The sequence below is a fragment of the Vigna radiata genome, unplaced genomic scaffold (assembly GCF_000741045.1).
Source record: "Vigna radiata var. radiata cultivar VC1973A unplaced genomic scaffold, Vradiata_ver6 scaffold_83, whole genome shotgun sequence".
Classification (NCBI taxonomy): Eukaryota; Viridiplantae; Streptophyta; class Magnoliopsida; order Fabales; family Fabaceae; genus Vigna; species Vigna radiata.
This window is the reverse complement of record NW_014543268.1, coordinates 683,426-809,843: the sequence shown is the minus strand read 5'-3', so window position 1 is coordinate 809,843 and position 126,418 is coordinate 683,426. Positions and strand designations below refer to the sequence as shown.

At 32.1% G+C, this 126,418-nt stretch overlaps 16 protein-coding genes across 41 annotated transcripts in view; 10 read left to right on the top strand and 6 right to left on the bottom strand.

The window, feature by feature from the left end:
* The first annotated feature begins 831 nt into the window (after positions 1-831).
* On the top strand, positions 832-4,737 carry LOC106754165 (F-box/kelch-repeat protein At3g61590). Of its 4 annotated transcripts, XM_014636155.2 has the most exons (3): positions 973-1,350; positions 1,532-1,573; positions 3,281-4,737. In XM_014636155.2, exon 3 carries the CDS (start codon positions 3,300-3,302, stop codon positions 4,512-4,514), a length of 1,215 nt encoding a protein of 404 aa, XP_014491641.1. In that variant the 5' UTR covers positions 973-1,350; positions 1,532-1,573; positions 3,281-3,299; the 3' UTR covers positions 4,515-4,737. The 4 variants fall into 4 exon arrangements, 3 of the variants coding, with proteins under 3 accessions (XP_014491641.1, XP_014491639.1, XP_022633529.1); XR_002666888.1 differs by lacking the exons at positions 1,532-1,573; positions 3,281-4,737 and adding an exon at positions 2,328-3,273 and having other exon boundaries at positions 832-1,350; XM_014636153.2 differs by lacking the exon at positions 1,532-1,573 and having other exon boundaries at positions 977-1,350.
* A 5,126-nt stretch (positions 4,738-9,863) lies between these two features.
* LOC106754004 (probable tRNA N6-adenosine threonylcarbamoyltransferase) lies at positions 9,864-12,612 on the top strand. 6 transcript variants are annotated; one of them, XR_002666885.1, is made up of 6 exons: positions 9,864-9,963; positions 10,136-10,695; positions 11,105-11,260; positions 11,349-11,712; positions 12,122-12,209; positions 12,498-12,612. XR_002666885.1 is itself a non-coding variant. In XM_014635936.2 (5 exons), the coding sequence occupies exons 2-4, from the start codon at positions 10,141-10,143 to the stop codon at positions 11,694-11,696; spliced, it is 1,059 nt and encodes a 352-aa protein (XP_014491422.1). In that variant the 5' UTR covers positions 9,864-9,963; positions 10,136-10,140; the 3' UTR covers positions 11,697-11,712; positions 12,122-12,483. The 6 variants fall into 6 exon arrangements, 2 of the variants coding, with proteins under 2 accessions (XP_014491422.1, XP_014491423.1); XR_002666886.1 differs by having other exon boundaries at positions 11,349-11,781; XR_002666887.1 differs by lacking the exon at positions 12,498-12,612 and adding an exon at positions 12,278-12,483 and having other exon boundaries at positions 11,349-11,781.
* A 606-nt stretch (positions 12,613-13,218) lies between these two features.
* Positions 13,219-17,954, top strand: LOC106754059 (uncharacterized protein At5g41620). Of its 2 annotated transcripts, none has more exons than XM_014636002.2 (3): positions 13,219-14,954; positions 15,664-15,789; positions 16,238-17,954. In XM_014636002.2, exons 1-3 carry the CDS (start codon positions 14,622-14,624, stop codon positions 17,744-17,746), a joined length of 1,968 nt encoding a protein of 655 aa, XP_014491488.1. In that variant the 5' UTR covers positions 13,219-14,621; the 3' UTR covers positions 17,747-17,954. The 2 variants fall into 2 exon arrangements, with proteins under 2 accessions (XP_014491488.1, XP_014491487.1); XM_014636001.2 differs by having other exon boundaries at positions 13,219-14,999.
* A 1,957-nt stretch (positions 17,955-19,911) lies between these two features.
* Positions 19,912-20,777, bottom strand: LOC106754044 (eukaryotic translation initiation factor 1A). The gene has a single exon (XM_014635982.2). It carries the CDS (start codon positions 20,640-20,642, stop codon positions 20,205-20,207), a length of 438 nt encoding a protein of 145 aa, XP_014491468.1. The 5' UTR covers positions 20,643-20,777; the 3' UTR covers positions 19,912-20,204.
* A 2,333-nt stretch (positions 20,778-23,110) lies between these two features.
* Positions 23,111-26,556, bottom strand: LOC106754085 (BTB/POZ domain-containing protein POB1). The gene is made up of 6 exons (XM_014636034.2): positions 26,068-26,556; positions 25,372-25,494; positions 24,873-24,994; positions 24,738-24,801; positions 24,320-24,599; positions 23,111-24,198 (listed from the first exon to the last, which is right to left on the bottom strand). The coding sequence occupies exons 1-6, from the start codon at positions 26,330-26,332 to the stop codon at positions 23,388-23,390; spliced, it is 1,665 nt and encodes a 554-aa protein (XP_014491520.1). The 5' UTR covers positions 26,333-26,556; the 3' UTR covers positions 23,111-23,387.
* A 9,123-nt stretch (positions 26,557-35,679) lies between these two features.
* LOC106754112 (common plant regulatory factor 1-like) lies at positions 35,680-43,956 on the top strand. Of its 11 annotated transcripts, none has more exons than XM_022777812.1 (14): positions 35,680-35,948; positions 37,508-37,639; positions 37,720-37,782; positions 38,419-38,517; positions 38,631-38,705; positions 39,046-39,087; positions 39,177-39,337; positions 39,560-39,608; positions 39,752-39,800; positions 40,170-40,405; positions 40,543-40,620; positions 40,821-40,946; positions 41,032-41,109; positions 42,636-42,863. In XM_022777812.1, exons 2-14 carry the CDS (start codon positions 37,577-37,579, stop codon positions 42,810-42,812), a joined length of 1,296 nt encoding a protein of 431 aa, XP_022633533.1. In that variant the 5' UTR covers positions 35,680-35,948; positions 37,508-37,576; the 3' UTR covers positions 42,813-42,863. The 11 variants fall into 11 exon arrangements, with proteins under 11 accessions (XP_022633533.1, XP_022633530.1, XP_022633534.1 ...); XM_022777809.1 differs by having other exon boundaries at positions 35,682-35,948; positions 37,503-37,639; positions 42,636-42,862; XM_022777813.1 differs by having other exon boundaries at positions 35,686-35,948; positions 37,503-37,639; positions 40,173-40,405; positions 42,636-42,860.
* A 5,533-nt stretch (positions 43,957-49,489) lies between these two features.
* Positions 49,490-54,193, top strand: LOC106754113 (putative glucose-6-phosphate 1-epimerase). Of its 4 annotated transcripts, none has more exons than XM_014636073.2 (10): positions 49,490-49,595; positions 50,279-50,374; positions 50,921-51,133; positions 51,309-51,383; positions 51,849-51,905; positions 51,988-52,151; positions 52,310-52,444; positions 53,045-53,147; positions 53,369-53,468; positions 53,586-54,193. In XM_014636073.2, the coding sequence occupies exons 3-10, from the start codon at positions 51,023-51,025 to the stop codon at positions 53,792-53,794; spliced, it is 954 nt and encodes a 317-aa protein (XP_014491559.1). In that variant the 5' UTR covers positions 49,490-49,595; positions 50,279-50,374; positions 50,921-51,022; the 3' UTR covers positions 53,795-54,193. The 4 variants fall into 4 exon arrangements, with proteins under 4 accessions (XP_014491559.1, XP_014491558.1, XP_022633537.1 ...); XM_014636072.2 differs by lacking the exon at positions 49,490-49,595 and adding an exon at positions 49,634-50,164; XM_022777816.1 differs by lacking the exons at positions 49,490-49,595; positions 50,279-50,374 and adding an exon at positions 50,625-50,728.
* Positions 54,194-55,523: 1,330 nt separating this feature from the next.
* On the bottom strand, positions 55,524-61,194 carry LOC106754058 (exosome complex component RRP41 homolog). Its single transcript, XM_014636000.2, has 12 exons — positions 61,062-61,194; positions 59,877-59,942; positions 59,042-59,088; positions 58,896-58,956; positions 58,707-58,742; positions 58,536-58,603; positions 57,725-57,803; positions 57,601-57,637; positions 57,364-57,480; positions 57,154-57,239; positions 55,908-55,997; positions 55,524-55,807 (listed from the first exon to the last, which is right to left on the bottom strand). Exons 2-12 carry the CDS (start codon positions 59,928-59,930, stop codon positions 55,760-55,762), a joined length of 723 nt encoding a protein of 240 aa, XP_014491486.1. The 5' UTR covers positions 59,931-59,942; positions 61,062-61,194; the 3' UTR covers positions 55,524-55,759.
* Positions 61,195-66,060: 4,866 nt separating this feature from the next.
* Positions 66,061-68,417, top strand: LOC106754117 (NDR1/HIN1-like protein 13). Of its 2 annotated transcripts, none has more exons than XM_022777851.1 (2): positions 66,061-67,337; positions 67,977-68,169. In XM_022777851.1, the coding sequence occupies exons 1-2, from the start codon at positions 66,514-66,516 to the stop codon at positions 67,984-67,986; spliced, it is 834 nt and encodes a 277-aa protein (XP_022633572.1). In that variant the 5' UTR covers positions 66,061-66,513; the 3' UTR covers positions 67,987-68,169. The 2 variants fall into 2 exon arrangements, with proteins under 2 accessions (XP_022633572.1, XP_014491566.1); XM_014636080.2 differs by lacking the exon at positions 67,977-68,169 and adding an exon at positions 68,177-68,417 and having other exon boundaries at positions 66,068-67,337.
* A 2,560-nt stretch (positions 68,418-70,977) lies between these two features.
* Positions 70,978-74,806, top strand: LOC106754118 (ubiquitin-conjugating enzyme E2-17 kDa). Its single transcript, XM_014636082.2, has 4 exons — positions 70,978-71,187; positions 72,020-72,147; positions 73,639-73,743; positions 74,364-74,806. Exons 1-4 carry the CDS (start codon positions 71,118-71,120, stop codon positions 74,505-74,507), a joined length of 447 nt encoding a protein of 148 aa, XP_014491568.1. The 5' UTR covers positions 70,978-71,117; the 3' UTR covers positions 74,508-74,806.
* Positions 74,807-79,150: 4,344 nt separating this feature from the next.
* Positions 79,151-80,265, top strand: LOC106754030 (ethylene-responsive transcription factor CRF4). The gene has a single exon (XM_014635963.2). It carries the CDS (start codon positions 79,261-79,263, stop codon positions 80,194-80,196), a length of 936 nt encoding a protein of 311 aa, XP_014491449.1. The 5' UTR covers positions 79,151-79,260; the 3' UTR covers positions 80,197-80,265.
* Positions 80,266-86,842: 6,577 nt separating this feature from the next.
* LOC106754006 (mitochondrial carrier protein MTM1) lies at positions 86,843-90,970 on the top strand. 2 transcript variants are annotated; one of them, XM_014635940.2, is made up of 10 exons: positions 86,843-87,131; positions 87,225-87,299; positions 87,374-87,487; positions 88,478-88,537; positions 88,650-88,820; positions 88,895-88,976; positions 89,183-89,274; positions 89,368-89,517; positions 90,255-90,313; positions 90,425-90,970. In XM_014635940.2, exons 1-10 carry the CDS (start codon positions 86,982-86,984, stop codon positions 90,558-90,560), a joined length of 1,089 nt encoding a protein of 362 aa, XP_014491426.1. In that variant the 5' UTR covers positions 86,843-86,981; the 3' UTR covers positions 90,561-90,970. The 2 variants fall into 2 exon arrangements, with proteins under 2 accessions (XP_014491426.1, XP_014491425.1); XM_014635939.2 differs by having other exon boundaries at positions 88,895-88,991.
* A 4,756-nt stretch (positions 90,971-95,726) lies between these two features.
* Positions 95,727-102,191, bottom strand: LOC106754166 (tubulin gamma-1 chain). Its single transcript, XM_014636156.2, has 12 exons — positions 101,890-102,191; positions 101,081-101,281; positions 100,435-100,546; positions 99,641-100,041; positions 99,350-99,403; positions 99,170-99,274; positions 98,071-98,145; positions 97,935-97,979; positions 97,631-97,759; positions 97,396-97,500; positions 97,246-97,322; positions 95,727-95,988 (listed from the first exon to the last, which is right to left on the bottom strand). Exons 1-11 carry the CDS (start codon positions 102,016-102,018, stop codon positions 97,254-97,256), a joined length of 1,425 nt encoding a protein of 474 aa, XP_014491642.1. The 5' UTR covers positions 102,019-102,191; the 3' UTR covers positions 95,727-95,988; positions 97,246-97,253.
* Positions 102,192-104,059: 1,868 nt separating this feature from the next.
* Positions 104,060-108,905, bottom strand: LOC106754168 (CMP-sialic acid transporter 1). 2 transcript variants are annotated; one of them, XM_014636159.2, is made up of 9 exons: positions 108,753-108,905; positions 108,539-108,622; positions 108,221-108,435; positions 108,046-108,124; positions 106,941-107,110; positions 106,165-106,351; positions 105,867-105,944; positions 105,550-105,724; positions 104,060-104,880 (listed from the first exon to the last, which is right to left on the bottom strand). In XM_014636159.2, the coding sequence occupies exons 1-8, from the start codon at positions 108,801-108,803 to the stop codon at positions 105,581-105,583; spliced, it is 1,008 nt and encodes a 335-aa protein (XP_014491645.1). In that variant the 5' UTR covers positions 108,804-108,905; the 3' UTR covers positions 104,060-104,880; positions 105,550-105,580. The 2 variants fall into 2 exon arrangements, with proteins under 2 accessions (XP_014491645.1, XP_014491646.1); XM_014636160.2 differs by having other exon boundaries at positions 104,060-104,856.
* Positions 108,906-111,796: 2,891 nt separating this feature from the next.
* Positions 111,797-117,032, bottom strand: LOC106754143 (mitochondrial adenine nucleotide transporter ADNT1). The gene is made up of 8 exons (XM_014636123.2): positions 116,705-117,032; positions 115,941-115,989; positions 115,625-115,788; positions 115,384-115,421; positions 114,778-114,890; positions 114,479-114,592; positions 112,955-113,299; positions 111,797-112,241 (listed from the first exon to the last, which is right to left on the bottom strand). Exons 1-8 carry the CDS (start codon positions 116,833-116,835, stop codon positions 112,158-112,160), a joined length of 1,038 nt encoding a protein of 345 aa, XP_014491609.1. The 5' UTR covers positions 116,836-117,032; the 3' UTR covers positions 111,797-112,157.
* Positions 117,033-122,690: 5,658 nt separating this feature from the next.
* LOC106754140 (jasmonic acid-amido synthetase JAR1) overlaps positions 122,691-126,418 on the top strand; it is a 4,416-nt gene continuing 688 nt past the window's right edge. Inside the window, exons 1-5 of the mRNA XM_014636119.2 lie at positions 122,691-122,915; positions 123,863-124,162; positions 124,262-124,363; positions 124,681-125,492; positions 126,312-126,418. The exon at positions 126,312-126,418 is cut by the window's right edge and continues 688 nt beyond it. Coding sequence (XP_014491605.1) covers positions 123,870-124,162; positions 124,262-124,363; positions 124,681-125,492; positions 126,312-126,418 — 1,314 coding nt within the window. The 5' untranslated portion in view covers positions 122,691-122,915; positions 123,863-123,869. The remainder of the gene's footprint in view (positions 122,916-123,862; positions 124,163-124,261; positions 124,364-124,680; positions 125,493-126,311) is intronic.

Here is a 126,418-nt window from a genome sequence, read left to right as displayed (position 1 = left end):
GATTAATTTAGATGATTAAATTGAAAGCTTGGGTTAGAAAAATTAAATTATTAATTAAAATAACTTCGTAGAAAAATAACTAAATATATTTCCTTGGTCAACTGATTTTAGTTCCAAATATATCAACGAAACTGTTATATACGTACATATATATAGAAATTAAATCTATTTATTAGTTTTGTTTCATTAACTTTATGACTCTCGTCTTTTTATTTTTCTACATTTTAAATATATTTCCTTGGTCAACTTATTTTAGTTCCAAATATATATACAAAACTATTATATATATATATATATATATATATATATATATATATATATATATAATGTATATGTGTATGTTATTTTTATTATTGGTTGGACGAGGAATAATTGTGATTCTGAGTCCATCATGAAATATCTTTGAAAATTTTTTGATCCTGGGAAAAAAGTTCCAAACTGGAGTGAGTTTTTGCAAAGGTTCAATTACGGAAATTCAGATATTTTTAATATATTCTTACCAGAATGGATGATAAAGTTAAAAATGTAAAGAGAGAAAGAGATATTAATGTCAAAAACTAGAAACCTAAATAATAGATGGTAATATCGGAACAGTTACGCGAGTTCATCGTTACGTCTAAAATATTAACATTAAAACAAATAACACTTTAATACTAAAACTTTTGTATTACGCTAAAAATATACAATAGATTTGTAATTAAACTCACAAATTTTTCAAAATTAAGTTTAAATTGTTAATTATATTTATGTCGTATGTAAGAGTAACCCAAGCAGTACTTTATCAATTTAATTGACTAAATTTAAATAAATAATAGTAATGGGCTATTAATTACGAAACCGCTAAACTCAACCCTTCAACCATTGTGTAATGGAAGAATTAAAAGAAGAGACACGCGCCATCACGCGCCTCTCTCTCTCTCTCTCTGGCAGAAAAGAAAAGCAAGCAGCATTCATATTCCTATAGTGCATAGAGTATATAGAGAAACCTCTTGCTCACTTCATTACCTGCCTGTCGTTTTTGTCGTATCAAAAAAGAAACGAAAAAGAAGGCAAACATATAATATAAATAAATAAAACACTTGTCTTTCTCTTTCTCTTTCTCTCTCGAGTGGTGTGTTGTGTGTCTTGGGTTCAATGTGTTGGCTGTTGCTTGGCCTTGTTTATCAACTAAATCTAGAGCAACCCATTTCTCTGTTCTCCCATTTGAAGGAAAACTCACCTTCATCTCTTACTCAATCCCTTCAATTGCGCCACCATTTTTTTCTCTTTCTCACAAACCCGCTGCTGTAGTGTGCTGTGCTGTGCTGTGCCTCATTCAACCTCTCACACTGTTCGACTATTTCAAACCAGGTAATGGGTTTCGGCTACTAATTCTCAAAATGTTCTCTTTTTTGTTTTATTTAAAGAAAAATGAAAAAAAAAACTGATTTTTTTTTTTTTTTTTTTATCTTCTCTTGATGCGTCTCTGTATTTGTTGATCTGTCTGTGTTTCAATAATTTGATATCAGCTCGGGTTATCTTTTATTCTCAGTTTTGTCAGGATCGAGGAGGGTTCTCGAGTTATCTTTTATGGGTATTTTCGCCATTTGATTTCCATCCCAACCCTTGTTCTTTATTAGTTTTTCTCTTGCCAACAACCCCTTCTTAGGGCTTGATGGTTATGGAGAGTTGTTTTGTATTCAATGTTGTTTTTGTGGAGAAAAGATTTTGATTTTCGATCAACGGGCTGTCTTTGGCAGAGTTGCTGTTAAAAATGTTGGCTTTACCATCGTTTTCTCTTTCTGATAAATGCTTGTTCAGCCTCTTAGGTATTTCGATTTTGAGGATTCATTGCATTGGTTGAAATTTTGGTATTTTTCTGTTTGATAGAATTTCTCCTTTGTATCACGCATGTTGTTCATATGAGTCCATAGTAATCTCTGAGATAATCTGGGAAGCATGGGGATTTTGAGTGTGCTTACAGAGTGTAATTTATTATTTCTGGGAGCTGAACATAGTAGCAATATATGAAGTTAGGTTTTTTTGAAACTTGTTATACTTTCTTAATTTCTCCCATTTCATCCAGTATTTTGCTTTGCTTTACCCGGCTAGGTTTGCTTATGTAGATTGCAGCTAACAACTACTTTTATTCAATTTATTCACAATTTTATTTTCCAAAGATGAAATAATTTGAAGTAGTTTTCTTAGTTTGGGATTTGATATAATGATTTGCATTTAGTCATAATTTTCTGTTGTAAGTTCTTGAGTCGTAGCATGTAAAAACATACCAGATTTTTGTACTGTAGTAACTGATGTACATCTTTACCATGTGAATTTCTAAATTACAGAATAGGAGGATAGTTGATGGCCATCTGTCCCTTCAACTGCTCCTCTCCTTTGGCAGTACTTGATTTATTAAAAGGACATGAATCCTCTTGCTGCCATCATCTTCTGCCCTTCTTCTTGTGTTTCCAGGATCCTTTGATTACTTGTTCTGGGAAGGCAAAATTTTTTTGATTTTCTATTTTGCATTTGATCTTCTATACATTGTATTTTAAATCCAGATTCGTATTGTAGAATTCCACCGCGTCATGATTTTCATCCCTGTCAGCAATTCAATCTAAATGAAATTCCTTTTCAAATCTCAATTTCAATCTCAAAAGTGCTAACCCTCTCTTACTATTTCTTTTTAGTTAAATTCCTAGCAACACAGCTACACACTAACCTTTCATTCTGTTACCTTGTTCACAATTTTGAAGTGCAGAGGGTGTTGAATACGAGGATAAAAAATGGTGGATCCTCATGATTACAATGTGACATAACTTAAAAAAGACATCTAGATTCTAGAATTAGAGAATTGGTTTTGGTGATTAAGTTTATGCCATTTGATGAGTTGTTTACTTGTGTTTTGGAATTGTTAAGTTTTTTTACTATATTATGGGTTATAACTAACGAATATGATGCCTGACATTTATGTGATATGCATTATGAATTTTTGTAAAATCCTACAGGTCAATTTGGGAATTTTATCTGCCTTCTCAATTTAAATTAAATTCCTGATTTTTACTACCTTGCTTTTGTATGTTATCGTACTGTGGTATTGTTGATTGGATGATCTAAAAGGCATTGACTTTGTCCATAAGCCATAAGTGTTTCACCTTGTCCAATTTTTAAGTAGGATGCATGTTTCCAAGATCTAGTATATCCTTAGATGAAAAAATCCACGTGCTCTTTTCTATTTGATTTTAGGAAGCTTTAATAATCATCTCTTTTTCCTTTTGTGCTTTATTATACTCACTAGGTCTTTCCTCACAACTCCTATGGCGGGAGAAACATCTTGGATAAGTCACTATGATGACAGACAGAGGGAGAATGGAGTGTTTGATTCATTTTTAGAAGTTGGTGAGGAAGGTGAGAAAGATGCAAGTGCTGTTTCTTTGGATGTCATTTTGCCTGATGATTTGTTGGAACGAATCCTAGCCTATCTACCTGTTGCAAGCATTTTTAGAGCTGGTTGTGTGTCTAAGAGATGGCATGAAATTGTTAATTCAGAGAGGTTTTTATGGAACCTTTCACACGTTCTACCGCAGAAACCATGGTACTTTATGTTTACAAGCTCTGATGAACCAATTGGTTATGCTTTTGATCCCGTTTTTCGTAAATGGTATAACATTGAACTTCCATGCATTGGAACATCAAATTGGTTCATTGCTTCATCGATTGGCATGGTCTGCTTCATGGACAATGACAGCAGAAGTGAATTATGCATCTGCAACCCAATCACCAAGACCTACAAAAAGCTGGAGGAGCCTCCTGGTTTGAAATTTTCTGATTACAGTGCATTAGCAATCTCAGTGAACAGGGAATCTCACATTTATTCTGTGGCAATTGTAAAATCTAAACAAGTTCCCGAGAACTTTTTCCAGTGGGATATCTCGATTCACGTATACAATTCAGTAAACAGAACCTGGGTGACGACTGTAACTGAAGTTTTGATGGGGTGGAGAGGTGGTGATGAGAGTGTTATATGCAATGGGATGCTATACTTTCTAGTTTATTCAACTGGGGGTGGCCAACCGGAAAATCGTCATGCCCTGATTGCATATAACATGTCTAACCGTTCTTCTCAAGGTAGCTTGACAAAGAGCTTTATTCCAGTACCTTGTTCTCTAACCTGTGGCCGTCTGATGAATCTGAAGGAGAAACTTGTAATGGTGGGAGGAATTGGCAAACCCGATCGACCTGACATTATAAAAGGAATTGGTATTTGGCTTCTAAATGATAAGACGTGGGAAGAAATTGCTCGAATGCCCCACAAATTCTTCCAAGGCTTTGGAGAGTTTGATGATGTTTTTGCCAGCAGTGGTGCAGATGATCTGATATACATTCAGAGTTATGGAGCTCCGGCGCTTCTCATATTTGACACCAACCATAAACAATGGAAATGGTCTCAGAAGTGCCCTGTGACAAAACGATTCCCGCTGCAGCTTTTTACTGGCTTTTGCTTTGAGCCCAGACTTGAAATAGCTCCCTAGTTCTCCTTACTATAAGCAGCTCCTTCTGAGAATCATGTCCAAGGTTTCTGCTCATTTTCTTCCATTGTTCAAGTACAAATTTCTTTATGATTTCAGTGTTTTTCACAGTTCATACAAAATGTTCTTCTTGGTAAAACTGCTTATTCATGGATACGGGAATATTATTATTAATAGCATTTGAAAATACCACACCCATATATATTTTACCTTTTCTTATTCTCTATTGGTGCACTTGCTCTAATAACAATTGCAACCTTCTCCAATTCTTTATTGAAATGTAATGATGCATCTGCAAAATTTCAAGACATGGTATTGAATGATTTACATAAAATGACTTGAAGAAAAGGAAGAGTTGGCTGATTAATGATTTCGAATAGACATTTCTGGAAGCTGCTTTTACAGCTATCCATAACTAAGTTTTGACTTAATGGAGAGCCAATGGACATGCTAGGCTAAGATTGCATTCTATTGAGTGTGTCGTCCGTACATGAGTATTTTTATATTTTTGGGAGATTAAAAGTGGTTTATAGAGTTGTGGCGGATAAGTGAGTTCCACGAGTGTTTTGGGAAAGTTGGGTTTTCTCTGGTGAAGATGTGACAGATAAAGGCTAAATAAACGAATGAAGAAGCATACTTTTTTAGATATGACTTGCATTCATTCATTCACTAGCCAACAAGGCATGGGAAGAATATTCAAAATGCATTGCCGACGGAGCATCAAAGTAGGTTATAATAATAATGTACATGAATTCAGTGTCATGGATGCACACACTCAACGGTACATGTTAGTAGCAGCACAACAACGAATGCAAACATCATTTATTGTATTTTACTACTTTATCAAAATCATTTTCTATTGCCCACCGCATTAATAGGTTTGCATCCATTAGTCTTTTTAAGATTTTTTCTTCAACCCTTAATTTATAAATATTATATATATATATTACTTTTAGTTTTTTAATAACTCTGTACTGTGTGATTCTCTCTTATTTGCCCTTTATGTATGATCCATATTATGTATATTCTCAATTGAGAAATTGGTTTGATTGACACCACTTTGGATTCAAGTATTTTGTTGTTATGATAAATAAAGATGGTATCTCTTTAAGACACACTAGACGTTCCATGACCATAAAAAACTCGTTAAAAAAAAATCTATGATAAACAGATAGGAATAGTGAGTACGACACATACAATAAGATGACTCATCTTAGAATATATGTTTATATATATATATATATATATATATATAATGTTTGTGTTAAATTATTGCTGAATATCTTTTACTTACCAAGTTATAGTAAATAAAATATTACATTTGTTTAAGAATAAATAAAAGTAGTAATAAGAAGAAAACAAAAAGAAAGAAAGAAAGTTTATGAAAGAAGAAAAATAATTTAAAAGGTAAAAGAAGTGACAAAACAAACTATTTATCACTTATACTTATCTCTATTTGTGAGGTTTTTAAAGAGAAAATGATTATGCATGTAACTTCCATAAAGAATTAATTCTATTTTTAACTCGAAATTTTAAAGTAATAGGTTTATGGATATTTTTTATTTAATATAAAACTTAGATTCACTTCAATTTCAACAATATATCACTAAAGTTTGAATTTCTTCAATAATTTTTTCTTTAAGTGCGAGTTCCTTCACATGTCATCATCGTTCATCATAATAGGACAAATTTGTTTGATTTTTTGTTAAAATGATTTTCAATTTAGTCATCAAGACAAATCATTAACTTTACTATCATTATGAGTTATTTCGATAGGGAATCATCGAAAAAATATAACAACAATGAAACATGAATCCAATTCATGTAAGAGATTAACATTACCTTCAATCCTAAAATCTTAAAGACAATGAATTTGAGTTTTTTCTACTTAATGTTAGGCATACACTCACACCTGAATTTCAAACACTATTATATATGTATAAAGAAAATTTGGAAATGCGGATGTATATACATCACGTGCTTTTGATACCGTGTTAAAAACTAAACTTTAAGCTTAACTTAACTCCATAAAATCAGTTTGTAAGGTAAGGTTTGCATTCACTTATATACTACGAATTACCCTTACGTTCAGTCGATGTTGAACTTCCAACACACCCCATTTACGTCGAGGTATATACATATTTAGCATGAGATTTGACATTAACGATTGATCCAATAGCGAGTGAAACAATATGCCTAACAAACAACACATCTCGTTAGGATAGGCTCTAGCATCATACTATATTAAGAAGTGGACTTTAAGTCTAACTCAGTCCCACATAATCAGTTTGTAAAGTGAGGTTTGCATACACTTATATAATCTAAATTGGCCATCTATAATTGATATGAAACTTCCAACACATTTCTCTCATGTTAAGGTATATTATTTTATTTGTGGGACTAAACATTAATAGATGATCGGATAACGATCCGATAGCATACATGTGGAACAATAGACCCAACAAACATCAAATTTTGCTAGGATAGAGTTTAACGCATGTCATGCTTAGAGTATATAAGTGGGTGCAAACCTTATCTTACAAGGAGGTTTTGTGGAGTTGAGTTAGGTTTAAAGTTTACTTCTTAACGTCATTTTAAAGCCATGGGTTTGAGCTTATCCTAGTAAAGTCTGATGTTTGTTAGGTCTACTATTCCACCTACTATCAGACCATCCATTAATGTCTAGTTTTATACTCAAAAAGTATATATTTGGGTGTCTTGGAAATCCCATATTAATTAGAGAAAAAAAAATTACAGTATATAAATGGGTAATGGGTGCAAACTTCACCTCACAAGTTGATTTTGTAATGTTCAATTAGACTTAAGTCCACTTCAATTAGACTTAAACATTAATGGTTGTTGAGTATATTGTTAGCACTTGCTATCAGATTACCCGCTAATGTTTAATCTCACGCACAAGATATGTCTCGACGTGAGAAAGTGTGGTGGAAGTCTCATTGATTTATTAATAATACTTGTTTATAATATATAAGTAAGTGCAAACTTTATCTTACAAATTAATTTTTTAAAATTAAATTAGACCTAAAATCCACTTCTTAACATAAGATATTTATATATACAAAACCATAATAGAACAATTGTGAAAACATGCTAATTTTCATGCATGAAACTTCAAAAAATGAACTATAAAAGATACTAACATTTGAAGAGGAGACTAATAACATGAATCAAGGTGTTAAAAAAGATAAAGAGATATTTTATCCTTATATTAATCTTAATTCATTTTAGTTTGTCACACATTATCTTGCAAAGGATTCTATTATTTTCATATGTTATATAAATTACATAACAAATATAATTTATCTTAGAATATAAGATTTTATCGTTATTTTAATAAGTAACCCTTGACATGTTATATTAGGTGATTGGTGATAAACAAAAATTATATTATGTGATACTTAGCATAAGCATGAAAAGATAATTTTGAAAAAAATAATCAATTAAATGCACAACTAATAACTTTTTTTCAGAAAAAATAAATAAATAAACAAGCACTTATATTTATAAATTCTAAAAAAAAAGGGACAAATCAACACCTATATTTAGAAAGGCAATCAATTTTTTCTTACGAAATTATAGTTTTGAAATAAATGGTGCTATTTTATCCATAACTAATTCATATTAATGATAATCAATTATTACATGACTTAGTATTTTATAATGTTCTTCAAACATTTTGTAAAACTATTTGAAACATGTTTACAAATTATTCGAGATTGTATAAGTTTTGTCATCATTGGATGAGAATCATTTGCTAGATTAGCTCATTTAGTTTACTTTCTCACTTTTATATAAAAATCATTTATAATTTATTATACATAAATTAAATTATTTCAAATAAATATTTTTAAACGTTTGCATAAAATATATTATATTCATTTGTTGTAGAAGGTTTTTAATAGTTTTTCCTTATTAAAGTGTTTATAAAAAAATTGAAATAATTTAATTTACTAGATAGATATTATTTATATTTTTGTTCATTCAATATTTGAGTTTACACCCGGAGGCTCCGAAAATAATGTTTGAAAATCTTAAATACATCCTGTCTTTTATAAATTGCAACCCTTTCGTAAAATTCATAAAGTCTGTAGACACGAAAATCACACACACGCACATACAAAATCTTAATTAAAATATAATTAGTACATATTCAAGTGTAGATTAAGTTTTAAGTCAAAATTCAAATAAAACATAAAAATAATTGCAAGTAAAAAATATTAAATATTAATTTCGTAGTAAAATACAAAACACAATCAAATTTTCCCAGTAATTATATTTATCTTATTTTTGGTATAGTTGGTTTTTCAAGTTATACGCTATGTGGTTTAACCTAAATCCAAAATTACTATTTACACTCCCTTTTCGCTATGAATCCTTTTTCTTTCTAATGACATGATTATTATTAGTTTTTTCTTTTTCAAACACTATATATCCTTTTCACTCACATTCATGCTACACGTCCCTTTCTATTTTCACTTTCCTAGCTTGCCATCATGCTTCTTAAGAATCAATTAAAATAATTTTGTTCTCCTCAATTAACTAAAACAAGTTTCACTCTAGGAAGTGGAAGTTACTGTAATTTAATAAACATGTCATTTTAAATAAAAAATATATTTAACAAAAAAAGTGAAAAAAAAATAATGATTTCTGTACTGGCCCTGTTTAACCCAATAAAAGGGCGATTTCTTTATACACCACATTGTTTTCTTCCTCCAACCCCAAAACTTTCAAAATAACTAAATTAACCTTTGACTTTCACTAGGGTAAAAACCCTATTTTTACCTTTCTCTCTCTTTAGAGCTGGACCCCCTTTTTCCTCTCATTTTGTCTAATTTCAAAATCTGAAAACAAGAATTTCTATACTTATTAAGGATGATGATATTTTGACAACTTTTTTTAACAATTTTCTTACAACATAACATGTGTCATTATTTTATTAGTCTGTTTGAATTTATGTTTAAAAAAATATTTAAAATGGACCAATCATAGACTGTCATTTATACATTGTCAAAAAATTGTCAAAAAAGAGTTGTTAAAGAGACTTTTTCCATTTATTAATTGGACTTAATAGGATGAAACTGATCGCATAATCCAGTCCTAGATTTATACATCCTATATCACACCTATAATAATAATTTTTTTATTTAATATGTATTTTGTAGGGATAAAATAGGAACTATAACAAAAGTTGGGGGTGTAGGAAGAAAATAATGGGATGCAGGAAGAAACACCTCAGTGCAATTGTACATTAAAAAAATGGGACAAAGAGGCAACCAATTTGTCGGGCCTAATGAAGCCCATGTAGAATCTAATTAGCTCCAAGGAGAAAAAAAAAAAAACACGTACAAGGAAACGCAAACAAAAGCATAAACCCTCTCATCTCAATTCCGAAGTTTAAGGAGCAGTTATCCTAAACTGCCGACTGCTTCAGGTAATGCGTTTCTTCCCCTACAATCTCATTCTCATCTTTTTTCTACACTTTACAATAAAAAAATCTTAAATTTCCTCTCTTGTTTTCATTTGGAAGCTGTAGTCTAACCTAGTCACAATCAATTGCTAGTAATTGATTTTTTTTTTTTGCATTTTTAATTTTCATCTCATAGTGAAGATGAAGAGAATGATAGCTTTGGGGTTTGAGGGTTCAGCAAATAAGATTGGTGTTGGTGTGGTGACCTTAGATGGTACTATTCTGTCAAACCCACGCCACACGTACATCACTCCTCCTGGTCAAGGCTTTCTCCCCAGAGAGACAGCACAACACCATCTCCAGCATGTTCTTCCCCTTGTCAAATCCGCTCTGGAAACTGCAAAGGTCACTCCTCAGGACATCGACTGTCTCTGCTACACCAAGGGTCCTGGCATGGGAGCTCCTCTGCAAGTCTCTGCTATTGTTGTTCGTGTGCTCTCCCAGCTTTGGAAGAAGCCAATTGTTGGTGTTAATCACTGTGTGGCACACATTGAGATGGGAAGGATTGTAACCGGTGCTGATGACCCTGTTGTCTTGTATGTCAGTGGTGGCAACACTCAAGTCATTGCTTACAGTGAGGGGCGTTATAGAATCTTTGGAGAGACCATTGATATTGCTGTGGGAAATTGCTTGGATCGCTTCGCACGGGTCTTGACTCTTTCCAATGATCCAAGTCCCGGATATAACATTGAGCAGGTTCTACTTTACTAAATCCTTGTTTGAAAAAACTTATCCCTAGATGCTTAAAGGGAAGAAGATGAATGTGAATGCTTTTATGGGGAAAAAAGATGAGAATGAATTGAGTTTTTCTTACAATTTAAAGTCAATTTATTCTGCTAGATCTTTTTGCGAAAGTTAAATGAGAGAATTTTTAAGATTATATAAGTTAATTTTACCTTATTATGTCATCATAATTTATTATATTTTTTTTATTAAGTACACGTGGAGAAATTTATCCAATCTAGGTTGAATGTGTTTATAATTAGTTTGAATATGTGAAAGGATATGATACGGACTATTTTTGTTATTTTTTTTATTGGAATTGTCTTACCTTCACTTTGGGAATGTATCACTAGTTGGCTTACGTAGTTTTGTTACCCTTTAGCTTGCGAAAAAAGGAGAAAAGTTTATAGACCTGCCTTATGCTGTCAAAGGGATGGATGTATCTTTTAGTGGAATCTTGAGCTATATTGAAGCAACTGCTGTTGAAAAGCTAAAGAATAATGAGTGCACGCCTGCAGATTTGTGCTACTCTTTGCAGGTGCGTTTAATTTGTGTGCCGACCCCTTTCTGTTATATAAATTAATGAATGATGAATCTGTAAGTTGATGTGTTATAGTATGTTGCAGGAGACACTGTTTGCTATGCTTGTGGAGATCACTGAGCGAGCTATGGCTCATTGTGACACAAAAGATGTTCTTATAGTTGGTGGTGTGGGTTGCAATGAGCGGTTGCAAGAGATGATGAGAATCATGTGCTCTGAACGTGGTGGAAGATTGTTTGCTACTGATGATCGGTATTGCGTTGACAATGGAGCAATGATAGCTTATACTGGTCTCCTTGAATTTGCTCATGGTGCATCAACTTCACTAGAGGATTCAACATTCACCCAGCGGTTTCGGACAGATGAAGTGAAAGCAACATGGAGAGAAGCAAATTTGGAAAAATTGAATGGGCTTGCAGAGAAGAACATTTGATTTCTCAATCTTTGAGGTGCAATCATTCTTGTACTCTTGTGCTCTTAATCAGACCTTTAGCGTTGAATATTTACCATGTATTTGAGTGAGTATTTCAGTTTTTGTAAAATTGATTGTAATTTTGCAACTGACTTTGCTAGATTATGTTGTAAAATTGAGTATAAACTTTTGTATTCAACAGAAAAGTTAGCTAAAATTGTTTCAATACAGAATCAATTAATTATCGTCGAGACTAAATATGTAAACTTTTCAAAGTTTTTTTAGAGTAAAATTGTGATACTATTTTTCCTTTTCAAAGTATTTTTTTAATAGAATACCTATTTTGTTACTATTTCTTTTCTACTAAATCTGTCAAAAGATAGCAATATAATTGAATATTGCGTGTTTCATTGTTTGAGGAATTTCTTTTTCTTCTGATCCCACAGGTCTGTTTCTGAGTGCTCATTGGTAACTTAGTACAAAAAGAACATGAGACTGCTTGGTATTCACAAATTAACGTCCTTCAAGCTCAAGGTTATAAGTTATTCGCACAGTAAATTTATGTAACGTCAACTTGTTTGATATTTTGTTGTATTATTCAGTGGTGATGCAACAGTGGCATCCACACTAGGATGTACCAGGGTCTAGCAATGACACTGGCTTTTGTTCCAAAGTCAGTGTAAAGCTTTTACCGTGTGTCCTTGTTCAAGTGACTTAACAGTAGCTCTTTTCTCACAGACTTTGTCTAAAACTTGTCCGTGTAATATGTCTATTTTTCATTAAGGTAGCCAATCTTCAGTCTTTTTCATGTATTGCCTGCAGGTCAAGATTGTCTCTACATACTTTATTGGTGACAGGCATTTTAAAATTGTGAAACACGACCTGATTCTCGGTACCATTTTCAGCATGTCATATAATGAGATTGATCTTTGGAAAACTTCTTGTATTACCTCGAGTTACCTTGGCATGATCGATGCAAAAAGTAGGACGAATTTTCCACAATTTTTTTATTGTAAGCCCCGTCTTTGAGAATTCTAAAGTCTCGTTATTAAGAAAGTACTGGTCCGAAGTAATATTATTTACAAAGTAGCATTTGAAGAGGATATTTGGCCCATTCAAACTTAAAGGCTTGGCTGATCTGAATAATTGTAACTTTCCTGTTGATTTACATAAAGTAATGATTTTGTGATTTAAAGTAGGAATAATAATACTATCTCAAAGTAGATTTTTTTATCTATGAAATTCATTAACTGTCGAAGGATTTGGAAAACAAGCACAACCCCACATAATCTAAAGGTGTTCTAAGTCGCCTGTTATTTGATTCCCAAGCATAAAAGAGCATATATCCTGCAGTAATGCAAATTAAGCTGCGGAACTTAGCCCTGATAAGCAAGGAGCATAGCCATCCTTCCAGTTGTATGCAGAGTCAAATTTCAGTACACAAAGAGAAACAAATTCATCTCGTAAGATTAAGTTAAGCTTAAAATCTAATCTTTATTATCATCGACATATATCTTGTCTTAGAAAAAATACACAGGAGTGATATATCACCTGTTTGCAGTACAATAAACCAATAGGTGAACATATATTTGTCAGTTTTATTGAATGAAAGAGCAAAAAAGCAAAGTAAAAGTCTTGCCCCAAGGGCAATGGCACAGTTGTGCATGGGTAAAAATTGTAATGAAACCTGTCATAACGCCCTTTAATGATGCATGGTTAACCTCTAATATTGAAGTATGGGAAAGGAAGTCTTAGTTCCATTTTCCCAAAAAGTATTCAACTGTGTTGAACTTGCTTTTTTGCTTTTAAATGAAGTTCTGATATGGAATAGGTACAAATAACTGAAAAATAATAGTGCGGGAATAAACTCCAAGACATGGCGTGAGATGGGATGAAAGATGGACCACAAGCTTACTTGATGTTCATAATGGACAATAAGTCCCACACTCATATCTGTGGACCCTTTGTTTTTACTGTTGATGGAGCCCAAAATCGATGGATTGATTAGGACAACATGCGTTCTAAGATTCATCGTCACTGCACACTGCAATTTGCGACATCCCATAAACCGCATGCTTAAAGGCTTTAGTACATTTCATCACATATTTAGTCATAATTACATGCATTATATATATATACTCTTCAACAGATTCACGGCCCTTATGGTCTTACAGACAGTACATTTTTGTAGGCTTAGCTTAGGTTAGCTTGTCATGAAAGAAAGCAAAATCACAATTTCAAAATTTCACCTTTCTTTTCTGGTCTAACTTTTTTCAAGCTCTTAAATTTAGGCTTTTTGCCCTTTTTTATTTTCTTTCCGCCCTTTGCTGGTCTCATGGCTTGTTTTGTTTGTCTTTCAAAAGCTATTATGATGATGATGATGATGATGCCCTAACACTTTCATAAGGAGGCTGTGATTCTTTTATACATGCCATAACAACGTTTTAGAGAAAAATAAGGTTGACGTAATTTGACATGGCATTTCACGATAAATAAAAAATGTTAGACAATAGCATAACTTGACAAATTATAAGTCCGATACATGATCTTTTTAATCTAGATTTAAGTGATAAAGATTAAGGAATTTCGATGGAGACTGAAATGTGAATAAAAGGGAAGAAAAAAAAGTGACAATAATTTATGGAGGAGACAAGACAGAAGGACGACAAAATTAAGGTGTTGGGATAAGGGCCCAATGAAAGTGGACCCATGTCTGAATCATGTGTTGACGTGGATGAATGTCTGGGAGAGAAGAGAAAACAGACTTGGTAACTTACACTCAGAGTTTACTTCTTGTTGGAGTTTGCTTGGTGATTTTGAGGGTGACACTGCACTGTCATGTTTCAAAGAAAACACTTCAGTCTCACTGTTAAAAAGGAATAATAATAAAGTTTACAATTTGAATTGGAGAGTTGCGAATTGAGGGAAGAAGGAAGGAATAGAAAGATGGAAAGAAGAGAAAAAGGTGAGAAAAGGGAAGTGTTAATGGCGGAAAAGTTGAAAGGTGGGGTTTTTGTGGGGAAAAGAGGAGGGCCTTCAACTCCCCCACCCACATGGAGACTTGAGTTTCCCTCTCAGCAGAATGACAATAATGGTAACAACAGAAGCAAAAACAAAAACCAGGTTGAAGAGTTCCTCAACTTTCCCACTCCAACAACACTCTCTGCCAGAAAACTCTGCGCCAAGCTCTGGCAAATTCAGCCCCACAAACAGGCCCCACTTCCCAAAATGAACAGGCCTCCATTCATCCGCCCTCACCGTAGGGACACACTTCTCAAGGTTCAAAATCTTAAGCCTTTGTCCCAGCCTCCTCATACTCACCAGGTGAGTTGAGGTCTAATTATCACACTATTTCTTGCATCTCCTTGTACTTTCCTTGTTTCTGCACCATTGAGCTGTAATGGCTTTTTCTTACTTCAAACAAGTTTTCAGTTTTGTTTTTCATATATGATTTGCTTCTATACTACTGTCTCTGCTTTTCTTCTTCTGTTGTTATTGAGTTTTCTCTCATCACCTCTTGCTGTCTCTGTTTTTAGTTCCAGAAATGTTCTAATGGGCGGGTAGACTGTCCCATCTGTCATGTTACCTTTAAATCTTTACAAAATATTCCTTTGGTAAACTTCTACCTATTTTTATGTTTCACCTAAAATGGGGAAACTTTTAGCTTTGGCTTTAAAAGTTAGTGACTTGCCTTTGTTTATTATATATGTCTTAGTCTTTTTGTTGGATAGAAAAATTTTTGTTTAGACTTTTTCTTCATTCCCCAATATGTGATTTTCCAATTTATTGGTTTGTTCTATCGGCTTCATTTTAGTTTCTGTTGAAATACTTCTGTTCCAATCCATTTTTCTTCATGTGAACTGCTCATACCAATTTTGCTGAAACATTTTGAACACTATTGTTCAATGGAGAAGTAATCGTGTTGTCTAGACCTTTCATGGATTTTATATGTTCAGATTGCTGACTTTTGCTTTGTTCCTTATTGCAGCCAGCATCCGCTACGCGCTTGACAGAACATGTTGGAACATCACTTGTTCAGCACCATAGATCAGCTAAAAGAAATGGTCGCACTAAACAGCCTGTATCTCCTCCTTGTCACTGTAGCTCAATGCAAGTAAGTGTGTGCGTATATTCCATTCAAATAGTAAGCAGTTCTATTAGTTTTAAGACATTGATTAGCAGCACTATGTAAATATGAATGTTGAACGATGATGCGATGTTAATAGTTTTGCCTTTTAACAATTACCATTGTTGTTGGCTTTGTTCTTATAACCATCAAATGCACCAGAAGGAAACACGTTCTTCTTGCAGTTAAAGAACCTCTATAATAAGATATTGAGGCGAATTTTGCAAGATTGTAATGTTTTTCTGTGACATTTTTAATGAATATCTTAAAAACGCTAGACAGATAATATGTTATTTATTTATTTCAATGATCCTTCTATGTCATTTTTAATGCATATCTTGAAAAACTTTCTGTTGACTAGATCATTTTAAAAAAGTTGCCTATTTTTTCTTTGGATCTTGTATAATAAGATGAATATGCAATTTGGTAAAAACAGGTTGCACCATATAATAACCCTATGAGATCCGTAGACTTCAGGAGTTGGATTAAAGAGTCAAGTGGCAACCCCAAAACATCCAGAGAGTTACTCAAGGTACTCAACCATATATGGTGTCTTGAAGAACAGCATGCATCAAACCTATCAGTAGTGAAGGCCCTGAAGATGGAACTAGATCTTTCTCGGGCACAGGTTAAAGAGTTACAACAAGAAAAACAATTGAATAAGCATGAAATGGAGAACTTAATAAAGCAAAGAACTGAGGAGAAGATTGTTAACAAGAGCAAAGAGCATGATAAAATTAAAGCTGCAATTCAATCTGTGATGAAAGAGATAGAAGATGAAAGGAGGTTAAGAAAGCATTCAGAAAGCTTGCATCGGAGGTTGGCTAGGGAGCTTTCAGAAGTGAGGTCTTCATTCAGTGGTTCTATGAGAGATCTTGAAAAGGAGAGAAAAACACGGATCCTTTTAGAGAATTTGTGTGATGATTTTGCCAAAGGAATAAGAGATTATGAATATGAGGTACGTTCTCTTGTGCATGATAATTCTGAGCAGGGTCAAGCTCAGGTTAAAGGGGGTAGCCTTGATAGGCTAATACTGCACCTGTCAGATGCTTGGCTTGATGAGCGAAAGCAAATGAAGTTAGTTCAAGCTGGCCGTGATCTCCCAGAGATAGATTCATCAATCGTTGACAAGTTAGGTGTTGATATTGAAACATTTCTGCATGCAAAAAGGTCTGTTAATTTGAGAAGATACAGTAACTCCTCCACAAAGGAGGCAAAGGAAATTTACCCTTGCCTGCATTCAAGGGCACCTCGTAATGTAACTGAGGAAGACTCCGTTGGTACCTACATTTTAGAGCAGAAAAAGACTACAGACAAAGGACTCGACAAACATGGCTCCAAAATGAACAACAACAATACTGCAGAGGTTGATAGAGAAAAGAAAGGAAGGCATAATTCTATGAGGAAACATGTTGAGTCCAAGGAAATCATTGAAGACTGTCGTGAGTTGCAAGCAGGTATGATGAAGAACCTGTCATGTGATGAAAATGAGAGTTGGTTTGTTGAGAGGAAATCAAGTGAAATTGGAGGGGACAGCACAGCTCTATTTAATACCCCTGGGACATCTACTGTTTGTGAGGCAACACAAGGTCCACCGGAAAGTAATGCATTATTGTGGACAAAGAGAATGAATTCAAGTCATGCAGTTAGAAACAGTTCCTTGTCTTCTGAAGGCAATGATAAGGTTTATCCAGAGAGTATTTTCAGGGAAGATATACTTCTCCGCACCGCAGTTACTGGTAACGGTAGTCCTGTAAAACAGTGGAAGTCTACATTGGTCGTCCCAGATTTTGACAAGTCTGAGTCTTGTTCCAAATTGCATATAAAAGACAATGACACGTTGATGGAAAAACTGCTTGAAGCAAGGATGGAGAAGCAGAAATCCCGCTCTAGAGCAAGCATTAGCAAAAGCTCATTTCCTTCTGTCAGACAAGTTTGTAATTAGAAACATAGGAGTGTGAGTAGTTGCCACGGTATCGCACTCTGATGAGGCACACTGCCTATCACTATATGTCCGCAATTAACCTATTTTTGAAAAGCTATCGAATCTTAGGAATTTTATATAGTTAAATGGATGAAGATCATTGTTGAGTCCATTACCATCTTTTCATCGGTGCTAGTTACCGTAGTTGACCTTTATTAGATTCCTCTCAGTTCCACGTTTCGTAGATTTACATCTAGTTACATGTTATTCCACGTTTCTTAGATCATACGCGCGTCCATAATGAAGCAAAAGCTGTAGCTTATGCCTGCGTCTTTTGACAAAACTAACATGATTTTTACGGGGTATTAACGTGTCCAGACATACGATTTGTTCCTATTCAAATCTTAAAGCTATAATAATATATTGACACTTTAGTTAAAGAACATTAAAGTTTGATTTATTTATCAAACGACTCTCTATAAAATACAGTTGGTTCGTACCAGGAGGTTGTCCCAATGTATCAGAAAGACAGAATGCTGCCTGCATTCATTTTGACATTACTTTTTTTTTTATCTCTTTCAAAAAAAAAGCAATTACTATCTTTACTGCCAATTTTTAGTTGTGTATGGCTACATGTACCATTTCAATCCCTTATTATTGAAAACATTTTCCTCACTTATTTGAAGACATAAGAATTCCAATGTCAGGACATTTTAGCACAGACAAACATAAACCAATAACACAATCTAGAATAAAAAATAACACAATTGAATTCAATAGGAATAGACATTAACTCCATCGAGTTAAGAACGTATAACAAAATTTTGTGCGTGTATGTGTACACCCGCAATTTGAAAGTTAAAATCCATTTTTGCTGTTAATTGTTGTAATACTAATAAAGTGCTCAAATTAACGTGAAATGTATAATTTCGGAGGAAAGAATAATTTAAAGTAATTACTCATGTCTTTGGCAGCGTGTTGCTGAAACTTGTTATCTGTCGAAAACTAATTAATGTGAAATAAATCAGAATAATGGTTAGGCACAAGATAAACAATATGTATAATAAAATAAATGGAAAAACAATGTAGTCCGTGATGAAAAACGGAATGTCCGTCTCTTCGCTTTTTGAACCACCCACTTGTGAAAACCCATCACAAGTTCACAACTTTAGAAAAATAATGTCAGAAATTATTTATTTTGATAAGAAAATGTTTTCTTTTAGCTTTACGATGAAGCTTCAAAAAGTAAATGATCAACCTATTACACGAATCTTGACACAAAAGTATAGTTAAACATATATTTTTGTGTACTGCACAGACCTATGATGGGGAAGAAAATAAGACAAGGGAGTAAACACAAACGCAGTTAGAGGAAGCACTGTCCGAAGGATAGTTTTGACATGTTCAGGGCATCACAGAGCCAAGATACATGCCATGTCCCCTCATTCCCATTCTTAAACTATCAAATCGTGAAAACTACACAACTTTTCCTCTTCTCCCTCAGCTAGAGCCCCTCTAAATGAAGAATTTTTTCTAATTCTCACATAAGAATGTATTTACCTGACCTATAAAACGAAAATATAAGCATATGGCATTAAACCCACATAATGACAGGAAGGTGAAGCCAAAAGATAGAAAATCTAACAGACAGATATGCAGTCACATGACTGACTATCCACAATCCAACTTATAATATATATGCTCTACTTTAATGGTTCTGTAAGCCATATACAAAAGGAAGTCTATGAAAACAGAGCCCAAGGCTCTAATTGGATAGATAAAAAGGGATAAACTAGTTAAGAATCTTCAATCTTGGGAAGTATGGATTGGAACACAATTTATTCCATTTTCATCCCTTCTATCATTCAATTGTACTCTTTATCAGACATCCAAACACCTAAGCAAGTGACTGAAACAGAACAATCACAAAATTCCATTAAGCTCCACACCCCAACGTAAAACCGTAACCACGGAGAGCATTAGGAAGAAAAACACAAGGAAAAGCAATCATCAGGAACAGGGTTTTAAAAAAAGAAATCCACCACCGTGAATTCAGCGGCTCTGCAACCATAGTTACGGCCGCGAATACTATGCTTTGTCTGCGCAATTAACCAGAATATCAAATATCATAACAGCAAAAGCAAGTAAAACCTTTAGCAGGTCAAGGAAAACAACAGACGAAACCCTTCAACTTTTTTCCAGTTATACTTTGTACCAATAATCCAATCCACGAGGCTCTAATTAAACAGCATGGAAATAAAATACATAGCAGCGGCAGCAGTAGCACAATAATAACGAAACAAAAATGGGATGACATGACAGTCGAAAATATCTGAGTTATTGAACAACAGCGCATGATAAAATAAAATCCAACACCGAGATGTAAAGTGACGAGAGATGCAAGGAAGCAAATAGAAACACGAGTACAAATTCTAGAGATATATTATTATATAGATAATAATGGCGACGGTGGTGGAGATTAGATTTTATCGATATCCTCGTCTTCGAAATCGATGTAGTCGTTGGCGGTGGCATCTTCCTCCTCGTCCAAGCCGGCGCCAATGCCCTCGTTGAGGCGCGTGGTGTCGGGGAGCTCGCCGTAGGCCTTGAGGAGCCTGGCTTCGTCGGGCATGTACTTGAGGATGACGTCAGCCTTGTCGTCCTGGTAGTCCCGGAGGCCGACGAGGATGATGTCACCGGCGGCGATCCAGACCTTCTTGTGCATCTTGCCGCGGATGTGGCAGAGACGTTTGGTGCCGTCGATGCACATGGCCTCACATCGACCGTTGCCGAGCATGCGGAGGACCTGCGCGTACTCCTGACCGTCCTCCTTGAACACCAACTCCCTCTTCTCGTCGTCCGCTTCGTTCTTTCCCCTCTTCCTGTTCTTACCTCCCTTTCCCTTGTTCTTCGGCATCCTAAAAACTCAACCCTAACCCTAACCCTAACCCCTCTCTTATCTCTCTTTCGATTTCGTTCCTTCTTTTTTCTCCCTTCTCCTCCCAAACACACCACAGATAATAGAGTGCCGTGTGGTGTTTTGTGTTCTGATTCTAATCTCACCCTATTCTTCCCGTTTTATATAATTTCCTCTTTCTCCCTCTACACTTCCAACTCAAACGTGTACCGCCCTAATTTTTTCTTTCAATATTATTCCATTATTCTCTATTTTTTAGAATTACCAATTTTAATTAAACGTAGTAAATTTTAAGTATTTTTATTCTGTTTAATGATGTTTTCTATAATATTTAATTCATTACATTGCATTTTCTATTATTTAATTTATATTATTATATCAAGTTTTAGCGAAACTATTAATTAATTTTTAATTAGCAAAAATATAGATAGTTTACACTTTATATACACGTAGAATACAAGGCCTGACAAAAACAAATCCACGGTCCAGCCCAATTCATAAGCCTTCAATGATCTTAAACATTCTGTTAAGTTGTCAAACATTAAATGTTTCCAACGATCAATACGAATAGGAAAATGATATTTTAACACCAATTTTTTGACATCATTTTAATACTGCATATGTGTCAAAATGTGATTGGACGATTTCAAATTAAAAAAAAAGACTTTAGTTTTTCTCTTTCAAATATGCCCTTATCTCAGTTTTTCTAATTTGAAATCGTCCAAACACATTTTGACACGTGTGCAGTGTCAAAATAATATCAAAATTTAGTGTTAAAATATCATTTTCCTATTTTGTAACTTTAACTTTAACACAGGACTAGTGTTAAAAAAAAAGGTTATACAGGCAAATAGTGAGAAGTCATACAAAATAATTTAATAAATTAAAAAAAAAAAAACTCATCAGAAGTAATTGAATAACAATATACAAACCTTTTACATGTAACGAATAAAATAAAATACTTTTTTTCTTTTTAGGTATTGCTTTCTGTTATGAATAAAATGCAAATAACAAGTGCTGACATTCATAAAATTCGAAAAATAAAGCAATGCAAGGTCTTTTGGCATTTGAAAAAGTGATTATTCCGAGGAAAGGTTAAAGGTGATACATGGAACTTATTCATTATTTGATTATCTGAAATGCTTGATTGAGAACCGGATTCCAATTCCTTATCTTAGCAAAATACCAAATTTACAATTCATCCCTTCCGTTTCTAGCAAGAGATAAAATAGGATTTTATGTCCATGGATGCTTGGTGAACTGCACCAAAAATACTTTTCTTATATACTTGATTATATATCTTCTTCATCATCCTATACGTTTTTATTTAATTAAATGTGATTGAACTTGTTAGATATATTTTTTAGTTAGTTTATTATTATTTTTATTTATATTTTGAGTTTAGTCTATATTTCTTTTATTATAAAAAAAAGGATTTTATATGTATATTTAATAGAGGGAAAATTAATCTCATACATAGTTTTTCCTGTATTCAAGATGGTATCATAGTCTAAAGTTCTTTTGAAGAAAAAAAAAAGGTGGTTGTCTCTATCATTACACCCACAATTGTCCACAATAACACCATCTATCGTTGTCAGTAACGTTGTCGTTTACCGCTATCACTGTCCGAGTTTTAGTTTCGATATACAATAACATGGTTTTTATTGTCTTAGTCAGGCAACTACTATTACATTAAGGATGTTTTCATCGAAGCTTTTACGTGTTCTCAGCACTCTTTGAAGTTATGGATTCACTCTTTTTCCTTTTTCAAGTTTGTTGTGGTCTCGTCTCCTTTCAAGAAGTTATTTTGAGCATTAAGGTTGCTTTTTTTCTTTTTTTTAAGTGCTTGATGGGAGAATCTTAGATATTTAAAGTTTCTCTCTCGTTCATCAATGACTTCTTTTGTTAGTGTCTCTTCTGACATCCTTTTTGTCACCATTGTCTTTAAATCGTCCATATATGTTTTTTCTTTCGTTCATTAATCGGCAAAGATAATTTTTTGTTAGTTTATTTATAGTCATGGTAGCTCTTCAAGAATGACCTTTTTATCCACTAGATGTCAACCCTCATTCCTTCCAAATTTGTTGCTTAGGGAAGTCTTCTAGGTTAGTATTTCATTTTTTATGTCGTCTTCATAGATCATTAACAACTTTTTGTATATAATATTTATATACACTAGTTTAAAGAACAATGTTAAATATATTATCTTATTTTATATTTATCTTTTATTTTCAGTTAGTTTGTTTTATTTTGATCTTAATCCATATTTTTTTTATTATAAATAGAAAATCTTATAAATATATTTAACACAAAAAAAAATAATCTTATACATAATTTTCACCGTATTCAACAAAACTAATTTATATGTGAGAATATATTTTAAAAAATAATAGTGATATCACCTTGATTTTCTTTTCCTTTATTTCATTTATTCAATGTCATTTCACAAATATCCAGTAAACACAAAATAAGAAATAATTTAAAAGTATATAATTCACTTTCTTTTTGTTAAAATGAAACCACCCAAAAGCAATGTATTATAAACTAATAAAACAATTAGGTGAAAGAAAAAACAAATCTGATAATCCATTCGATCTCATGTAGCACTAATCACCTAGTACAGATTATATCTCGGTATTAGTCAATATTACAACAAATTAGCATACAGATGAGAAACATGAAAAAAAAAAAAAAAAGATTAAAGCTAAGAGCTAAAAGAAAAAAATTTACAAATATGAATCGAAGTCAATGCCTGATGGTAAGTTCAGCTCTAAGGTGGAGTATACCATTGATAAAGTATAAACTATCTTCAGCCATGAATGTTGTCCATGGAATAGCAAACAAGTTTCTATATCCAACAGCCTTCCCCCCTGTGAATACATAATTTCCTTTGTACTTGCTAACAAATTCCTCTGTTGGCCTTGACCTGGCAGAAAACTCATAGTCGATAGCAAAGCTAGTTGAGCCTTTTTCTTGCATTCCTAGAAACAAACCAAAGCAATGGAAAGAGCTTTGTTGGTCCATGTTGCAATGTGCTGATAAGAAGAACCCTTGTCCACCCAAATGGAATGCCTGCGAATAAACTCGCCCAGATGGGAACAAATTGCCACACTCTTCCCTCTTCAGATCCAAATAAACCACACATTGTTGTCTTGGAAGTTCGAATTCCACCACCTTAACAGGCCGATACTTATATGCCCGCTCCACAAAAAGTCGACTGTAGGAACCAGACTCCGCAGCTAGTATCCGCTGACGATGTGGAGCCTCAGCCTTGAAAAAAAGAGCTTCAAGAACAAGCTTCGATGCAACATTTTGGTCAAAGTCATTACACGTTAACACTTTCTTAAGCTTTCTACAGGTCATAAATGGGAAACGAATCAAACGAGCAAGTTGTGTACCCAAAACTTCTCTCCTTTCTTCTACTTTTGGGTATTGTGTTCGAACCCACTTCAACACAAAGTCATATACAACATCCTCTGATGCAACCTGGAGTTCATCACTAGATAATATTGCTTCTATTCCTGCCATAGGCAAGCTCAAAACCTCTTCCTGATACCTGCTCGTACATCAACCTTATCAGCAATCAAGAGGAAAAATCTACATGAGATATAGTTTATAATGCATGAAACCTATATCGTGCAATTAAGTTGCACAAAAAGTTGAAAAAAAAAACTTACTTTGTTATATCTTTGTATCGATCGACAAGATACTGCTTTGCTGCATCGGTCAATGGTTGAACTGCATCAGCCATTAAGACACTAGATGGAAGCTCAAGGTAAAGCAATGCAGACTCAGGTGTCATGGGTATAATTCGCAATAATCGGCTACAAAACTTCATGCAAGAAGCAACTTCGAATTTGTCAGCCGCCATCAACACATCTAATATTTCAAGTGCTGAAGAAACGTTCAAGGTATTACTATACATAAAATTTAGAAGTTCCATAAGAGCGGCTTCCTCTGCAATATGCAAATGAAACTCGACATTTATAACGTGATAATTGAAAAAAAAAAAAAAGATAATATATATATATATATATAAAGTAATGTGTGTGTATATGTGTTTGTGTATATGCATATGCATATTAATATTAATACCAGCAGCATTAATTCTCAGAGTGACATGTCTCTGTTCTGACTCCTTCATTCCGTTTGAGAAAAGCTGCAGAATAAACATAATTCAATATATTTTTAGCATAATTTTTAAAATTAATTTATAAAAAATGCTTTTACCTTGTAGAAGAAAGGACTTTTAGCTGCCAAGATAGGAGAACTGATGTGTAGTGTTCTAACTCTCGCAACTGTGGAGCAATCCATATTCCAATTTGAATCATTTATATTTGTGGGTTCATCACCTATATGGTAGTTTCAACACTAAAATAAGTCAGTCTTTATTGTTCATGGTATCAAAAATTGTGACATTACTTAATACAAAAAACCCATAGAATTAAAATTTGAAATACATAAATTTCAACTTAGGTTGTGTTTGGTCTCTCACAACTTTGTCCTGTGATCTAATAAATGAGAGCAACAATAAAACCACCATACGTACCATAATTTGCAGAAATATAATATAATTATAGCCAATCGATAATTTAATACGTATCATTCACCTTTTAACTTAGACAAAACCATGCAATGATATCTAGAATAATTTGATAACCATGGTGCAATATATTTAATAACTATGATTATAAAGTTAGATTTTAGAATTTTTTTAATGTTCAAATACCTGAAGAGGACTCTTCACCCATGACAATTGCCTCTTCATCTTGATTTTCAAGGGATATAAAGTCTTCCATATCAGGTTGATTCTCGTTCAAAATTTGTTCGTCGGATAAAGTAAGATCAACAACTACAAACAAAAAAGAACATGTGTAATGTATGACAATAAAAAAGATCAACACATCATATATAAATATGCATAATGAGGCATTTTTTAGGAAAAAGTACATGTGCATAATCAAAATATTTATATATTTGTCTTTTATTACAACATGCAAAGCTTATTTACGAGGCTGATTAAAAGACAACTTAATTACAAAAATAATCAAACTAATTTATCTTTACATTTTATTCATTCTATCCAGCATTTCATTGCGATATTTTGTTTTTCAGTTTGAATAAATATTGCACGTAAAGCTACAATTTACCATTACCCATAACATAATGTGAAACAAAATGATGTTAAAATGCACTTATTTTTCTTAAATGAAATGAATATGTCATAAGGTAAAAAAGTTCAAACTTTAGAAGATGAAATGAGGTAAACAACAAGAAAACCATATTCGTAATTTCCAAATCAAATAGGATCACGCAATCAACGCCAAACAATTTTTTTTTTTTTTGTATCTCTTAATGATGTGTTTTCCCCCAATTGGTTTGTAAAGAAATGGAACAGAGGAAATGGGAAAAATAGTCAATATACCATTATCCTTCTGGACATCCTCACGTCTCCTTTTGCGATGGCGAACCCAGTCGAGAATTGTGGTGCAACCTTCAAAATTAGGTGAGGCCTCATCGTGGTCAGCCATGATTTCGATATGAAGGATCCTGTCGGAAAAATTACTATCGTTGAACGCAAATCCAAAATCGGCATCGGAAGAGGAAGCAGTGCGAGAGTAATCGGAAGAGGAGGAGGACTCCATCACCGTTTCTGCTGGATCAAATAAATCCAAATTGAAATCCTTCATCCTCTAAGCCACACAACACGACCACCCCTCCTACCTCTGCAACTGGCAAGCAAGCAGAGAAAGGAGGAAGAAGGAAGGCAGAAGAAAATGATGGAGAAGAAAAATTACATGCAACTCAATGCAATGAAAGCCTTATGTATAATGTATGGTGGTGAAATAAAACAAAACAAAAAAAAAACTAAGCATAATACATTTCTATTTATTTTTATTTAATCAACTTTTGTTACAACAACATAAATCCACGTTGTGAAGCAGCTTGGCATGAATAATTAATTCTGTTTGATTTTGCATTGTAGTTTTTTTTAGTATAGTATTTGTTAATTTGGTACCATGTCTTCACATTTTTTACCTGAAATTATATATTTTTTTTATATATTATTATATGATATTTTGTAACTAAAATATTATATGTTTTTTATGTGTTGACTTTTAACAAAGAAAAAGTTTTGTTAATAACAATTTTTTATAACGTATACGTGTTTGGTTCATTTTAAATATTAAATATAAATTTAAATAAATCAATAAAGTGATAAAACGTATTTTGTTGTGAAAAAAAATTATTAAAAAATATTATTAAAATATATATGAAAAAGAAAAATGTGGATGTGAGTTATAAATATTTAAGGATAAGTTTTTTGTTATCTTGTGCTGTTAAAAAGTAAGGATATGTTTGATTTTATTTTATAAAATCTTCTTAGAAGTAGGAAAAAGTAAAATTAGTTTCTTTTAGTCTAAAAGAAACGTATATATAAACCCATTTTCATTTTTTTTTTAATTTTACATTACTTGATTTTAAAACTTAAAAAGAAATTATTTTCATTTTCATTCTTTTTTTCTTAAAACAAAAATATTTCTTAAACTGTATTATTTACAAAATGAAATTTCAACTAAAACATTTTTCTGTATAATATATTGATCAAAAGAGTTGTTTTCCATCTCCATTGCACTTTCATAATTATGTTATTATCTCCATAATTATGTTATTACCTTTTGATTTGCACCGTGAGTAAGTTAATGATTTAGTTAGGATAGGTTTGTTTTTTACCAACCAATTAAATGAAGTTTTATATATACATCTATATCCCTCTATTTTCAAATTCACTTTGAATTTTTCTATTTCTAACTCTCTTGTTCTTTTGTCTATGTTTTTGGTCCCAGTAGTGATGGTGGTGGTTGTGTTTGATGAATTATTCGTCATTCGAAATAAAATTTGTATTTGGAACCTTTAACTCTAAAACATGATACCTGGAAACATTTTCCTATAGAATATATTCATGAGAAACATGTTTTGCATTAATCGTTGATTCTACAGTGACACGTGACTTTCTTTTTAAAACTTTTAATATTTTAAATATATTCTTTAAAATTATAATATTTTAATTTGTAATATATTTGAGCAATAAATTAGCTTTTTTAATGGTATCATATAAAGGTTTCAGTACATATTAACTTAAAATAGTTAAATTAAATAATTAAGTCATAAATTAAAATTTTTATATAGATTTAATTAATTATAATACAAAGGAGATAAAAAGTCATTTTAATTAATGAAGAGTATTTTTGTCGAAAACAACCTAAACTTAGCCGGGAGCTATACTTAGCAAAATAGTAGTGCATTTAGTAATTTCCTAGGCTAAAGTTTCTTTGTCTTTTATTGAATATAGGCCCCACCCTTTATCAATCTGAGCTTATTTTAAAAACATGGCCCAAAAGGCTAAGACAATCGATACATAATCACCCAACGCCCAAAGAGGAGGAATGGGTGAAGTCATACTTTAAATTCAAGATGCTTAATGAATATGTAACCTAAAGACAACAGTAATGTAAATTTAAAAGACTAGAGAATTAAACTGTAAAATAATTTTAGAGGGCTTGATTGATCCTTTCATAATCTTCTATTTATAAAAATAAAATGATATAAAAGTACATGATAGGATGATCCTAAATACAATATAATGATAATATATAGGATAAATATTCTAACATTCTCCCTCAAACCGGAGCATATAGATTATATGAACAAACTTGGAATAATAAACTCAATTTGAAATCACATATTGGCGAACTACAAAACCGTGGTGGACAACTGTGAAACTTCAAGTAGGATGACTTTGATAAAGGAGGACAGTGACAAACTCCAGGGACTGGATTGCCATCAAGTAAGGATGGGCCTTGCAGTAACTGAGAGCGACAAAACTGCAGGAACTGCCATCACTGACTGATGGAGTGATGAGGCCTATAATGGCTGAAAGCGACAAAACTGCAGGGATTGCCATATTTGACTAGTGGAATCTGCAGTGACTGAAAGTGACAAAAATGCAGGGATTGTCATCACTGACTAATGGAGTGATGAGGCCTGTAGTGGTTGAAAAACCTACTTGAAAACATTATCCCCATCACTGCAAACGGTGGAAATGACGGTGCGTTGATGACAAACTTTGAAAGTGGAAGATCATAATAATTTCTTTTATTCATCAAAACTAAAGATAATATCTTTAACATTAACAAAAGGGTCAGTGAAATTGTTGACTAAAATTTTGAATCTCGCTAGAAATAGATCTCCGAGCAACCTTCAACCCATGACTTTGGTGTTGAAATTTTTTAGTGTTAACCACATACTGTCCTTGGAGACTTGTAAATAAATGACACCCAACAGGACCATCACAATTGCTACAACTTACCAAGCATAAGGATGACATATGGCATCAAAAAACCAAAGATAGATTAGAGGTCCAAAGGTTCTCTACTGGACTACTCCCAAATGGTGATACTTAGCACTATATCATAAGAAGTATAGGCTAAACCGAAGCCCAAGAAGAAAGTCAACAATAACGATTGAAGGAAGAGGTGATGCAATGGCATTGAGAGCGATCATTTTTTGTCTTCAAGATTCATGATGGTGGAGACACATCAATGGTGCACAAGGGGAAGAAACCCATTGGTGGAGGTAGAAAGGTGTTGGACACAAGGCATTATTGGTGGAGGTAGAAAGGTGTTGGACACAAGGCATTGTATCAGCGAAACAACAAGGAAAGGAAGAGTGCTTAGGTGCTTGGTTTCCACCTCTTTGAGATGGAGAAGAGCCAGAAGCATAACCCTAATCAAATGCCGACGGAAGGCATTCCAAGTGGTTTGAGAAAGTTTGGAAAACCGACAATGAAGGAAAATTGAAGGCCAAGACCCCTAAAGATTTGAATGGGATGCCTTCATCATAATTTTTGAGTAAATTGATTTCCAGGTGCAACATGATGTCACCTTGACGACGGTGGCCGGTGGCGGTGGCCAGTGACAACGGCTCGAGATGGTGGGCGGAGACGGTGGTTGGCAACGATGGCCGAAGACGGTGGTCGCCGAATGTGGCCGAAGATGGTGGACGAAGGACGGTGATTCACAACAGAAAAAAAAACAAGAATTCTGTAGAAGATTGGAAGCTAATGAGAATGCCTATGATTGGGTATTATAGAAGGGAAGGCACGAGTTTTAAGTATTGGTCCGAAAGACCATGGCCAGGCGAGGCACTACAAGCGAGGCTGAGAAACAAAATAGAGTTCTAAAAGCTGAATTTCAAAAGACTTGGCTATGGCAATTAGGTGGATACCCCTACTCTGATACCAACTTAAGAATTAAAGCGTAAAATAATTCTAGAGAGCTTATTGATCTCTTTCATGATTTTTTATTTATAAAATAAATTAATACAATCATAGTAATCTTAGACACAATATAATCACAATAAATAGAGTAATTCTAAACACAATATAATAATGATAAATATGGTAAATATTTTAACAAAAAGATAAATAGTTTGTAATTCTTTTTTCAAATTATTTAATAACGATAACTTAAAAAATAAAATTATTCCATAAAGATAAAATATAAAGGTTAAAAATATACTTTATTATTGAAACACACCCGTTCTTTCTTTTTTTATTTGATCTTGAACACAACTATTTGAAAAAGAAAATCACTGAAAGTTTAACAATTAAGACGACGTCTTTGGATTGTAATTGAAACTCACAAAATAACTTTTATTTTTCATTAAATCATGTGTTAATATGTTTGACGCAAAAATATCGTACAGATCAAATGGAGGAAATAATGAAACAATGATAATAATTATAAAACTAAGTTCGGGACAATAAACAGATAGAGATAAGTATAACATTTAGTTAAAGCAAGTAACTCGTTTTGTTACTCACAAATTATTATATAGCTTTTCGTAATGTCAACCAAATTTGATGCATTGTATTTTTTTATAAATAGAGAACTGATTAATGTATATATGTTAAAACTGTGACAACAAAATATCTCAACCAAATAAGTAAATTGGTTTAAAACTATTTTCATTTTTTTTTTAATTTCTGGTATATTAAACTGTTTTCAACCTTTCAAATATTTAACAAATTATTAAGTCAGTAAAAAAAATCACATAAAATTTATACCGGTTCAATCTTCCAAAAATTTACAAAAAAATCCAATCTTAACAACAGATCTATTAAATAAGTTAAAATAAATACAATATTAAGCTATGTAATATAAATCTCTAACCACAACAAGAACAAATTTTTAAGAGTAAGACTACACACTCACTAAAAACTAAGAATACATCCCTATTCACAAAAGTTACAGAAAAATAAAACCTAACACGTCTCTACTGTTACAAAGAAATCAGAATCCAAATCCTTCTTAAATATTTCTTCCCACTTTTCCAATTTTGAATTTTCTTGTTTCACAATTGAATGCTATTATTATATTTTTCATGTCTGCAAAAGAATTAACTACGTATATATACATTTTTAATCAATTAGGTTATCTCCTTGATAGATTAAAACATGAACTAAGCTGTATGGTATATATTAAACAATTTTAATCGATTAGATAAGTTGTTTAATCGATTAACATTTATACACACTTTTAAATGATTGGATAATTTTTTAATAGATTAAAATAGAAAGTAAACAATATATTTTAATAGTTTTAAAATTCAGTTTATGTCATTATACACTTAACACAAAATTTGTTAACACATACATTTTAACATGGTTTCACAATTATTAATTAAGCCAAAAAATCATTCAACATCATGAAAAACTATTATTTAATTATCATCAAAACATGTTAAAACAAGTTACCTACTTTAACCATTTGAGTTACTTGGATTTAAGAACTCCCTCTATCAACCATATATCAACCATATGAAGAGAACATATTATATTATTAGGTTTTGTTACCATCACCTTTATAAATATTTTACAAAATTTTATCCTAAAACTAACGATACCTCGTATTGATAATTAATCTAAAGATGTCAGTGGACTTGAGATTATAATAAATTTGATCTTTTATAATATTAACTATAAAATGATGAACTGGGTATATTGAATATTAGTTCAGTTTTTAACAAAGTTAATTGAAATTGTTTGTGTGTATGAATCAAGTGGAAAGCTTTCTGTCGAAGGGTAAAAAAAGAAAAATGATAATGTCTTTGTCTTAACTTTTTTTTAATTTGAAATTATCCGACCACATTTTGACACATTTGTACTCTCAAAATATCTAAAAAAAGTGATGTTAAAATATCATTTTCCAGTAAAAAAATTGGAGAGCACATGGTAATATGTTGATGAAAGTGACTTAAAAGAGTCATCTAGAAAAACCAAAACCTAGGTGCTTCTCAGCTGGCTACGCAAACTCTGTTCATCTTGTCCCCACACACTGCCTCGCAAACCCCACTTATCTTTCTACATTTTTTAAATTTAAATTTAAATATAAGCACGAAAATTTATTCAAAGTAGTTTAATTTGACAAATATATAAATTTAGTAAAAAATTAATTCTAGGTATTAATTTTTTGATAATGATATTAGACAATATTTTTTTATAATATTTAAATATTATTTATGTGTCATTTTGTGATTAGTTCAAAATTATTTCATAATAAATAATAATAATCATAAATATTATCATGAATAAATAATAAAATGTGTTGAAATGTTATAGAAAAAAAATATTGTATAAGTATAATTATCCTAATTTTTTTTACTGGACAATTAAAGTGAATTAGATGAGTTTGATTATTTTGAGATGGCAAATAGAGTGTGATTGTGATGTTGGAAGGAGTGGGTCCCACCCAGAGTTCGGTTTTCCAAGGAGGACACGTGTGAATGAGTTGGAATAGAAGGTGGAAACTGCTTGTTGGTGAGTCAATGGACAGAGGTGTCAGACATCACACATGACATGGATCACCACAAAATTATATATTATATTTCTCTGTCACCATTTTCAACCTTCCATATGTCAAAATTTCATACTTCTTATTATATAGTAAGAAAATAATTTTCTTTTTTACTCTAAATATGCTAAGATAATAATATTAGCATTATTTCTGAAAATGAAAACGAAGTTTAAGACCAAAAAAACATAAAAGTAGTCTTAAAATTAATTGTTTTCTATTAACTTCATACCAAGAAAATGAAAAATATACGTATTAAATTTTAATTTGATTTTCAAATTTTAAAAATTAATAAATATATTCTCTCAAGTTAATATTTATAAAAAAGTTTATGTATTTTTATATTAATATTTAAGTTAAAACATGTTAAATAATATAATCATGTTAAATAATACAAATACCTTAAATCTCAGTTTAAAACTTATTTTTAAATAATATTTAATACGTTAAAAAAATTAACATAATTATATTAAAAGAATTATATTTGTTTATTTTTATTAAATTTTTTAATGTAAAATATTAAAATTATAAAATTTTATTTTAAAATTGGGAGAGTAAAAATATGTTTAACTTATAATATTTTTTAAAAATTTTCTGAAATATAATACAATGATAGAAATATGCTAAATTTCAAGATGAACAATAATTGAAATGCAATAATTATCTCATGCAATCTCATTAAGGAATAATAAAAAAAAATATTAAATTAAAACATCGGGTATGAAGATTAAATCCTGAGATATTTATGTTCATTTAGAGAATAAAGTGCATGCCCTTCCTGCATGTTTTTTTTAATAAACTTGTGAAATATTGATTTAGAGCCATCGTGAGCTTTCTTTTATAGACTTGTTGGTAACGTTTTACAAATTTTTTTCAACTACTTCATTCGTCTTCTACCTTTCAGCTTTCAATTGTGTTGACTTGCTTCAAAATATAATAATATTCATTATACATATCTTTGATTTTAAAAAAAAATATAGTATTTTTTTTTTACCTTTACAACTGCATCGTTTTGAATATGTAATTATTATTAAACGAAAAGTTTATCTTCTTTAGAAGTAAACCTAACTTATTCTTTTTTAATTATTTTCTTTTGTTGAGCGTAGTATTATATGATCCTTTGTAAAAAAACTATACTCAAATGATTGAAAATGTTATTTTTTATGGCTTTATAAAGTCATAACATGGTTATCAAATTTTTGAGTTAACTCTTAAACTCTTACGAGTTTACGTTTCCATACGTGGTTTCCGTTCGAAAGTAAATTCTTTTTTGCATAAACTCGGTAGAATTAATTGTGAAATCGGTAGGATCGCGTAGCTTGAAAGGGGAAAAATTAAAAAAAAAAAGGTTGTTTGGTCTTTTTTTATTATATATTTAATGAAATGCATCAAATTAATGACAATAATCCAAGTATTTATGTTTTACTATATTTATTTTTATGAACTATATATCTATAAATTTTATTTACTTAAAGTTATATGATTTTGTAGACTTATTTGAATTAAAATATTATTTATATAATATTTTTCATCTAAAGTAAACTCTTACGAGTTTACAAGTCGAGTTTACTCAACTCACGAGTTTGATAACCAAAATGAATTTGATATAAAAACAATGTAAATAAAGAAATAAAATTAGATATATTCTGGATTGTCTTATGAGTTTAGTGAAAAGGCAAGAATTTGAAGAATTCAATTAGATAAATCTTTAATTTAATCTTACAAAATGGATAGGATTAAGTTATAATTATAAATTGATTTTATTATTATTCTACGTGAAATTTTCAGTGCTCTTAAATTGTTTCATCATATTTCTCCATATTTTTAAATAGCAAGCACTTATACCATGATATCCAAACACACATTTCTTTTTTCTGTCATAAGTCCTTTTTTTAGCCATACTATTAAAATAACAAAATTTAATTATAAATAATAGAGTTAAATATATTTTTAGTCCCTATACTTTGGAGCGATTTTGGGTTTAGTCACTCTTTTAAACTAAGGTACAATTTAAATCCTTCCATCCTAGAAAACTCTGGTTTTAGTCCTTTTTATCAAATATTTTTAACTTTATTTGATGTTTCAAACGCGTTTCTCAGTTAGCATTGAAGCAAAAATGTGTCAAACAGTGTAAAACAATCCAAATGCTATAATAAAACGTGCTTGAAACAACAAATAAAGTTAAAAAAATTTGGTAAAAAAGACTAAAACCAGAGTTTTCTAAAATTGAAGGACTAAATTGTACCTTTGAAAGAGAGATTAAAACCAAAATCGCCCCAAATTATAGGAACTAAAATCATATTTAACCCTAAATAATATTACAATCATCAAAGTATTTTTGTAAAGGTCAACTAAAAATAAATAACAAAAAAAGTCTAACCTGGTTAAGATAAAAAATATATAACACTACAGAGAGAATGGAGTGCTGTATAATTGATGTTACTTTTTGTTTATTAATCATGTATATGGATTAAACACTGTATATGGATTAAACACCTTTGATTTTTTAAGGACCAGTTAAATTAATGGTGAAGACATGGCAGTTTCTGGGCATTATTATTAACCATGAAAAGACAAGCTTGCCACCTCTGCAACCCTAACTTTGGTTGCTGATGAAAACGAATTAAAAAATTTGCGGGCTTTATCATAGGTTAGACCTAAAGGCTTTCAAAAGGGATTAAAGAGAAAAGAAAGAAAGAAGATATGATGCACTTCTGTGTGAGGCAAAAAGCAAACAAAATATCAGAAACAGTAATCCCTCTTACAAGATGTGCTGTGTGTGAGAAAAATTGAAAATAGGTGGCTACTGGTGGATTCCAAATGACCTATTCAATTTAGTTTAATGAAATGAAAGTATTAATAATAAATTAATATAATTGATAACGTGAATCTGAAAGGGCACGTAAGGCACATGACAAGAGGGTGTGCTGTGGCTTAGCTAGGCTGGACCCTAGCACAAGACGCGTAGATGGATTCCACGACCACCACGTGTACGGCTCTGGTGACGTTGGAATAAACAAATCGCCACCTCAACCAACCACCACACCCACACCGTATATACGCTCTACTCTACGTATACGCCCAATTCCACATACGACACGTGTGAGAGGTGACGTGGACTTCGCCTTCGCGCTCCTTCCTTCCCTTCTTGTCACCACCACCACCATACCCCATCTTTGTGTCAAGGCACACACTGCTGTTTCCCTCGTTTTTTAGAGAGAGAAAATGCACACTTACCATCTAAGTTAATTGTTTCTCCATACCTTGACCCGTTTTTTGGATACTTGGAGCTCCCAGGAGTGTTTTCTCCTTGTGTTTTTATGGTTTTTTTTTTCTTGGCTCGGTGTTTTGTGAGTGAGGATAACAATTGGGCAATTGGGTATCTGGTGAGGTAAATTCTGCAGTGACGTTGGTCGAAAGTTTTGATTTTTAATGCTTTTTGTATTGGGGCATGTGAAAACTGAATGTATGCGTGAAAATTTTAAGTTTCATGATTGGAGAGTGAGTAGAAGAGGAACATATTATGTGCTTTTCAGTTTAGATTTTTGTTCATTGGAAACACCAAGAGAACTTGAGTTACCGTTAATTTTTCTGTTCTTTTTTTCATTCGAATTTTTGCCTACTTAAACAAGAGGGTTAGAATTGGGGCTCATCTGGATCTCGTTTTGCATCTGTGAGAGTTTAGAGTCTTTCTTTCTGTTGATTTGCTCAGTGAAGCGTTTTTCATTTCACGTGGATGTTATTTTCTTTTTTTGGCCTCATGCTATTTTTGTGAAATTCGTTTTCCTGTAACTGAAGAGGGTGTCTGGATCGGGGCTAAAATATTGGCTAATTAAGGAGTTTCACTCGTTTTCTCAGCTTCCTTGATTCGTGTGAAAGTGAGAAATGTTTGATTTGGAAGGGTATTTTTGTCATTTAGCTAGCGGGTTGTGTTTCTGGGAGGGATTATAGCACGGTCTGTTGCGTGTGTTCTTCCCTTTCCATACGGCTTGTGGAGTGCTCAAAAGACATAATTGACCCTTTACCGTTCTGTGTTTGACTCTTGTGTCTACTCTGGATTGAATTATCTATCTGTAGCTTACCATTAATACTGCAGCCTTTCCTGAAAGGTATTTCTGAAATCTCACTTTCTCTAAAACAAGGAGCCAGAAAAGTTGAACTGTGTGTTGGTACCTTCTCTGATGGCCCAGTAGTATCTTTAGGTCCCCCTCTGCTCCTTAAGCATTTACCGTCTCTAATTGATTATGAAATCATCTCATTTTTCTCCACTGTTGAACTTCTCTTCGGTATAGATCAGTCGGTTATACTGACATGTTTTGAAACGTGTTTCACCTTGCCAACTCCATCGTGAATTTTTTACCTATATCAGGATGGTCATCTTTGTTGTGTTCTAGATTTTTCACTTGAGACTCGTTGAACCTAATCCGAAGGTTATATTGGAGATGGGAAATTAACCCATTAGATTTTCCATCCAGGAAATTATAATTTATTTAGGGTGCTATCTTATGCTAGCATAGAAGGTAAACCAGACAGCAGAAATTGCTATGCACTATTTGTTTGTGGTGGAATCTTTCTACTGATATGTAGTTTTTATACACTGAGTAAGATTTCCAGCTGCTGTTATAGGTTCTAAAACATCAATTCCTTCGATGTAATAATGATATATGTTAGTCCTGCATCTTTGTTTAGCCCCTGCCCCCCTTTCTTAAGTTGATTTATCATGTACTAATTTGAAATTGCTGGAATCGCACTTCCCCTTTGCTATTGTTGTATATACTTTCGTGTATACAACAGTAAACCGTTTATAATCAGTAAACATTGTTTTATCTTGGTTGCCAAGAATATATTGGATGATATGTAGATTTTAAATGAAAGTTATTAATTTCGTTGGGACATTTTCTTGCTGATATCAATTAACAAGCTGACATGCCTCCTGTTAATGCAGTTCAGATATTATTCCAGAAGTAGCGAAGCTCCTTATACATTATTTGGCTTAGTGCTCTTTATTTGGAGTGTACAATGGGAAACAATGAGGAAGAAAAATCTACCAAGACTGAAAAGCCTTCTTCACCTGCAGCAATGGTGAGTTAATAAGGGTGTATCTGGTTCTTGACAAATTTGTAACAAGCTTGTATTTTAATGCTGTTTAAACTTGTGAACAGGATCAGGCCAATCAGACCAACCAGCCCAATATTCATGTATATCCTGATTGGGCTGCCATGCAGGTTACCTACCTTTTGCCTTGAATTACTTTGTCTGTTGGTGACTGAAGTAGTCAATTAGTTTCTTGTTAGCTAGCTTCAATGTAAACTAATACACTCAAATTTTAGTAGTTATACTATTCTAACAAAATCAATTATTTGATTGTCTACCGGCTTCTTTGCTCTCTTCGAAAATTTTTTGCCAATAATTTTTTCTTAACACTACAACCTGGAGAACATTATCTTCATTGTCTTATTTTTTCCATATTTGAAATCTTACATCTAAAAATACTGTTTCTGTATTTCCATTTTGTTTTTCACTGGACGAAGCAATGAACAGATAAAAGCTGTTTATATTCCCTCTTGTGAATTATTGATCATTCTCTCTGAATATTAGTATTAGAGGGCCATTCCTTTGGTCCTTTTTATTACCTAGTCCGTATTTTTGATATGCTATCAATATGTTCCCATAAACAATGCCAAACTGAAATTATGCCCTGAATTGCCACTGATTTTGGCAACCAGTGCTTTGATGGTATGAGGCTATTAAGTTTTATCCCTTCCAAATCTATTCTTCTTGCATGTTTTCAAGCATATTTGCCCTCTAATTAGGGAATAGAGACTGTGTTATGGTTTAAAATGTCTGCTATATATCTCCAGGCATATTATGGGCAAAGAGTCACCATGCCACCATACTACAACTCGGCTGTGGCTTCTGGTCACGCTCCTCACCCATACATGTGGGGTCCACCACAGGTAGTAGTATCTCAATGCAATCATTTGTGTGTGGATAAGGATTCTTTGTTTTTTGCATGTTTTGTATGTATTCTAGATGACAAGGCTGAGTAACTTGCTGACATCATTTCTTCCAGCCTATGATGCCACCTTATGGGCCTCCTTATGCAGCAATTTATTCACATGGAGGGGTTTACCCTGCAGTTCCTATCGTAAGCTAGCATTCTTGCAATTTACTTTTTCCTTTTATGCTTGTTTAATTAACCTTTCTCTTATTGGAACTAGTTTTCTTTCTCTGATCTATGAATGGGTGCTCTTATAATGTATTGAAAATGGAAGGACAACAGATGTTAAGAATATAGTGAGATGTGATTCTGCTGTTTGCACCGGGCTGCTTAACCTCTCCATGCTATGATAACCTTAATATAATAAAATCTTGATTTATTTATAGCGTATAAAATGGGTAATAAAAGGCTTTTCCTCATAAGTAGTATGCTTCTTTTGGTAGGAATTTTGAGGCATGTTCTTATGAGTTTTATGTACAAATTATAGGGGCCACACACACATAGTCAAGGAGTTCCGTCTTCACCTGCTGTAAGTTTTAATTTCATCCAAGACCAACTCTTACTAAGTTCTTGAATACTATCAATTTATGATTGGTTTGAATTGGTATAACAATACAGGCTGTGACTCCTTTAAGCATAGAGACACCACCCAAATCATCAGGAAATAATGATCAGGGTTTAATGAAGAAATTGAAGGAGTTTGATGGACTTGCTATGTCAATAGGCAATGGCCATGCTGAAAGTGCAGAGCGTGGAGGTGAAAACAGGCTGTCACCCAGGTTCGATGATCTGTCTTCTTTTTGTATGAATATTTTAATGCATTCTATCTGAGTTTCTAGACATCTCCCACGTGTTGGGGGTGGTGGAGAGGGGAAAATCTGTCATTTGATACTCTTAAGTGAGTAAAACTACTTTCTTTCCCTGCCTAGAATAGTGGTCCATGAATTGATTATGTAAGGGAGTCTTGTGGATGACTGAATAATTTACCATGTTGTGAACAGTGTGGATACTGAGGGTTCCAGTGATGGAAGTGATGGCAACACTTCAGGGGTGAGAACTTGCTTGCAATTAGCATTTTTTTGCTGCATTTTGTTGACCATTTGAAATTATTCACATGTAGTCTTTTTTTTTTTTTTAAATGGCTTGACTAAATTGAAACATTAAAATATGATATTTGCCCATCTTATGCTCAGGCTAATCAAACAAGAAGGAAAAGAAGCCGTGGGGGAACACCAACCACTGGTATGACTCTGTTCTTCACCAAGTGTCACATCTTGATGAATAATAGAGTTGACCTGGGATCACGATTATTCTTCTGTTGTCATCACTCTACACATGGTGTTCAATCTGTTTATTGAGTTGGGTCTTGATAATTAAATGCTATTGTTAAATATTTGTTTCACTTCATCAAGGTGAAATTGCCGAGGTTTTCATACTTGCCATTAGTTTGATAAATGTGGTATGGGGTATTGGTGTTCCATGGTTGCAAATTGCAATTGTTGAAATGTCTCACAAACTAAAGCGTCTTATTTTAAGTACAGCAATCTGAAGTTTACAGTAGGTTCTGAACATAATCTGTGTTGATGGTTTATCTTTTCTGCACTGTTTTAGCAGATGGAGAAGGGAAAACTGAGATACAAAGCAGTCCCATTTCCAAAGATATCGCAGCTTCTAATAAGATCGTGGCAGTTGCCCCCGCTAGTGTTGCAGGAACAATAGTTGGACCTGTAGTTTCTTCAGGTATGACCACCGTGCTGGAGCTGCGAAATCCTTCCAGTGTTCATTCTAAAGCAAATACCACAAGTGCACCACAACCTTCTGTATTGCCTGCAGAAACTTGGTTACAGGTATGGTCAGCATATATAATTCATCCTAGCTGTTCTGATCATATATAGCACGTTTATATACATGTAAATGTGTATGAGGTATCCTCGTCTTTTTCTGACGCCAAAGTAATTCTTGTGGGTATGATGTATTTATGTAGAATGAGCGTGAGCTGAAACGAGAGAGGCGGAAACAATCTAACCGAGAATCTGCTAGAAGGTCCAGACTAAGGAAGCAGGTATAAATATTGTGGGGTTTCTTCAAAAACATTGTAAACCTTCTATTACTTCTTCGGTTGCCAATTTAAAAATCATAATTGATATCACTCACTTGTACATTTGTTGCACGTGATTCCTGTGCATGCAACCCTCCAGAAGAACAAAAGTAAAGATTGTATTAGATGGACTTGTGACTAATGCTCACATTCATGCTTCTCAGGCTGAAACTGAAGAACTGGCACGAAAAGTTGATTCCTTGAATTCTGAGAATGAGACACTGAAATCAGAAATAAATCGACTGACTGAAAGTTCCGAAAAAATGAGGGTGGAAAATGCAACATTAAGGGTACTCTTCACTGACTGTTCCTCATTGCACATGCATTTAATTGTGTTACTTCTTAGTGCTGAATGTCATCCTGTCTTTGACTCAGGAAAAACTTAAAATTGCTCGACTGGGACAAACACAAGAGATAACTTTGAACATAATTGACAGCGAGAGGGCTACACCTGTAAGCACAGAAAACTTACTATCTAGAGTTAATAATAATTCCAGTTCCATCGATAGAACTATGGAGGATGAGAATGATTTTTGTGAAAATAAACCAAACTCTGGTGCAAAGCTGCATCAACTACTGGACACAAGTCCTAGAGCTGATGCTGTGGCAGCTGGTTAATACAGAAAGCCAGTAATTGTACTGGCTGATCAGGTGGTTTTGGCATATTACAAGCCCAAAATTACCGCTAACAGTTTCCAGAGGGATGGATCAGCTGAATTTTAGTATCTAAATCCATCAAAAATCAGAACTAATTCATTGCTTGTCAGTTTACCTAGGACAAAATCTCTGTTACTATTAGATTTGACAAAAGTGGATGACTAAGTTTGTAAAATGAACAATGAGAACTAGAGATTTCAATTTGGAGAGGGTTGTTGAACCGATACATAATTGTGTTTGTATCATTAACTATTGGTGTGGAGTTCCCAATGGTATCTGATATAAAGTTATTTTGGTTTATATTTTTGTGCTACCAATTCATTTCGCCAATATCAATACTTTTTTACTCCACTCATAAATGCACTAATAGCTTCTGCATTTCATATTTTAGAGTGTGCTCTTTCATTTTAAAGTAATTAAATCAATTCATTAGCTTTTCAATGAGTTTGTTGCTACACACCTTTTCCACACAGGTTGGCTATTGTAGAAAGTCGATAGGGCACTTGATGAATGTGTTGATTTTATTAGACAGTCTATTATTTAAGATAGTGTTTGGATTGGATGGCTATATTTAAGAGAAAAATATGGTGGCCATACACGTTATGGATGGCTATATTTCAGTCTGTTCTTAGCTTTCAAAGACTTTAATAGCAAAAGAAAAGCAAAAAAAAAAAAAGCAAGAAATGTTCACTGTTTCTTATAAAAAATTGAAAAAAAAAAAATACATGGTAGCACTATATAAAGTATGGAGAAGTTATGCCATATGTTGGTTAAAATAGTAATTGTATTGAAGAAAAGAACAAACAAATATAGAATTACGCACCGACAATTTAAAAGCAATATTAGATTTAGTGGAAAACACCAAATCTAAGGTAGGTAGTAAACATGGATTAACTCTTGTACTAGAATCAAATGAAATGTAAAAAATTTATGTCGGAGTATATTTTTCTTGTTTTAAGCTGGTTTCTTCTAAATATCTCTTTATTACATCATTTGACAGTTCTCTTCTCTTGGTGCACCTCTTTTCATTGTACAACAATATGGTGTAAGATAGTGATACATAAATAACATTATCCTTTGTTTTGCATTTATCGAGAGTGAATGATGGATCGAAGGAGAGGCAAACGTGTCAGCCACTTTTTTAGAAACACGAAAAGAAAGTTTGTTGAAAGAAAGGGAAAAGTGGGGAGGGCCAGGGAAAGTCAATATGTTGGCTAGTGAAGAAATATAAAAGAATTGTTTGCAGACAAAGTTTGCCCCAATAATCAACATTTGCACTACAAAAGCACTTCACCACTTCTATTTTCCTGTTCACTTTCTAGGAAAAGCTTGAAATTGGAAACAGGATGGCCAGCCTCAGCCTCAGCCTCAAACAGTATATCACCAACTTCTATAGCATGCTTCAACTTCTCTTCCAAAAGGAAATCACCATAACTATGTTGTCCCCAAGATTAACATTGTCACATGCCAGTTCTATAAGCAATAGGTTTAGTAACTAAATGATCTGTTCATATTTCAGATTTGTGCTAAAAAGTAGAATTCTTAATATCATATTAGTTTTAAAAATATGTCCCACATCATTTACATCATTTAAGAATCTAAATCAATCACAGTTTAAATATCGAAATGAAATCAATAATGGTTTTTTTTTTTTTTTTTAATTCAGTTCCTTTAGGATAAAATTAATATAGTTTATACAAATCAAATTCAAAGATAATGAAAATAACCAGTGTTTTCTGATTGTGTAACAAAAGTGCAGCTGAAAATGCATAATTCCTTTAGTAATTTTATACTTTTGAATAGTTATACCTTTTTCGGATAATTTATCATCTTAAAAATAGGGATAACAATTTTTAATATCATTTAGAGATATTTTAATCCCATGATTTTATTGATTTATTTTCCATTAAAATTAATCATCTATAACTTTTGAAAGTATGGAGTGCAGTGACAATTTTGTCCCAGTGTTTGTTTTCAATAAAAAAAGTATATTTAAAATCAAGGATGTTTGTGTTTAGAATTTATATAGTTGTTTTCTTTATAACTCTGAACTTTGATTAACAAAGGAGGCATATTTTATAACAAAAATTAAATAGATGTGAATTATTAAAATAAGTAACATTTGCACTATAGCTTCAAAAAGTAGTTTGATAACTGCAAATGATAACTATTCTAGATGAAAACATTACACTCAATGAAATGAGTATTCAAAAGCATCAAATTAAATAGGTAATTAAGAAATAGTGGAAAATACTAGAAATAATACTTCTAATACAAAATTAAAAGATGAAAAATTTATAAGTCTTTCTACATATATAACAGTTATTTCACTCATATTTACTACATGTAAAACTGCTAACTTACTTGAATTTTAAATACTTATAAGTTAAAAATTTTATTTTAGAGAAATAATATGAAATAATTTCTATAAGTTGACTCAATTTTAATATATATAAAAAAATTGTTTCATTGATATTTAGGGTTTGACGATTTATGTATTATTGATGAATGGGAGTCCTGAACTAGGTGCAATTGTAGACTATTTTAGTGGTCCAATTGGTCCAGCCTGTTATTATTTTAATTTAAGCCCACATTGGACTTATCCAATTTCAGGTGTTCCTTCTTTAATGTGGCTCACTAGTGCATGTCCTTGTGACATCACTCATGGAAAACTGTGCAAGAAAATGATAATAATTCTTCAAAATTTTTAATTTTGTTTGTAATTTAGGTCTAAACTTCTTATATACATGTTTTTTGTTGAATAAAGTGAGATAATTATTCATACATGTGTAACATTCTTTGAGTTTTTTTAAGAATTGATATTGCATTATATGTATACCTCCTAATATACCGATCGAATTAGTACAATCGATCTCTTACCATTAGAGTCAAAATTATTTATTAATTAATTTATATAGGTTAATAATCAATTTTTTTAAAATAGTTATAATTAAATTGACTTTAATAAAAAAATATAAATATATATTTATTATAGTCTTAATTATTTAAAATTTTCTAGTTATCGACTTAACCAAACAAATAAAAAATAATATTAGAATAAAATCAATAAATTATTTTAAATGAACATTACATTTTATATCCAAACAAATTTTATTTTCAATTTTAAAATTTTAAATAATAAATTTATAAATTTTTTTTATTTAATATAATATTCACATTCATCTTCAAATTTGAATTTTTTGAAAGTTGAATAACATCTTATCTTAGATCTAGAACATGTGCATTGACCGTACTACATTAGGTCCCGAGTACCCAAATAAACAAATAATTATACTGTTGAATACAATAAACAGAGTATACATTATATTATAATATATTTGTTATATATATATATATATATATATATATATATATATATATATATATATATATATATATATATATATATATATACTACGTCAATGAATTAGTTCAACTAATAAAATAAATAAAGTTACATTATATAAATGAAATCGATTAATTTTTTATTTAAATCATGAAACTTTATCATAATTTTTTTTTAAACAGAATATTGGATAATAGAGAAAACAAATTCAATATTATTAATCAACCACTATATTTGGAATATCTCTTTTTGAAACTTAAAACTCATGTATGATTTTATCTTTAAAAAAGGTTTAAAAATATTAAAAAGAATAATATTTAAACTATTATTGTATAGATTGTATGAAGTTAAATTAAATTTAAAATTTATATTTAGGTATGATAATATATATGTTAAGATTGTGTAGGTGTGGTGTGAGAGATGTGACATGTATGGAAAGCAATGTCGTTGATTAGTGGACATTAAGGATGAGGATATGTGGGGCGGTGGTAGTTGGCTACATCAGAAGGTAGTTTGCTACGCCCATTCCTCAACACGTGCAACAACATCTCTTATCAAACATCCAACAGTAACTGTCAACACATGCTTATATTTTACGGTTAATCCAACATTTTCATATTCAATAACAGTGAATGAATGAGTATCGAAGGTTCATGTTTGGGAAATAATGTCTTACATTTGTTATTTTCTGCCAACTTTCACATCATCTTATTTAAAGTTTCCTTTTTTTTATTCAGAGTCTTCAATACTCACATCAGGAATCTTCAATACCCACATGAACATACTGATAAAGTTTTCCTTTTCAAAATCATCATTCTGGAACTTAAATTCCTCATATTGATCTTATGGGTTTCAAATCACAGACAGTAAAAGGTTGTTTCATTTTTTTTATCAAAACTATATTCAAACCACAGTAAACCAAACCAAACCAAATCTCTAAAATATATTACTTTACTTTATCTTTACCCAATATATCTCAGGAATGGTGATCATCAATTACCATTAGTAAAACTAGTATTACTGTCCTCGTTTTGTATCTATTCATTTTACTAAAGTCACATATTAATTCAGAAATAAAATTCATGTATTTTTTTATTGTAAAGTATCCTAGTAGGATCAATCATGAATTAAGTGGTTAAGAGATCTTTTGATTTTATATGAAACCGTAATTGAATAGTTCGTTAAATCATGAATAAAATTAGCATTAAAAATAAGTATATTAACTTTAAGTTATATTATTATTGATTGGATTATAATTGTGAAGACCTAGAAATATGATAAAAAATTGATTGGTGTTTAAGTTAATGAAACCAGTAAAAGACACTAACTATTAAAAAAAAGTCTGGTTCATTAACTTAAAATCCCATCTCTCTTTATAACTGAATTTTTCATTTCATATGCCTTCTCTCTACCACTTCATCTTCCTGAATGAGTGTATGGTCGATTAGGTGGTGTCCAAGCTTCCACGACGTAAAGGGTTTCACAAACACTATATTAGTTTCTCGTTCTTCAGTTGGTAAGTTGTTCTACTCATTTTCCGTGCTTTTAAGGCTCTGAGCATTCAACGATTCTGTCATGCATGTGAACATTAGTTTCTTTTCTCCACTTTCTAGCTCCAACTTGGTTTTAAGAGCTATTCTTCACCACCGAAAGGTGATCTGTAGGTCCTGTTAAGCTCATCTCTGTGTGGGAGGTACTGGGGCATTTCAGTGAGTTGTATTGTTGTTACCAAGGTAAGGGGAGCTAGAATACTTCTTTATTTTGTTGTATGATATGAATGTATGTTGAAATATGACTCTGTGTGTTGTTTTAGAATAGTATTTTAAGTTTGATATGCATATGGTGTGGTTTGTGTTGAAACTGAATTCTATGAAGCTATGTTGTGACGTTATAACTATTTTGGATGGGTTTTATTGTTGTAATTTGGGCATGTTGAGAGTACTTGGAGTAACAAATCTGTTATAGTTGAATTGAATGGAAAGTAAGTGAAATTATAGTGTTTTAGGGCAAATCAGAGGAAGTGAAGTATTGATTTTGAGCAAAGGTGGTCTTGAGTGAAATTGGGCTATTTGGGTAGCTTAGATAGGTCAATTCTGACTTGTTAGGATCCTAAAACTGGTCTAAAACATGTTATTAGTAGTATAATTGAAGTTAGGTCAGTTAGTTTAACAATTTAGTGTATTGGGGCTGGAATTGAGTCTTAATCATTATAGAATTGTAGTAGGAAGGTTTAAGAACATCTATACATGTTTAATTAGGCATAAATTAAGAATAAGAAGTGCTAGAAGTTGGGGGGAAAGGCCTATAAGTAGTAGGAGGGTGTGTGAGAGCATAATTCTACAGAACTTGCATTTTGCAAATTATGCAGTCTCACTGTGCGAATTGTCTCGCATAGAGAGACCCTGTAGAGAGTGCTCTCTGTTTAAGTCATTCGTTGTGCGAGCTGGTGCGTTGTGCGAATGAGTGGAGGGTTCTGCTCTCTGTTTGATGGTTCACATAACAAATCTAGTCGCTATGTGATTGGGAGAAGTATGGGGTCATTGCCATTTAATTTGAAAGGCGAATTTGGGCGCATAGCAAGGTGTTTTAGGTGTGTGTCCTCTGTTTGAGCTCTCGCATAGCAACCTGGGTGCGCTATGCGAGAGGCCTGAGTCCTGTAGTCTCAGCGAGTTAATTCACATAGCGAATAGGGGTGCGTTGTGCGAGACTATCTTGTCTCGCCTTGCGAACAGGGTGCGTTGTGCGAATCTTCTGAGTCCAGTTCATTCTTTAGCCACTTGTTTTGAATTAAACTAAGTATGTGTAATGATTTAAATACAAAGTGTGATTGTTGTGATGTTATTAAGTTGCAAGTGTGTGGTCCTAAAGTTTGTGGTTGGTCTTGAATGTAACAAAGTGTGGTTGATGAACATAATTCCATGATCCTCAAGGGAGGTTACATGGTGGTGCCCTGTATGGTTGATGGACGTAATTTCATGATCCTCACGGAGAGGTTCCGTGGTGCCCTTAAAGTGTTAGAATGATTTGCATGGGAGCTTAGTCTTGGGGGTTATCCTGAAACTACAATGGTTAATTATTCTCAAGTAGAGAGGATTGAACCATGTCGTGAGTACTAGCAGGAGGTCTTAGTCTTGGAGGCTTCCAGTATGCTCCAAGGTATGGCATAGACTAACTTCGTGAGTGTGGTAGGGTGAAACCCATTGACAATGACTTTGCAAAACAATAGAAACCACCACGAGTGCATGACCTGCCATAGTTTGACAATCATTCTAGTCCGGAAGAGTCAAGTTAAAAGTACAAGTCATGTTTGTGTAGTCTAGTATATCTGCTTTAACTTGCATATCATGTGTGATTGATATAATATGATTTTTGTATGCCTAGCTCACCTTTGTTTCTGTGTTTGTCTGTCTGTATATTGTTTTTCTTTTGTGATGATCACCTGATTGGTGTGATTTGATTTGAGAAGATTTAGTAGAGAAGTTGACCGAATCTATAAAAGTAGATATTGTCTTTTATAGATTTGTTTTTTTATAGTAATTAATTTATCATATATGTAAAATTCATAAATTCATTTTAGTAGTGTTTTACTATTAAAAATAAATATTACAATAAATAGATCTAACATTAATTATAATATACATATCCAACGTATATTTATTTCTACGTATAAATATTGATTTTAGTATTGAAATGTTCTCTTCGCTAAAACTTCTATTCGACTTAATCATAAAGAAAGGATAAAAACAAAATATTGTTTTGAAATTTGAAAATCACTTCAAACCCCTGAACCGAAACAGTTTCATTATAATATTGTTTTGAAATTGTTTTTCATAAAATCTTTTTTATCGAATATTTAATAAATTGACCACTCTTTATACCAACTTATTAAATATCAAATAAAGAAAATGACATAACTCAAAATTAATAATTGGTATTTTTAAAGTTTTAAAAATAGATAAATAAAACGAAACTGGTTTCCATATAAAATCAAATACAAGCTTATAATATAATAATAGCTTATCTACACTTTTAAAAAAATAATTAGGTCTGTAATCTATATGTATAATTAGTTATGCCGTTTATATTTTTCGAATTTTATAAGCGAGTTCAAGTTAATTTACTGGTTCGAATTCAAAGAAAAACACTATTTTGTATCTATTTAAATAATTTCAGGTACTCCTGTATAAGTTGCATAAGATCAAAGAATCTATTATAATTTTTAATGTAAGAGTCCAACTAAAAATTTAAATAGTTAAAGGTTTTTGTTTTTAAAAATATTAAACCTTAATCATTAATACAGTTTACCGTAGAAAATAATTTCAGTGCAACAAAATGCAAAAAATGTGTATGTAATCATGATTGAAAGAGACAGGAAAGAAATAAATGTGTACAGTTAAAAAAATAATAAAGATGATAAAAAAATATACTTTGGCCCAATTAAATTTTTTACGTTTATTTAATATAAAAAAATACTCTATTTTACTTTTATACTATATATGAAATAAATCTAAAAGTGTACGTAATATGATTACTCAAGATAATATTACTAAACAACATATTGTATGAATAAATGTAACTTAAAGTTCAAAATACTAACGGTGATGCAGAGTCTAGAATTCCATGGACGTCTCTTTGCTCTTATCCTCTCAATTGAACAGCCGTGACGAAATAACAATAATAATTATAGTAATTATTAATTTTATTGTCATACTAATAAATATAGTGAGGATAATGATAATTTTTTATTGTGGGAATTTCAATTTCTTCTTTGTGTGCTCTGTCTCTGTATATTAAAAAGAAAGAAAATGGTCAGTGTTTCCGTGCTAAAAGAAAAAAGAAAGAGAAATTGAAAGATAAGCCCGGGATTGCGGTGACAAATCCATTTTGCACACCTCATTGGAAGAAATACCGAACATCTACGCATGCCCTTATAATAGTATGCTGAAGTGATGTGATGCCTCTGTGTTGTGTGTTCTGTGTTTAAGACATCAGTGTTTTTTTTTTTTGTTTTTTCTATTGGTTTTTCATCTTGAGATGGATTCATCCATCACCCTCGATTGTGTTGTGCTGTGTTGTGTGTTGTGTATGTGACTGTTGATTCTCTCCACCACAGACAGTCCAAAGAAAAAGTAGCTATCAACCCTGTACTGTAATGGTGTATATTTTATTCTGGTTTTAAATCTTGTACACAAAATTATTATAGTTTAATTGACATTAAAAAATGTTTAAAATTTTTGACGGTTTGTACATGTGTACATTTACTTCTCGTATCTCCACGTCCAAGAACTAGATCTCTTCAGCAGCCAACAGACACAGAATTTACAAGACCGGTTTTTGCTCCTTATCTTAAGCTTCTGTAAAAGTTTTATCTCGCCCTCACACAACATTGTCACCTACCATTTGCTGTAGTTTTTTTGGTTTTTCAAATCTTGGGGTTGTTGAAAGTTTTGAACTTTCTTGATTCAATTGCAAGTATGGTCTTGAATGCATACTTCTAAGAAAAGGGTACCTTTCAACTTTTTGAACGCTTCTTGTTCGTCATGTATGTATCTATGTGCTTGATGAACATGTGCTGCCTCGTGTCACTGGATGTGTGAATTTTCTTAACTCATTTCACAGAGGTCATGCATTATTCTGGCTCCTACTGCTGCTTATCTCTGCATCCAAGACCTGGTGTCGGTTTAGACTTAGAATTCCCGATTCCGGATTGTTGAAGTAAGTAAACTTATTACCGATGTTTGGTTAATGGGAGATTTATTATTCAGTAATCTCTTGAGTTTTGAGTGTTCGGTCTTTCTTCCTGAATTGAATTTTCCTGAAGAAATTCTGGTTATTGTATTCTGCTTATATTATTAAAGAAATTTTTTATTTTATTACAGCTGTAATATATGTATGTGTGTGTATGTGTGTATGTATATGTATGTATGCGTGCGTGATTTATTTATTTACTGATAGTTATTTTGTTTTTTCAGTGTTTAATTGTCTTTTTCTGCTGTAAATCTGACAAGTTTTAAGGACATGTTTGGATGTGTACCAGATAGATTGGTATTCAATTGGCATATGTTCAGTGTAATGTTTCTGCTCTTGGCTTTCTGGAGTTTTCATGGAATTCTATCACACATTCCTGATTCTTGTTTAAATAGGTTTATTGTTCCGTAGATCTGAATCATACCAGTGAGAAGAAATTTTGAGTGAAATTGGGTGTTGGGATTTTGGATTTAACTGATTAGGAGGCTAATTCACGTGTTTGTTACGGTATAGGTGTGAGGTGGAGACCCCTTCAATCATCTGGCATTGCATGTTCCGAATTTGAGAAGCTTAATAGGATTTTGGTGAAGAAATTTAGGATCTGCAGTAATTTGAATGGGGCATTCTGCAGCCGTATGGGACTATAGAGCAGCAACTGAAATTACAAAGGACTGGAATGGAATTGATCAAGTTCTGCTTCGGACCCCAAGGGGTTCTTCGGCACGGGTGAGAAATTGTTCATTGCAAAACTTGTATCGGTTTTAACATTTGGTGAAGTTATGATTTTAAAATTTATTATGACATCCAATGTGAATTCTTTATGTGGATAACTTGGTCTGTAAAGATACTTGTAGTTTGAGTAATACGATTACTTAGATTAACTGTTTTTTCTTGAAATTAGGTAAGCTTACATGGGGCGCAGGTCACTTCATGGCGGAATGAGCATGGGGAAGAACTTCTATTCACAAGCAGCAAGGTATGTCTTTCAATTTTGATTGAATATCAATTTGTACTTTTCAAATTATATGAATTTTGTTAGTTGTCAGCGCTGATAAGGAGAACATGTCAATATTTCATAATCATGCTTTCTGAAATTTTTCATTTTGGGATAATCTGCATTATATTGCAACTGGTATGTGAAGGGCATTGGCCCAAATAATCAATAAATTTAAGAAGAGTTTGGATTTTGATGAATCATAGTATTCTATGCTGTCCATCAATCACATCGATGCAAGAGAAAAACAGGGAAGAAGGGTGCATTGTAGTGCTTTTGTCCTTTGGAACCACTGGAATTGAATACCGGTATAATGAAAAACTTTGACGGAAAAACCAACTTGATAACTGATGATTTTGTAGGAACACAGATCTTTAATCAATTATACTTTTTAAAGAGGCAAGTAGTAATAACTAACTATTTTGTTTCATTTTCCATTATCTGTAGGCAATTTTCAAGGCTCCAAAAGCAATCCGAGGAGGAATTCCCATGTGTTTTCCACAGGCAAGCTTACTCCTTTTTACGTTCATTTTATATAAGTTGTAACATGCATACTTACATATCTTGAGCTGAATTTGTTTGACAGTTTGGAAACTGTGGATCGCTGGAGCAGCATGGTTTTGCAAGAAATAGAATGTGGGCAATTGATGAAAACCCTCCTCCTCTTCCTGGAAATGACTCCAGTGGGAAATCCTTCATTGACCTGGTGCTAAAATCATCTGAAGAAGATATGAAGTGCTGGCCACACAGGTATGAATAGCATGATGTGATAGTATAACAGGGATATCCACTCTCCATGTGTTTGATAATTTGAATCTGGCATATATGCACTTGATATTACTTTTTCCTGTGTTTGGCAGTAAATTTCAAGCAGTAGTAATCTAACGATTGTTTGATAATTGTACCAGTTTTGAATTCCGTCTTCGGGTGGCTCTTGCAGCAGATGGGGACCTGACTTTGATATCTAGAGTCAGGAATATAAATGGCAAGCCATTTAGTTTCTCATTCGCGTATCACACATACTTATTGGTTTCTGACATTAGGTATGGATAATTCTTTGTTGTACTTGGTCTGCATTCCTTTTCCTGAGTGTGTGGGATGATGTCCAACCATCATTTTTCTTTTCCATAGTAAATTGATTGCTGAACACTTGATCAGAGTTTTATTTAGCACTAATGGTACTTCCTTGTTAAATATTTATAGTAGACAAATATTTGGTTTTTGTTCTGAAACGTGTATTTTCTGCATTTGCTGAATGCTTTAAATTGTGGGATTTTAACATTCAAGCAGATCTTAGAGGACTGTTTCTCTTCTTTAGAAACTAATAAAAACTTACACTCTAATCATTTAAAACTAGCATGGATACTCTATATATTAGGTGGATTATTCTCCGAATACTGGAATTATGAGTTTTGGTAAATATGAAACAAGTGATCAGTCGTAATGAAAGTACAAAGTTCTTATACAGCCTATAGAATTTGTAAGCATTTGAAGCAGACTACTGTTTGCAATGCTTGTTGCCTATATAGATACTTGTTTATATAGTTTTACTTGAACTACCCCTCTTTTGATTGTTTTAGAACAGGAAATTTTATTTTAAGATTGGCAATCATTATTAACGCCACATTAACAATTTTGTATAGTGAGATAAGGATTGAAGGTCTGGAGACACTGGACTACCTAGACAACCTTTTCAAAAAAGAACGATTTACAGAACAAGGAGATGCAATAACATTTGAATCTGAGGTAAACCCTTCTAGGTTATATTGATGTTAACAAAATGTAGATATTTATAGTTCCATGCTGCAATTCAAGCTCTTGCTTCAGGTTGAAATAACTATAGCACTACATTCCTGGCCTATGCTGCAGTTTTGTCAATCAGATACAATATCCACTGAAGTCTTTTGGTTTTGACACAATGAAGGCTAATGAATATATTTTTAATATCCATACTTCCTTCATGGCAGGTGGATCGAGTTTATCTTAGCTCTCCAAACATAATTGCAGTGCTAGATCATGAGAAGAAGCGAACATTTGTTATAAGGAAGGAAGGTCTCCCTGATGTTGGTAAGCTCTATGAGTTGCAATTTTTTTCCACAAACAAAATACAAACGTGGATAAGGTTTCAAGTTGTAGAAAATTTAATTGCAATCCTTTTCATCTTAACTTTTATGGTGTTCTCAGCTGTGTGGAATCCATGGGAAAAGAAATCAAAATCCATGGTAGATTTTGGTGATGAAGAGTACAAACAGATGCTTTGTGTTGACGGCGCAGTGATAGAGAAACCGGTGAGCTTGAAGCCGGGAGAGGAATGGACTGGTCGGCTGCAGCTATCGGTTGTGCCATCAAGTTTTTGCAGTGACCGTCTTGGTCTTGACAGAAGTGGTCTTTGAGGAATTGTACAAAAGGGGTCTGAGTTAATGCTGCTACTACATCCAGCAATGTAGTAGCTTCTAGTTGTAGAAATAGTGTTGTTTAGTAGGAGTGTCAGGTTTTATGCTGTTGTGATCTTAGGCTAGAAATAGTGCTTTAGAGAGGCCTATGTTTTTTGTGAGAATGGCTTTCAAGTGTTACCAGGTCATTAGTCAGTTGGTTCCTTCTGTTCTGCTATGGATGCTCCTTCTTTAAGCATTAGATTTGTTGAGTAGGTTCCAAGTTTATTCTCTCCATGGATTTCATGATATGTTCCACGGCATGGATAATTTATCTTTCGTGTTCCACTTTGCTTATATTGGATGATTACGGCTATGATCTGTCTCTTATGACAGATAACACGAGTGATTAGTGGACAATGTGATCATGCATCTTTTTTTGGCATTTTCCATTTTACAGTGATACGTGCATAATTTAATAACCTTCACATAACTTTTTAGAGATTAAGTTTTGTTTAAAATCACTGTTTTTATTTCATGGTTAGTTGGCTGAATTATGCTATAAATGACTTTTAAAGTAATCTAGAAGTCAATACTTTTATTATAAATGATGTTTACAATTGAATGACATTGTCAAGAATTCTGATATTGACTGTGATGGAATTGAATTCATGTCTGTATTCAATAAAGTGGGTCAAAAGTGGTGCGTCAAAAAGCAATAGCACTTCTCCTGCTTTGTACAAATGGGACCGATGGGTGTGCTGAGATATGAGACATTGCGGTTGATTATTCAAACTATAAAACGGTATTTTTTTCATCTGCACTCATAATTATCTTAATTTTTCCATCATTTATTACTGGTTTCTAAGAAGTAAAAGTTGTGTTCAATTATATACTCGTTATATCACTCTCTCTACATAATTCTCATAACTTCAAACTTATTCTGTAGCTTTTTTTTTAATAAATATTTAGTATTATAATATAATTTTTAATGAAGTCTAGAAAAAAAAGAAAAACTAACTCACGCTTCAAAAGACTTTTCAATGTCAGAAATAATCCTAAAATTTTCTTGAATGTTAACTTTCAGGTTAATTGTCTGTGAAATTTCATTTTTTTTCAGAAAAATTAACAAAATTTTTCCATATAATTTTATTACTTCAAATACTATTTTTTTTTTTTTTCTGAAACTGTATTAGTGATGTTTCAAACTTACAGTATTCAACTCTACCCAAAACTTCAGTATTCCGCTTTAGCATAAGTATTTAAAAGAAATAAACAATGTTAACTTAATTAAACTACATTATATTTTTATCAGGATTTTGAAATTACTATAAATTACTTACTTTTTATATTTACATAATTAATCAGTTTTACTCGCTCTATTAAGACTTTAACTGCAATACAAACATTTAACACCAAAGCTGTCTTTATCAAACTTTATCGTATCCAAAAAAGGAAATTTAGGAAACTAACCATTGAAATTAGTTAGCAATTAAATTGTCAATACTGATGTCATTGTTTTTTTCTAAGGATGCAACCACCATGTACACACACACACTCAACCAACCCACTAATTATTTTGATTAACTTCAATCATTAATTCTTCATTCGTTGAAGTGTCAGATCATAAGTTCCATTCTACATGTCTAATTTTAGGGGATTGGTGGAAATTCAGAAAGTGGTCCCAAAATAAATCATAATTTTGCTACCTTTTAGTCAAAGTGATAAGTTGACAGAAATGAGAAACGAATTCTACAACAAATTTCCGTTTTATTCAGCACTGTATGCTAAAAACAAAATTGTTTCACGTAAATACAAGAGAATTCTCCTCCATAATGAAAAAAAAAAAAAAGCACAAATGCTGAAAGAACGGACCCACAAATCTGGAAAAATATGACCATAGGTAATAATAATCAAAGCATCATGCGCTAGCATAAATCAACAATAAATGGAAGCACAGAGGAAACATCATTTCTGCTATAAAAACTATACACCTCGTCGATACTCCAGTTGCTTTGTGTTTTCCAGCAAAATCTGCCAGCCAACAAAGAAACAGGATTTAAGCAGTGAAATTAATGTAAAACATGTTTTGACTCCTCTTAGTATAATCACAAAAGTGACAACAGGTTCTTACTTCTCGAATGTAGTTTGCTATTGCTTTGCAGCCTTCAATTGCCAGTTGCATAACATTTTCCAAAATGTCAATTGGTAGTTTAGAATCCATCTATAGACAGTAACAACAGAAATTAGTGCAAATAAATTTTAACTAGTAGCTTTTCCATTCTAAACTACGGAATATGGCAGGGAGTGAACGAAAGAAATAAGCTGGATTACGAAAGAAAAGCATTGCATGCTTTTCATAATAATGATAGTGGTAAATTTCTGATTAAAACTTTGAAGGTTCACAATCTCAACTAGCCTTTACATAGTGGCACGTGTTCAAACCAAATATAACTTCATAATATCAATCTAAGAATGGTAGCAATAAACTGACTGATAAACTGTCATTGGATGAAATCCATCCCAGCCCCACCAAATGAAGTGACTCTCCCTCTCTTTTTTGTGGACCATACATGAATTTCATCCTATAAGAAGGTGGCGGAAAGAATATATCAAGTATATTGCTAGTATTTTTCTTCAGTCAAAATTTAAAGAACCAACAAAAGATCTGCAACTAAAAAAATAAAAGATGCTAAACTGGAATTCCAAATAAAGAGTTAAGAAGTACTATACTAGGGAAAATTAAGTTACACTTGATCAAACATTAACTCAGACTGAAAAGAAATTTGTCTAACCCCATCAAAGGGTACAACAGCAAATCACTCTATCAAGAACCTTCGTAAGTAAAATGAAGATTTGAAATTGACTTCTCTAAAGTGATGGAGGCATTATAGAACGAAGTTATATCTGTTCATTAAAAAAACAACTGATATTTGAAAAACAGATTCATGTGTACAGCAAACTATCAAGTTGTTATCTGAGGCGAGCTTAGATAAGTTTCTTTTGGGGGTTTCCAAACATGCACCTACACCCTCAACTCATCAAGGGTTAAAACTCTACTATTCCCTCCAAAATCTCTAATAACAAGAACAGCTTTTGAAGGAAGGAGAGGGATTACAGCTTCAACACCACCAGACTCTCTACTATGTGAGTACCAATGACTGAGAGCATACTTGAAAGAAGATGCTCAAGGGCTAAAGAAAAAGTTTAATAACGGCAGTGTTGAGGGTAAAAACTTGTGCAATATACAAGCAATACACACCATAATTTACGCCAAACAGTAAGGAGAAAGCATAAAAAGTTTTCCTTTCTCTTGAACAAATTTACTTGGTTGACTACACAATAGATACAGAGAAGAAAATAATAAGACATGAATTAACCTGAAGCAGTGTCACTTTATCCAACTTTGGCAGAATGCCTAGGGTTACATCAGGACCTCCAGCACTGTCTTCTACATAGTTCAAATCTGTACACATTCAGAAACCTCTAATAATTAGGACAGCCCGTGCATCAGAAGTTGACAGAAACAAAACAGACACACCACACTTGTATTTAGCCAGTTCAAATTTAGAGAAAAAACAGATATATACCAAGCAGACTTGTGCTGTTAAGGTATCCGGCACTACAGGACGTTACAAGATCACGCATAGGGATCCCAGCATCGGCAAGGGCCAAAGTTGCAGCATTTATACAAGCAGATCTAGTTCCTATAAAAGACATGTCAATATCACCCAAAATTAATTGACATATTAAATGAGTAAAAGAGAGAAATGAAAATGGCAATGAGAGAAGAGAATCACGAGATCCCATTATCAGGTCTTAGTTACCTCCATCTGCTTGGAGAACTTGGACATATATATCTATCTGCAAATTTAATAACTAAAACATTAGGGGGCCTAGGGGAAAGCAATGCACATGTATACAAAATAAGTTCTAAATGTGTAATAAAACCTGAGATCGAGGCAATAGATGTGTCAATATAGATGCTTCCATGGTTTGCCGAATAACCAGAGAAATTTCAGTTGATCTCCTGTAGCATGAGAAAACTTGAATACACTAGTAGTAAAAACCAAGAGATCATCCTATTATCCTTATGTAAGAGAACCTTACAATGAGAACCATATTAAAACTATGAAGAAGAAGCAAAACAAGATAACATTTATATCTGCAAACATTGAAGGTTAGGCCATTCAAAACTACTCAGTGAGTTTTGGCCAAAGTTTACTCACAAAAATTAAAGCTTGCAAAAGAGATTAAAAATGAGAAATGGCAGCAAAAGGGCGTTTGTGGTTTTGCTTTTCATTGTTTTATGATACATAATCCATTGCTGAACATGTAATCAGCAATCTCAAAGGCATGGAGCAGCCAATCCCCAAAACACTAAAGCAGATTAGTGGATAACAAGATAGTTGTTACATCGAAAATTATGAATGCAAGATTAAAAAGAAATTATACTGTAATACATGAACAAATGCAAATATATATGTGTGTGTGTGTATTACTAATTAATAATCAAAATTTACAGTCTAAAAGTCTAAACATGTATCACCACCATTGCCATTAAATTCTTACCTCAGTAAAAAAAAAGATCAAAAAGTCCAATTTACAATTACAAGGCACTTTTAAGATAGATTCTACTAATGCAACATTCACTATCATCCTAGTAGTCTATGCTCCAATACCATTTTAATAAGTATAAAACTAATAAGTGAAAGGTCAAAAAGATTACGAAGTTAAACAAAAGCAAGTAAATGAGCAAAACCTGTCACCCTTTGATTTCCTCATCCGATCTCCAGTGCTAAAATTAGCCATGCTGTACTCACACCGAACCTATAGACATACATTGCACATAAGCAACAATTAAGATTTTGTTACAATGCATATAAATTCAGTAAAAATACCCACAATATAACTTGGAAAAAAAAAAACCTACCAGAGCATGGTTGCTTATTTGGCTCCTATTTTGCACCTGAGATGCAGAGAGGTTACTAAAGGAAAACAGCAAATCATCTAAAGCTCAACTACAATATCAAAGCTTTTTTAAACGTTGAAAAAAGATAGTTACGAATCCTAAAATTACATAGACAAATTTTCATAAGCAAGGTAAATAATTAAACAGTACCTCTCTAGGGCCATAAACAGCAGCAATAACTTTTGTATTACCCATCTCAAACATGGCAGAACTGTTTTCAAAATGAAAAAACTTTATGGTCAAATGCTTCAAATGATATCACAACTTAATTTTCTAAAAAGTTAAAATTCATTTACCCATCTGCTTTGGATACAGCACCAATTTCTGCACGAATTTGTCGCATCTAGGATATACCATAAAGAGAGGAGGAAAAGTTAAGGGCAAAAGATCAGTAGAGAAAGAAATACAAAATCATAGATTTAGATCCTCTACAGTGAAGGAATAGCACTTTAGAGGATAAAGTGCAGTAATAGTCATTGAGATTTTAATAACTTCATAGTTTCTTATACATGTACATATATTTTATCACACTCTTAACTACTAAATTTTTAATAAATAGTAATAACTTGACCTTATCCTCTAAAGTGCATCTCCTCATTTTGAATAGTTGAATCCCAAAATCATATCCAAATCACAGTTGTCAAATAGCTCACTTTGTAACAGGGCCAAGTTCATATATCTCACTAAAAAAGGTTGTTAGACATCCTTAGGGTTAGAACCCTCCATTTTCTTACTTTTATCATTTGGAAAAATACAACATTTCTAGCTTTTAATTGATAGGCTTTAATGTTTATCAGAACTCAGGTTGTTGACTGCTTCTAATCTGTTTATATGTTTTTTTGTAGTTCAAAATGTGCCCTTACAAATTTCCATTACCCATGGCATGGCTCATCTACGTATAACCCATATGCAGTACTATTATCTACAGATTTTATATATACTAATTAACATAAAGCTTCAGTAATTCATGACTATGTAAGAATTCATGTAGGATATTATTATTTATTAGTACTCTGCATTTCATATGCTTCATGAGTATTTTTGAAAGATCTAAAGGAACCTTTTCTGAAATGAATATTAAGTGAAGAAAAAAGGAGGAAAAATAGCCCAAGAAAAAAATAATAGCTGTACCTCCATGGGCCGGCGACCATCCAGGCGAAGTCCTTCTGGGCTCACGTATTCCATCCTCAGGTCAATCTATGGCAGAGACAAAAAGGAGACAAAGATGAGACATAAGCAGCTGAAGTTGTTTTGTTTTGCTTTATATTCTTGGCTTCCAAAAAAAAAATGATATTTTCTACTAAAAAAAGTTATTGAAACAAAATGGTGAGATTTTGCAGAATCTGAGCCATTTAAAAGTTTGTGTTGGCTCTAGTAGTTAGTGGGCGATTCAGAGAGAGGAGTGAGAGAGCAATTTGAATTAATAACACTGCTCAATTGAAAACATACAGAACCAACTCCAGTTGCTCTGTAAAGATTAGGATGAAAATAAGGTTACAAAAAATCAAGCAATCTGAACTTTGAATGAATATCATATAAGTTGGGCACTGGGTAAATAATATAGCAGAAATCCATATTAAAAATTAGAAAACATCAAAATAACAATGCATTTGAAGAAAATAACTGCTTGTGTCACTACCCTTTTAAACATTTAAGTTTGCTCTTAATCTTAATGCAAGCAAATAAAAAGAGGAAAGTACAGCACAGACAGAAAGATTTTGTAAAGGGGTTCACGAAGCAAATTCAATCTGCATACTGTTATTATTTTTGTTTTATTCTAGCACTCCCCGAATTTCAGCACATTTGTAAAGGAGGGTGAGCAAGCTTTTAGTTTAATAGTTACTGAAGAAAAATTTGGGTCAATTATATATGAGAAGGACAGTGTTGCCACTCTAATAAACTAATAACATAGAGCAATGATTTTAGTGACTCTCCGGTGATGCTATAGATCAATTTTATGGTTGAGTGGAATACAAATTCAAGATGCAGCCGTTTTAAGAAGAGTTTTTGTGAGATAGATACAAAGGGCAAGGAAGGATTATAAGTTTGATTGAGAGAACGATATAGTATATGAGTAATTGGTTATCAAGAAGCTCAATGCTTGAAGCTTATACAAGGCTGTCGTAAACTCCATTTTTATTGGTAGTAAATGTTGAATTGATTAAATTAGAAAAGCATGGCAACGTTTACGAGTTTAACAGAAAAAAAAAGGGCTTGGGTGGTGAGTGGTGACACTGCAAGGCACTACACATGACAAAGCAAACATTGAAAGGGTTTGAACTTTGATGACCAAGAGAGAGAGAGAAGCAAAAGTACCTGACTGGCGGCGAGATTTGACGGTGGCTGTGACGCTCTGTGCGGCGACGGCGAGAACGGAAGTTGGACCGCGCACTACAAACGAGCGTAGTCTAGGCAGGGTTCCGCTTTTCAGTGTTTAAATTTGATTTTTCTAGAAAAAAAAAAAAATAGTAGCTGCACCGAACCCGGTTTGAACCGTTTGGGCCTACAAGGAAAGGATTATTGGTAAAAGAAAAGGAAATAAAAGACCATAGGAAAAGGATTTGTGCGGCTATTCCACGTTTTTGGTTTAAAATGTGAACTTTTAAAATAAAAAAAAGTGATGATTATAATGAAGTTAAAATAGTTTTAAATGAAATTCCAATATATTTACCTATTTTTAATATTAAAAAAATTATTTTCATACGTTCTGATTTAAGGATTGAAAGTTATATTTTCTTTTACAAATTTATTGAATGAACAATTAAAAACACAAAGATTTTATTTTTTCAATAACCAGAATAATATATTGTTGATGCAATCAATAACCAACATATTTGGTGGATTACATTATAAACTACCACAAGGCCATTTTCTTTCATGGCCTAACCTCGATAGTCCAAAGACGTTAATGAGTTGCGAGAGCTAGTCTTCAAATACATCACATTATGTTGGAGAAAAATATCTAGATGAGAAAAAAAAAACTCAAAAATTTATTATTCTAAAATTTTGTTTATATTTTTAAAGTTAATCATTACACTATATTACAATTATATATGTAATATAAAACACATTTTCTTTTTCTCTTTACATAACCTTAAACTATACATTGCTTCCATAACTTTTAACTTTTTCCCGATTTATTATTAGTGTGTGTTTTTGTTCTTATTACCAACTACAATTAATTTAGTGTAAAAATATAAATATAAATTAACACCATTAGATTACTTTTAAGAGAAACATTCCATTAAGTAATATATTGAATAATTTTCACAAATAAGATTTTCACGTCTAATATTTTTTACTAATATTTTTTACTATGAGAAATACATTCTATATTTTTAAATTGGTTTTATTTTGTGAGAAGAAGGAAATGAAAATAAATATTCTTTTATGTAATTTTATAAGTATAAGCATGCGGTAAATTATAATTATTTTGAATGAAAATACAATATAAAAGAAAATTATTCAATAAGATAAAATAAGTGTATTATTTTGGTTAAATAAAAACATGTTACTTAAAATTAAATTATAAACCTACAAATTTAATTATATGAATTAAAATTATTATTTAATTATAGTGAGCACTAATTTATATTTTGTTGGTCAAACACTATTTTATATTTAAATAATTTTGATCATTAAATTGAGAATGGAATAATGATGTTGTGTGGTATTAACGAATGATTATATATATATATATATATATATATATATATATGAAATCTTGATAAAAAAGAAAATTGTATTCCCGAGTATTGCTGTAAAATCATAGTTGGTACTGTAAATATTTATTATGTGCGGGGTTGTTGTGGTTATTTTAATATCCGTATTATATTATCCTGTACCTGTTATTTATAAAATATAAAAATAAAAATTTAATTTATATTTTATTAAGTTAAATTTAATTTAAATTTAAATTAATTTATATTTTATAAGATTAAATTTAAATAAAATTAAAATTTTGATTTATATTTAATTTGATTTATAATATATTTTTTGTAATTTTATTTAAATTTTATTTTAATAATTTATAAAAAAAAATTAAGAATATTTGAAGTATTCGCGTGTATCCATGAGTTTTAAACGTATTTTTTAAACGGATATATGTACAGGTAGCAAGTCGAGTATTGAGAGAATTTTTTTTACGTATCGAGTTATAGATAAGCATTATCCGTGTTCAATCTGACTTGTTGTCCTTTCTAAATAATAGTATGGTTAAGACTTAATACCTCTATTGGTCCTCATAATTGTATGTCAATCTCAGTTTGGTTCTCAAGTTTTGAACTGTCTCAATTGGGTCATAATTTTTGTAAACCGTTAAGTTGTCTCAAACGGCGTTAATTGATGCTCAGATGAAATTTTTATTTTAGGCTTAATTTTTCCCTTGGTCCTTATGTTTGTGTGAAAATCTCAGTTCGGTCCTCAAGTTTTTCCTCAAGTCCTTATGAAATGCAAACATTTTACAATATTTTACCCCAACCATTAAGTGTATTGAGACGGCATTAACTTTGAACTGAGCTGTATTTTTTTTTATGTTTTAAAATCATTAAATCCACGTGGCTATGGTCTTTCTTTTTTCCTTCCAATCACTTATCACACTTTTTCCTCAAGTCCTTATGAAATGCAAACATTTTACAACATTTTACCCCAACCGTAGTGTCTTGAGACGACGTTAACTTTGAACTGAGCTGTAATTTTTTTTTTTTATGTTTTAAAATCATTAAATTTATGTGGCTATGGTATTTCTTTTTCCTTCCAATCACTGATCGCATTTCACTCATTCCTCCACCCTCAAACCCTCAAACTCCCCGACTCACACATTTTCTCCCTCTCAAACTAAAAAATGTCGTCGTTGTCGATAGCTCAAAAATTATGACCCAATTGAGACAGTTCAAAACTCGAGGACCGAATTGAGATTTTCACACAAACATAAGGACCAAGAAAGGGATTAAGCTTAAAATAAAAAAATCATCTCAGCATCAATTAACGTCGTTTGAGACAACTTAACGGTTAGGGTGAAATGTGTGCATTTTTACAAAAATTATGACTTAATTGAGACAGTTCAAAACTTGAAAACCAAACTGAGATTTGCACACAAATATGAGGACCAATGGAAGTATTAAGCCTGTGATTAAATAATAACTTATTAGTTTCGTTTTGATGTAACTGGTGGTGAATATTTTGGAGTGCTTCTCCCTACACCTCATCCCTTTCTCCCTGCACCTCCCAAATTACCATTTTGTCCCTTAAAAAGAATATTTTGATTTTAAAAAATACTGAAAAAGCTGACTATTGAAAAAGCAAAGTGCTTTCCAGTGTCGCATCTCAACACCCCTTCTTATTTCTTTTACTTTGCTCAACACTCATTTTACCATTACAGTGCTTCCTCTTCTCTGTTTGTCATCATTTTCACGGGCTCAGGTTGTTTGGTGTGGCTGTGTGGTGGTGAGATCTAGCACTTCAGCAGGCGCCCAGGTTAGTTCTTCTGTTAAATGTTATTTTTCTTGCATTAGGTTAGTTGATCATGTTGTTTGTATGTTGTGAGAGAGATTGAACTTGGGTTGGGGTTGGGGATGACGAGAGAGATTGAACTGGGGTTGGGGTTGGGGATGACTCTTGCAAGAGGAGGTGCGCGCAGAACTCCGCACTTGGGAGGCGCGGTTGAGGGGTGCCGTACCTGGGAGGTGCGGCGGTGCATAACCGCAGTTGGTAGATGCGGTTAAGCTTGCCGCAGTTCGGATCTACGACACTTGTTAGCCGACAATGTGAGTTGCGGCAGAGGAGGGGGGTGCACCTGAGTTGCGGTTCTCTGCGAGCTGCGGTTAGGGTTTTTTTTTTTCTCCATATGAGTGTAGCTAACAGCATTGTAGCAACATGGCATTACCTAAGGTGAAGGATACAGAGAGAGAGAAGGAGCTACCATTCATGTATGTTTTTGACAGCAGTCGCAACTCAGAATGCGGTTGGCAAGGGCCGCAACTCACACTACGGTTCGCAGTAGCCGCAACTCACACTGCGGTTGGTAGCAGCCACATCACGATCTGCGGCTGTTTTGAAACGCTTTTTGAAAGGCGGCAGCCATAACTGCTGATCGAAGTGCGATTATTTGGTTCTGAGACTAACCTCTTTGCCTGTCTTCTTCCTTGCGCTTTATCGTCTTCTACTGCAGCACCACCACCAAATATCCCACCAGCACTGATCACCACTAGCACAGATCAACACCACCGATCACCAAACCAATACCCTAGTATATAGTCTCTCGGCTTCAGACAATGAAGAGTAACAGTACACACGAAGGAGGTGAGAGAGGTGCATGTTAAGTGGTGTTAGGGTTTATAATCAAAGTTCTTGGTTGTTGGTAGTTAAGAATAATTGTTAGGAAACAGACATAGCTTTGACTAAATTAAAGGAGGGACAAAATAGTAATTTGGGAGGTACAGAAAGAAATGGGTGAGGTGCAGGAAGAACCACTCAATATTTTGTTGTTCCGGGGGTTGATTGACGTAACTATTCCAGTGGTGAGCAATTAGTTGCTTTAGTGGTTTAATGGTGAGTGGTTATATATGTAACTATTAATGATGAACAATGACTATTTTTGGTTTTTTGTATTGTACTGAGAACATTTTAATTAATTAATATTGACAATTACTCAGATTTTCTTTAATATATGAGTGTCACATCTTTCTAGAAAATGTTTTTGATTAAAAAATTTAAAAATTGCTTGACTATAGGTTTTTTATTGTAATATTTTCAATCAAGTGATATTTTCTTGTAGATTTGTTTTGTAATTCTATTTTGTTTTATAATTCACTTGTTTAATGTAGTGTGTGATGATTACATGTAACATAACGTATTATTGTAATTCTCGAAGGAGTTATTGGAGAGACTGATTGAGTATAGAGTTTAGGATTATATAAAAGTTGAATATAAATTCTTCTAATATAAAAACTTTTGTGATGGCTTTTTGTTGATCTAAATATTTTTCTTTATGATTAATTTGGATTTATATATACACCTCAAAGAGTGACATAATGATAGGAAGTAATTAATTTAGTTACTGTAAATTAATATATTTAAAGATGGAAGAGTGAGTAGGAGTAGATGTATGTATTAATGTATTAGTCCTTGGTCTTTGAGAATGAATCCACGTGGACTCCAGTCCAGACAGGGTTGGGGGATTAACATAGTTGGAACAAATCTACGATAATGCATTTGTTTGTACTTTTATTCTTGGAAGGTGGAAGGAATCTCGGAAGTGATTAAGCCTAAGAAGGAAAGTAGAACGCGGAGAAAATGAGCGTTGTGACAGTGCAGCTGTGTAATCAATATCATGCCAACGTCACTCACACTCACTACCAAACAAAAAGCGGCGCGTGTATCTCTCTGCACTGCTCATTTTCAGCCTCTTATTACTCCACAACCTTACCTCTTCTGTTCCATATACTTACTTCCGATTCTCTCTCAAACGCCATTTTGAGATTGTCATCTTCTCTCTCCCAACATGCACTACATTTAGATCCAACAACATTCTTCACCTCAATTCCCCTTCCTGCATTTTCATCTTCTTCTTCTTCTTCTTCTTCAATTCTCACAATCTCATCCATCAACACACCAAACTCACAAACAAACATGTCCATCACCTTCAATCTTTCAACCCCTTTAACTCCTGCTGCATTCATTTACATTCTCAAACACCATTCATCTTCCATCACATTGCCCAATTGATTCATTTCCTTCCACAATTCCCATTCATTTCATTCCCTCCACCATGGAAGAATCTGCATCCCAACCACCGCTGCACAACCCCCCCGTTTATCGACCCCAACCCCAATCACCTCTACCCGAACAGCCTCTACCCAAACCCCCCGGTCATGGAGACCCCAAGTCTCAACCCAGACCAATGATACAGAAACCCCCCGCCTACCGAGACCCCCACTTCAAACCGCCGCATGGGCCGCAGCGAAAGGCCGTCCTCCCACCCTCCTTCCAGCCGAAACCAAAGCGCAGCCGGCGCTTCTGCCGCGTATGCTGCTGCACCTTCTGCATCATCTTCCTCATCATCTTCCTCATCCTCGTCATCGCCGCCGCCGCCTTCTACCTCTTCTACGACCCCGCCCTGCCGGCGTTCCGCCTCAGCTCCTTCCGCGTCCCCATGCTCAACGTCTCCAACAGCAACGACGGGGCCTACCTCGACGCCGACACGACGGCGCGGGTGGAGGTGCGGAACCGGAGTGGCAAGATGTCGTGGCACTTCGGGAAGAGCAAGGTGTCGGTGTCGGCGGATGACGGGAACCTGAGTCTGGGGTCGTCAACGGTGGCGGGGTTCGTGGCGGAGCACAAAGGCTTGGCGCAGGTGAAGGCGGCGACGAAAGTGAGGAAGCTTGCTCTGGAAGATAGGCAGAGGAGAAAGCTTAAGGGCGCGGTGGAGAGCAAAGCGTTGACCCCCACTGTGGAGATTCAAACCAAAACCAGTGTGGGCTTGCAGGGTTGGAAGTCACCCTCAATCGCCGTCACTATCGTATGCGGAGGTGTCACCATGAGGAGACTTGAAAACGGAGACCCTCCCCTTTGCTCCATCACTCTCCTCAAATGGTAACCTACACTACTCACTTCTTTAATGCTTGCTACGACCCACCTATCTTCGTACTTGTTTCTTAATTGCTGTTAGCTAGCATAACGTCATGGTGTCGCACATTTATATCAGATAACTATGTTTTGCAGTTATCAGAAATTTCATCACTCTATATACCATGAAAAGCCATCTATTCCAATATCTTAGTTTCTCAAATGGGTATCTCTGTTTTAAACCTCAAATATCTTAAGACACAGTAAAAGTGTTATGTTTATGGATCACATTGGGTTAAGGTTAATTCTTAGTGTAGATGCTAGTACAATAACATGACTTACACGTAGCTTTTATCTGTAAAAGAAAACCAAAAACATCATGTGTGGGGGAATTGAAGACCTGGCTTTCTTTTTGGCCATGTTCAAAACTTTCTCAAACCGGTCCCCGCTGCTATGTGATGAATCTCATAAATAAGCCGTGCCGCTACACTAACAAAATTATGTATTTCTGTATTTAATATAGTTATCATTGACCAGAATACAAAATTTATGAGGGTAGGGTGGAGTGTGTAGATTGTTTAAAAACGTAAAGTTGTTTTTCTTGAATCTGCAGCATTTGAATGTGCAATCCAAATTAATGGTCAGCTGTTGTTTTTCTTGCATTAGGTGTGTGTGATGGATTTTGATATTTCATTTGTTTCTGACTGGCAGTAAGGTAGGGACCTTGAATTTGGATTTTGGGGTATTGGATGATTGAATAGGTATCTGTTTCTATTTGTGAGAAGGGGAATGAGGATGAGTACATTGGTCTGTAATTAATTTGATTATTTTTTTGATGTTGTTGCTTCGCTTTGAATGGACCACAGGATCAAAATACGATGAGTCGGTTGGAGATGTGTTCTATACATATGGCAGACTGATATGTTCACTGCGTGCGATTTAGAGGTGAAGATTTTGTGAGCTTTGTATCTAAATTATATTTTATATTCTTTTTTTCACTTTAAAAAAAAGTAAAGGAAGAATAAAATGTAAAAAAGAAATGTAATATTCTTTGCTTAGAAAATAGAAAAGGGTCTCTTCTACAGCAGTTTAACTTGCTGCTGGTTCTCCCGATTGCAAAGTGGGATGCACATAAGTCCAGCTTGTATTTATCAAAACATTTATTGTTCCTTTTTTTGTGTGGTTGGTGATAGGAATCATAAGTACTCGAGAAAATGTTCACTGTCTTCTTTTGTGAATCAGAAGAAAACAACAATGTGATGGAGCACCCTGGATCAGTGGAGTAACTCAGTTTTTTCTCCTTGTAAATTAACTAGAACTAGAGAGTAACCAGAAATGAGTCATCCGATGGCAAATTAGATACCAGTTATGGTAGCTTTTTAAGGTGTAACGTATCATTCTCATTGGTAAACAATGGTAGAAAGAGAACTTAAAGGCCAAAGCTACCCTGTGCCTAATTATTTGGTGTAAAGTAATAATGCATTTTGGGTTTAATTTCCCTTTCATGGAAAGCTTTGCGTTTTACATGCATAATATTGGGTTACACGAATACCTTTTCCTTTATAAAAAACTAGGTATTAGGCCACATGCTGCAGCAACTTGCATCTGTTGTTTTCACTTCCTTAACTTTTCCCATAGAAAATTAGACAAAAATATCTGACCTATATAACCTTCTGGATAGAAAGGGGGTGTAGAAACAAGAATTTGTTGAGATAGCGACGTGGAACTTGAAGCACATGTAAAGAAATTTAGGGGGTTGTTTGAACACAATAGTGTATAAAAGTCCCACATGGAAAAAAAAAAAAAAGCAATAATAATGTGAATGAATTGAAGCAAAAGCAAAAATGATTGTTTATCTGATTTGCATTACTTCTACTTGAGGTAAAGAGAACAAAACATGGAATCCTTCTTATGGTTTACATTTCAGTAGATTCAGGCAACCAGTTCTATGACGGTTACTGCAGTTGGACCTTTCAAAATAAGAAAAGAAGTGTTTTTTCGAATAACAATACTGATAGTAACATAATTTCTATTTTCTCCTTTCAAAAAATTCCATTTCACATATATATTATCCTTAACAATACTTATGTATTATAAATTTTAATCATATAAGTAAACATTTATTTTATCTAATCCATATATATCAGAAAACTGGGGTGACAGACATAAGATGTTATGTAATGAATAAAAATATGTAATAGAAATATTTTTATTAATTTCTTCCTAAACATATTATTAGCAAAGAAAACTTATTTACTCAATGTACTTTTTTTTAGTATCTTTTTAAAAATAATAGAAATTTGAGATAATACATGGGCTATTTTCTTAACCCACTTTTCAAGTTTAAAATAATAATTAAAGAAGCCATTGACGGAAAAATGCCATTCCAAAATTCCATTTACTAAAAAAAAATACATGGAAAAACAAAGGGTGAAAGGGGCTTACCAAAAAAAATGCCATTCCAAAGTAATAGTTATTTTAGTCTAGTTTATTTGTTTTTTAAATTCCGATAAAATTCCTTTTTTTTTTTTTTAATTAGTATGTAACAATTATTACTTTAAAATGAAGGAAGTAATATATAAAGTCAATTAACATCAATTTTCAATTATAAATATACTCTAATTCAACACTTTTTTTTTTAGATTTGACCAAAACTAATTTCATGTTCCCTGTGACACTAATTATTGCAGTTAAAGGGTCTTTATCGTAAATTAAAATTATTAATAAATATGACAAGCCTAAAATAATGTGCTCTTTTTTAATTTTCCTACTTTTTGGGATGTGTAATTTTAATATCTATCAAATTTCAACCACAGATTTGTTTCTCTAATTTTCTTAAATAAAGTAATTTTGGTCAATTGTTAATTATTTATTCATTTAATAATTATATATATATATATATATATATATATATATATAATTGATAATGGTGCCATTTATAGAAAACATTAATAAGATTTCAAAAAAAATTTAATACATATTATTTAATGAATATGTTAATATATTTTCACAATTGAAATACATATTACTAATAAAGTAAAATTAATTAATTTAAAAAAAATGAGCAAGTAACTAATAATTTAGGAAAATTAAAATTACATATTCTAGAAACTATAGGTAGTAAAAGTGAATTTAAACAAAAAATAATTTTACTGTCTTTGTCTTTCATATATATATATATATATATATATATATAAACACATATTTATATATTTCTTTAGGATATGAAAACGTTAACCTAACTACAATTAAGAATTTAAACCCAATCCAATATCACTCATGCGCAGTCGGGTAAAAAATGCGTGAGAAGTAATTTCAATATTTTATATTTATCAATTATTTTAAAATTTAAATATAGTCTCGATTATTATTTTTTCAATCATAAGTTTATTTTTATTCATGTGAATGAAAAGAAAAATACTATAGAAAGTTAAAGAAAGTGATTAAAACAAATAATATAATTTTAATTTTAAAACTAAAAAGAATATGAAAAGCAGTAAAAAAAGATGAAAACAATAAACTCTTCCTAAAAATAAATAAAAAAACTCAATCATTAAAAGAAAAAGAAAAAAAAAAAAAGCACGGGTGTGTGTTTTGTTGTCCGCGCAAGATTAGTAAAAATGGATTGCGATTTTAGATTTCTATTGTATAATTATTGTCTCTTTCCTTACTTAGTCATATCTGCAACTTGGTTTGGTTTTCTCTTCCACCTTTGTTTCGTTCAAGAGGGGCTTCTCTCTCTTTCTCTCTCTGCAACGCTTCCTTTTCTTCGTAGATCGAACGCGAATCTTCTTCTGTTCTTTTTCCATGGCCTCTAAGCGGATTCTGAAGGAGCTCAAGGACCTCCAGAAAGATCCTCCAACCTCTTGCAGTGCCGGTACAATTTCTTTCACCCAATTCCTCTTCTCTTTTCCCCCTTTTCGCGTTCTTTCCACGCCAAACTTTAATTAAGCTTCCTATGTTGCTCGATCTGTGACTTTTGGATTTTACAAGCATCTGGGTCGTTGTTTTCTTTTTTCTTTCTCTCTTTGTTTTATGGGTTTGTCTGGATTTTGTCAAGTTACTCGATGGTGGTTTACGTGTGTGAATGTAATAAATTTACAATTTTTGAGGTGGTAGGATGAAATATTTTTTACAAGCTTCTCATCCCAGGGCGTGACCTTAGAAGATTATTCTCAATACTATATATCTTCTGAGACTTTTCTGCTAGTCAGAACCTTTTCTTGGTTAAGGGCCATAATTAATAACGAACGATTCGTAAGTTTGTTGTTTCTAAAGTTTTTTATCTATAGGTCTCGATTTTAAATTAAATCCCCTTTGTGTTCCTTTTACTGAAGCTAATTCTGCATTTAAAGTGCAAACGCCGCGACTGTTAGAATTTCTCCAAAATCTGAGACACTTGAGTTATGGATTTGCAAGAACTATCATAACTTATAGATGGAGAGACTATTATGATTATCTCTGCTTTGGTTGTTGAATGCATTGGAAGATAACTCTCATTTTATGATCATATGTGACTGATATATTATTATCTAAGATTAAGAATAAATTTATCAAACGAGCAGATGTAAGTTTAAAGTCTGTATATATTTGAAAATTTTATTTAAGCTCTACTATTTAGTCTGTTACACATTATACATTATTTTCTGATTCTATATTTCAAATTTAATGTTAAGTTTATTGATTTCTGATGATTATTACCTTCCCAGGTCCCGTAGCAGAAGATATGTTTCATTGGCAAGCAACTATAATGGGACCCCCTGACAGTCCTTATGCTGGGGGTGTTTTTCTAGTCACTATTCATTTTCCTCCTGATTATCCATTCAAGCCACCCAAGGTATTGCCTTGGTGTCCTGCTCAATACAACTTCAACAATTCTGCATTTATTATATCTATGCTAAGAGAATAGTGGACTTTTTTCGTTTATGTTGATACATTTTATATGTTTCCTGAATTTTAGATTGTTCCTACCATTTGTTGAACAGATTTTATGATTTTTTTAAATACATTTTTGTTTTGATTTCAAACATGCAATGCACGCTTCCTTCGCTATGCTGTTAAAATCTTGTCACAATGTAACTTGGGTTGGGTTCCTTGACTGAGATGTTTATACTATTGACATATTGAATTTTGGCAGTGACTGATGTGTGTGCTAAATCACAGTCTGGTGGCATTTTTGGAAGGTTGATGAGTCCTTACCATTTACTAATGGAAATGCTGTTATTTTATATGTAGTGGTCTATTCTACTTTTTCGGTTGTTGAGTTTTATTTTATGCCTAGAAGTTTACTATATGCGCTTGCTTGCTTGGGCTAGAAACAAATATTAGTTTTCCTGAATGGAGAGCAGCTTATGTGCTGTTATCACATGCTGAGGTTTCTAAAAATTACCTGTAGTCTGTATAGATGGAGCTACCTCGTTAAAACAAAATTTTCAATGACTAATAAAAAGTTAAAAAAACTAGCTAAATAATGAATTCTGTAATTATAAGCTGTGAAGGTGCTAAGTTTTAAGTAGCCGCCATTTGGAGAATGCAACTAGGAGTCGTGGATGTTGTTTTTTGTATAACATAGTGACGGGACTGAAGGAGTTTACATATTAACTTTCAAGGGCAAGATTTTGGGGTTAGAGCAGTTGGGGAGAGGTATTAGAAGATATGACTGTGGAACTGGTGGTTACTGAATATCTATACAACAGAAGAGCCTGTTTTTCTTGGTTCAGAGAAACCATTAACCACCAGAGAATTTCAGATCCTTCATGTGAAAGGGTGTATTTTAGAGAGTAAAGTGTAAATAGTAACTCTTGACGAGAAAATGAAGAGAGTTTACATTTTCATAAATTTCCATGTGCTTGTATTTTATAAAAATATCAACATTTTTATTTTATTGTTTTACCGATAATCATAAAATTCATAATTTATTCATCTGATTCACCATGAGTGGTGATGTATGCAAATAAATTTACTGTGGTTTCTGTCACTGAGGGCTGGTATCGTTACTCTAACTGATTATACTCAAATCTTCCTTTAAATCATTTGAAGGAAGATTGTGTGGTTGCACCTTAAAGACAGAACAGAATAAATTCTCTAATTCAGTGATCTGGGTTCACTCTTTCTATTTGATATTTCAGAATTTAGATTTGAATTATTTGCTTAGAAAGTATATGTTGGCAACTCTTCTGTTTTTTGGAAAATGGAATCAGCTTTTCCAAGGCTTTACTTTTATGTTCAACTTCACTACTCTTTAGACGTGACCTCCAATTCACATAAAGCTCCATTTTTTCAATGCTCTAACCCTTCCTTTTCTGTATGTCTACTTTGTTTCTTGCAGGTTGCATTCAGGACAAAAGTTTTTCACCCAAATATCAACAGCAATGGTAGCATTTGTCTCGATATCTTAAAGGAGCAATGGAGCCCTGCCTTGACAATATCTAAGGTTATGACTGTACTAAACTTAATGCTAATCTTCAATGGCTTTACTTGTGATGAAAAGGTAGTTTTGCAATACAGTAACAATGCTTATAATCACAAATATTTCTGAGGAAAGAATATACAAATAATCTGTAGAGAAATCCAACAGCTGTGGTCTGTATGATATGAGGATGCCTGCCATAATCCAGAATTTCTAATGCATTTTATGCCATTGGTTAAAATTTTTTGGAATTTGTAAAATCATGAATGAGACCATTAAATATGAATTAGAATCCACTAAACTTTGTGATTTCTAATAAATTTCACCGAAAAATAGTAGGGTGGGCTCTTTCGTTTCTCATGTTATGAAAAATATGCTGGGTCTATTTCGCATTCTGGGGTCTGGACTGCGTGCAATTCTTGTAGTATACTAATTTATTGCATGCATCTATTTCACCATATAAAACCTAAGTTCTGGCTAGTAATAACATTCAACACTTCTTAATGTGGTCTTGTTGTGAAACTTTTTCTGGGAGAAACATTGGTAGGCCTCCTATTGCAATGTTTTATGAATATGGTTGCTGTTTCTGTTGGACTATTGCTGTTTTTTAAATGGGTGGGAAGGGTTTCTCTTTCCTTTTTCAGGTGCTGCTCTCCATTTGCTCCCTATTGACGGATCCAAACCCAGATGATCCCTTGGTGCCTGAAATTGCTCATATGTACAAGACAGACAGGTCCAAGTATGAGACAACTGCTAGGAGCTGGACTCAGAAGTATGCAATGGGCTAGTATGTTGCAATGAGGCCTTATATTATAGGATAGGACATGTTCCTTCCATTTGTTAAAAGACATTAATGTATAATCTATCTTTCCATTCCCGCTGTTGACTTATGTCGTGGATAGGTCTCTTGTTGCCCACATACATCTGTGAAGACAATAGGGAGGATTTTTAGTGTGTTTGTATGGAACTTCTCCTGTGAGTGGTGGGAAATATCAGTTGCTGATATTCTTCACTGTGCTCACAATTATTTATCTTTGCATACTATGATGATTCCTAGTTCCTACAATTTACTTCGATTCCTTACCAATACTTCACTTCTTTATGGCATTATAGTAATAGCTATATACCGAAACTATATTTGTATTATTGACTATGGAATCATCTTTTGTTCTGTTTGGTGAAAAGTTGTTTCATGGATACCCTTCTATAAAATTAACCAATTTTTGTTTATTTTGTTTCAAACTCCAACAACTATTTTTTCTCTTTACATAAAGGTGTGTCAAAAGTTACAAGAATACTTTAAGAACAAAAATCAGGGATCAAAGTATTTCGAGGGTCATTTCTATCGTGGAGTTGACTATTGAGAAAGAGAACGAGTTATATCATCTCTTGTCAATCTATCATCAGAAAGTGATTCTATTTTCTTTTTTGTTGGGTAAGACTATTCTTTATTTGATTATGCGATACCATAGTCTGAAAATGTTATATTAATTTTACTTTTTTTAATAAAATTGTTCACTTTTAAAGACATTAATTGTTTCTGAAGTGTTTATAACTATTGTTATAGGTGAAAATGCAATGTATTAAAAATGAAATATTATAAACTATTAATTGTAAAATTATTGTAAATAACGTTTTATCAATAAAATAAAAAATAAATATTAAATTAATATTTTAATGTATATTTTATTTTTTAATTTAAATACGACCCCCTCACTATGCATACATACATAAATTTATTTATTTTTCTCAGAAAATAATAACCTAATGAAATTATTTATTTTTATATTTTCTATTTGAATATTCACTTTTGCATTGAAGATTCAAATTCCCTCATCTTTGTCAATTAAATTATTTATTTTCTAAACACTTTCGATATATACTTTTTTATCACATAGCATACTAGTATCATCTACACGTACAATTTAGGAATTTAATATTAGATTTTTCTTAAGATTTTATAGTTGTTTTAATTTAATTATTGATATAATGAGAAAGCAATAATCTATCAGATTTATACCTATATTATAGATTTAAATTTTGGGTGCGAAATTGTCATTCTCTTTCTTTCTCAATTGTTCCAATTAGAACCAACAAGTTCGAAAAGAGGTTTTGGAAGTTTTTTTTTTTTTTTTCTAATATGATAAAAAAAATAAAAGGAATAAAATAAAGACAAAATAAAATCAAATTATATAAAACTAAATATGTAGCATTCCAATTTAGTAGTATAAAACTACTAAAATAAGTCATACATAAATAAAAAATTGCAAGAAACTTGAGGTTACTAAAACAAGAGATCATATATCCTTGACAAACCAAAGATTATTTATCTTGCTGCTTTTCTCTCTCAACCAAATATTGGATTCCCTGAAAGATGTCCTTCCTAAGCTCACACCATTTAAGTGATCATTGCAAAAGAAACATATCCAAAGACAAGAAGACAACACAAAAACATGGGTAAGCTAGATACCAAAGAAACCATATCACATTTATAACATAGCATACATAAATCATTTATATCACATATCAACCCAAACATCTTAACATGTAAAGACCTAGACTAACTATCCAAATTTAGTATAAATGTCGAGCTATGGCGGGTTGTGCACTTGTGGTAGTCTCTACTGCTTTGTAAAGTCATTGCCAATGGATTTTATCCTACCACACTCACAAGATTAATCTCTTCCACGCCTTGGATTATACTGAAAGTACCCAAGACTAAGATCTCCTGCTACTCTCACCATATGTGTCAATCTTCTCTACTTGAGAATGAATGACCATTAGTGTCAAGATAACCTTAATATTGAGTTCCCTGCATTCATATTAATGATACTTGAAACCGCTACCAAGAAGTTTCTCCTTGGAACTCATTTTCATAACTTTGAAACCATTGATATCACTTCAACTTTACATTGAATCCATTTGAAACCATATGCGTATTCTTGTTTCCAATTCATATTATAAATCAATTCGTGTTTCCTGATAAGTATTATAAACCAATCATTCAAAAAATCACATACATTGAACACACTTTAAGAAAGTATATAAAAACTTAGTTAAAAATCTGATATTTTCACTTAGCCACCAAGTCTGCTCGCTCAGCTAAAAGTGTTTGTTAGCCTACTCGCTTAGCCACATGGCTCGTTGTGCGAAAGTAGAAACAATGGTTTGCTTGCTCAACAAGATATGTTATGTTCGCTCAGCTAGAACACACTCATTCAGCAAGACTGCATAATTCTGCAACACTGAAACTGTAGAATTTGCACCCTTCAACCACTCATGACCTATCCTATGCATCTTTTCAAACTTCTAACATTCCTAGATTGTATCCTAAACTCAAATGATCCTAAAAAAACATATCTAAACCAACCTAAACTCATTTTAAAGTGATTGATCACAAGATTCCAATCTAAAATTAACCAAAACCTCACTTTAGAGACCAAAATTAAACTCCACTAGTTCTAGCTCATAATTGAGCAACTTAGGAGTGTGAACAAGTCCCAAATGACTCAGTTACAGACCTCAACCACTTCAAATTACCTCAAAACATTCACATAAAAATTTCACTACTCAAGGCCCTCAATTTGTACCGAAAAACCATCCAAAACACCACTAATTGTATACCATACATTTCTAAACTAGCTTTATGTTAAATCACCATACAAATAAGTTTCAAATGACCATACCACAAAGTCTAAAACATTATTTTTCTACTTAGACCAGCTTGTCTAGAACTCACCTATTATAACCTTTATTTTTAGACCAAAAGTGACCTACAACCAAGACTACATTTTTTTAGACCAATAGTGACCTAAAACATTATTTTTCCACTTAGACGAGTTTGTCTACAACACACACACCGACAAAAAAAAAAAAATCACCCGTTACACGTACTGATATCCACTTAAAAAATATCTGCGAGTATTTTAAAACCCGCGGATACCCATAAATATTTAAAAAATATATTTTTATAAATTATTAAAATAAGATTACAAAACATATATAAATTAAATTAAATATAAATTAAAATTTAATTTTAAATAAATTTAACCTTATAAAATATAAATTCATGTTAATTTTAATTAAATTTAACTTAATAAAATACAAATTAAATATTTATTTTTATCTTTTACAAGTAACAGATATTTGCGTGTACGGATAGTATAATACCCGTACCCAACCCGTTTATAAGCGGATATTAAAATACCAGCAACTTATAGGTAGTAAATATTCACGAATACCAACTATCCTTGGACGCGAATTTTTTTGTCATCCCTAATCCTATCATTTCAACCCGTAAGAGCAAAGGAGAGAGAGAAAAAAATGTAGATTTCTTTATCACATTTATGCATATTTAAAGAAAGAGACTTGATTGGTACAATTATACTAAAATTGACACGATTTTAAAAGGGAGACCAACTTAAAAGTAACCCGAGACCAATTAAACAATTAAGCCTAAATATAATAAACAAATGATAAAGGAAAAATACCGTTACAACTACAAAATATTTCAAAATATCATGTACTTCTAAAAAAATCAATTAACAATTATTTTAAAAAAATAAGTTAATAATTATATCATAAAGTGAAAGGAAAATAAGATTATATACCTCTTTATACATAACTATATTAAGTATAGATGTATTATAAGTTGATAATAAATATAAATTGGTTAATATAAAATATAAAAGAAAAAAATGAGAATAGAAGAAGTAACTTAACAATAAAAACTATAAATATGATATAAAGATATAAAAAAATTGAAATATGTGACCATATTATATACTAAATATTTCAAAATTAAGTTACTTCTAAAACTTCTCAAAATTAGTTATCAATTATATTTTTAAGAAAACCAATTAATAATTATATTATAAAAGATAAAATGAAAATAAAAACTGTGTGTAAAAGGTGTGTGTATATTTGTGATAACAAAAAAAATAACAAAATTATTATTACTATAATTAGAAAGGAATGTAAATAAATTTAACAATCTTTTAAAGGGTTAAATTAAAAGAATAATTAAATAATGAAAATTAAATTTAAAGAATGTTAATAAAAAAAAGGAAAAAACGGTTAATTAATTATTTTAATTTAAAAGAATAGATATTTAAAGGATAAAAGTGGAAAAAAATTGTGTACACAGAAAGAAAGTCCTCTTATAAATAGTATAGTATATAATAGTATATAACATAATATAGTATAGAAGTATATATAATATAATATATAATACCTATGAAAATATAGATACTTTCCTATTACATCTAATAATATTTCTAATTAAGTTTTAAAAGGTAATATTTTGTAAAGTTTAAAATAAAATTGAGTTAATTATTTAAAAAGATGAAAGAAACCTCATTTACAAAAAGTTAAAAAAAAAGCAAATAAATATAATAACAACTTAGAAAACATGTTAAAGGATAAAACTAGCATAATCTACAACAAATTATATAAAATCCAGTGCAGGAGAGTGTGTGTAACCAAGTAGCATAAAACAATACCATTCTCTCTCTTTAAGACTCTCTGCCTTATATTCACTCCATGGAAGAAGTCAGTTTCAGTGAAGAGAAATTTGTCACTTACAAGCATGTCGACCATGGTATTTTGAACCAAACACCAAAGGTTGTTCGGATCTCGATGATGGATGCAGATGTCACAGATGATGAAGACGAAGGATTAGTTAAACTTCCTAAGATAAAGAAGATTGTGAATGAGATCAGAATTGTGAAGAAGAAACCTTCAAGCAGTGTGTCAGTGAAACAACACATTAAAGAGCCTGGAAGAAAGTTCAGAGGAGTTCGTCAAAGACCATGGGGAAGATGGGCAGCAGAAATCAGAGATCCTTTTAAGCAAACAAGAATCTGGTTAGGGACTTATAACACTGCTGAAGAAGCTGCCATGGTTTATGACAAAGCAGCTATTAGTTTCAGAGGTTCTCATGCTCTCACTAATTTTATCAAACCTCCTACAATGGAAGACATGCACAAGTCTTCTACCAAAGAAGACATGCCTATAATGGAAGACATGCACAAGTCTTCTACCAAGGAAGACATGCACATGGATGCTGTTTCTTTTGATTATGCTTGTTATGATGAATCTCAAGGTAGTTGGAGTGATTTGGTTGAGAATGTGAGTGGTGGGACTGGTTCAAGTAGAGAGTCTCATCTGTCTTCACCCACTTCTGTGCTGGGACTTCAACATGAGAAGCATGAGAAACTTGTGTCGGAAGAAGTTTTTGAAACAGACGGTTTGTTTATAGAAGATCCAAGTTTTGAAGACACTTTCTCTTTTGTAGATTTATATTTACCATCCATTGATTTCAATTCTGGAATAGATTTTATGGTTGACACTAATGTAAAACCGTCTGATGACGATCTGTGTGATATTTCCCCTCTTGACAATGAGAATTTTCAATCATTCAACTGGGATATAGATAGTTACTTCAATGATCTTTCTTCTCCTAAGACATCTGGATGAAATTTTAGATGGTTTCTTTAGCTATCTCATTAGAGAATGTATGCTTCTAATTTTGTTGTGTAATCTTAACCAAGCTTAATTTTCAGTTTTGACTCCTTTCTACATCTTTATCTTTACTAGAAGAATGACATATTCATGTATTAAGTTTGAAGAATTGGTGAAATATTTTTGTTTGGTCATTACGAGCAGTGTAAAAGGCTGCAAGTTATGCACTAAAGTTTAATTTCACGTGTAGTGTTGGTTGACCATTAAGTATCTCACAGCCACGTATCTTTGGCTACACTTTTGGAGTTAAAACCTCTTTTCTTTGAAATAAAATAAATATGTTCTTTTTGTCTGACATTCTAACTACAATTTAAATAGGCTAAGTGAAGATATTAAGCAAGATTAGGTTTCAGAAAAATTGGTTAAAGACATATAAATGTTTCTTTGTTAGCTGCATATCAAGATAGTTATCAGATTTTTTGTCAAAGATACTACTTTGTCTTTTGTTGAAGAGGACATCAGCTTTGAAGAGGCATGTGGTGAACTGACACCTCACAACTATTAATAAAAATGATGTAGACCTGAAATAGATATGATAGATGTCGGCATGAGCTGAAGATGGAAGAGTACCAGCATGATCTTTTTAAAAGAATGTGGATGGAATGTAGTAAGGTCTATTATGAAACCAAAACAACTTCCAGCACAAAGATTTTGGATACTAAAGATGAGTCACTTGGACCCATCAATTGACCCATTGATTTGAAAAAATATAAATTATTGATTAGGGAGTAGAAAAGAAACAATGGAATATAACAGAATGGCTTGATTGTTGAGTGGTGTTTCTAGATATATTTACCTTGTGCTCTCTATCCTATACACTAGTGATTTCTTAGCTTTGCCTAGAAACAAAAAAAAGATCACGGTGTATTGGAAAGTGTGGCATTGATCTTAAAATTGTAAGAGAAATAAGAGAATGGTAAAAGTGGCAGCACGCTTCTTGAATTGGCTCTAGCTATAAATGACTAATTTTGGGTTTGGTCAAATGTTTAGGGAGAAAAATAGGTTGAGGTTGGTACAGAGCTTTTGTTTGTCGGGTGCTTTTGTGTGTACATGTGAAGGAGATGAGATTTAAATGAGAGGGCAGAGCAGAACAGAACAGAACAGAACAGAAGAGAACAGAGCAAGTTGCATGCTTGTCCACAAACAAAGGTGTGTTCAAAACCAGATTCATACTCATGCAATGCAAAATGGAAAATGCAAAACTCTGTCATTGGTCCTTTTTCACATACCTTTTACTGTGCCCATAAATTTCTATGTGAAAAGATGAAGGGTTAATAATTAATCATGACAGCAAGATTGACAGTGCCCAAGGTAGCACCTGACCTAGGTCAAAAATTCAAAACGGCATTTTTCATTGTCGTCTAATGCAAAGCAGCATTAAATGAAGAGCATCTCTAATTCCTCCTTTTTCATGCCACTACTCTGCTGCTACTCACGACTTGCATTCTTCTTTTCTCTCAAACTTAGCATCTCAACCACCAAACACCGCTTCGTCCTTCTTTTCTTCGTGTTTATTAAAATATGTTTTATAAAAGATGGTTCATAACCAATATATTAATATTCCATATTTAAACAATTTAGTTAAGCAAAATCACGATTATTGTCCTTTCCGAATTAATAGATTTTATTTGGAATAGAATAAATAATAAAATATCTTCTTTTATTATTTGTTAAATAACACAATATTTTTGTATTTCTTTTTCCTCACTCTAGTAGAGATGACAAAAATACTCTACCTAGCAGGTCACTGCAGAGTAGGGGTGACAAAAAGGATTCTTCAATCTGANAATCTAATATAATTTGTCTTACTCAGGCTGACAGTTTGACAGACCAATTTGGTAGGTCATTCTGATAGGTCGACATCATTTAAATATTGTTAGTGAAGTTATATTTAAATAAGTAATAAATAATTCAAATGCAGTCTGACATCAGTTCAGCGGCTCGTCCAATCGCTGGATAACCTGACAGCTAAGTGAATCAAATTGTAAAATTCAATCCATTTTTAAATGGTGAGTTAGCTATTTTTGACAAGTCATAATCAGGTCAGTTTTACTCAAGTGAAATTTTAATATAATTTTTACTTTAAATAATTTTATTTACTTTGAATAGTCTAACAGACCAATTTGGTAGGTCATTCTGATAGGTCCACATCATTCAAATATTGTTACTGACATTATATTTAAATAAATGATAAATAACTCAAATGTAGTCTGACATCAGCTCAGCTCGTCCAATCGATGGACAACCTGATAGCTAAAGAAATCAAATTATAAAATTCAATTCATTTTTAAATGGTGAGTTAGTTATTTTTTATAAGCCATAATCAGATTGGTTTTACCATTTACTCAAGTGAAATTTTAATATAATTTTTACTTTAAATAATTTTATTTACTTTGAATAGTCTGACAGGTCAATTGGTAGGTCATTCTGACAGGTCCACATCATTCAAATATTGTTAGTGAATTTATATTTAAATAAGTAATAAATAATTCAAATGGAGTCTGACATCAGTTTTACAGCTTGTCCAATCGCTCGATAACCTGATAGCTAAAGGAATCAAATTGTAAAATTCAATCCGTTTTTAAATGGTGAGTTAACTATTTTTGACATACCATAATCAGGTCAGTTTTACAACTCTTACTCAAGTGAAATTTTAATATAATTTTTACTTTAAATAATTTTATTTACTTTAAATAGTCTGACAGACCAATTTGGTAGGTCATTCTGACAGGTCTACATCATTTAAATATTGTCAGTGACATTATATTTAAATAAATGATAAATAATTCAAATGTAATCTGACATCAGCTCAACAGCTTGTCCAATCGCTGAATAACCTGATAACTAAAGGAATCAAATTATAAAATTCAATTTATTTTTAAATGATGGGTTAACTATTTTTTATAAACCATAATCAGATTGGTTTTACCACTCTTACTTAAGTAAAATTTTAATATAATTTTTACTTTAAATAATTTTATTTACTTTCACATCTTTATTTCATAACATATAGATAATAATATGTAATAAGTTTATTATCAGTTTTTAAAACTTTTATGCTACATTATTTATTTTAATTATCGCATAATTTGTAATATTTATTTTATTGTTCTAATATTATATTTGAAGATATTAATATTGATAGTTTATAAATTAATAGTTGAAAATTTTACCCTTTACTTTTTTTAAATAATTTTTGTTTTTATTTTTTAAATTTTAAGTGTGTATATTTCCATTAATTTTAAACTAGCATAATGTATTTTAAAGTGATTAAATTAAAAATGAAAATTATATTATTTTTATCAGTTAAATTATCCTTTTATTGAAGTTTAATAACCATATATTTCATATTTGAATGTCATCTTTTTCAACATTTATTTTTATAAATGTGATTTAACATTAAGCCAATACTATCCCATAAATTCCAAAAGATAAAAATAAAAGTCAACAAGGACAAAGGTCGCCTACTAGATTCTAACTCTATCCATATGGTTAAATAGCAAAACAATTACTATCAAATATTAAAAATGTAGAAGGCAAAAGAATATGTTAGTCGTTAACACAATGAAAATATAATATACTATTTTTTATTTTGATTGAAAGTTTCAATGGATTTTAAGATATAATACCAGATAAATAATATAAACACAACTATTGAAACAAAAGATAAAAAATAAAAAATAAAACAATCAATTCATAAATAAAAAAACCCTGAAGTTTTAAATGGATTAAAATTCAAAGGTTCGAACATTTTTTAATAGGATAAAATTAAATTTTATATATAATGTCGTATCAAGATACTGTGTTTATCACTTTAATTTAACAAATAATTTTATCACATACCTAAAATTTTATAAATTAACTTCAAAAATTTCCACTATCTACTTCCAAGTGTAAGTTTTTAAATAGGTTTTCTCTTTTTAAATTCCCACTATATTTTTTATACCAAAATATTATATTCTTAAAAGGAAAATAAAAAAATCTATTAGACTTTTATTTTTATATCAAAATAAAAATAAGTCAATAGTATTCTCATCATTTTTTCTTTTGTCTAACATAATTGAATGTTAATTGCAAGTATGTATATATTATAAGATTTTTAATAATGAATTATGAGTCTAGATGTTGGTTAGTTGGAATTAACACCCTAAAGTGCATTCTTTTTCACAAAAATTATATGATGTCTCTAAATCTGCAAACTTATTATTTTTTCTTCTAAATCTACTCTATTAATTTGTTGCTGCATTACTATTTTTTTTCTTAAATACAAATTTGATTTCTTTCTATTATTTTCATTATGTAACTTTGATTTCTTCTTTTAAAACACATTTATTTGTCATTCTATTTTAAAAAAATGCACAGGGTAGTATAGTTCAAATCACCCCTTATTGGTTTCATCTATTTATTTCATTTCTTACATTTTATATAATGAAAACATTTTTGTACAAAGTTGCTGCCAATATTTACAGAACTTAAATGAATAAACTTAAAGCAGCCAATAAGTATAATAATTTTAATTCCTCAGTATATAAATTTATTTGAACATATGACATTTTAATAAAAAAAAATATGTTTTATGAGAAGGAAAATTTTATATTCATATTTAAAGACGTCGATTATTATATTTGTACTGATTTTTTTTAACATATGAATTATTTTTTATTGTGATGTGTTATTGATTTTGTCCTTTTTATATTCTGTTTATAATAATTATTTATAAATAAAAATATTATTTTAGCAAAGTCTATGTGCACATAAACTACTTAAATTTAATTGGTTGAATTAGAAGAAGGTTTTTGGGAGTATTTAAATAATACTTTTAAATAGTATTTAAACCTTATACAATGATTATGATACCTTTATTTCTAAATAGTTTTAAGAAAAAATAATAAAAATAAGTAAAATCAATTTTTTAAACTAAATTTGGTTTTATACAATCTTCGTCATATTAATTTCTTTAAACATGTCTTACTTAGTCTACCAATTTTTTAAACTAATTTTTGTTTTTATTTTTTAAATTTTAAGTGTGTATTTTCCATTAATTTTAAACTAGCATAATGTATTTTAAAGTGATTACATTAAAAATGAAAATTATATTACTTTTATGAGTTAAAATATTATTTTATTGAAGTTTAATAACTATATATTTCATATTTGAATGTCGTCTTTTTCAACATTTATATTTATAAATGTGATTTAACATTAAGTCAATACTATCCCATAAATTCCAAAAGATAAAGAAATCAACAAGGACAAAGGTAAAGGGCAAAGTCTATGTGGACATAGACTACTTATATTTAATTGGTTGAATTAGAAGAAGTTTTTAGGAGTATTTAATTAAAATTCACATACTTTTAAATGGTATATAAACCTTATACAATGATTATGATACATTTATTCCTAAATAGTTTTAAGAAAAAAAAAATAAGTAAAATCATTTTTTTAAACTGAATTTTGCTTTATATAATCTTTGTCATATTAATTTCTTTAAACATGTTTTTTTTTTCACTGTAGGTATTCTTAAATGATATAAGAAGAAATATTATTATTTTTTTGTTTTAAGTTTTATGAAAAATCAACTAAATAAATCACAATTTAAATCTATGATAATGCTTACTTAAGTAGATGATTGATTATGTTCACTTTTAACATGTGATTTGCTATCATATTCTTAATCATCATTTGTGATTTATTTACTTATATTTTAATCAGGTAGCTTGTTTTCATTATTTGCTTAATCAACTTGTACTTTTCATGTCTCACAGTGTCAATGTTTCATTACAGCAAAAATCACATTTTTAAATATATCCTAATTTCACTGAAAATTAATACCAAATAGCCCTAAGCCCGCTAAAGTGTGAACTGTCAAACAGTTAGCATGAACCGAGTTTTTTCAAATTAAAAATTAAATAAAACATAATTTAAAAATGTAATCATATAATAATATTATAATTTACTCATTAAGAATTATATATTAAATTTTAGTTATCAACTATATTGAACTAATTTAATGTATAAAACTAGCAATTAATTTAATTGAGCTAATTAAAAATATTAATTAATATATTTAAAATAAAAAATACTTATGTTTTTTAATATATATTAAAATAAGAGTAAAATAAAATAAACTGAAAAATTGAATTTTTAATCAAAATTTTCTTAGGATCATAATAGTAAATATGTTCTACTATCAGTACAAATTTGTTTGTACTGATAGCATATTAAAAAAGCTATTTATATAATCTTTTAAATTTGTTATCATAAAATAAAGAAGCTTAAATGAATATTTTTCCTTAAAAGATAACGATGAATCATTTTATTATTATAAAATATAAATATAGTATTCATATTTATTTGACTGCAAACAATTTTGTTTTCCAGTTAGTAATATAGAAATACTTTCTTACAGTAATATTTATATTAGAAAAATAAAAGAGGCTATTTATCCTAATATTTTCTATTTTATCTCTCAAAATAAAATCATTCAAACATATTTATGGTACAGGAAAATATAATTGAATAATATTTGAAAGAAAATAATAGAAGAAAAAAGAAGTTGTTTGATTTCTAGAATATTCGTGTTAGAAAACAGGTTTAGAGTCTAAAAGTCCAAACCACACAAAGCTGGCTCAGGCTGAAAGCCCATGTGTATTGTTCGGCGCCCTCAAATTGACGCCACGAATCCCTCTTTCTCTCTGCAAGAACAAACTAAAACCTAAATCATCCTAACGCCGTATCTGATGTTGATTCGGAAAATCACTTCTCCAATGTCACGACCACATATCGATACCAATTCCGACACCCAACTGAGAATTGAAGAAAGAGCTTTTTCTGCCGCTGGTGCCGCCTTCCTGTCCGCCATTATTGTTAATCCTCTTGATGTCGCCAAGGTATCTATCACTTTTATGGTTTTTGTTAGTAAAAACAGTTCCAATTAAATTGTATGAATGAAATGTCATGGTGATATACCACTCTGCTTTCAGACAAGACTACAAGCACAGGCCGCCGGTGTTCCCTACCAGGGTGATTGCCGTATGACACATTTCCATACTAACACGGTAAAGATTCTCTAAAATTTATGTTCTTTAGCTGAATTGAGTTTTATACAGTATTAACTTTTGTTTATTTTCAGAGGCTACAAGATGTTATGTGTCCTGTTTCTGGCTCTCAGCCATCACGGCCATGTCCTTCTGGGTGTTACACCTATAAAGGGACATTAGATGTTTTTTACAAAGTTACACGGCATGTAAGTGCGTTCATGTACTGTTTTAAGTTGTGTTACGGTTGCAAGATTTCACTCCAAATGAACCTTCATTTTCTCATTGTGAAAATAGTTATTAGTTAACAGTAGTTCTGTATATTCATTTTCTTATAATGGAAAATCAGAAATTTATACTGTGTCGTCCATAAAGACATATTGTGTAGGTGGTCTCGTTTATCACGCATAATGACAGTCTTGTTACAATGCTAATTTTGCACATTACAAGATTGTCACAGTGGAGCTATAAGGTTAGTTTAATAGGAGAGGTTGGAAGAGAGGGTGGAAGAGGTTGTATTTGAAAAATATAAAGTTGGTTTTAAGGGTTTAGAAAGGTATAAAATTGGTTTTAAGGGTTTAGAAAGAGGACGAGATAGGTCGTGGGTTCAACTTTTTTACTAACAAAAATGCTAACAACTAACATTTGTTGATAGAAAAAAGGATTGTGACAATAACTAACTGCCACTACTGATACACAGGACATTTGGAGATAGAGTTAGATTTATATTTCTCTGTGTCAAGGTAGTTTAACTAGTTATGATTTTGACAAGGCGCAAAATATGGAAACTTGGTTGATAGTTTAGGCATATAATCCTCTTATACCTTAAATTGAAAAAAAAAAAAGCAGGTTAGGTTGATAAATTTTCTGCCATATTCAAAGTTGATTAGAATGAAATCATGTTTCTAGGATTGTATGGTGAAGGAGGGGGATTTCTGTGGTATGCCCCTGTTTAGATTCAAATATAACTGATAACTTATGTTTGATTTAAGGCTTAGATGTAGCAAGTCTGCCTATAAGGAACTCTAACCTTAATAGAGTTAACTGGTGAAATGGATTTATCAAACTTGCATGAAGTTTCTGATAGTATTATGATGAAATAGTTTGTAAAGGGGTTACATGTTAAGCCATGTTTTCACAAATACAGTAATTGTTCAAGTCTGCATCGAATAGAGGGTTCACAGGATTAACTTTTGCAGGAGGGTTTTACGAGATTGTGGAGAGGCACAAGTGCAAGTTTAGCATTGGCTGTGCCAACTGTAAGATATCTTTTTCTGTTCCATGATTTATGGTTTACTTTAAAGGCTGATATATTTTGAGTCTTCTTATATAATATATGTTAATGGTCTGTGTTTTTCTGCTGTCATATAGGTTGGAATCTACATGCCTTGTTATGATATTTTACGCAACATGATGGAGGAGTTTACAACAAAGAATGCTCCAAATTTAACACCTTATGTTCCATTACTTGCTGGATCAGTTGCTCGCTCATTTGCTTGTATTTCTTGTTATCCTGTAGAACTAGCAAGGACTCGCATGCAGGTAATAATTTTAAATGCTAAAGTTGGGAGTATGTTGAACTTCTATCCTTACTTGTTTTTTGTCTCATTCTTTAGGCATTTAGAATAACCCAAAGTGGCAAGCCTCCGGGGGTGTGGAAGACATTGCTTGGAGTCGTTCACCCTGACAAGGGCACAAGTATTTTTCAAAGCTGTTAGTGTAGTCTAGGCATCTTTTTTGATTAATCTTTCTCTGTTTAATTTGTGAGATTACTGATTAGGCGTACTTTTCTCCATAAACCTTTCTCATATAAATGACAAAGTTTGCTGTTTCTGTTGGACTGTATGATGTCTGTGTTCTTTTGGTTGGCTCTATTTGTTATTCTTATTACTTTTTCTGAACAGTGCATAGGTACCGTTTCTTGTGGACTGGCCTTGGAGCACAACTTTCTCGGGATGTTCCATTCTCTGCTATTTGCTGGTCAACCCTTGAGCCAGTGAGATTTTGTTACATATAATGAGCAAAATGAGGAGTTAATTTTTATTTTTTGTTTAGGGCATTATGTGTTAACAATGAGCTTATTTTGCAGATTAGGAAAAACATTCTGGGCCTTGTGGGTGATGAAGCAAGTGCGGCCGCTGTCCTTGGAGCAAATTTTTCGGCTGGTTTTGTCGCAGGAACTTTGGCATCTGCTATCACATGTCCACTAGATGTGGCAAAAACTCGACGACAAATAGAGGTTATTTCTCAAGCCCTGACTTTGTATAAATTTCTATTCCATTGATTACTCTACCGTTGCCAAGAAAAGGCAGAAATTTGGACCTTGCATCTTCAAGAAGGCAACATTTATCATTTAGAAAATACCAGCTAGCTCCTCACTCGAGTCAAACAGCCTGTGTTGCTATTATGTTTTGGCTTTTAAACCTGTAAGCCAAGCCTCAGAAAGCAATCAGAATACTTCATATCAAATAGATTATGTAGTTTATCACAACTTTACTGACTTTTGATTCTTTTTAGAGTGCCCTGCAAGGGGTTGGATGTGCTGCTGTATGTGCATATTTTCACCTGTTCATGGTTGTCATTATGTGAACATATGACGTTGGGCTTCAAATTTAATGAATAATTCTAAGCAAGTTCAACCCATTTAGAATATTTAGCCATTGTTAAATTAAAGTAAGCTCCGTTCATAATGTAGATTAATTTTAAGAGTCGTATAACTGCCCATTTTCCAGCAACTCTAATCTTTTAATGAACGGCCAGTAGGCAATTTTATTTACAGGGATAGTTTCCTATTGTAGAATCAACAGGGATATTTTCCCAATGTTTTGGTGTGATTCTCCCCCATCGCTCATCGCCATTTTTAAATTTCAATTGGGATACATTTAATTATTTGACAGGCATAAAATACATAGTTTGATGACTTGATTCTTCTTTTTGTTTTCTTTCTAAAAAATGGTCTCTTTTACATTTTTCCAGAAGAATCATGAAAGAGCGTTAAAGATGACAACAAGAACAACATTAATTGAGATTTGGAGGTATGTGCATCTTCCTAAACTTTTTATTGGTATCAATCAACATTACTTTAGAGGTAATCTTTGGACTTTGGCTTGTTAACTGACCTTGGGACTAACACTTTCTTGGGACAGGGATGGAGGATTAAGAGGGCTATTTACAGGTGTTGGTCCTCGCGTATTTCGTGCTGGTCCATCGGTTGGCATAGTTGTCTCCTTTTACGAGGTTGTCAAGTATGCCTTACAGCATGCACGTCCCACTTCATCATAGAATATATTTCTTTGGTGTAGGCTTCTAACTCCAATTTAAAGTTAGCTTACTAGTTAATTACATCCAAGACAGCAATCTCATGCCCAATGAATCATGATCCTGATTTTCAAGAACTCAGCTCAAGAGACAACAGAACAGACGGTGTAATTGTAGTCCCCCTTGTATACGTTTGGCATATAATTTTGATCTCATTTGCAACACAGAAGAAAAGTTAATAAATGCCTTTGTACGAATGGTACAGTTTGATCAGCAAGTTGATTAACTTGCACATAGAAAATAGGTTTTGTTTTACTGAATTGGAATTCACACGATTTTTTGTACTTTATGAATGATCACAAGCCCAATTCATTAACTTATATGGGCTAAGATTCTTTCGGAATATCCATTTCTTAGACAATTATTTTTGTAAACTATAGCACTTTTATAAGGAAAAATAATAATGTCGGACTATTTAAAAAAATATTTTGCGTTGGTTGCTTTGATCGAGTCAGAAGGTTAACCTCTAGTCAAAACTATGAATTGTATGTCTGTGTGTATGTTTTGATTTTCAGTTCTGAAATTGGTTCTCAATGTCATGTCACATAAAACAGCCTAAGCAAATCCTATAAACTGAAACAAACTAGGACAAAGCAATGCCATTTAAAGTGATTAAGCTGTAGTAGAATGTTGAGTATTGCAACTATGCAATGTATCTACAGGTCCTTTTTTTATAGTGATGTATCCTTTCTCATTCTGTGAGTTTCTTGGATCTTTGTTACTGCATTGTTATAACACAAATTACATCTAAATGAGTAAGGGATAATGTTCATGCGAGCTTGTTGGAAAGCATGGAGCAACCTTAAAGGACAAGACAACTTTTTTTTAACAATTTTTTTACAACAGGACACGTGTCATCATTTTATTGGTCTGTTTAAATTTATGTTTAAAATAATATTTAAAACGGACCAATCATAAACTGTCACGTATGTATTGTCAAAAAATTGTCAAAAAAAGTTGTTAAAGAGACTTTTCCTCGCATTGGGTAGATCAACTGTGAGGCTCTCCGATATTAAACTTACAAACTGGGAAAAATCAACCATTCAGCAAAATTTGCTTCTAATAATTTAACAGTAGTGATGTTTCTAATGCCACTCGTAGAAATGAATTCTCTTCAAAATACTAACTATCCAAGAATTACATTATGTAATATTGTCAAGTTTTTAAGTTTACCAGATTCATTAGATTCTTGATTGTAGATTACGTCAGAGTGATTTGAATCATCACAAAGAAAAGGACTGGGTATTATGAGTTTTATATAATTTTCTAAAATATTTGTATTAAAAAATTTTCTTGAACCAAAATTTCTTACCTTAGGAAGTTATTGCGTGGTGTAAAAAACAGTCAGTCTTACACTTACGCAAATGTAAATTAATTATGAGAGATTTTAAAATCTTAGTGTATTAATAGAACAGATCAACATGCAATTATGAAGAAAAAAATATATGTAATTTACATAATTGGCAATGGAAATTATGACGCTTTGTAGAGTTTAGGTGAGAATGTGTAAAAATGATTTTGTAAAACTAGTTTTAGTTCTAATTAATTGTGAAGAAAAATATTTGTCTGAGCATAATTATTCTAAAAACATGAATAATGCGTGTTTTTGGTTCCTTAAAATATAACTGAATGAGAGTTTAATCACCACAAAAGCTTACTGTGCTTTCTTATCATTATATTTATATCAGACCTTAATTCTACTTTAATCTTTTATCAAATTAATAGTAGAATTCAATATATAAGTTTTTTAATCTAAAAACAAAGTTGCTTAAACTTAAAATTAAGAATTTAATTCAATATGAGCCCAACAATGTGTTTTGGTTTAGAATTTTCAATACATGAGTGATGGTTTTTCATGTGATAGCACTAATTTATTTCAAAGCAAACCCATGCATTTTGGGAATAATATTTTTTTTACCAACTTTTATATTGGCATACGTTCTTTTATTTTCTCAGTAGCACACACAAGTGTTCTCTTTTTATTCTTATGCAACTTCTTTGATTGTTTAAGAATAATATATTAACATTTTTTTGTATATATTAAGGTCGAGTTTTAATAAGAGAAATTTTAAATAAATAATAAAAGAATATGTAACCAAAGGATAAATATTATTTTTTATATTATTTACTTTTATAACTCTAAATTCATAGAAGAAACTGATTGTTAGTGAGAAGAACATACAACAAAGTCCAAAGTGAAGGTGCTCAAGTGAGGTTTGCAGATGAAATGATTAGTTTCATTGTTTTTTAAACTTGTCGAACACCATGATGGTTTTTTTGAGATGTTGATTAAGATAAGATTACACGAATATAAACATAACCCAATTTACATAAAAATTGTTATCTTTTTCATTTCAACATTTTAAAATAATAAATATATGGAATTTTTTATATAATGTTTAATTTTGTTATTTCTACCCAATAATCCATATTTGATTATTCTCTAACAAATAAGTCTACGTTTATGTTTAAATGTAGTGTTGATTTGTGAATTATTACAATAATAAAGAATAAAAAGATGATGATGATGATGGTGTGGTGAAACACAGTATTTCCTCCATTAACAAGAAAGTAGGAAAGAGATAACAGAATATAAAATAGTGGCATTAGAAGAGAAAATAAAAACACTCACTATAACATCCTTATCCATGCTAATACATTCAACCTGAAGAAGCTCCTGATATGTTCAATTCGTATGAAAAACAGTTACAGACATATAATTCATTCAAATGGGTGGATGAGGTAAGTCAGCACCAGCGCCACAACCATCAGTATATATGCAATTCCTTGGTCTATCGAAGTACCTGAACATAAATACCCAAAAACCAAACAAAAACATCAGCTAAAAACAACAAAAAAATAATACTATTTTTTTTTTCTTTCTTAAAAAATATAAAAATTTATTTAAATGAACGTAAAAGAATCACTCCTTGTCGTACAAACAAACATCACATTGATAAACTGTCATGTCATGTCATGCAAACTAAATTGGAACACAAATGTCACTGTGTTGTTGATATTAATTTCATTATGACAACTGACAACTGTGGTGAACAAGTACATGTAAGATGATTGATTCAGGGACCATCTTTGGATCTAGATTTCCTCAAAAACTAAATTAGATTCCAACATTGGAAAGATCAAATTAAACCTAGAGGAGCTGAAATGAAGCACAGCAGTTTCTCAGAGACATGTAAAAATTTCAGTATTGAATGTAGCAGTACATTGGTGATTGTTTGACAAGGAGAAGGAGAAAAGGTTTGAATGAGAGAATTACCATCACTGGAAGGAGCAGGAGCAGGAGCAAGGGAGTGTGCTTGAAGAAGAGGAGGTGAAAAAATGGCAAAGATAAAAGTATAGATGGCGAAAACTTGAGAAGCTGCTCTGAAAAAAGGCATTTTGGTTTGAAAGTCTGAGTAACAGAAAAGGAAAAGCAGAAAGATGTTAATATAAAGTGAAATAATAGGAGTTAGGAGTGTTGAATATAAAGGTAAATATGAACTTGACACTCTTCATTCTCTTTAGTTGTAATGGGACCATCTTTTCTTCTGTTATTTTCAAATGAATCAAAGAAGGCCATGTGCTACTTTTTTATTCTCTCTCTCTATGTTTGCTAAAACAAACTAAAATATGCTTTTTAATTTCTTGGATTCTTTTATCTACCAATTTTAATTTTAGGAAAGTGATATGGAAAACTTTTTTTTATATATACAATTAATTGACCATTATTATCTAAATCAATAATGTTTTGACTGGGAATTAAATAAATAAATAGTCAAATACTTGAACAGTTAATATTAGTTTTTTTTTTAATATTCGTTTTTCACAACTTTGACTAGATAAAATTAGGGATGTAAATTCATTTGGCAATTTGGAATTATCTACGACAATGGAGATGTTACTGGAATCAGAATTTATTGAGAACTACAACTCTTATGTTTGAGTTGTATGAATAAATAAAATGTGGAATTGCAATTTTAGTTAAATTTCAATTCTAATTTTATGGGAACTTTGGTGAGATAATAATGTGTAGTGTTTGAATAAAACAATTAATTTATAGTTTAGGCTTTTTAAAAAAATGAATTGTCTTATTTCTTAGGGCTATATGTGATGGAAAAGAAAGTTTTGGTTTTATGATTTGATGGACCACGAATTGATTGATATTTTGAATTGAAAGTTTGGTGGGCCACAAAATGTTGTATGATCTTTAGAAGATGATAAGCAAAGTGCAAAAATGGAGATTATGTTTGAAGATGAACAAAATCCTATGTTTAAAGATGAACACAAAATGAAAACAGAACATCCCATGTGTTGATGAATCATGATTTAATCCTTTTTTTCTCCGATGCATTAACTACTTTCTTGTCCCATTCTTATCCAACATTTACAACCTAAACATCTCTTTAATATAAAAGACAAGAATTCGTTAGTTAGATAATAGTGTACATCTCAAAATTAAGAATTTTATTTCCCCAAAGGAGAAGCTTAGAGGAAAAAAGGGGGGTTTGGTACCTGTGAAATCATTATTCAGAATGTTTAATAAGAACATTTTGTGTTGTTCTTATCAAGCCATAAACCTACGTTTGTAAAATTACCTTTAGTAAAAAATGTGAAGAAAATAAAAAATACTTATTCGAATGTCAAGTGTATCCAGCCTAACTTTGACACCTAGGAAAAAGTTAGTGATTTATGTAGGCCAAGAACAAGACATTTTTTCGTTGATCACGTTAGCTATCTTTACCAAGTGCATTGAAAGTTTTGTTCTGTTCAAAATTAGGATTATTTAAATATGTAAAAAAGTTTTTTTTTTTCTTTTAGTTGGCAAACTGATTTTTCGTTGCACAACATTTGTTTGATATGTTACCAAATGCAGTTTTGTTGTCTTAGAGCGCATCCATTCATTTGTTATTGTTTTTGTTTTTTCAGCAAGTCACTTTCTCTAATTTATTACTAGACAAACGACACAGGTCACTGTGTCGATAATTGAAGAATCCAAAGCAATTCAAGGGGGACCGTATAAGAGATGAATCTCTGCACCACGTGAATGGTGTAAATCTATGGCCACATTATTTAAAATATTTCAAGATTCATGTTAAAGCAAAAGAAAGATTACCAAACAAACACGTCAGATCCAGATAATGAAACTGAGTTCCTTCATTCTCAACATTTAAATGACCATTCAACAAACCATTTACATTGCTAAAAATTAATCAATACAGAGAGATTCTGTACTCAATCTCCCTTGGGCACAAAATGATTAGCAAACAAATACAAACCAAAATAATCACACCGCAAACCAGCTCATACCCCTAAAATGGTAGAAAACTTCGTTAGAAACCCTGTTGATCTTACACAAGAATCCTTTCCTTTTTTTACGCTTCACGTCTGGTACCTGCAATGATTTGGTTCAGGCTCGTCACTTTTCTATCAAGTATTCACAAGATTCTCAAAAGATGTGGTTTTTCCTATTTAAGAAATTCTCAAAATATTGGACTTCAAGTGAATATAAGTTACTGTGATGTGACACTTTCTTGTGCACTGACAGCATAAAGTGTCCTTGTCAGTGGATCAGATATTCAAATTTCAAATCGATATATTTACAAATTGTTCACTGTAAAATTCCCATTTTCTAAGTCGAAACTCCAAAAAGATGACTAGCAAGTTGGAGTAATAGGACAATACAAGCTATTACACTAGGACATGTATTTTTCAATGGGTGCGAATAAGATCTCATAAAATACATCAAATGCAATAATTTAAAAATTACTTGATAAATCATCGCATGTTATGATTGGAATAGGTACAAGGAGATTTATGACACCCTGCTCAATCAAATGAACTAGACTCCCTTAACATCATCCAACAATTTTGAACATCTAATATATTGCTTAACATACGAGTAATATCTTTAGCTAGAGTGCATAACAAAATTATGCAAAATTCCATACGTAAATATGATCATCATGATAGTATTTGGATGTTCCAGAAACCACGCCAGACGGGGAGAGAAAAGATGTGATGGGGCAAGGTCGATTGGAGAAAATAACACGGAAAAGAAAGTTTTATTTTTATGGAAAACAGACCCAGAAGCTGCACATTTCTGTACCAAGCACTAAACTTACAGTTCAAAGGGCTAAAGACAATACAGGAAGAAAAGCAGACCAAAAGATTGCACTTGGCTGATTGAACCTAGGAGGTCGACATTTAAAGTTATCCAGATTTAACATTCAATACCTTCATTTTCCTGTGAACTAGAAAAATATGCATAATAATCTCAGAATACAATTAAAAGTATTTAGAGGAAAGAAATAATTTTTCTTTAAAGTTGAAAATATGGGTATTTAATTTTTAAGCAGAAAAATATTTTTATACAAAAAAAATGGAGATTTGAAGGAGGAAGAACAGAAACTTTAATGCAAAAAAGAACATTGCAATTAATAATTCGAGGATTTCAAATAATATAACAAATAAGTGCTAAATAACGGTAAAACCACATGTCACAAGGAGAAAAAGAATAAAGAGATATTCTTGTCCAAAAATGTGAACTTAAATTTATAAAAAGTGAATGTCCTACTTATCTTTCTAGAGAAGGAAAGTAAAACCAAATCCAGAAACTTAAAACCTAAATTATAGCCTAATCATAGCTTACATGGTTTTTCAGGCTACTGATTTTGGATCCAATGATCCTGCAGCATTGCCTTCTCCCGTTAGCATGTTGTTTGGATCCTATACCAGAGGGTAAAATATTAGCAGTTCGCAAGATGTGCTTAAAACGGTAAGACGGTTGTAGAGAACCTACCTCCATTCCCCATTTGATATAATCTGGAGACTCACAGGCCTTATATTCATCAACCAAACTCTCAATTATGTCTCTTGATTCATCAAATTCTGAGAGGTCATTATCCTGTCCATTTTTTATTGATGTCAGTCATCACATAATATGTCAAGTATTAGGTGGAGATGCTACAAGCCAAAAAAGTATTTAAAAGCTCCAGATTTATATCAGAATATGCAAATGAAACTGTCACACTTACGGCAAACATTGGGAACTTCCTGTACGCGTCTATAAAGGCTTGTTTCTTTCTCAACTTCTCATACTGGCTCAGAGTTTTACTGAAAAGGTGACGGATGCTAGTATGGCTTGCCAGCATAAGGCCACTGACCTACCAAATGCAGCACCTATAGGTTATTTCATAGCCCGATTTATTGTTTTTTAAACTCAACGAAATTCTTAAAAAAGAATACATACATCCACCTTTCTCCATTATAATAAGGTAAAGAAAAGCAGAGAAGTAAGATAAGCATCAAAAGACTGAAATAAAAGGATGAGAGTCTCACCCTATGTGCAGTTTGAACATATGGAGACTTCCTTGATAGAGCAACCTACCAGGCATGCAGGAATAAAGAAATATCAGATTGTCATGAAACTAAATATAAGAAAAATTACCCAAACACCACTTTAATTTGCGCAAACCTGAATACTTGCAGGACCCCACTCAATAAAGTTAACTAGTTTTCTTTCACGTATCCTCTGCAAACTTTCATGAACCTAAATCCATGGAGAAAGATAAAATCACGACATGGTATAATAGCTCTGTTCAATATAAACATACTAGATATATGATACTTTATGATAACAAATCGATCTTGGCAAGCGGGAACTTAATGAAAAACTTCCAAAAATACACAAATCATTACAAAACTAGAAATGCTCTCCCAACCAGAGGAAGTTTAATATAATTTGATTAGAAAAATACTTTTAATTTTTCAATGTATTTTTACTAAAGTACAGAATTGCTAAAGATTTTACGTGATAGAATGATAGAACAAGTAAGAAGTATAAAAAATGATATTGAACATCGAATCACATATAACAGTCATAGACTTGCTGTATGAGAGACGAAAACCTCTAACAGAGTGAATTTTATGTCCAACTCATTCCTACAAAACTGGCTTGTAAGATAAGATTTGCATCTATTTAATGCATGATCCGATAACAGGTGAAACAATATGTCTAACAAACAATGCTCACTTGGATAGACTCTAACAATGACTCTAATACCATGTTAAGAAATGAACTTTAAACTTAATTCAACCCTACGAAACTAAATTATAAAATAATATCCATTTATATATTATGAATTGACCTTATCTCTAATCAATGTAGAACTTCTAACATATACAAAATTTATATCCAACCGTTTCTAATACAAAACCAACTACTAGCAGTTATTTTCTACAGATAACTGCCATCTTGAACTTGTAATACATAATACAGAACTAATTTCTAATGCGTCTGTTTCTTACAGATAATTGTCTTTATTGTCCCTGACTATCAGTTCCTATAACAGAAGAAGCAAAACATTTAATTTAAATAGAAGCAGAAAAGTTAGCAAATAGCATAAACACACATAAATGTATCTCTTTGTATTAAAAACATAGATTACACAACAGGTATAAACAAACAGTTAGCAAATAGCTGCCAAGATGGTTTTCTGTTTATAACTTGGTTTCAATTAACAAAACAACAAATTTCCGAAGTATTGATAATACTGCAAAATTATTCTGCTTACCTGAGTTGGATCAACCTCTCCTTGGATGATATTCAGAATTGATATGTATTTTGCTTGGCTAGCATCTTTGGTTCGAGCATAAGATGAGACCATAATATTCTTTGCCTGCCATGAATATAATTGTCAGTAAAGAACATAGCCATTCACTTTGAAGCTTACCTGCTGAGGAAGTCATAATACCTGTAGAAGTCTTCTCATAACATCAAGAACAGTAGTCTTACGAATTACATTAGCCTGCAAGGAAGTATCATCAATTTTTTCAATGTTTCTCTGGAAGTGTTACAGGCAAAATCACATTCATGAGCAATGGGTGTATATACCAATCAGATTACGAGAGAGTAAAACAGGGGGGAAGAGATGAATTCATAATTTCTGTGCTGATCTTTACATGTTAAGACACAAAATTGTGTGAAAACTTCATGCTCCAAAATCAACTTTTTTTTTTTTGGAAAAAAATGACAGTTATCTCACCTGACGTTCGACTGTCAAAGGTGTATATCCTGTCATTAGGAAATGGCATCTTGGTGTTGGAATCAAAGAGGCAAGAAGGCCAACCAAGTCATTATTCATGTACCCTGGATAACGAAGAGTTGTTGTACTTGCAGACATAACAGTAGAAACTAAGGAATTTGTTTGAGCAAATGTAGGGTTTGATAAATGAAGCCGTTCCACAGCAATTCTATTTAGTGCAGTATTATCAAGAACTACAACACAGTCAGCATTAAGTGTCAGTCTTTTGAGTGTCAAAAGTGAATTGTATGGCTGGACCACCACATCACTTGTCTCCATTTGGTTAGGAAACACACTGTATGTCTGAACTAGTTTTTTGCTGTAACGGTCATTCAGAGTCTCCAACAAGTATGAGCCCATACCTTCACACAAGCAAGGAAGTGTACTCAGTACACGAGAAATAAAAAAATAATTGTAATAAAACTACAGGCGAGGCATACTTGAGAAATCGCAAAAAACTTTCATCTTGAACATGTAGAAATTTCAAAGGCAAATAGGAATTTCAACCACTGTATTACAAGCAATTTTAGCCCGAAAAAAGCTAAAAGGTGGAATGTTCAATTTCCCCTCTTAAGTGTACAATTAATAGAATGTTTAGTTTAATAAAGTGTATGAAGCAGGTCCAGATTTAGTCGATCATTTCACAAATCTTTTACTTTTTCAGATGTAGGCGATAAAAAAATGCTCAAATAAGAAGAGGGGAAACTGAAGAAACTTTAAAAATTCTTTCCAGCAAAGATGAGAGGAAATGACACCTGAGCCTGTTCCTCCAGCAATTGAATGACAAAGAACAAACCCCTCAAGACTGTCACTGCCATCTGCTTCTCTATCAATCATGTCCATTATTTCTTCTTCAACATGTTGTCCCTGGACAGATACTAACAACCGTATTAGTTAAACAACAACTTTGCTACTTGCATACCAAGATCTTCCAAATGTTTAAAAAGAGTCAAAACGATCTCTGCGGTAGACTTGTCAGGGTGATCATTTGTAAAGTTGTTGGAAAAGCGTAAGTTCAGTGTAAACTGCTTATGTATAAGGCTGACAGCATCAGGTAAAACCATCTGAGACTTTGTTAGTTATAGAAAACAAACAAACGTTATGCATGTCTAGATGTTTGGCCTACATACATGATTTTGTGAAGCAATATTTTTAAACTATAATCTAGTGTCAGTTTGTGCCTCAAGAAACATCACAGACATTAGAATGTATGTCCTTCACTTAAAGTGCAAGAATTGATGTTGTAACTTTAAAACAGACAAGGACTCTGATGAACATGACACAAGTCTACAATAATTTATTGCTAAGTATTCCAAAGGTTATTGGAAGTCACAAAGACACAAAGTAAATGAATGGTTAGAAAATCTTAATTACAAAATGCTCCAGTAAGCAGTAACAGACCTGATCATATCCACTGGCCCAATTGTTTCCTGCACCACCTCCATGATCTGAGACAAAAATGTTCTCATGATTGTAGAGATTTCGATAGTCACTGTTTTGAATTCCATTAATCACTCTTGGTTCCAAGTCAATCAGGAGAGCTCGTGGTATATAATGCTGATCGTCAGCTTGGTAGAAGAAAACGTCTTTCCGATCACCTCCCTGCAGCATTCTGATTAATATAAGCAAATGCAGAACTAATAGCTACCAATCACAAGATGAGTAACGGCGCATAATATTTTGATTGCTTCTAATAACTCATGCCACTAATCAAAATTCATAGTTAAATCAAGTTGACATAAAACTGGAAGCAAGAAACCTTAGCACATACAATTTTGAGGACCCATGGCAACTAGCAACTTAGCAAGCCAGCCACATTAAGACACAAAAAACAAAATGCTCAGACCTCCAAAACTCAAAGGTAATGATCCCGAGTTCCCCATTTTAAAAATAACGTAAAAGAAGGGGAAAGAAAAGAAAGATACTTATATGCCTTCTCCATAACAAGAAAAATGACACTATTCCCAAGTCCAGAATTAACAAAAGTTCAACAGAGACCAAAGGTGGACCCTGGAGAAGTGAGATAAACGCAAATATGGAGAAATTGGGTAAATATCTAACATCCTGAGATACACATATCCACGGAGTGGACACCCCAACTAATAACTGACGAACATTTCCGGTCAAACGCAGGTCAGAGGGCGTTAGCCTAAGAATGAAGGCAGGGTGTTTTGAAAGAGCGAAACAAAAATGGAGATTTGAAATTGAACCTGAGTGGCGAAGTCTTCGAGGATGCCGTCTTTGCTGATACCATGTTCGAGGCAGAGTTGCTTCCAGAACTCCATGCCGATCTGATTCCCGCATTGGCCAACCTGAAGAGTGATGATTTCCCTCGGCATTTTTGCGGTGGTGGCTAGGGTTTGGTGGCGGGGAAGATTTTTTTTTCAAAAACAAAATGACCCTCAAATCAATTCAAAATTATGCCTTCGTTCGTTCCAATCTTTCTTTTTGTTTTCTCAACACTCACTTCACTCACACACTCATCACTATACCACCATCCTCTATTCTCCATTTATTTCTTTACTTACATTTCCTTTTTATTTTTTTTATACTCACTTAGATACTTTTTCACTCATTTTTTGTATGTTGAAAATATAAATATTTTTACTAGTAATGAATTGAAAATAAATTTAAAGTGACTATTATATAAAAAAATGAATATACATATAAATTTAGTAGTTAAGTTCTGTTGGAGACTTTTATTAAACTATTAGATATAAAACTCCTTTTTTAAAAGAAATATTTGAATAAAGTATGAATAGGGTCAATTTTATAAAGACAGACGAAATTTATCTTATTTTATTGCAATCAAAGCAAGCCATAACAATAATGAATAAGAAAAAGGAGATCGAATAAGATTTGAATTTAAAGAAATTAAGAAAGAAAAAACAATTAACAAAATACATATACGTCGCAATAAAATAATTTAACATTTTTTCTCAAAATTTAATTTTCGATTTTCTAGGGCAACCATTTAAGAAAAAGACTTTTTTTTTCTCTTTTCGGACAAGTTAAAAAATGGGATGCAATCTTTTGTAAGCTTTTCAATTGTTACCAAGTTCTAATTACTAATATTTTCTCACATAGCTATAAGATTGCTGACCATTTCTCCTATTAATGAACAACTCAAAGCAAATGTATATAATTTAGTCTACGGAAGTGTTACATTTTATAGAGACGTATTCTAGCTAGTAAATACGTAGACTCCATGTATTTAAAATAGGTTATACATGAATATAAAGAGGGCAAAGAGCTTAGTTGGGCAACCATTAAAATGGTTTTTGTTGATAAAAAGAAGTAGAAACATAGAAACATAAATACTGAAAACTTAGAAAGAGATAAACCTCCTCCTTGTTTCCTCCATTAAAATGTTTTTATTTTTATGAAAAGAAGTAAAACATAAATATTCCAAGCTTAAAAAAGAGATAAACCTCTCTACTTGTTCCCATGATAGAAAGGCATAGATCTATTATTAAGTGAGAAAATCTAAAAATAGAAAAAAAATAGTATGAAAATCAAGAAAAGATAATGACATTATCTTTTTTAATAACTTGTAAAGAAATCGGAGAGAAAATATATAAAAGATTATGTAGATGGTATAATGGTTTATGTTTAACTAAAACTTTGATTTATTAATAATTATATTTTCTAAATAAATAAAATTAGTTCATTAAATTTTAATATCAAGTAAAACCATATTTTATAGCATATTACTATCATTTTAGAATATAATTTTTTAATACAGTAAATATATGTAATAACTTTTTAAATTTTAATTTAACTTTCAAAAGGATACTTTTATATAAATTATTTTTTAAAAAATATTTTATAAAATTATTTTATATATATATATATATATATATATATATATATTAATACATCATTAAATTTATTTATACAATTACATCAATCAAATCAACAATAAACTTTTCACTCATTCTCTACTCACTTTTTCTCAATCGAAATAGTATCACTTTTCACTCACTTTACTTATTTTCTTTCATTTTCTACCCCTTAATCTAAACAAAGCCAGAGTGCAACTACAACTTATATGTCATAGAAAACTAAACTTTGAATAATCTTAAATAATAATAAAAAGTTTAGACCCACTTGAGAACCAAGAAAATATAATGATGAAAAGGGAAAAAGTAGAAAAAAGATTCTCACTATCCATTTTTAAGTATTCCCTTATCACAAGTACAGCAATGATATGTGTTTTCGACAAAGCCAAACCACATGCTCACTATGCATTGATGCCCAGATATGCCTACATCCTTCAATCCACATCTTTTTGCCTTTCTTGCATCCCCTCTCCACCATCCTACATTTACATTATTCTTGGATTCCTATTTTATAATTTGCCCAACTATTAATATTGAATGCTAAAAAATAAACCGCTCCTTCAAGATTATTCAATATTCAATAATACATTATTACATCTGAATTGAAAGGGAAAAAACACCGATCTTACCTTCACCATATCAAAAAAATGCCACTCGATGCTGAATGTTTATGGTTTTTTTTTTTTTTAACTCATCTTCCTTTTTTATGATTCATAGAATGTTGATGTGATCATCATCACTTGCACTCAATGACCATTTTTGGCAAATAGTTGTAGCCCAAAAGATGGATACAAACTTCAGTTTGGTAGACCCAATCACTGCTTGAAGGGAAATATAATGCACTTCCCCCTAATCAATGTGCTTTCTGTATGCTCGTTTAAGAAAAAAGAAGGCATTCGTCATGAGCATCAAACTGCAAAAGAACTCTATTTAAATTCATTGATGGAGAAGAATTCTATAGCGAATATAGCAATCCGGTAGAATGATGGACTACATTGTTGGTTTGACATCATGTGACTTCGTGTCAATGGATAACAACACCCCTCTCACTCACTAACAGCTAGAGAAGTTAGACTTACTAAAAGCCAATAGCAAAGTTACATATCCGTCTAAACCAAATTCTGCTCACTTTCATTCAACTATTTTTTCCTTCAACATCCTTCTAATATACTTAAACACAGGCAACACAAGGGATTTCCGAATTTGTTATATAGAGTTTAAGTCACACCACCGAAGATGCCTATGCTCTACAAAGTCACTGAATCAATGCAGCGTGGAATAATATTCAGCATTCTGCTGCTCTACTATTGACTTTAATAGGCCTTATAGGAATACCTGGGAAAGAACCAATTAAATTACCTGCAGAACCAATAAGAAAATACTGAAAACCAAAATTACCAATCGTTTGCCTACAAGTGAAACAATGGGCATAAAAAAGTTATAACAAGAATATCAGATTAACGAAGCCAAGCACAATTTAAAAACAATACTGGCCATATATTTCGAATACCATAACTTGAAAGTAGAATTAGCGCAAAGGGACTTGTGATTGTCTTTCAATCTAGAAGAAGCTCAATACTGCTATATTTAAATTGCATGCAGTATAGTATCGCATACCCAAAAGAACTGAAATATCACGTTCAAATTGATACTCCATCCATATAGATCAGCACACATATAAACAACACAGCATTAAATCCAAGGATATGATGAAACGTTTGTGCAGTTACACTAACATATAATAGAACTACTTAAAAGGGTGACTCAATGCATGACGCTACCAACATTTTTGAGATTTCGGAAGGGTTAACCATACACTAACTTAACCTCATGAACAGGAGGCAATTTGTGGCTTTCCACAAACCAGCATGACACGACGAAGAAAGCAAGAAAGCCTTGTTTAATATCAAATAAATATTCTCTTAATGCCACACGTTATGTAGCACTTTTAGATGTTGTATGGAAATATTTTATATTATGCATTTAAAAAATAAAACAAAACACAAAATTAAAATAAATGTCATTTACCAAAGCATCGTATTTAGACGTCAATACAACATCATGAATGTGGTCTTCGATCAACAGAAACTTCAATGAGCTTCTCTTCCTCTGGTTTAACAGTTAATGGCATATCCAAGAGCATGTTTGGTGGGGCAAAATACATGTGTAGAGACATCATACAAATGATAATGCCCAAGAAAAGCTGCAAAGAGGAAAAAATAAAACAAAAAATAATAACCACTTATAGCCTTAGAACATATAATACAGGTATCCGCAAAATTATGTGCAACAAATTGATTTGACTTAAGAGTTCTGCTGGGGAGAGAGTGTGGAAGGTAATTTACCTGCAACGTAGGTTTGAAGTTGAAGAGAAATAGTGAAAGTATCATTGTTAGCAGCATTGCCATTGATGTGGAATAGACCTAAAGAAAGCATCAAGAACTAATAATTAGGAGAAAATATAAATAAACAAGTATCAATTGTGATGTTATACTTCTTTACTAATTTCAGTGTTAAAATAATTTCCCTTGTATGAAAAATATTATTCTTTGGAGGTTAACCTAGCATCAAGCTCTATGGTAAAGTAGATTATGTAACAAACACAAGAGAAAAGGATGCTGGCAGGAGGGTCCAAAGATATACCTTCACAATATTATCAGCGTGTTTCATTAACCAAGAAACCAAAAGACCAGTAGACCCTAAATTCAATACCACCATCCAGGTCGTGATAGTGTATCCATTAAAAATACGTTGCCACCACGGCCCATTTTCAAATCCACCTCTGAAATCATCCACAAGTAGTCTTGCCATATTGAAAAGTGTGCCAAACCTGTAAAAAAATTCACTTCATGCGTATTCCTCCAAGTAAATGTAAAAAAGTATGACAATGGCAACTAGTCAATCCCAGAGTGCCATAACAACGAACTCAAGAAGCCTTTGACACCTCTACCAAGTTTGAAGACACATTAATTTCTCTCTAACAAAGAACAGTGCACAAATAAAAATTCTCTGAATTAAAAAAAAAAAAATCCAAAAAATATTGCTTAAAAAAGGTACCACGCGTTTATTTTACCAAACATTCCAATAATAGTGGAGATACAAATGTATTAAACATATAATACCGCTACCTCCAAAAGCAAGCAGAAAAACCACAAAAAATGTCAAGTTCAAAGAGTTAGGAATTAGGAATCTACATTGAATGAACTGCATGAATTCAACAGTTATATATGCTTTGCTCGTTCTTAGAAAGTGAAAACAAAGCACTCATTTCTTGGTACATAAAATAACCACATTCATTTAATAGGCTAAGGGAGGAGAAATGGAGAAAAAGTTTCTTCTGAAATAAATAGTTTTATAGATGAAAACACATGTGCCTATACGTTCGTAGACATTTGATAAATTGAAGAAAAAATACCTACGTGTACAACTGCATATTCTGCCAGTATAAGCTGTCATTGTTTTTCTTCATCAAGAACTCGGTATAAATTCCAGCTAATGCTGAGAGACAAGCAGATAGAACTCCAAACATGTATCCCTGAATTGGTGCTGAGAAAAGGGATTCACAGGAAGTCTCTCCACAGCCCCTAACCTAAAGCAACAAACCGTAGTGGTCATTCTAAATAAAATTTGTCACAAGATTAATTTACCTAATACATAAACCATTGACTATAAAAGCAAAAAATACAGAAAAGAACAAAGATGTATTTATGCTTCAATTTGTATAATTTTACATGCTATCTATTTACATCTCTTAGGTCTTGTAATCGTGGACATTTCAAGGGAAATTTCTGCTACTATCATGCAACGGAACCAGATCATCTGTTCCATTTGTGATTTGTCAGTCATTTTGACTCTGTTTTGTTTTGTTTTTATTTAGGAAAAGTGCTTGTCCTCCCTAAAAGGCACTTCACTCATGACCAACGAGACACTCGGTTCAATCCCCTTCAAAATAATACAGATGCCGTGTATATTAATAGATGCTTTCTGATGCCATGTACAAATGTCAGCAGAGGAAGTCAAAGCCTGTTGAATTTATTTGAAACCTTCTAAATCCAAGAATGTAGTACTCAAACTTTAACATTTGAAGCTATCAGGATCTTAACAGACTACAATTATCACAGAATAAATCACGTTTAGCATGTAATGACTTAATATCATGTCACGTATGCAGTTTTACAAATCAGAAATTTAAGGAAAAATAAATATTGTTAGAAGGAGGAAAGGATGAGGTAGAAGCAGTGCATGTGAGCCATCTTCCAAAAAGAAACAACAAATTTGCTGCATGAAAATGGCCTTATGGGAGTGTCACATAAGTCAATGACCCATAAAATATATCCAGACGTATTCCAGCACAGCTACCCTAGCCTGTACAAACGTCGGGACTAGATATTCGTCTAACTCCTCAACATTGAATTTCCAGTTCAAAATCCATATCAAACAATGGATAAATCATAGTACATAACTTCTAATAAAAATAAATTTAAAGGCACAAAACCAAATTTGTGGGACTCAAGTCTTTGGCACCTGACTAGTGGTTGTCCCGACAGCCAACAGTACAATAGCTATCCACTGCAAGTTAGAAAGCCTCCTACCCAAAAACATCCTTGAAAGAAACAAAATGAAAAATTAAAAACTTCAGACACTAACTGAGAAATCAAAAACACTGTTCTGAAATCTGAACCGTGAAAAGAGCAAGCACCTGAATAGCAACCCAGTGGTAACAATCTTCAAATTTCCCATTATCTGATAGGTGGAAGTGTCCACATAGGTGAGTGTAGCAAACTGCACATTATTGTGGATCAGATATATAACTGAGGGAATAGGGAATAGAGCCACCGTTTTCCACTCCGTTGTCATCTTTGGCAGAGGTGACTTTTGGCATTCCCTCCACAGCAACAAACTTGACACTGCAAGCTGAGTGTGATAGTAAAGATGAAATCATAAACCGATGTCATGCAGCACAAAATCTCGGCTCCTATCGAATAAAAAGTGACGCATTAAGTGTTTTTCCATTTACCTTGAAAATCTCTGCGAGAAATGGGACCGTAGCGTAATCATACTTGTACTCTCCGTTACTTTGCGAGAGGGTTGTGAGTATTCCCTGCCATGTGAAGCTTATCGAAATCAAATTAACATTAACTACTTCAAGTGTGCGTAAATGGACGATGGAAATGGGTGAAATTAGGGTTTGAATGTGAGGATTTGGGAGAATGGAAGAGAGTGAGAGTCACCTGAGAACTGGTGAGAACGGTGAGGAGCGCAGCGACGAAGTACCACTGCATCTTCTAACACTTCCGCAGATCCACGAACAGAGACTCAAGAAACACGCACTCAAACGCACCGTTTAGTGCCAATTTTCTTTCATTTGCTATGAAGGGCTTGGGCGCGTGTCCTCGTCATTTAATACCAAAATATTATTTGTGAGTAAAAAAAGAATAATGTCTTTTAAATTCAACAACTTTAGTCCAGCCTTTTGGATGGTGTGAAGAAGAGAGAAAATAAAGAAAACTAAATAAAAATAATGACAAAATTGTTTGGGAAAAAAATAATAATAAGTTCACGTATATTTATATTTACATAATACACATTACAAAGATTAAATGATGATAAAAAATTAAATTTTTATATTTAAAAAAAATAAAAAATAAAAAAGAGTAGCATCGAGTAAATATAAAAATTTGTATGTGTAGAAATATTATTTCTCAAAAAAGAATGAACTACAAGATTAAAAAGATGCAAGTTTGATTAAAAAAAAGAAATAAAAAAGAGAAAAATGAAAAATTGTCAAAACTAACTTTTACGTCTCAAATTCAACATATTGAATTACAATAATCAAATTACAATGAATTATTAAAGCAATCAAACTATAAATCATGCATAACTAATAACAAATAATGTGCAATTATACAATCATCAATGTAATAAACATAATATATCATATTCAACAATGTCTTGGTGCTTTCAAGATGTTCTTGTTGTGTTGAAAAGATATATTATATAAGTGAATAATGAATAGTTAGAACAAACACTTCTTCTTCATATATATTTTATTACGTCGTTTAAATTTTTTTTTTTTAAATTATATAGTAAAATATCTACATATCATAGGATACTCACTTTTATCTATAGTGATAATTGTTCCATTAAATTTTTAACGTCATGAATAAAAAGAATTTTATTGAAATTTTTTAACAAAATATAAAATTTTATTAAATTTTTTTAAAAGGTAAGATGATTTTAAAGTGACCCTATAAATCAAGAGACGAAAATAGGTATTAAAGGCAGAAATTTAGGGTAATCTTGTGAGAAATTGAAGGCAGAAATTTCGGTGGCTGTAATAAGAAATTGAAGAAGCAATTTAACAATGCCACAAATAGTTGAGCCATGGTTACAATGTAATAGATTTTCTATATATTGCATGCACCAATTATGGAAGACAATCAAAACAACCTCACATTTTCAAATAGAAACACAAAATTGGAAACATGAAATTCAGAATTGAATGTGTTCAAACTTTAGCTCAACTCAAATTAGGTCAATGGCGTTTGTACACATCCGTATGGTCTATTTATGTATATATACTCTCACAGAAACAAGTTCCAGGCATGCACACAAGCACATGTACGAATCATATTAGAGAGAATATGGCAGAACCAGAGAAAGAAAGAGAGAGCGAGATCGATACGCTGGAAGAGTGTGAAGGGGAAGAAAATGCTGTTGTTGGTGCATTGAGTGATTCGCACATGCCAAATACATCTCTAGCTGAGCTGAACATGTTGCTTGTGTTGCTCTCGTTATTCTACTTCTCAAGCGATGAGTGTATAGAACATGAGGAGAGTAAAGAGAAGATAAAGGATGAAGTTACTGTAATTAGAAAATGCACATCACGATTACAAAGGAAGAAACGAGGGAGACACGACCCTAAGCTTGGGAGAAAACCAATTTCGTCTAGATTTCAAACTACAGTAAAAGATTCCAGGTAATTCAGCTTCCACACGTTATATTATATCATTTATTACACATTAATTAAGTTTTTCTAGCTTTGTTGTATGAATTGTTGCATGAGTTATCTTTCTCTCTTTTCAAAACATGATACAAACTTAGAGCTTGAGACTCTGCATTTTTGAGAGGTACTGATTGATTTTCTCCTGTTTTGGAGAAAGAAAGCTGAATTAAAATACAGAAGATTCTCTAAGATTACGAAAAGGAGTGTAATTTGAATTTTGGCATCTGAATTCATCCTGCTTGTTTTTCTGAAACCAAACAAGTGGAAGAAAAACTTTTTCATTTTATAGTTTTTTGTTTCCAAAAAAAAAAACGTATAGCCTAAAAAACCGAGTGATTATTATTGTACGAAGTCATTGACATCAGAGATTGTTCTTGTGTTCAGGCATGGAAGAAAAATGTGAAGTAAAATTTTTCTGTTGTGGAGGAATACACAAATCAACATGTATAGAGATTATGGCAAGATTTTGGTAATGGGTTTTGTTTGCATCGAGGTATATATATGAATACCATTTTAGAAGCTGTAGATAATTGAAGTAAGAATGATGGTGGACTACACCAGTTAACATTCTTGACGCAATTCATGTATATACTATATGAAACAGTTTGTTAGTTGGGATTTGAATACCGATCGGTAGGGATGTTTAAAACCCAACCTAATTTAAAACTGAAGAAATGTTTAGGATTGAAAATTAAATATATTAATACATGAATTGCTTAGATTGAATTGGGTTGTCTTATTATGAAGGAATAATCATTTGTTTTCACGTTGTTTTCTTAAAATATGCAATTCTTTTCCTTCTTAAGGAGACTCTCAAAGATGGGCTAAATACGTTTTAAAATTATATTTTTTACTTGAATAGTACTTAGCAGTAGTCCATCAATGTGGTTTAGATATCCATATTCTGATAAATGTCCAAGATTTCTAACTACATGGCCTGTTTACTTGAATGGCTAAGTACTATACTTGTCATTGACTATCACTCAACCCTTTATCATATTCTAATAATATCTAGGAATCAGAGAGAAAAATGTTCAGATATTGACAGGTTTGTTAAGATTGTATGGATATATTTCATTAGGGGCCTGTCGCCACACACATTTCTAATTGTAGACCCACCTTTTATCCAATAATTCTATATATAAAAACAATTTATTATTCATAAGGGTAATGACTATAATTAGTCGAGTCAATTTTCAGCAATGGTCTTTTTAACTTATCCCGTCAAATCGATTGTAATAAAATAAAGGTAACACGTACAACCTCAGATTATTTAAAAACATAAAGTAAAATTGCAAGACTATTAGTTGCGTTACAGTAATGCTAGTAACTTGCAAACATTGGTGAAAAAAAAAAAATCCAAGAAAAGGATGCAGATAAGTCTGTGCATTGTTTTTCCTACCACATTTATTACCATAGAAGATGATGAATATGAAGCTAAGAGCTACATCATGTTCATAGAGAAAAACAAATAGGATACAAGGGAAATAATTTATGCACACTAACTAAAGTGATTCCTATCTCAATGAAGAGATGTAAACCAAGAAAATAACCCTAAGTTATCATATCTGAGCATCCCCTTGCCTACAAGAAAACAACAAGCAGTCAAATATCAGATGTCTGACAATCTTCAGTCTGATATTCTGATCTCCACACCTAAAATGTCCTTCACCACCTCATATGTTACAAACGCGATTGCTATGGATGGGACCACCTGCGAGAAATCAAGATTCAAGAGAGATTAAGATTGCTCATATCTTCAGTTAATTGCTTTAAATGGGTTGCTATGCAAAGTGCACTGATTTGGGGGGTTCCACGCTAATTGTAAATGACTTTTAAACAAATTCTAACATGAAACCAAAATCTTATAACCAATTCATAAATTAATGAAACAACGTTTCCACTAATAAAGGGTAAAAGATTTTTTTGACTTGGATTGAGAAAATGTGAGACAGTTAATAACATTAAAAACCTAAGATAGTATGACTTTATTGGTAGTTGATCATGCACTTCATCAAGCTGATCTCAATCTGAGCTCGATTAGTATATAATTTAAGTTCAAAATGTGAAATGTTTGACTCAGACTACAGACACTTGAGTCCTACAAATAACTATTGAAGAACAGACTTTGTTCTAATCAGGTAGAAGCTTGTGAAGTTCACAGTTTTAATCAGGAAAGTAACACCAACAGAGTGTGATATAGGAATCGCACACAGAAAACATTCGTATGACATATATTAATGTGTGAACAAACTTGTTTTAAGTGCTTCATAGATATAGACTATAGTACATTAATAATACCTTAGTCAAGAGAAGAAAGGAAAACCTTACTCTCTCAACGAATGCATTATTGCATATATTTATGCACATATGCTTTACCCACATTTTTTCAGAACGTAACATAATGAATACTGGATGAAGCCTGACCTTTACAGAATTCGGCACCAGACCCTTGTATAATGCACCAAATCCTTCATACCGAACAGTTTTCCTAAAAGCATCAATCATGCCACTGTATTCAAGCGGAACCTTCCCTCTTCCATCACCAGCTATGACAGAAGCAGCATGGTTCCAACCCACCATCTGCATTCTTCGTCGAATGACATCAAGAGGGTAAGCAACGGTTTGTCCCATAGTTCCAGCTGCAGCACCACAAGCCAGGCGAGTTGTCACACTCAGCTCAGAATCTTGAACTATACCGAATGGATTTGATTTAACTAACCAATCTTTCAAAGACTCATAAACAGCAAAGTTGAGACCCACATAAGGAATCTGAAAAACAGAAATAAATTAAGTGTAAAATTAAGCCAATAAATCCGGTGACAACCAAAAACCGGAGCTTTCGTTCAAATTTAAAGCAAACTTTAGTTAGTTAACTATCATTACAAAGCACACAGAATATTTTAGAAAGGTAACTTTTCACGTTTCTATAAACTTTCAGGATGTTAGAAATGAGAGAAGAGGTAGTAAATTAGTCCAGCTGGTATGTTAGTTAATAGTTAGTTAGTTTGAGGGAGGGAGTTAGTGATATAAATAAATAGGAGGACTGACAGGAGGGGAATTCATATTGTCAGCTATTATTTGTAAATTGAGTTTTTGCTCTTTATGAAGGCAGAGATCTGTTCATCTTTTGTCGAGATGGAAGGTTAGAGGGAGAGATTTATCTCCTTTGTTCTATTCATTTTCATTCTATCAATTTGTTTTGCCCAACTCTTTTCTGGTTTTGCAACAAAAATTGAGCACATTTGCTGAAGAATGATTTAGATTTTAACGTGTTGTGAACCTGTCTATTTGCCACCTAGAACCGACCATAACCAGGTAAAAAATTGTCACCATAACACCCCTCGCCCCCCAATAGTAGTACTAATATCAGAACTTACTGTCGATTGAGTCAGAGCATTGAGCAGTGGAAATCCTTTTATCTAAATAAATTGTTCTTCAAAACATTTTAACCAGTAGAAGAACAATTATTAGAAAATATAATTAAATAGTGAAGTCCAAATCATTAAAACCAAAAATTTCAATGTTAAGTGCTGCTTTATGATCAATCCTACACCCTGATGTTGATCCTATGTTCTGCACAAAGTACTGACAAGATGCTATCTAATTACAGATAATAACCAGGAATAACTCACTAAAGACCTTAGTCACACATCCTTACCAACATACCCACATCTATAAGTGGCGCCAAAAAGTAACGGTATTAAATTGTCCCCTAAGAAGGGGGTAGACATTGACAAGAACTCAACAAAATCAAGTGTCAGTGTTTCATAGGTTCTCTCCCCCTCCCCCAACTGCAACCTGCAGGTCCTGATTGTTACTGTCAAACGTAATATGAATTTCCAGAAAGCTAATGGTAGAATAATATCATTAGAAATTTTTATAATAGAATTTATGATTACGACCATAATCATCAACTTCCTATAAAGAAAATCCAGAAAAATTGCTTACAACTCCAATGACTGAAGGAAGCCATCCCTTATACAAAGCACGTGGACCTTCTTCCCTGAGTACAGTTGACAGAGCATGAAACATTCCTCTGTATTGGTAAGGGGACTTCTCTGTCTGCAAATACAAGGAAAAGAAAAATTAATGTTGTATTAAGAAAACAAAAAAATTAAGACACTTTGATATAAACCTTTTTTCCACTTGTAGCTATAACAAGTATCTTAAGTTTATGCCTTTCCAGTTACCTTTCTGTCCAAAAGCAAGTAAAAGAGGGAATAGGTAAAAAGCAAAAAAGAAAGTACCTGTACAGTTATTCTGCCTCGAACCATGTCCATCGGGTAAGTTGCAGACATAGCAATTATTCCCGCACAAGCTCCAGCCCCAAGACGTAAAACAGGAGTCAGCTGAGCATCCTCTGCCGAAGTACAAGGAAAATAATATTTAGAAAAACGGGTTTAATTATTGAGAATTAGGACTACCTGTTTCCATTTGATTATTTTAGAAATATTTTTCAAAAAGGAAATTATTGAAGTCAACCTAGTGGGTATTAGGGTTAGCTTATTCTGAGTTCAAAACAATTGATGATCAAAATTTTACTAGAAATATGAAAAAGGACAAAAATTAGATAGAGTTCCTTTACACACTTGAAGCATTGCTCTCCAATATAAAATAGTAATGTTTATACCCAAGTATGAAATATTTAAAAAAAGAGGATGAAGTGGTTCCAAATTAATATACAAGCTATGCTCTACTGGAGAACAGAACCTAAAGAACTGATTAAGTTTTATCCTTTCAAAAAAGCGATTTCCCCTCAAAATTATGAAAGGCAAAACAGGCTACTGAACCAGTACTCCCCCTCCCCCTCGACAATAATACACATACACCAAAAGGAGTAAACATGGACATACCGTTTCCAGTTTGCTTCTGATACAGTTGTAGTATACCCCTACCAGAAAAGGAACATTCAGTAAAGAAGAGGAGAAAATGTTACGTATGAAATGCATAGATATACAAATTGAAACTACTTTGCACAGGAGTGAGAGACCCTCAGCTTAAAGAACATTGTTTTGAAAGCAAAATTAAAAAAGGATTGCAAAATTATCAGCATAAAAGTGTAGTACATGATCGTTTATCTAAAGGAAAACTTACTTAGAAGCTTGCTCATAACTGAAGAACTTCACCGCAGAATTCGGGACAATTCGAGCGCAATTAGTCCCATTGCCTTTGAACAGCCCACGAAAACCTTCAGTTCTCCATATATATTTTAGACCTTGAATCGTTCCATTGTATTTTATATTGTGTGGATTCTGAACCTGTGAATAGCAAAGGTACATCACATCACACTTATGATATTGATACATCCCGGCACCAACAAAAATAGTTGCTTGTCAGATGCACTATTTTTATAACAAGAATAAATAATAGCTAAAATCACATTTAGAAGTAAACAACTAAATTGATTAACCTGTAGCAAAATCTTCAACCTTTCCAGTGGAGCAACTGCTGTTCGTGATCTACATAGATACAAAAAAGGTTTCAAGTCAAAAGGCTGAACATAATGCAAAAAGGATGTTGAAATTACATCAAAGAGACATCCAACAAAGTCAGATTATGTTGATATAAGTATGAAACTACACGATGGACTCCAAACTTAAGAAGACTCTCATATTAGACTGGAACAGACTACGTTCATTCCAACAAGGAAACAGATTTTAATGCAAATATATTTTAATAAGTTGTCTCACAAAAAATTAGTTCCATAAAAGAAATTAAGCTTCTTACATGGCCACAAAACTGGAGTTTATCTAATGCAATTGATCTAATCCATAAGCAGGAAGATGTACAGAAACTTATTTTTGCCATTTCCCAGGTGAACAGTAAGGCTTGAATTTTTACTAGATCATATCATATTCCATTAAATAAAAAATTAAAGAAAAAAGAAGACAAAGAAAGAGGTTTCGCTAAACAAGAAAACAAGTGCCTCATTACTCCCGAGACAGCGAATAATCAAAGTTTAATTAATAATACTAATATAGCAGCCTTCAATCGAAGCCAGTAGCATCGAAGTTTCCGGAAACAATAACATTAAAAAAAAAAAAAACTATTAACAAATAGTCAAATTCTCCTGAAATTGATTGAGCATGCATTCAATGCATACATAGACGCACGCATGTGTCGGGGTGTGTGTTTTCCAAAAGAAGAAAGAAAAGTTAAAGAAATGAGACGCACACTCCTCCGGCGACTCCACCGGCGACGAGGGACTTGCAGATGGTGGTAAAAGCATAGGAGGGAGTCTTAACACCTTCCCTGGCTAGCTTGGCTTCCTCGGCCAGATTCACGATCTTTGTCTCCGAAGCCATGAAAACCCTGACCTTCTATTTTTTATTTTAAGCGAAAATAAAGTTAACCGTACGAGAAATTGAGATCTCAGGTTCCCAACGCTTACGGCAAATACATGTTCTGTGAAGGTTAGTGTGTGACGGTTCAGAGCAGAGAATGAGTGAGGAGAGCCACCAAAACCACAACCAACCTCCCCCTGTGACGGCGTTCGTTTCGATTGTACCATTCATACAATATATATATATATATATATATATATATATATATATATATATATATATATATATATATATATACACACACACACACATACGTGGACACAGTCCATTCCCCCATAAGATCACTCCCATTTTAAATGAAATCACATTTCTCCCTTTTGATGCTTTTTCATAGGTGTTTAGGCAAAAAAAATTACTACAATAATAGCAAAAATTTGAATACACATCCTTATATTACTTTATAAGAAATAATAATATAAAAAAATTTATATATGTTAAGTATTATTTTTCTTTGATGAATGTTTGGAGTTCAGTTTCAAACTCGAATTTAGAACTAAAAATACTATTTTATTTTAAGAACAATTATTTGAGTATATCCTCCGCCACTATTCTTCAAAGTTCAATACCCACCATTCAAAAACTTTTTATTTTTTATTTTATTTTATTTTATTTTATTTTCTGCTGCTACGTTAGCATCAAGCTCCACTATTGGGTGAAGTATTGGCCAAACCGCGTGCGAGCGAGATAAAAACGACCCCGTTTTCGTATTTGTCCTATCGTATTTACTTTTTTATTTTTCTTATTTTCACTCTATTATTTTATTTACTTTTTTCTTTTTTTTTTTGAATTACTTGTTTTTTGTATTATCTATTTCTTCGATCTCGTTCAAACAAATCATTATCTTTTATTCACGAGGCTTTTAAAAAAATCAGCAAAAAATTATATTAACATGATAAAAAATAGAATTATAAACGTTTGATCTCAAATACAAATTAACTATGAAACTAATCCATATACGATAACAATATGATATCTCCTTACAAAAGTACAATGCAAACATTACCCAAGTTCTTACTCGTCGAAGATTTGGTTACTTTGAAAAAAAAAAATCATTTATAGTATAATAGTATTTAGTATTTCAAAGTGTGTATTATTAAGTTCACAAAGTGTTACTTAAACAAAAAAAAAAAATATTAGCATGATCAGGTGTTGCTTGTGAAGGTTGTATGTTATATATTGAGAATTAAATGTTGTTTACTAAGTGTCGATTACCATAATCAGTCATTGCTTACTATAACTAAATAATTATGTCAAAAACCAAGTGTCAACTACCATAACACACCTTATGTGTTACTTGTCGATGTCTATGTATTGCCCATTATAACTATTGGTGAACTACTTTACCACAAATTGATTTGTGTTATTCTTTCTACCTTGTCACAAGACAACTTACTTGACTATTATCGGTCACAAGTCTGCTTGTATCACTCGACCATGCTGACCTACCTAACTACCACTATCTAATTATAAGTTGACCAGTCTAACTACCTTTCAGATTACCAAAGTCAATAATGTACTGCTATGTAACTTAATTGAACATGGATCAAACAACTGACTCGTGAAGTAAATGAGCTATCGGAGTCACTTAAATCCATATAGGTGAGACTTACAAACATTATGATACCCTATAAATAATACAATCACCAAAGTAAATATCTTTTACTTTCATTATTACAACTTATCTACCATCTAATGCAGTCAACTAATTTAACAAAATAATGTCTTTTATAGATACATCATTCATCAGACAAGTATGGAGGAGAAGAAGGAAGAGGAAATATTGAAGAAGTTTGTTAAATTAAAATCTCTTCATAGATTTTCAATCTTGTAAGAACATAAATAAATCTCAAAAAAATACAAGGAAATAAAATGAATTATAATTTACTAAATAAAAAAACATATAAAAAGCTTAGAAGAAAGAAGGGACAAATGATAAACCTTAACATGCAAGTACAGGAAACGAAGCCCAGTGTCAAACTTTGTGCTTTTTAAACGGGTGTTGCTCCTTCCATCTCTTCAGGTGGGTCTTACACCTCCCCATTATCCTTAACAATTTTTCTCTTTCTCTCTACATAATGGAGCATTTACATGACTCAAATTTGAACTTGTGATATATTTTCTTAAATAAGTTTGATTCAATCTTATTTTCGTGAATATATTTTTTCTTTTCAAATTACTTAATAAATGATAAAATTTTGTTCTAAATTTCTAGAAAAATGTTTATATATATATGTGTGTGTTTTTTTTTTTTACATATAATATCTATATTTTTTAACATTATATTATGTTTTAACTCACCGACATGTTTAACTCAAATAACTTGAATAAAATATTTAATTTATTAGATAAATAATATAAAAATATTATTAAATACTTAAAATATAAAAAAAGTTATTTGTTAAAGATTTAGAATTTATTTAGTTCTTTCCTCCTTATAAAATTAGTATATAATAATAATAATAATAATATATCATTATTTACTATTAATATTATTATATTTATTATTTTGTATTTGCATCTAACTTTTAATTTTATAAAATGGAAATGGTAGAAGTATTAATATTGAAGTTTTTTCTGAATTTTATATTTTGCAAGATATTACAAATTCAAATCTGAACCATGTAAATACTCCTTTAATGGAAAGAGAGAAAGAGAAAGATTGTTAAATATAACAAGAAAGTGTAGAGTATTTTTGAAATAAAAGAAAATAGTAGAAAAATATAGAATATTTTTGAAATAAATTAAAATAATGAAAAAAATAAATGATCCACTTAATAATAAGGTGGAGGAAGCACCACCCTTTTTAAACGGAACATATATTTTTGGACTTGAAACAGCGAATCAAAATGGGCCTTAATATCAATCCAACATGAACATGAAAATAATACTGTAGTAACTTTATGTCTCATCATGAAAATAAGTCTCAATATCTGTATGAATATGAAAAGTCAAATATTTAATGAAGCTGTAATAAACATTATATTTTAATGAATGTAATTTTAATCAAAATGTGTTGGTCTCTAAATATATGATATTGTTAATTTATCCATACTCATTATTTAACAATGCTAAATTTATATGATAACATATTTGAAAAATATAATGAATAATACAAGAAAAAAAAAAAGAACAGTAATAGGGTGAAGGTTTAAATTTCTAAACCTATTGTTTCAATATTTTAAAACTGTATACAAAATATGACAATCCATTACGTTTAGTATTTAGGAATTAAAACAAGTGACAACATTTTCAGAAAAATATAAAGAAAAAAATAAAAAATAAAAATCTTATACATTTGTTAAAACAATATCTTTATTATATATAATAGATAGATGTTTAATTGATGAATTGAAAAGGGAAAAAATTACAAGAGTAGGGTTCTTCATTGGACAAACGCGTCACGATGAATGAGCAACAACCATTGGAAGTGCTTTCTATTATATTCTATCTTTCTTTGACAGTACAGACAAGAATGAACACAGTACACAGCGTTTTTCATGTGATCAAATATGTATAATAAAAAAAGTTTCAATTCATTTAATTCATTTAACAATCTTAACTTATTAACATTATCAGTATTTTTTTTTTCAATCTTATTAACCGGTTATTGATCTAGTAGAGTAAAAAACCTTTTTTTTTTCTTTTTCTTTCAATTTTATAAAACTGTTTGTATTATAAAGAAATCTGCACAATTTCTCTCAAGATTTCGTAGTTGTTTTTCTGTTTCTTGTTTTCACTCCAGTATTTGAACGTGTATTTGTCAAAGGTTTTTCGATACTTAAGTACGATAGCTAAATGCTCTGGTAATAGATGTACAGTAAATGCAATCACCTACCTTTTACTTTTAATTTGTATTTATAATTTTTGTCATGAGCTTGAGATGAGTGAAACCTTAATTATGGTCCATTCTCAGTCCAATACGCCTAATTCTTATTTATCTTAATCCTTGTGTCAAAACTTGTTTTTTAATAAGACCGAACGTTTTTACCATTGATTGTCTGGTATCTTTTTATAGTTCAACCACACTTACTCACTGTTTGACTACTTCTGACTTTTTAGAATCGTCCAATCGATTTGTATTGAAATAAATGTGTAGCCGTCCGGTCATACAATACACTAGATATGATTGATAATATAAATAATTGATTTTACTTCCTAAATTCACTTCCACAAAAACATACTTTCTAAAAAGATTGGTCAACGTTCCTGGATAGTAAAAAAATCCTAATTTATGCATATTATTTGGATAATTAATACCATCGTTATTAACTGAGAATGTACTATTTTACAACTCTTGTATGTGAAGGAATAATGGCTATCATGTAACACGTAATTATTAATTATGTATTCAATGACATTTTTTAAGACTTGCACAAACCTTGTCTTCGAAGAAAGATGTATCATTAGTGTTATTTATGAAGTCCAATGGACAGTTTTAATAATAATTAACGAAATTGAGTTTTCATTGTATTTTTATTAACAAATCATCTTGTAAATGATTTCGAATGAAATATCCAAATTAATTCTTTCTAATGTATATAAAAGACCAATTAAACTTATTCAGTAGTCAATTTATCAGTATATCATATCCATGAAGTTAAATTATTGATTGGACCGGTTAACTTAATATACTCATATATAATTAACAAATTTATATGATATATATTTAATTTGAAAAAGTTGTGATAAAGTATCTAACATGTTAAATGGTAAATCAATTTTACAGCAATGCAGATTATATTTTAAATTTATAATATTATCATGATAAATTATTCAACATCTAAAATAATTTTTAAACCTTTAAAATCGATAACAACACAAATACGAGTTTGTGTACAATAAGTAAATGTTATTCCTTTGAAAAGTGAGGTAAATTTAAGTTGAGTCACTGCTTTTCATAAAATTAAACAATTTTTACTTGCATTATAGATTAAATTACCAGCTCAAATAAATTAAAACATTAATTATCGAGTCAATTAAATAAACTGTTTGATTTTTTTATTAGTATTAATTTTCCACAACACCCATTCTTGTGTTAGATAATTATTCTAATAAGTCCAACAATTTGACTTTCTAATAATTTCTTGTTTAACTTTTTATGCGTTTTTGAGTAATTCGATTTTACCTATTAGTACAACAAAGTTGTTATAACTAAGAAATCCATTTGATTAAAGAAAGATTTCTTATCTCTACCAAACATTTTATATCCACTTAATTTGATAATATTCCTTTAAATATTTAAATTTCTTAAAATTTCTCAAAAATATTAGAAATGAGAAAAGTATTTCATCAGCCTCAATTATTTGGAACTAAAAATAAATAGCATTGGAATAAAATTTAGTTAATAACAAAAAGGGATTTGCTCAAGATACCTCAAATAAAACATACGACAGTGATCGTTGCATAAGTATATTTCAAGATGGCGGATTGTAGGTTAAAGTCACATCAATGAACAGAAACAAATTTATTTAACCTAAAATAAGTTAGACATTCATTAAAATGGGTGTTTAAAAATGTTTGACTAATATTTTATTATATTAAAAATCAAGAAAAGATGGATAATTTATTTTCACTAATTAATGAAAAAAAAAATGTGGAATGGAGAGAAATTAAAGAAAAGCGTTAGTGACAACACACGGTGGAACTTTGTGGCAAGGGGCCCACGCGGGAGGTGACATTTATGGGTGCGGCCATGAATCAAATTGAAGAGTTGTAATTCTTAGAAGAGGTGGAGGTTATTTTGGACATTTAAGGTTTTTGTAGCATTGATTTTTTGACCATGGCCTATATATATTACTGCATCCTCAATTAGATTCTTCATTCCTTCTTTCTTCTTCGGTGCTAACTAAACTCCACTACCCTGCACCAAAGTGCCAAGTCACACAACACTTTTTCTTTCAAATCTAATTTCCACCTACTTCCCAACACAGTGGACAACACCTTCTTCTCTTCTCTTTCGTTCTCTTTCGTTCTCCAACTTGCATTCAACTTACTCAACCCAGCAGATCCAGCAATCCTCAAACACACCCAGATTTTCATAGGTATTCAATTTTTGTTTAACTATGGTTTTTTTTTTTCTTTCTAGGTTCTGTTGCCGGGTCATGTAACTGTAGTACACCCAGATGAGTTCTTATGGTTTTGTTAGCTGGGTCGATAATTTTTGTTGACTTTTCTTCTTCTTTCATGTTTCCTTTGAATCCTATAGCTCCGAAACAACAGCTGATTGTTTTTTTGCTTTGTTTCTTCTTCTTAGTTGTCATTGCGTTTCAGTTTTATTTTCTTCTTACTTTCTAAACTGGCTCCCTTGGTTTTTATTCCAAAACCTTGTCTTTGATGGGGCCACTTTCTGTTCTGGTTCTGCTTTTTAACCCTCGTGGACTAATTCTTGAGTCTTTGACTTCGGTTTTTGTGCAGCTAGTGTAATTTGAAACTTCTTTCTCAGTAACTCTTTTTAACCATTTTTTGTTTTTTCTATTAACTTTTTTTTGTCGAAATTTCTTGCTGTTTGCTTCGTACGAATGAAATTTTTTGATTTGGTTTTTGAGGATTTGTCATGCGAGAGACTGTTAGATTGTTCTATCCAAAGGCTGAGTTGACCTTTTTGACTGTCGCAACAGTATGCACAGAAAAACGAAATATAAAGTCTCTCGGAATTTTCATTCTTATTTCTTTCGTTTTTCACCGTTTATTCGTCAATTTCTAATTTCTTACAATTTGAAGATTTCCCTTGGTTTTGTTGTTTCTGAGAAGATTCAATGTACACATTCGCAGTGAAAAGGAAACATGGATTAGATTTTTGTTTGGCCTTGTCCGACTTTTCTACCCATGAATAATATTGTTTGTCCTTTTCTGCGTTACCACTGTCTGAATTGAGTTTGGCTTTTCGTCCATATCCGATTCAAAGGCTGGAGCAAAATTTACAGAGATTATTGCTAAAAGTGAGAACTTAGAACTCAACACTGACCACTTTTCTGTGTCTTTCTTATAGCGCGAGAATGTTAGAGAAAGTGGAGGAGTTAAATATGGACAAAGTTATAGAAGAATTTGAGTTACTGTCAAAGGACGCGGAAAGGGTTCAGAGGGAAACTCTGAAAAAGATTTTGGAAGATAACGCGTCAGCTGAGTATTTGCAGAGTTTGGGTCTCAATGGAAGAACTGACCCCGAGAGTTTCAAGGCTTGTGTTCCACTCGTTACCCACAAAGAATTGGAACCTTACATATACAGAATTATCGATGGCGATGCTTCTCCTATTCTCACTGGCAAACCCATCACAACCATGTCTTTAAGGTGCATTTTTTTTTTCTTTCTCTCTGCTTTTTTGAATCTTGGTGGTTGAGTTTGAACTGTTACGCTTAAGCGACAAGTTTTTAAATGGAATTCTTGCAGTTCTGGCACTACCCAGGGGAAGCCAAAATATGTACCGTGGAACGATGAATTGTATGAAACCACAATGCAGATATACCAGACCTCTTTTGCCTTTAGAAACAGGTATTTAACCCCAGTTCTCACCCCTTTTTAGTTCAATATTTTACGTTTTCAACTAATTAAATATAATCTTAAACTACATTTAAATTAGTTGTTATAAAAAGTAATAAACCTTAGCCACATATGTCAAGCTGAGAGTAAATGATATTGAAAACAAAACACTTTTATTAGAACATTCTAATTCTCTTTCTGACTATTAATGATTGGACAATAGTGTTCAAATCTTTACACTGTTGGCGATTTTAACTGAATTCCTATTTTTGTTTGTCCAAACTGAATTTTGATATATTCTGTCTTCTCACACAATTGCATTCCTGCAGAGAGTTTCCCATAAAAAATGGGAAGGCTTTGAGCTTTATATACGGAAGCAAGCAGTTCAAAACAAAGGGGGGTCTGGCGGCTAGAACTGCTACAAGCAATGTGTTCAGTAACGCTGGTTATAAGTGTGCAATGAGGGCACTGCAATCCCAATGCTGCAGCCCAGACGAAGTGATATTTGGTCCTGATTTTTTCCAATCATTGTACTGTCATCTGTTGTGTGGTCTTATATTCCGGGACGAGGTTCAATTTGTGTCTTCTACATTTGCTCACAGTATTGTCCATGCTTTTAGAACCTTTGAACAAGTGTGGGAAGAGCTGTGTACTGATATCAGAGAAGGGGTTCTCAGCAGCAGGGTCATCGTGCCTTCCATTCGAATGGCTATGTCTAAACTGATGAAGCCAAACCCGAAATTAGCAACCTTGATCCACAAAAAATGTACGGGGTTGAGCAACTGGTACGGGTTGATACCAGAGCTTTTTCCCAATGCTAAGTATATTTATGGCATCATGACTGGATCAATGGAGCCTTATTTGAAAAAGTTGAGGCACTATGCAGGGGAGCTGCCTCTGTTGACTGCTGACTATGGATCTTCTGAAGGTTGGATTGCAGCAAATGTGAACCCACAATACCCCCCTGAGAATGCCACGTATGCTGTGCTTCCTCACATTGGTTACTTCGAATTCATTCCTCTCTCAGAGCTTGACAACACCAGGGGTCAACCAGATTTCCTTTGTATTGATCCTCAGCCTGTGAGCCTCACTCAAGTCAAGGTTGGTGAAGAGTATGAAGTTGTTATGACCAATCCAGCAGGTACTGAATTCTTGTTTCTTTAATTTTATCTTAGTTCATACAGTTTGAAGAAACATTTTAGTTGTTCCTTCTTCTCGGCTACAAAACAAAGTTAATGTTGCAATACAAAATATATCTTACGTGTCTACCTTTCTGTGGGCGAGCTAATAAGTAACCAATGACATCAACCGACAGATTTTTTTTTTTTAATAATGTTAAATTACTATGATAATTGCGCATGTGGTTCTGCACATCTCACTGTCCCAGTGCTGCATATGTTGGCCTTGTGCACGATGGGGAGGGCTTGGTCCTCACTCCAAATTATTTTTGGTTATGTGCATAGCATAAAACGTAAATATTTCTATTATTTTTATGTGATGGGGACTAAGAAAATGAAGTGGGTGCTTTTTATGCTCGGTGACATGATCTTTCATGGGACCAACTTGGAGAAATTTCTTCCCTATGCTTGTAAAGTTACATTATATATACACCTAATCAGAATAAACTATATGACATGCAGCAATTATATATAATCCTGCAAGTTAGACCCAGTCAATTAGTTTTGACAACAATCATGGAATTAGATTGTATGATTCGACCTTATCTGGATTGTCTCAGTTAATTTTGGCTGCATGCCTCGTCTTATTTTTTAAAGCACAATTAGGAACATGAAAAGGAGTGCTTGTATTTTATTTGGAAACTTGTTCATATAACCTACGCATATATCACACTCATGATTTCGTGAACCTATTCACAAGTTTATATACATGAAGAGTAGCATAGAAGCACTGATATGAACAGCATGAATCTAATCATTTTAACCTGTGGAAAAAATTGCAGGATTATACCGGTATAGATTGGGGGATGTGGTGAAGGTTATGGGATTCCACAACTCAACTCCAGAACTGAAGTTTGTTCGGCGTAGCAGTCTTCTGCTAAACATTAAC

Coding starts and splice junctions, on each gene's coding strand:
- LOC106754165 (XM_022777808.1), top strand. CDS start 1,789: ATGCTTGTTCAGCCTCTTAG. Junction 1,809..3,280: donor ATGCTTGTTCAGCCTCTTAG/GTATTTCGATTT, acceptor TATACTCACTAG/GTCTTTCCTCACAACTCCTA.
- LOC106754004 (XM_014635936.2), top strand. CDS start 10,141: ATGAAGAGAATGATAGCTTTGGGGTTTGAGGGTTCAGCAAATAAGATT. Junction 10,696..11,104: donor CCGGATATAACATTGAGCAG/GTTCTACTTTAC, acceptor GTTACCCTTTAG/CTTGCGAAAAAAGGAGAAAA. Junction 11,261..11,348: donor ATTTGTGCTACTCTTTGCAG/GTGCGTTTAATT, acceptor AGTATGTTGCAG/GAGACACTGTTTGCTATGCT.
- LOC106754059 (XM_014636001.2), top strand. CDS start 14,622: ATGGAAAGAAGAGAAAAAGGTGAGAAAAGGGAAGTGTTAATGGCGGAA. Junction 15,000..15,663: donor AGCCTCCTCATACTCACCAG/GTGAGTTGAGGT, acceptor TCCTTATTGCAG/CCAGCATCCGCTACGCGCTT. Junction 15,790..16,237: donor GTCACTGTAGCTCAATGCAA/GTAAGTGTGTGC, acceptor TGGTAAAAACAG/GTTGCACCATATAATAACCC.
- LOC106754044 (XM_014635982.2), bottom strand. CDS start 20,642: ATGCCGAAGAACAAGGGAAAGGGAGGTAAGAACAGGAAGAGGGGAAAG.
- LOC106754085 (XM_014636034.2), bottom strand. CDS start 26,332: ATGAAGGATTTCAATTTGGATTTATTTGATCCAGCAGAAACGGTGATG. Junction 24,995..25,371: donor GGGTGAAGAGTCCTCTTCAG/GTATTTGAACAT, acceptor ACTACCATATAG/GTGATGAACCCACAAATATA. Junction 24,199..24,319: donor CGATACAAAGATATAACAAA/GTAAGTTTTTTT, acceptor ATGTACGAGCAG/GTATCAGGAAGAGGTTTTGA.
- LOC106754112 (XM_022777812.1), top strand. CDS start 37,577: ATGGGAAACAATGAGGAAGAAAAATCTACCAAGACTGAAAAGCCTTCT. Junction 40,621..40,820: donor GGTCCAGACTAAGGAAGCAG/GTATAAATATTG, acceptor CATGCTTCTCAG/GCTGAAACTGAAGAACTGGC. Junction 41,110..42,635: donor ACAGCGAGAGGGCTACACCT/GTAAGCACAGAA, acceptor TTCACTTTCTAG/GAAAAGCTTGAAATTGGAAA.
- LOC106754113 (XM_014636073.2), top strand. CDS start 51,023: ATGGGGCATTCTGCAGCCGTATGGGACTATAGAGCAGCAACTGAAATT. Junction 51,134..51,308: donor CAAGGGGTTCTTCGGCACGG/GTGAGAAATTGT, acceptor TCTTGAAATTAG/GTAAGCTTACATGGGGCGCA. Junction 53,469..53,585: donor GGAAGGTCTCCCTGATGTTG/GTAAGCTCTATG, acceptor TGGTGTTCTCAG/CTGTGTGGAATCCATGGGAA.
- LOC106754058 (XM_014636000.2), bottom strand. CDS start 59,930: ATGGAATACGTGAGCCCAGAAGGACTTCGCCTGGATGGTCGCCGGCCC. Junction 59,089..59,876: donor ATGGTCGCCGGCCCATGGAG/GTACAGCTATTA, acceptor GGTATATCCTAG/ATGCGACAAATTCGTGCAGA. Junction 58,957..59,041: donor GCTGTATCCAAAGCAGATGG/GTAAATGAATTT, acceptor TTTTGAAAACAG/TTCTGCCATGTTTGAGATGG.
- LOC106754117 (XM_014636080.2), top strand. CDS start 66,514: ATGGAAGAATCTGCATCCCAACCACCGCTGCACAACCCCCCCGTTTAT.
- LOC106754118 (XM_014636082.2), top strand. CDS start 71,118: ATGGCCTCTAAGCGGATTCTGAAGGAGCTCAAGGACCTCCAGAAAGAT. Junction 71,188..72,019: donor TCCAACCTCTTGCAGTGCCG/GTACAATTTCTT, acceptor TTACCTTCCCAG/GTCCCGTAGCAGAAGATATG. Junction 72,148..73,638: donor ATCCATTCAAGCCACCCAAG/GTATTGCCTTGG, acceptor TGTTTCTTGCAG/GTTGCATTCAGGACAAAAGT.
- LOC106754030 (XM_014635963.2), top strand. CDS start 79,261: ATGGAAGAAGTCAGTTTCAGTGAAGAGAAATTTGTCACTTACAAGCAT.
- LOC106754006 (XM_014635939.2), top strand. CDS start 86,982: ATGTTGATTCGGAAAATCACTTCTCCAATGTCACGACCACATATCGAT. Junction 88,992..89,182: donor CACAAGTATTTTTCAAAGCT/GTTAGTGTAGTC, acceptor TTTTCTGAACAG/TGCATAGGTACCGTTTCTTG. Junction 89,518..90,254: donor AAACTCGACGACAAATAGAG/GTTATTTCTCAA, acceptor ACATTTTTCCAG/AAGAATCATGAAAGAGCGTT.
- LOC106754166 (XM_014636156.2), bottom strand. CDS start 102,018: ATGCCGAGGGAAATCATCACTCTTCAGGTTGGCCAATGCGGGAATCAG. Junction 98,146..99,169: donor GAGAGGTTGATCCAACTCAG/GTAAGCAGAATA, acceptor CCATGGATTTAG/GTTCATGAAAGTTTGCAGAG. Junction 97,760..97,934: donor ATGTTCAAACTGCACATAGG/GTGAGACTCTCA, acceptor TGCATTTGGTAG/GTCAGTGGCCTTATGCTGGC.
- LOC106754168 (XM_014636159.2), bottom strand. CDS start 108,803: ATGCAGTGGTACTTCGTCGCTGCGCTCCTCACCGTTCTCACCAGTTCT. Junction 108,436..108,538: donor TTCTCGCAGAGATTTTCAAG/GTAAATGGAAAA, acceptor TATCACACTCAG/CTTGCAGTGTCAAGTTTGTT. Junction 107,111..108,045: donor TCGGGACAACCACTAGTCAG/GTGCCAAAGACT, acceptor TTGTTGCTTTAG/GTTAGGGGCTGTGGAGAGAC.
- LOC106754143 (XM_014636123.2), bottom strand. CDS start 116,835: ATGGCTTCGGAGACAAAGATCGTGAATCTGGCCGAGGAAGCCAAGCTA. Junction 115,789..115,940: donor GGTTGAAGATTTTGCTACAG/GTTAATCAATTT, acceptor TGCTATTCACAG/GTTCAGAATCCACACAATAT. Junction 112,242..112,954: donor TGGTGCCGAATTCTGTAAAG/GTCAGGCTTCAT, acceptor GATTTCTCGCAG/GTGGTCCCATCCATAGCAAT.